This window comes from Lactuca serriola, chromosome 1, assembly GCF_051521515.1.
Source record: "Lactuca serriola cultivar US96UC23 chromosome 1, Lser_US96UC23_V15, whole genome shotgun sequence".
In the NCBI taxonomy this organism is placed as follows: Eukaryota; Viridiplantae; Streptophyta; class Magnoliopsida; order Asterales; family Asteraceae; genus Lactuca; species Lactuca serriola.
This window is the reverse complement of record NC_136408.1, coordinates 230,427,812-230,571,990: the sequence shown is the minus strand read 5'-3', so window position 1 is coordinate 230,571,990 and position 144,179 is coordinate 230,427,812. Positions and strand designations below refer to the sequence as shown.

General features: G+C 38.2%; 1 protein-coding gene across 1 annotated transcript in view; it reads right to left on the bottom strand.

The window, feature by feature from the left end:
• Positions 1-7,591, bottom strand: part of LOC145072730 (S-linalool synthase-like) — a 7,872-nt gene extending 281 nt beyond the window's left edge. Inside the window, exons 1-11 of the mRNA XM_079019197.1 lie at positions 7,221-7,591; positions 6,696-6,888; positions 6,398-6,621; positions 6,197-6,320; positions 5,986-6,101; positions 2,428-2,663; positions 1,588-1,802; positions 1,149-1,364; positions 899-1,028; positions 562-807; positions 1-456 (exon numbers count right to left, since the gene is read on the bottom strand). The exon at positions 1-456 is cut by the window's left edge and continues 281 nt beyond it. Of these exons, the coding sequence (XP_078875323.1) occupies positions 1-456; positions 562-807; positions 899-1,028; positions 1,149-1,364; positions 1,588-1,802; positions 2,428-2,663; positions 5,986-6,101; positions 6,197-6,320; positions 6,398-6,621; positions 6,696-6,888; positions 7,221-7,545 (2,481 nt within the window). The 5' untranslated portion in view covers positions 7,546-7,591. The remainder of the gene's footprint in view (positions 457-561; positions 808-898; positions 1,029-1,148; positions 1,365-1,587; positions 1,803-2,427; positions 2,664-5,985; positions 6,102-6,196; positions 6,321-6,397; positions 6,622-6,695; positions 6,889-7,220) is intronic.
• Positions 7,592-144,179: the final 136,588 nt, after the last annotated feature.

Here is a 144,179-nt window from a genome sequence, read left to right as displayed (position 1 = left end):
ATTTCTCATGGACTTCTTGGGAAGCTGATGACACTTAATGCCCACAAAACCATGAACAAAGCGTCGAGCTGGGGTTTGAAAATATTCACCAGTGATCATTAAGTTCCGTTTTTGTGGAAATGGATGCATGGTTGTTTGGGGCTTCAAATATTTGGGAAGTTCACGTTTTGGAGGAATGTAAATTGCTTTCTCTATGTCTAATTGTAGATCTGCATCTGAATCATATAGGTTGCTAGAATTAAATAACATTTGAAATGCCTTGAAGCATGATAAGTGAAGGGATTTCCATTGCTTTGGAAAATCACTGTCATCATCTGTAAAAACATGTTTAAGCAACTCTTTCCGCTTCCCCTCGAGAAACGTTTTCACAAAAGAAATTGAATCATCCATGCTTGCATCTGGGTTTTCTTTCAAATGAAGCAACACAAGGTTCATTTTTCCTTCTTCTTGTTCCTTCTGCTTCAAAATTTATGTCAATGAATATGTACTATGAAAGAAAGTAGTTAACTCGTTTCATTTATATCAAAATGAGTACTAAGGTAAGTGGTTTTAAGTGATGACCTTGTAGCTTTGAATGTCATTGAGCAACCGAGTAGTAGCCATAAGTGACCGTGTGATGTTTTCATACTTTTGAGGCTTGACTTTGAACTGTGGTAAGCTTGAATTTAAGAAACATGAAGAAGTTAGGACCAAGATATGTGTAGCAATGGAGATCATGCCGATTTCCAGGTATTCATTCACTGAAGGTATGTAACCGTTTTTTCCCCATGTAGTTTCAGTCAACCATGAATTGAATGTCTCCCGCCACTTCAAATAGATAAATGGAAAATTTACTAGAGTGTTTCTATAAGGATAATAATCCTTGGAAAATTATATTTTCAACTTTTAATACACTTACTAGGTCTCTAAAATCTTCAATTACATCAATGTTTCCTTGAAGGACCAAGGTTTCGGTAGTATCTCTCACAAGATCATCCAACACATCGAAAATAACCTTGCTTGGTCCACTTAAGCCTTTACCATCCCATCTATCATTTAAACATAAAAATATATAACTTTTACCAATGAAAAAGACAACAATAATCCTCAAGAAGACCTAGAATGGAAGCACAATGATCAAGAAATATGGAAGTAAGAGTATATGCTACCTACGAATCGCATCAATCAAGATGTGTAATTCTTCGAGATTGCCTATCATATCAAAAAAGTCATCTGCAACTGTAATCAATATGGCACTTTTCGCAACAAGCATCCGTATAATAGAATCATGAGGTAAACAAGTACTGGCTGCAACAGAAAAATAGCAATACACCGTTTTCTCCCGGCCAAATCCCATTTCAGTAAGCCCCCACTTCTTGGACCACCTACAAAAATAAATAAACTATGATAAAACAAAAATTATAGAAAATAGTGGGTGTCAAAGTTTGTACCATATTCACCATGAACGAAACGTATAGTGAAGTAAACTTGAATAAAAAATAAGTAACTAAATGAGGGGAACTATTCGTGTACAAATTATTGATGTTTATCCAATGTGCTATACTTTTGGAATTAATAAAACATACCGAAAGGAATTAATGGTTTTACCTTTTTAATTCGGCAAGTTCATTTTGGTAGATTAATTGTCGAAATGCGTAATTTTCGACAGCCAATTGCATAAGCTTGAAATTATGTATGCATGATAACCTATAAAAGGAGGCCTTTCCAACCCATAGAGGCCCTTCATTGTTTTGTTCAATCCACATCCTATGATCAAGATGATCAAGTCTTGCAATCCATGGTATACTTAGCTCTTCCTCAATCTACGAAAGTATGAAAACTTATAAAATTTACACAAACTACCATTCAAGTCATCCTGCACGTTGCGGCGGATAACTTGTTTTAAATTACTTAAAATGAAAACTATAAAAAGTTATTTGAGGGACCAAAAACATAACTTTAATACGCATGGTAACTTTTTTGCAATTCGTATATAGATTGTGATTTACAAATGTCAAGAGTTCATAGCACAATGACAATTATACCATATCAAGTGGACTACAAACATATCAAAATAAAGTTTCAATGCAAACAACGTAAAAATTTATAACGTTTAAATAAAAAATAAGATTAACAAAAACAAAAACTACAAAAAAAGTTATGTATGAGACTAAAAACCTAACTTTAAAATATAGTAAGGGATTGAAATGTAAACTTATAAAATACCAATAATTTAACTTTAAAATTGTAAATGTTAGAAAATTATTAGATTAAAAATTATGGAGAGGAATCGGCAATAACCAAAAACTAAATTGTTATTTTTAGAAAGACTTATTTTACATTTTGCTCTAAAATATGTAGCAACCCAAAATGAATAATAAAACTCTCACAAATTATTTATGCAAATTATCAATATATATAATATCGAGGGAGGGAGGGAGGGGTTACCATTTTGGATATATTGGGAAGCATGACAACTGTATCATTGATGACTATGTTTTTTGTGGCCGAGATTCTTTGAAGGACTTTTTTAGAAAATGACCTGGCCTCATCTACTTCACTTTCTTCAAAGAACATAAGATCCGTGGCCTTGTAAACATTATACAATAAGCTTGTGAACTGTATACTGTTGTTTTCCAAATGACCCAATATTTCATTATCATATAAGAACCAACAAAAAGTCCCTGAAATAAAGTTAAGGTACAAATCAAGTGAAACCCATGTATTAAATCAAAAGGAAATAATATTAGGGTTGTGCATCATTGTATTTGGGTCGTTTTTGACCTAAAACCGAACCCAAACCATAAAGATTGGTTTCTGAAAATTTAAACCCAAACCAATGGGTTTGGTTTTGGTATTATAGTTCAAACTAAATCTCAAACTTATTTCTTAGTCCACCTCAACTCATAAACTATATAATGGTTAACTTTCAGTAATGGCGCAATGTTGGATATATTTTACTCGCTGTCAAAGTAAATCTAGAAAAATGAGGTTAACAAGTTTGGAACTCGCACCATTTCCTACGATTGCCCAACGCGTTAACCACTAGACCATGCTTCAGATTTTGTTTATACCCCAAGGACAACGTATATATACATATATAACTCACAGAATACATATAATATATGAAATTCGGTTCGGTTCGGTTTCTTTTGGTTTTATCAAACCCAAAAACCGAATCCAAACTGAAAATTTTGGTTTTTGAAAATTCTAAACCCAAGCCATCGGTTTATGCTTCGATTTCGATTTTTCGATTTTGGTTTTGTCGGGTTTTATCTGTTTTTTAGTTTTTGGGTTCGATTTTGCTCACCCCTAAAAAAATATTACGGTATACAGACAGGCATGATTATATCCTTGTGTCGTATTACGTTATCGCACATGATTATATCCTCGTGTCATATTACGTCATACAGACAGACTTGTATAGCATGCAAACACATCACATCTAAATATTAGGTTTAACGTTTGTGTTCTTGACGAAGTGGGTTGTGGAGACTTGTCTTAAGAGTCTTCATTATTTTTTGATTCCTTTAAAGATCCAAACCATATATATATATATATATATATATATATATATATATATATATATATATATATATATATATATATATATATATATATATATATATATATTGCATTGTTTTTAAAAAAATGTTATTTTGTGTTTTAAAAAAACATTTTTAATATATTTATACCACTTAAAGAAAGGTTTTATTATATATATATATATATATATATATATATATATATATATATATATATATATATATATATATATATATATATTAAAGGAGAACATTTTTTTAGGAATAGTAAACTTATGTGACTTTTGGCAAGAATGGTCATTTGTTTATGTGTTTATGTTCAAATCCGTCTTTAAGTCATTTTATGTCACTACTCATATTTTATGCGGATACGTGTTGGGAATAGTTCCGGTTTCCCGGTCATTTTGTGTTCAAATCCGTCTTAAAGTGCAATTTTTGTTTTTTTAAAACAAATATATATAAACAAAACAAAACTTTTTATATCTTATAGTGAAAATGAATATGTAAAAAATTTGAATTTAATTTTTTTTAAAAGTTATTCTTAAAATGTAAAGTTATTTTGTTCATATTTCAATTTTACTAAAAGACTTGTCGCATCCGACCCCCACAACGCAGGGGTTCCCCACCTAGTTTGTATTGTTTTTCCCAAGTTAATCACACCGGGGTCCACTTGGGAGGTTAGTCTCGGATTATAGCGGGATTTTCTATGAGTCACACTTTGATCCATTGTCATCCGTTGTAGAATTTTACTCTTCAACCATTCGACTTTCATTTTGAGGCTACAAAAAATTATGTGTGTTTGTTTGTGATTTTGTTTCGCACGACTACATTCTATATATTGTAGAAATCAATGATTATAAATTATCGATACAATATGGATCATTTCAATTGTTGTTCTAAGAAAAAGGAAATCTGGTAATTTACTTTAAAATATATTTTTAATACTGTTATTTAATTTTATAATAAAACGACGACTAATAATAATAATAATAATAATAATAATAACAATAATAATAATTCAATAAAAATATCAAACATAACGAAGAAAAGTCGAAGCAACTAAAAAACTCAAATCCAGGTATACTAATAATTTGGATGCATAAATAATTTAAATTTCTATAGGATGCAGAGAGTTGATTGATATATGGAATCGTATTGTTATATGATGGGATGTTCAACCTCATCATTTCACCATTACTAATCTTTCTTCTTGGCATGGTTAATTCGGTCCTCTTTAGGGGTGGGTGGACAAAGAATGACTTTTGAAGCAGTTAGTTCGGTCCTCTTTAAGGGTGGGTGGACAGAGAAAAGCTTTTGAGGCAGTTAGTTTTTCTATTTTTTGGTGTTTATGGAATTTTAGAAACTCAAATGTTTGGTCACTCATAGGAAATCCATGATTTTTGATGAGGTTATTGAGATGACTTTTTTTTTTTAGATTTCCAACAGATATAAGAAAACTAAACTTAACTGGACTGATTGGCTCATAAACCTCCTTCTGCTACAATTCTATTGTAATGTGTTTTTTTCTAACTTTTTGCTATGTTTTTTTTATTTATAGAATTTTCTGCGGTTTAAAAAAAATAATTCACAATTTTCTTTTCAATTTTCAAAATTAGTAAATGTTGAACTTTATGTCAAATCAACATTGTACTGCTTTTTAAATTAAAAAAGATATGCACGACGAAATTATATGTTGTTTCTCCCATGTCATTCTCTTTAGATTTTTAAAACAAATGAGATAATGACATTGAATTAAATCAAACCCAACAATACTTTGTATTTTTTCTCTTGGTTATTTACTTTCAAAATTATTGTAGATCAGTTGGATTGGTGTGTGGTCTTAAAGTCCTAACGTAAGACATGAATAGGATCAGTCTCTCTCTTAATAATAGCCGACAACAATCTCACATCCGATATGACAAGCCCCTTATATTTACATTATTAAATACACATGCGGGCGCTCACATACATAGTCACATACACACACACACATATATATATATATATATATATATATATATATATATATATATATATATATATATATATATATATATATATATATATATATATATATATATATATATATATATTAGGGGCGGACGCAGGATTTCAAAGTAGGGGTTGCACGAGAAACTTAGGGGTTGCACGATAATTGAAAAAATAAAAATTTTAAAGATTTCGAAAAAATTTCCACTGCCGCCAGAAAAGTTAGGGGTTGCCGGTGCCACTAGTGACCCGGCCTAAATCCGCCCCTATATATATATATATATATATATATATATATATATATATATATATATATATATATATATATATATATATATATATATCCTACTCGACAGCATGCATAACAATTCTTTAATTAGCTTTGTTATGAGGGCAGATTTTAGCACAGTGAACGTGGTTTATGTTGAAAATGGTGGAAAGAAGGTATGGACCATAACCTAAAGATACTTACTTGGAGATATATTATACCCATGCATTCGAAAAAGTCGAAAAGCTAAGGAATCCTTATATAATTTTGTTGCTATAAATATCTTGTTATCTTGTGGTGATTCTTGATCCATGTAACTTCTGAACAACAAATTTTACATGAGGAAGTTAAGCAAATTAACATTAACGAAAACGTATCATGCATGTAACCCATGTAAAAGAGATATATCGATCACCTGTAAACTTTTCTAAGGATGTTGTCAATCTCCTCCGTAAAATACTCAGATAAGCCAAGCTTCTGCACTTGATCAACCATGCTGAGCTCAACTAGCTCTTCATCCATTGGATACTTTTCAGGAACTGCGTATACAATGAAAATGAACAAGTAAACCAACCAAAGTTTTTACTTAAACAAGTGAATCTGTAGTTATACGTACCTCCGTTGGGATACTTTTGAACAAGTGAAATCAGATAGTCAAGACACTTTTGGTTTCGGGTAGAAAGGTACGCCTGTGCAGTAGCCGAGGGTGATTGAAAAAGTGACCCATCTTCACTCAAATGTTTGATTATAGTTTCTTCATCAACATTACGTTCTGTCATTTGAAATGTCTCTAAGTATGCCATCAATGGAGGGTATTGCCATTTATCAACCATCTCTTCCCTAAAAATTCCATTCATCAGTATTTCACTTACACTTACAGTTAGCAAATTAAGGTGAATTGAACGTATGCTTACATGCCGAAAATTTGTTTCCTGACATGGTATATCTGAGAAATGATTGATTTTGCGTCATCAGAGAACATAAGGTCAAGACCAAATGATTCAGCAAGTTCTATGGTTGCGGGGAACACAATAAAGAACCATCTAGGAAGATCATGATGGTGATGAAGAAGCATATTCTCAGTGTCTGCATGTATAAATTTCAAACCTACAAATTAAATACCAGGTGGGAAACAATTTAGTTATGTAATAAAAAATTAATAATTTAATTACAAACCTTTTTGTACTACAAGACATATGAACAAGAAACGTAATGGGTCCAGAATCTATTGCATGTTTGATGAACTACATATTATAATAACTTAATAAGAAACAATGCATGGTGTTATAAAAATACGTAGACGAGGGGAGTAACTGAATTTTAAGTCATTGATCTCATATATCTACTTTTTTTGTTTATGTATATGCATGGATGCATGTTGAAACAAGTCGCAAATTTCAATGTTCTATCATTATGACATTATATAATTAGTCATGTACCGTTTTCTATGTTATGAATTCCCGTACCCCATTTTCGGAGCACAGCCATGGAAGTAAGAGTAGCAGGAAGAGTATCAATGGTGGGAAGACCATTAATGGATTCTCCCCAATATCCTTCTTTGTTTTGGTTCTCGAGTAACCATTCAAGGCAACCCTTAAACAGAGGGCTATTGTGTTCCAATGTGTGAGGAATCATAGCTAACCAAGCAGTGTCATATGCAGATGGTGAAACAAATGACTGAAGATGGTGATTTTTGGTGTTCGAAAATATCTCTTCCTTCAACTTTGTCACTAAAATGTTGATTGAGACCAAAGAAGACCCCATTGTAATTTTATGAGGAACAGAAAAGATATAAGTTTTTAAAAGTTGATTACGTTTTGGACCACTGAATATCTGGAATATGAATCATCAAACCTACTTATATAGCCAAGTTTCTTAAAATATTTTAGAGTAAAAGTGCAAAATTGGTACCTACGGTTTGCTAAAAACTGTACATATGGTCCAAAGCTTTCAAACTTGTATCAAATGTTATTTTTTTATTTTTTATTTAATTTTTTTTTTGTGGTTATGCAAAAAATATGAAAGGATTAATTTAAAGTATTAAAATAATTTTAAAAAGACATTAAACAAACAAAACTGATATTTCAAGTTTTTCCTGATCGAATCAAGCTTTTTAGGAATAAAACTATAAGACATTTTAGATTTTGGAATATAAATGCTTGAAAACTTTTTGAATTTCAGTGTCTACATTATTTATCAAACCATAGGGACCTAATTTGAAGTTTTACTAAATATCCTAAGATAATTCAAGATTGACTTTTGTTAGAGTACTACGTTCGCATGGTACAATGTTTCTCGTTTATGGGGTCCCACACATGAACGAATTTATTTCATTCACAACCAGAAAAGAAAAGAAAGAATTAATGTAGAAATTAATTTATTTCGTTCACAACCAGAAAAGAATATTCATATTGTTTGTTAGTTTCCCTTCTAGTCAATTTCTAATTGGGGCCTTAATAAAATTTGCCAATAAAAAAAAAGAAAAATTAATTTAGAATGGCCTACATTGCAAAAGTAACGTGGAATATGTAGCTTTGTTAATGTACGCAGTACGTCCACACACAGGTGAACAAATCCGATTAGATTTAGTATTCCAAGTACATCAAATCAACGTGGGTTTACTTGAATTATTCTTTTTTGTTTTTGTTTTTTTTTTTTCAAATTTTTTTATATTTAAAATGGGTTTACTCGAATAATTTTTTTGTTTCAATTTTTTATATTTAAATTTTTTTATATTTAAAATTTGAGAAAATGACAAAAATAGCCATTTACACTAATTGCATTACAAAAATAGCCAAAAAAAACCGAAATTACAAAAATGGCCTCCCATTTCGCAGATGAGAAGGTCCCATCTGCGAAATGGGCTTCTCATCTGCGAAAGTACAAGTACCTAAAGCACAGTTGTGCTTTAGGTACTTGTACTTTCGCAGATGAGAATTTTTTTTTTTTTTTAAAATTTTTTCTGTATAAATAGGGTTAATTTCGCAGATGGAGTAGGTCCATCTGCGAAATCCTCTGAGCCTATCTGCGAAATGGTGTAATTTTTTTTTTTTTTTTTTTTTTTTTTTTTTTTTTTTTTTTTTTTTTAAGTTTGACTATGAAATGAATTGGTTTGACTACGAAATGGGCTTTGCTATATAAAAACTTTTGTAGAAAAAATATCATTTTGGTTGTTATTTGTTTGTCTTGTAAAGAAATACTCTCTACAATTTGCTCAAAAAATGATTGAATATCTGGTTTGTCTTGTAACCGGTGGGAGATGGCAAGTTAATGGAACTAATCTGGAATACATACGTCCACAGGGAGGTATTTCTGAACTTGCTTTGATATTTTCTGAGTATATTAGTTATAGTGATTTTGTATCTTTGGTAAGAAGCAAAATTGGTTTGTTAGACAAATATAGAATTAGTCTTCGTTTCCACCATCCTGAATTAAATTATTATATAGCTATAGTTGAAGACGTGGATGTTAGAATGTTGATAAACGTAATCAAATGTAGTGGAGGAAGGGTTGTGAAAGTGTTTGTGGTGGTTGATTAAGTTGAGGAGGTTAATGGGGGCGGTGAAATTGGAAACCAAGTTGTTGGTAATTTATGCAGTTATAAAGGGAGCAACGATCCGATAGGTACTTTCAATACTCCTAGTGTACCTCAGTTTCACAGTGTTGCTGAAAATATTAATGTTAGTTATTCACTTATTCACTATGTGGATCCCGAGAATTACAAGTATCTTGGTGATGATGATGTTGGTACATATCTTAATCATGTGGGTGGTCGTTGTGATGATGTTGCCGAACAAGAAGTTAAACTTATGAATAGGCGTGTGGTAGATAAAACTAAAAAGAAAAAAAATTCAACTCAAAAAAATGAAAAAAATCATGTTTACGGGCATTATGTTGATGTTGGTGATGTATGTTTAGATATAACCGAGCTACAAAGTAATTCCGATAGAGATGAGTTGGGTGATGAAGTTAAAGCTAAGTATCCCGATAACCTTTTTCACGGTATACCCCCTGTACCAGCATGGCCAGTTGATATTAATGAAGATATCCCAACACAGATGGTAGACGTTAATCTTCAAAAGATTCAATGTGAGAGTATATTTAAAAACAAAGAACTTTTAAAGCGGTGTATTGGTAAAAAATGTCTTCGAGAAGGTTTCCAGACGAGGACAAGTAGATCCACCAAATCAAGGTATGAAGCTGTGTGTGTTTCGAAAAATTGTTCTTGGTTACTAAGAGCAAAAGCAATTAAAAATACTGATGGACTTTTCCAAGTGAATAAATTTGTTGATGTACACACATGTTCTTCAACATTGTTGCAACCTAATCATCGACAAGCAAACAAATATGTTTTGGGTGAATATGTTGCTGATGTTTTGGCTGAAGACTATAGTAGAGTTTATCTGGGAAAAGAAATTGTTAAGGATATGAATGCTCAATTGAATATCAATATCTCATACCATCAGGCATGGCGTGCGAAGCAATATGCATTGTTGTCGTTAAGGGGTACGAAAGAGGATTCTTTTACCAAACTTCCGGCGTATTGTCACAACTTGGCCAAACATAATCCGGGTACTGTCACACATATTAAAACAGATGCTGATGATCGGTTTGAGTTTTTGTACGTCGCACTCGGTTGCTCGGTTAGTATTATCATGTCCTAATTTTTTTTTAATATTTATTTTGGTGTATTTGAATAGATATACAATGTATTGTAGGTACGAGCTTTTGTCAATTTTTGTAAGCCGACCCTAGTAGTAGATGGAGCTCACCTAAAAGGCGAGTTCAAAGGTACCATGCTACTTGCAGTTACTAAGGACGGACAAAATCAAATATTACCGGTTGCATATGGTATATGCAAAAATGAGTGTACTGATTCTTGGACATGGTTTTTTCAAAAACTATGTGATTGCATAGGAAATATGCAGGAGCTTACAATTATATCTGATAGGTCTCCATCTATAGCAACATCCGTTGCCAACATTTTTCCTCACGCTCATCATGGAATATGTGGTGTCCGTTTGTATTACAACATAGTATCTAGATTCGGCAAGAGTAAGACGGTTAAAGGAATTTTTTGGGAGGCGTGTAGGGCGTACACAATTGATGCTTTTGATGCTGCCATGGATGTTATGAAAAAGACAAAAGAACCAGTATGGGAGTACTTAAAAAGTATAAATCCAGAAACCTGGTCAAGGGCACATTTTAAAGGGAACCGATACAATCTTATGTCGTCCAACAGTGCGGAGTCTATAAATGCATTATCTAGACACGCACGTAAGGTGCCAATACTTATGTTGATTGATTTTTTTTGTGCTACAATGCAACAATGGTGGTTTCAAAGACGTAACTTTGCAGGTATTACGTAAATTTGTAATATTAATGTTTTATTAGTTTCGATGTTATTGATTTTAACTTCTTCATTTTGGCTGTTTTTTTAGCGGAAGCAACAACAACACTTACCCCTTGGGCGGATGAAGTTGTAAAAGAAAACAAGAAAACTTTTACCAAATGGGATGTTCGCATGATCTCAAATACGAAATGCGAGGTCAAAAAGGGGGCACAAAATGTGATTGTTGATTTTCAACATATGACATGTACATGTAGGCATTGACAACTTGATGGGATACCTTGTGGTCATGTCATAAGATGTTTAACAGTGAACAATTACCAAGACTGCTCGAGGTTTGCATTAAATGCTTACCTTACCGAAACACTGAGGAAAACATATGAGGAATGAATAAACCCTCTGCCGAAGCCATCCGAATGGGAGATCCCCGATGATTTGATGATTATTAAGCCACCTATAATGGATAAACGTCAGCCAGGCAGGCCAAGAAACACAGACCGCATTCCATCCCAAGGCGAGGGTCCAATTATAAAAGAGTGTTCTACATGTGGTCAACTAGGACACACGAGAAATAATTGTACTGGAAGGGCGTCTGGTAGTAGAGCAGGTCACATAATTTCTATTGCAGAAATGACATATAATATTGGTGGTTCAGCGGGTTGCTCACAAACCCATAACGCTGATTTTGATATAAAACAACCTTGAAATTTAGAGTAATGACGAGTTGTTAGCTTATTATGTATTGTAATATTTTTATTAACTCTTACAAGACATTGCTATGCTTTCATATTTTAGTTAAGTTTGTTGATTATAACAATGAATGAAGCCTTTATATTATAAAATATAGTTTGCAGATTTATTTTAACAGTTACAACATGTTATTTAAAAAAAACAACAATCGATCATTTGGCAACCTAATCTGTTTCATGATAATATTACAACAACTTTATAACTAATTTTTAAATTCAGGGAACTGCAACGGGTACTTCTCTTTCTCCATTGTTATATAGTCATCCCTAATTCTCATTTTGTCTTCGAAACGATCCTTTTTTACCATAATGTGTATCAACTACTCATCCTTCTCAGCAAGCCGTTTTTCAGTCGTTTTGATTGCCTTCTTACTCTTTTTTATCCAATCTTTATGATCTTTGATTTTGTTTTTATTGAGGTCAATCCATTCTTCAGCTTGTTTGCATTCCGAACCTATATCATTAGCAAGTTGAGTGAGAAGTCGGGATGACTCTTTGTCCTCTTCTTGTTGTGCTTCAGCCTTCTTTAATTCTTCAAAATTTTCATGTGACATATATGACCCGGCTGAAGAGGGTGTAAAAAAAGGGTCTACCGAATCACAGTAGTAACAATCTACTTCGTTGCATGAGCAAATTTCGAATTTGTGTGAGGAACTCATAATAAAATCGATATTGTATTAAACTGGAGCAATAAGTGGTATTTATACATACTAGACAGTAATGAGAAGTCCAACTTTGAAATGACTAGACAGTAATGACAAGTCACTGTAGTAACCTGCACATCCCAGTGGGTCCCTTAAGTGACAAGAGATAAATGACAGTTTGACATGACAAAACACTGCATAAAGCTGAAATTCGTAGTCCAAATATAACCATTTTGTAGTCAAAGTATTATTTCATAGTCTATTTATTTATATAAATAGATGTTTAAGATCTATAAACCAAACACCCAAATCACCTAAACGAAACGAATTCCCATTATTAGAAATGTTGTCGAATGCAGCAAGTTCTTCGAATGAAGTACCTGGTTCCAATTCTGAAAGGCCATGGACGACAAGCGAGGTGTTAGTTCTAACACGGTGCTGGCTAAGTGTTAAGGATGGTGAACCGTTACTTGCTCCCCCGCATTGCCTAATTGGTGATGAATGGAGTCGCATCACATCTTTGTTTAACCATGAGATGGGAGAAGGGCAAAAAAGAGAAAATCAGATGTTGTTACTAAGTGGACGGATGTAAAGGAAGAAGTGACATGGTTCAATCGAGCATGTAGTTATGCGAAACGTAACAATGTTCGTTGTCGTGACGAAGAAGAGTTCTTGGAAGTTGTTACAGAGTTTTACATCTTTGAGCATGAGGGCAGAGACTTCGAATATGAGGAAATTTGGAAGGTTGTTAGAGATAAACAGTATTTCAAGTAGACCGCTCTAATTTGTGTGAAGAATAAGCCATGGACTTGTGTTTTACGTTAATGCTTTGTTCGTATTATGTCGTTGTTTTTCATGTAATTGTTGTGATGTTTTAATGGTTCATGGAATCTTGTTACTAATGTATTCTAATATATTTTGATAACTAATGCAATGGCCATTTATTAACTCAAGTTAATCATACGAGTTTCTCACATAATAAACTAAAATATATTAACTCAAGTTAATCATACGAGTTTCTCACATACTAAACTAAAATATATTTTAAACATATGAAATACATACGAATTACATACGAAATACATGAAAATAACCTAGTACTCACATAATAAACTAAAATAGATTTTAAACAAACGAAATACATACGAAATACATAAGAAATACATTAAAATAACCTAGTACATGAAAATAACCTAGTACTCAAATAATAAACTAAAATGGATTTTAAACAAACGGGATATATTTCAAAATATTCCAAGGGGCTTCAAACTGGAATTCCAACCCGTTACTTAATGACTTGTATTCCTCCTTAGCAGCTTCCAAGATGACATCCTCAGTAGCATTTAAACGGGTGTCGTCAATTTTGGTATAAAGATCGTTGAATAATAGAACTTCAGTTTTCATTTCATACCATCTTGCTAAGATGTCTAGTTCGTCACGATCGTTTCTTGTAGCTATTCGGTTTTCAGCATTGAAAATATTTGTTAAACGGCTCCAAAACATTGGATCGTTCAACTTGCTTGTCTCGTACACATGAATATAAGCATGTGTAAGAACCAAGAACTCTTCATTGCTCCATGATATAGAAGTCATTTGGATTGAAACAAAGAGAGTAGAATCTAAAAAACAATATTTGAACAACTATATTGGTTAATTTAATAAAGTATTGCATGTAACTTAGGGTCAATTTATAGTCAAAATTAACTGACGAATGCAGTGTACTATACTTATAACACAACAGATCACTGTTCGAGTTGACAATTCATCCCCGGTTGAATGACAACACAATACATTGCTGTTTGAGTTGACAAGTCATTGCACCAGGAAAGTAAGGAGTCGTTATAAATAGATTTCAATATCCGTTGTAATTGTATTCTATCACTTCCCTCCTTGCAATTATGGACTCACCACGTATATGGAGGAACGTAGAGAAGGTCGCTTTGGTTCAAGCTTGGATTACAACTGTAGAGGTGGATTTTCCACCGGGTCCCCCACAAGTTCGTGCTGGATCATTTTGGTCTCGTGTCTGTCATTTGTTTCACCATTTAATGAACCGCACTCAGTACGATGGTAGCGAGTTTACCCACTTAGATGCATGGAATGTTTTAAAGAATGTCCCTTATTTTTAATATGCATGTTGGTTAAGTTAATTGTTTTCGTTATTTAAGTTGCTTGTTGTTGTATGTGTCTAGTCGTTACTATTTAATAAACGTCCATTTCTTTTAATGTATGTTGTTTCCTCAATAGCAAATATTTAGAACGCAATAAAATATAAATGGGGTACATAAATAACTAACACATAATACGACATAAAAAATAAACTGGGTACATGGATAACTAATACGTAACACAACACTAAAATAAAAACGGGGTACATAAAAAACTAATACATAATACTACATAAAACATAAATGTGCTACATGAATAACTACTGCATTGAGGGAGGTAACAGGACCACCGTTTCATTTGGTATTTCCCAATGCTCATATGTTGGTATACCATTCACCAACTCAGATCCATATGCAACTCAATACACATAATTAGTGAACTTGTAATCAACCATTCTCTGAATGGACTCAGATGTACGGGTTCTTAGACATGCTATAGCGTGGCCACATGGTATACCGCTTTTTTGCCATTTACCACAACTACATACCCTTCATTCAAGTTGTACGTTGCTGGTGGCAAAAGTGTCATCGACTTCAAATGTATCCCCATACAAACGTCTTGCATTACAATTATAAGACTTGTTGAGACTTTTTTGAACCTTACTCTCAACGTTAGGGGTCAACCCACCAGACAACCTCCCTGTAAAATTTGATATTTTAATAAAAATAGCAGCACAATAAAAAAAACAAAATATAACAATCTCCCTTACCAGCCAGTTCGGCCCGTTCAGCATACTTTGATTTTATCGACGTGGTGGTTAACTCAATTATCGTTGTTATAGGAAACTCACGTGAGGATATAATTTGCAAAATTTCAGGGACGTCAATCGATTTAACATTGTAACGTATTTTTGGGAAAAATGCTCTTGTCCATTTTGAAATCGGTATATCGTCAAGCCAGTAAATTGGACTCATAAGCAAGGTGCAGAAAGGTGGTTGCCTACATGTACTTTGCAACCTTTCGAAACACAAGTAAAAATCATCAACGCTATATGCATTGCATGACTTCCAAAACAACAATTCGACTTCCGTATTGTTATGTCTGACAGACTCACGTATCTTTCGAGCTATATCTTTAGGACAATATCCATGATAGGAATCCGGGTAGGCACTCTCAACACCAAAGTCTATGTTACCACACAAGTTGCTTATGAAACCAACCTCTATGTCCTCACCTAAACAATCTCTTAACCTCATCATGAACCATCTCCATGATTCTTCACACTGTAAGGTTCCCAAACCAATTGCTAAGAGTAGTGGTTCATGATTTCCATCTAAAGCCACTGCGAAGTACATTGTTGTCAGAAAGCTCCCAAGAAGGGGTAAATAACCCACATATATGAGCGGTATCATGCACCTAAGGAAGGTACGAATCTACATAAAAACGAACACATATTAGTGATAAGTAACAACTAATCGAGATATATTACCATGAAATATTGTATAACTCAATATAAGAAGTATGTTATACCACGCAACCTAAAGCCACAAAACAGAATTGAAAGCGGTTGGTATCGGTTTTCTTAATGGCTGTGAAGGTATTAGGATTTGTTCTTTGAAGGTTATGCAAGAAAATTGGTAGTTGAGAAAAGGTTCTTTCGCTGTAACTACTCATTTTCAATACCGATGATTGTGCTCTACAATGATCACACAAATGCAATTATAAATAGAAAATATTGTATCTCTACTGATCAAAATTCATAGTTTAACCTTTTAAATTCTTAGTTGAACATTTTGAATTCATAGTCAAACCAGTTCATTTCATAGTCAAATTTCACTGACCGACATGACAATACTACAGAATGTACTTGTCTGCATTTCATAGTTGAACTTTTTGAATTCATAGTCAAACCAGTTCATTTCATAGTCAAATTTCACTGACCGACATGACAATACTACAGAATGTACTTGTCTGCATTTCATAGTTGAACATTTTGAATTCATAGTCAAACCAGTTCATTTCATAGTCAAAAAGAATTGTCGGTAATATGATTTATTCTATAAATGGGTGTCACTCATTATGAAAAAATTTAACTGAGAAAGTAACTCCGATTTAAAAGAATAAGAAGGCTAATGGCATACTGCAATTGCGGAGGAGAACGTATCGTTAGGATTTCTGGTACAGGTAAAAACCCAGGAAGATTGTTTTACGCTTGCCCGTATTTGGTATCATGTTCTTACCGTCATTCAAATTTAAACCCTCGTGTTTACATCACACAAATTTATTTTCTTACTGTGAATATTAAATTTAACAGGGACCAAAATGCGGGTTTATCAGTTGGGTTGATGAAGAGAAGGACCAATCTTCTATGGTAATAGCTAAAGTAGCTAACTCTAATAAGCTCTTTCAATCAGAAAATAAGAAGTTAAAGATAGCATTGGTTTGTAGTTGGGTGTTGTTCTTGGCAGTTCTTGTTTACAAGTTGTAAGGTTTTTAGTATTGTTTTTATGGTTTTGAAGTTGTTAGGTCAATAAATTGTTGTATTTGTAATGTTAAAACAAATGTTGTAGTCGTTCTTATGTTGTATGTATTGATAAGTAATTAGTAGGTCATTAAATTGTTGTAATTGTCGTAACGTTATATTTTTTGTCACCCGTTGAGTAAACTCTAAAAATAAACTAATAATGAAATCCAACATTAATTTGTATATACATTTATATAATCCAACTACATAGGAGCAAGACTAGACCCCCAAATAATTTTTGCCATCTGGAGACGGAACTCTAAAGCTGCATTCTTTGGGTCAATAAGAACACGTATTGGTTGACCTGAAACCAATTGCTCCATAAACATACAAAGAAAAACACCGCAATCTCCCAAATGACTACTTTGTTGGGGAACGTTTTCTTCATAAATGAATTGCATATTCAATGGAATTCTTGGGATGTTCCTCCGGGCCCAATACTTAATCTTGTCCAAATAATTTGCCACCCGACGTTCAAATTTGGAAAAGATTCCTTCGGATTGGAATTTTTCATAAGCACCTCTACCAAGACTGTCATAAATATGCACTTCCATTGACGCTAATCGTAGTTCCCCAAATAGCCAATGATTAGGGGATGAATGAATCGGCAATAAGACCTGTATAAGGATCAGAAAATAAAATTATGTTTATTTACATCACAATACAAAAACACAACAAAAACACGATATTATTTTCAATATAAACTATTAAGTTTACCGTATCAACATCCCACCAAGCAACCATGAAGTTGGGGTACGTAGCAATACCAGCCATAAACGCTCGCCAGTCCTGTCCTTCTTCCAAAGCATGAGAAAAAAAATTTGGAGGCATTATTGTATGTCGGTCGCTCTCTAACCGTCTCTCCATCAAAAGTCGGTACCAAATGGTTATATGCTGTGACAACCCAAGTTGTCCCGTTACAGTTCCCCGTTACTGTTAACGGAATATTCCACTGTATAAAAGTTCCGTTAATTAGAGGGCATCAATTTAATAAACCTTTCCATTGATTACCTTTAACATGCCGTTAAGTCGTGATAAAAGGGAATAAAAACACAGGGCACACATTTTCATTCATTAGAAAATGTCAAGTTTTATTATTACGACCACTAAATTGGGTGCGACCAAAAGCCCCGTTTAACGGCAGTATCGGGTAAAATTCCACTAAGCCCCGACTGTGAAAACCTATATATGGGTGAGTGGAGTCAAATGGGAGACTTTTTACACTCTCTCTCTATACTCTCTCTCTAGACCCGTTTTCGCCCCGAATTCGCAACCAAACGCTTCCATATTGTAAGTCCGCTTACCCTAGCGTATTCTAAACGTATTGATTTATGTTTTTAGCCCAAAAATCATCCAAGAAGGCATGGTATAAGGAGTTTACGGCCCAGGAACATTCTAGGGCCGTAAACCCCTAAAATGGTGCCAAACATGCCTCTAAACTTGTCCATAAGCCTGGAAATAATTAGGGGATATAGCCTAGGGGTGTTTAAACATTAAAATGCATGATTTTAGGACTCAAACAAGAGTTTACGGCCCAAGCACAAGCTTAGGCTGTAAACTCCTCAAAAATCATGTCAAAAGTGCCCCAAAACACTCCCAAACTCATCCTAGGGCTTATTACATAATTTAGGGACATAACCTCTTGAGTTTAGACCCTTGAAACACTCCAAAATGAATTAAAGAAAGGAGTTTACGGACCAGACTTGGTCAAGGCCGTAAACTCCCTAAATCATGCCCAAAAGTGTGATTTTTGCCCCCCTAATGGCCTTAGACAATTACCATAAAATGCTAGAAAGGAATTAAGGGCTTAAACACAAGAAAAATGAGGGATTTCTTGGAGTTTACGGCCCAAGCATTTTCTAGGCCGTAAACTCCCCAAAACCCCCTCAAATGTTGGTTTTAATCACCCATAATAGCATCAAACTTCATAGAGAAATCCTAGAAAGGCATTAGAGGCTTGAAACTTCACTAAACTCAAAGATTGAGAGTTTACGGCCGTAAACTCCCTTGGGAGAGTTCCTAGGCCGTAAACTCCTATAACATACCCTTAAAGGCCTCAATTCCACTCATGCCTTTTAGGAAAAGTGCTTAGAATAATTCTATGAACAAGCTAGAAGCATCAAACACCCAAGGATTATGACCTTGGGAGTTTACGGCCGTAAACTCCCTTAGGTTGGGCCGTAAACTCCTTGTTTGGTCCATATTGATGCTTTAAACCCCTTTACACTCTTGATATTTGAGTTTAGCAAAGTTCCACAATTGATAAGAGACCCTTAGCACCCTTAAACGCTACCCGGGACCCCAAACACTCAACCAAAAGTGTTTTCCACTCCTTTGAGTGTGTATAATTGTTTAATTAGTATATTATATGCTAATTTTATGTGAACATATGTTATCATATGTTAAAATAGGTCCTTGTGTGTGTTCAAGTCCTTGCGTGACCCCGAACGCCTAAACGACACCTTCGTCGGACCTACTTACACCAGGTGAGTTCATACCCCTGAATGAACCTTTTAAATGCTTTTAAATGTTTTATAGGGGGGATTACAAGTTAAACATGCCAGTTATCATATCAATCACAAGTGATTGATAACCCGCATGCACAAGATTTTACTACTGTACACTGCTTTACTGAGTAGGACACTGTAAATGGCTTTCAAAAAGGGTTTTTAAATTGTTCAAGTTCTTACTTTCATAGCTTATCAAAGATTCATTTTCAAACTGATTTATAAAGGATTCCCAAAGATTTCTAAAGATTTTCACACCCATTTTATCAAAGAATACAAATGCGATTTTCCTGAGTGATAAAGTCTTCAAAGGTTTTCATGAACACTTTTGATTGTTAGATACCGCTGCTTCGCTTATACTTATTTTATACTCCTACTCTGTAATGCTTTCGCTTATACCTGAAGTCACTTATACCTGATAACGCTTATACTTATTCACCCTCTTACTTAGTGATACGATTCTTCCTCGCTTATACTTGATATCAACTCTACTTCACTTATACTTGATACGCTTTCGCTTCACTCATTGTCGCCTCTACTTCATGATACGCTTATACTTGTGCGACACTTCTACTTCACTTGCGAACGCTTTTACTTCACTTATGAGGCGCTACTACTTCACAAGGATCACTTCTACTTAAAACGCAGTTAGTCATAGTTAGATGTATGTCCGTGCTTATATAGGTATATATAAGTAATGATTGAAAGACTTAGAAAGGCTCGTCGGCCCTATTTCCTTTTCTTCGTTGAGATGTGGTCTGGTGGGATCGGGTAGCCGTTCGAAGGTCGTTTGGCTCATTAGTTAAATACTATGTATATGAGTATGGACATACAGGAAATTCTCTAGTCAAGTCAGTTAAGAATCTCTACCTCTATTCTACACTTACTTTAGAAGCACACTACCCACTGTTCGAAAGTCTTTACCTCTAGTATATCACTTACATTAGAAACCCACTCCTCTCAAGAAACACACTACCCTCTATTTGGGATGCATCTTCGGGACGCGGCCTTCTCCGTCGTCTAGTTGGTAACCAGAGTCTCCTGTAGGGAGAGCGGACATTGTGTGTATAGGCCTATACAGGATTGACAACCCCGCACCCTGACTGCTAGCTACAGTCCACGGCCCACCAAGCCAATGGGTGACAAATGTCACATTATATAGATGCTTGTAGGGTGTATGGAACTCTAGTCAGTATGGTTACGAGTATCCTGGGTTGCCTTATAATTCATAGCTTTAAGGTAACGGTATTTCGTCAACAATTTGCACTGTATGCTGATGTCACTTTTCAGAGTCACACTGTTTCGACCTTGCTAGCTGTATCTTTCATTTGATACTGTCTGGGGTCTATAGTCTCTGTTTCGACCTTGCTAGCTGTGTCTTTCATTTGATACTGTCTGGGGTCTATAGTCTCTGTTTCGACCTTGCTAGCTGTATCTTTCATTTGATACTGTCTGGGGTCTATAGTCTCTGTTTCGACCTTGCTAGCTGTATCTTTCATTTGATACTGTCTGGGGTCTATAGTCTCTGTTTCGACCTTGCTAGCTGTATCTTTCATTTGATATTGTCTGGGGTCTATAGTCTCTGTTTCGACCTTGCTAGCTGTATCTTTCATTTGATACTGTCTGGGGTCTATAGTCTCTGTTTCGACCTTGCTAGCTGTATCTTTCATTTGATACTGTCTGGGGTCTATAGTCTCTGTTTCGACCTTGCTAGCTGTATCTTTCATTGGGTACTGTCTGGGTTCTGTAGTCTTTGTTTTGACCCTACAAGATGTACTTTTCATTTAGTATCGTCTTCGGTCTGTATTCACTGTTTTAGATCTTACCTGCTGTACCTTTCATTTGGTACCTTCTGGGGTCTGTGTCTTCCCTTTGTTAGACTGAACCAGGCGTGTCGTTAATTCGATACCCTCCTGGAGTCTATGATTCTTTGCCTTAGTCAGCAGTCCTCACTGCTGAGGCATATATTATTCCCTGATGTCTCTTGCTTTCTTAAATAATCCAATTCAATATTTTGATAAAAATAGCAACTAAGGGAAAACCACCTCTTACCACAATACACTGAAACAGTCTTGGTAGAAGGCTGCTTATTTAAGGAAAATATAGGATTTTCTGGAAAAGACTCTAATACACTGAAACCTCTTAAACTATTTCTTTAACAAGTTATCTGAATGAAATGACACTAAATACTTATGAACTCACCAGCATTTGTAAAAATGCTGATACTCGCTTTTCAAATAACTTGTAATCTCAGGTCAGCAATTAGACAGGTACATCCCCTGGAACTGCTGAAGAAGATAGCTTAAGTACCTTGCAGCACTTTATATATGTTGCTTGTATTACCTTGACACTATGTAATGTAACCATGTAAAAATTATACTATTAATGCAATGTTTTGTTGTACTTTGATTACTATATGCATGTGTTGTGATACTTGACATGACGTCATCCACCCCAGAACGTTTCCGCCGTTCCGGTTTTGGGGTGTGACAGATTGGTATCAGAGCATTGTTTATAGTGAGCTAAGTATATCAATTCATAAAAGATATACAGCCTATAAATACAATGGGATAAAACACTTTGACCAAGAATTATACTTTAAAATATAACCATATTTTACCAAAGTATAATAACGTCCAGAATCTAAACACTCGAACAAAAGTATCACAAGAAAAACAATAATAAAAGTCTTCGGATGTTGAGCACTACAGTCAAACCTGGGCAGTTATGTAATCGTTGATGGGTTTTGAGCATTCTAACACTTCCTAAGTGTACATGCAACCCTAATAACCTTGGATCTATGTTTGTCTAATTATCATGCAAAGTTGAATTCCAAGGTTATATTCCTATCTAGCATACATGGGGAACAATTTTAACTTGAATCATAGATAGAATAACTTACCTTGTTGTTGCTTGTGTTCCTTGAAACCTTGTGAGCCTAGCACCCCAAGTATGATGCCTCAAATGCTTCACACAACACCAAATGCTCTTGGAAAGACTCTTGAGATAACACACACTTCTCAAAAATCGGCCAAGCCCTCTTGTTTCCTTAGTAGTCCCAATTTTTGGTGGAGAATATGCTTCTTATATAGTGTTGAGACATCTAGGGTTACACCATGTAAACCCTAATGTGTCATGACTCTTCATTTCCATGACCCATGGGTTTGTAACTCCCATGGAGCATCCATGGAGCATCCTATGGGTAGAACCCAACTTGATAATCCATGGAGCCTCTTAGCCCACTATACAAGATATGGATGATTTACACAATCAACCCATATATTTAATTAGTTATCCTTTGATCACTTAATTAATTCCAAATTAATTCTTTGATCAACTAATCAAATAATATTATTAATATATTAGAACTTATAATATATTAATAATCTCCAAGTGTTATTTCTCTCATTTAGTCTATCCAATTGCATGGTGCCATGCAACCCAAATGGACCATGCCGGGTCGGGTCAAGTACAAGCCCGAAATAGTTATGGACTTAGACACCTTATCCAACAGTCTCCCACTTGGATAAGTCTAATAACTATATCTCTAGTACTTCAGGAACCGACCGGCAATCGTAGCTCTTTACAAGGTTTCTCGAAACTTGAGAAGATGATGGTACGCCATTTAAGATAAGTGATCATATAATCCTCCGTTCTAGATATCAGCCGGACAAATACATGGAACATTGTCTTACTTCTTGTCCAGCATTTGTTTCTCGATTTCCGATTTGTTTGACATAGAACTTAATTGAACACATCAACTTAGTTCTGACCGGGCCCGGTACATGGGTCAAAACAAAATCATCGAGGGGCCCAGATATCAGCTTCTAATCCAAGAAGGAACAGATAAACTTCGACTCATATGTTTGTTCTACCACTCATTGAATCACACACAAAAGTACGTTTTATAACATCGAGTTACCAATGCGGTTTCGTACAGTCAATGCATAACCAACTCGTAAGTAACAAATCATATCTCTAGGTTTGAAGACTTATATGATATTACCGTCTCACGATCACTCGAGATAGAATTCCATGAAGTGATTCCAGTGAGCGTGGGTTGAGTCCAATACTCAGAACTTATGAGCACTCATGATTGTTGTAGCCTTGTCCAACACCTTAGACCTCTACAACCCATCATGACAGTCTTGATTCATACCTACTTCCGACATATGACCGACTGTGGAGGTTTGAATAATATGTTATACCAAACAAAATTATTCTGGAAGTCAAAACATGCAAAAGAAATATAGTAAACGATCGACAAGAGATAGCAACACTTTACTCATAAATAAAATTCCTTTTATTCATCATCTAATGTCAATTACACTTTACAAATTTCTGGGTTATCTAACTACTAAAACTTATATCATCCTTCAGCCCTATGCTCCGAGCATGCTGGAGATGCTTAACCCTACTCAGTCCCTTCGTGAGGGGATCTGCTGGGTTCTCATCTGATGATACCCTCTTTGCCACGAGGAGTCCTTCTTCGATCCGATGTCTAATGAAATGGTATTTTCTGTCGATGTGTCTGGATCTCCCATGATCCCTTGGTTCCTTGGCTAAGGCAACAGCACTTTCACTATCACAGAAAATTTCCATTGGCTCTTTAATAGCTGGTACAACTCCAAGGTCTCCAATGAAGTTCTTCAGCCATATCGCTTCCTTTGCTGCTTCGCTAGCTGCAATATACTCTGATTCACAAGTAGAATCTGCCACTGTCTCTTGCTTGGAACTCTTCCAAGAAATTGCTCCTCCGTTTAGGGTAAAGACCCAGCCCGACTGAGAGCGGAAATTATCCCTATCAGTCTGGAAGCTAGCATCACTATACCCAACAACTCTCAAGTCATCACTCCCACCGAGGGTAAGGACCCAGTCCTTAGTCCTCCGTAGGTACTTGAGGATATTCTTTACCGCAGTCCAGTGTGCCTTGCCAGGGTTCGCCTGATACCTGCTAACCATGCTCAAGGCAAAAGCTACATCGGGTCGAGTACACGTCATAGCATACATGATCGATCCTACAGCCGAAGCATAAGGTGTTCGACTCATTTCTGCTATCTCAGCCTCAGTGCTAGGGCTTTGTGTCTTACTCAACCTGGTGTTACTCTGGATGGGTAACTCTCCTTTCTTGGAGTCCTGCATGCTGAATCTCTTCAGCACCTTATCCAAGTAGGTACTCTGACTAAGTCCAATTAGTCTTTTACTCCGATCTCTCAAGATTCTTATCCCTAGAATATAGGCAGCTTCACCAAGGTCCTTCATAGCGAAACACTTCCCAAGCCAGGACTTTACTTCCTGCAGGGTTGGAATGTCGTTTCCTATGAGTAGTATGTCATCCACATACAATACCAAAAAGCTAACTATACTCCCACTAGCCTTGACATACACACAAGATTCATCTTCACTCCTAGAAAAGCCAAATTCCTTGACCTTTTCATCAAAGCAAAGATTCCATCTGCGAGGTGCTTGCTTCAATCCATAAATGGATTTCTCAAGCTTACACACTCTATTAGGGTACTCGTTGCTGACAAAACCCTCTGGCTGACTCATGTAAACATCTTCAGCCAACTTCCCATTAAGGAAAGCGGTTTTGACATCCATCTGCCATATTTCATAATCATGAAATGCAGCTATGGCTAACAGAACCCGAATAGACTTAATCTTGGCTACCGGAGAAAAGGTCTCATCATAGTCCACTCCAGGAATTTGAGAGAAGCCCTTTGCAACCAGTCTAGCCTTATAAGTGTGTACTTTACCATCCATGTCGGTCTTCTTCTTGAAGACCCATTTGCACCCTACTGTCTTACGACCTGGTACATTTTCTACCAAGTTCCAAACTTGATTGTCATACATGGATTGTATCTCGCTATCCATAGCCTCTTTCCATTTAGCAGACTCGGGGCCTGCCATGGCTTCCTCGTAGCTGTTAGGGTCATCTTGACTTACTAGTGTTTCATCACTAATAAGTGTCTCACCTTCTGCAGTAATATGGAATCCATAGTAATGCTCAGGTGCACTCCTAACTCTCGTGGAACGTCTCAGAGGTACAGATTTGTCAATTGGCTCAACAGGAGTTTCCTCCTCAAGTTGAGGGCTAGAGTTTGAAGTTCCTTCACCGCTTGATTCTTGAATTTCTTCAAGATCAATTTGCCTCCCACTGTCTCCTTGGCTTATAAACTCTCTTTCTCGAAAGACTCCTCTTCTTGCTACAAAGACCACATTGTCACTAGGTCTGTAGAAGAGGTAACCAAAGGATCGCTGTGGGTAACCGATGAAAATACACCTCTCGCTTCGAGGTTCGAGCTTATCATGAGTCTCGCGTCTCACGAAAGCCTCGCAACCCCAAATCTTGATGTGGTCTAGTTTAGGTACTTTACCAGTCCACATCTCGTGAGGAGTTTTGGCAACTTTCTTTGTAGGGACTAGATTAAGAATATGGGCGGCAGTCTCTAAGGCATACCCCCAGAATGAGATTGGTAGCGTAGCTCGACTCATCATGGAACGAACCATATCTAACAAGGTTCGATTACGCCTCTCAGCCACACCATTCAACTGTGGTGTCCTGGGAGGTGTCAATTGTGAGACTATCCCACATTCCCTTAGATAGTCGAGGAACTCTGAACTAAGATACTCACCACCACGATCGGATCGAAGCATCTTAATGTTCCTGCCCAATTGATTCTCGACTTCCTGTTTGAATTCCTTAAACCTCTCGAAAGTCTCTGACTTATGCTTGATCAAGTAGACATATCCATATCTACTATAATCATCAGTAAAAGTCAAATAATAACGATTAGCATCCCTTGTGGCATGTTTGAATGGTCCACACACATCCGTGTGTATAAGGTCCAACAAACCTTCACCCCTCTCACATGAACCTGTGAAGGGTGACTTTGTCATTTTTCCAAGTAAGCATGATTCGCAACTATCATCTGACTTTAGGTCAAACGACTCCAAGACTCCATCCTTTTGGAGTTGGCCTATGCGTTTCTTGCTTATATGTCCAAGACGACAATGCCATAAAGATGCTTTATCCAAGTTATTATTAGTAGAATCAATACACAAAACATTATTTCCCAAGTTATCTACAACAGATACAGCTTCATACACACCATCACAAGGTAATGCTTTAAAATAAAAGACATTATTATAGAAAACATCTATAGAACCAACTTCATTATTAAATGAAAAGGTAAACCCTTGTTTGTACAAAGCATGAAAGGAAATAATATTTCTTGCCATTCCTGGCGAATAACAACACTTATTCAAATCTAAACTAAACCCACTACTTAGCGATAAAGTATAAACTCCAATCTTGGTAACAGGTATAGCTTTCCTATTCCCCATGATCAAGTTTATCCTTCCTTGCTCCACATCCTCACTTCTTCTTAGTCCCTGCAAGTCACAACAACTGTGAATACCACACCCGGTATCAAGGACCCAAGATTTAGAATGGGATGAGTTATTAGAAATGATAGTGTAAATACCTGCATGGTTGGGTTTAACTTTCCCATCCTTCACATCTTGCTGGTATTTTGGGCAGTTCCGCTTCCAATGAGCTTTTTCATGGCAATAGAAGCATTCAGCCTCTTTTGGGTCAGAAGAAGGAGTAACGAAACCTTTCTTGGTTCCACTTGAAGAAGAGCCATCAAGGGTCCGAGCCTTGGTACCCTTAGAAGAGCTCTTTCTCTTCCTCCCTCGATTCTTCCCGATTGCCAAAACCGGAGTAGAGTTTTGAGTAGGAGTGATAGCAACCGACTTCCCCTTAAGACCTGTTTCTGCGGTCTTGAGAAGTCCCTGAAGTTTGCTGAGGGTGACTTCTTCCTTGTTCATGTGATATGTCATGCGGAATTGATCATAGCACGATGGTAAGGAATGCAAAATAATATCTATTGCAAGATCCTCCGGGAAGTTCACATTAAGCTTCAGCAAACGATCCACATACCTTTGCATTTTCTGCATGTGGCTCGTGACGGATTCCCCGTCCTTCATCATGGTTGTTATCATGGAGCAGATGATTTCATACCTCTCTTGTCTTGCACTTTGATGGTATCTTTCCATCAAATCTTGGTGCATGTCATAAGGATAGAAATCTTCATAAGACTTTTGGAGTTCCGCTGTCATCGTGGCCGTCATGATGCAAGCCACTTTCGTAGCATCCCTTTCATGCGCCCGAAATTCAGCGATCTCCTGAGGAGTTGCAGTGGACTCATTAATCTCCTTAAGCTCCTTGTCAAGGACATATTCTTTGTCCTCGTAGCGGGTAATCATCCTGATGTTTCTGATCCACTCATTAAAGTTGGATCCATCAAAGGTGACTTTCCCACACAAGTTCATAAGGGAAAAGGAGCCATTAGGATTAGAGCCAGAAGCATTGTTGAAAGACATCTGAAGGAATTAGGACAAGATTAGTTTAGATATAAAAGAGTCCTTAATAAAACACCCAAATGTAATATTAAGGCTAGGATCCAATCACAATATAATATAACTTAGAAGAGGTATGCCGTAATCTAAGCTATATCATATTTGAAAGGTAGGTGAATGACGATTCACCAATTTCCACCACGAAAACCGCAATATTTTACTATTAGGTTTTTTGAATGGTTCTTAGAAATTCCTAGATTCTTTGAGATTCAATGAACTTTTCAAAGGCATGTTTCAATCTCGAGTGTGCCCTCCAAGTTTTGTGACTGGGATACCGAGGATCACAAAACGAGGTGTGAAGTAACCATGCAAATCACTTGGTACCCTTAAAGTTTATCACTCAATCGATGTGCCGGTTAACCACACACGCTCCATCGATACTATAATAAACCCTAAGTCACCCTTTACCTACCTTGTTAAGTCCAAGTTAGTGTGCCGGTTAACCACACACGCTCCACCAACGACTTAATCAAAGTGTAAAGTGTAATTTCATGGAATAGCACCTTATTCACATTTTTCCTAAAGTAACTAAGATTGGGAATTTAATAAAACATTTAGTTACTTTATAATATTCATCATACTTTGAATGAGAATTAATAAGTCCTTGTCTTACCCGTTCGGCTAACGACCCTCCACCGATCAAGCAAGCGGTCGGTGAGAGTGGACACCCATTAAGTCACCATTTTATAGGCAACAACCTTATACCCACCTTATAGACCGGCTTCGTGAATGAGGCGTACTAGCGGTAAGACGACTTTGTTCTTATACATATATATATATAATTATTAAATCATAATAATATAAGTATAAGGGTTGAATTTTAACTTTTAAAATTCTAGGGGTTGGAACTAAAGTTTTAACTTAACTTTACTTGTTCCAAAACTTGAGGGCAAGTTTTGTAAACTTTCAAAACTTTTCATTTCTTGTAACTTATGAGTTTAATAGAGTAATAAAATGAGAACTTTTCATTTTTCTAACTCTTGTGTTCTTTTAATGGTTTTTTAATCCAAGAGACTTTTGGTTTTCCATAACTTGAGGACAAGTTATGGACTCCATTAAAACACATTATGATCATGAATTAATCTACCACATAGGTTACAAATAATTCCTATGATCATCTAAACATCATAAGAACAAGAACATGAACATGAACACTTTCAAGAATCAAAATCACATTTAATCTTTGTAATTTTGATAACTAGTTGTTGTAAATGAGTTAGAAAAGACATTACACCTTCTAAAATAAGTTTTCAAGTACCAAAACATTTTAGGGTAATGATTCTAATCCATTTCCAGCAACACAAGTCGAAATTCTGCACTCTGTCGACCCTACTCGCCGAGTGCATAAACCTACTCGCCGAGTAGGTTGAAGATACACGTGAACTCGTCGAGTCCTCCCCATGGACTCGCCGAGTCCATCAGTCAGACAGCAAGATTTTCGACTTTCTTCAACTTTTAAGCACAAATAACAAACAAACAAGCCTAGGCTCTGATACCACTGATGGGTTTTGAGCATTCTAACACTTCCTAAGTGTACATGCAACCCTAATAACCTTGGATCTATGTTTGTCTAATTATCATGCAAAGTTGAATTCCAAGGTTATATTCCTATCTAGCATACATGGGGAACAATTTTAACTTGAATCATAGATAGAATAACTTACCTTGTTGTTGCTTGTGTTCCTTGAAACCTTGTGAGCCTAGCACCCCAAGTATGATGCCTCAAATGCTTCACACAACACCAAATGCTCTTGGAAAGACTCTTGAGATAACACACACTTCTCAAAAATCGGCCAAGCCCTCTTGTTTCCTTAGTAGTCCCAATTTTTGGTGGAGAATATGCTTCTTATATAGTGTTGACACATCTAGGGTTACACCATGTAAACCCTAATGTGTCATGACTCTTCATTTCCATGACCCATGGGTTTGTAACTCCCATGGAGCATCCATGGAGCATCCTATGGGTAGAACCCAACTTGATAATCCATGGAGCCTCTTAGCCCACTATACAAGATATGGATGATTTACACAATCAACCCATATATTTAATTAGTTATCCTTTGATCACTTAATTAATTCCAAATTAATTCTTTGATCAACTAATCAAATAATATTATTAATATATTAGAACTTATAATATATTAATAATCTCCAAGTGTTATTTCTCTCATTTAGTCTATCCAATTGCATGGTGCCATGCAACCCAAATGGACCATGCCGGGTCGGGTCAAGTACAAGCCCGAAATAGTTATGGACTTAGACACCTTATCCAACAATCGTGAGCTGGGATAAATGTATCCTGATCAACTACATTTATCCGAGATGCGATGAACGTGTGGTCGGGAGTGATAGTGGTGTGCAGCTGATCTGAAACTTACCAAATAGGAATTCTAGAGCCAAACATAAAGTTAAAATACTATAGGAGTATTTTGGAACGCTAAAAGATCCACACCAATCCCAGAATCATAATCAGAAGATAAGACTCAATCAAGAATTAAAATACCATGGGGGTATTTTAGAACCTATAAACAACCTTGCGTGAATAACTAAAAAGATCCTTGTTGATATACCTACAACTACAGAGGGTGTACTCCCAAGGTTATATATAATAAGGACCCCATAGGCTGAGAATGTGTGGTTTTGCTCTATTTCCTTTTCCTCGTTGGGATGTGGTTCTGGAGTAGTATCACATATTCGAAAGCATATCGGATCTAAGCTATATATGATTTGTATACCCTGTGTAATCGTAGCAGGACTCGATATGGATCATACAGAGGAATGTTAATAATCCCTTAGGGTTCTTTAGACATTTCCATTCTCGCGCGAACCCTATAGAAAAACCCTACCCACTTCAGTGCTTGACAGAAGAGTTGATTTCGACCCTGAGGAGATTCATTGAGAAAATTTCCTGTTCGGAAATAAATGAACTGGGTCGAGACTATTGAATGCACCAAGTGACCATATTCTCTTAGGGACAATGGTGAGAGATTCGCTTAAACTTCGGAGATTCCCAGTCATCCATCATGAAATGATGACACCCACAGTTGGAATCAGAAGGAAGGCGGAGTAGAAATTCAATAAGTCCATACGAGAAGAGAACCCTAGGAAACTACCCGGAGGAAACCAACGCCGATTCCAGTCAAAAACACAACACAGACCGAGGGAGCCAGTACATGGAACTCGGGAATTGTCTTTTCCTCGTATTCGTCACGATAATTCACCCTTAAAATGATGCAATTTAGTGAGTTAGTGGTTACACTACTCACGCTATGTGTTAGGTAAATCGTCGTTTCCGGTTGCCAGATACACGAATAGGGCAGATTCCCGCATCTCTAATGAGAGAATTTTAGCCATCTGCCCTTGAGGGTCTCTCTTTCCGCAAGTCTCGTTCCGAACCGTTCTCATATCTCTCCAGGCCGGAGAGTGAAACTTATCCCAGTATAAAGGTAACTTAGTAGGAACGACTCGCATCTTACGACCTTTTTCCGATACTCATATTCTTACCTTGATTACCGGGACTACATCATAGGGATGTAGGTCGACACTCAGACAGACAGTACCCGAGGCACGGGAAAAGTTTATGCCTAATACGTTCAGGACATAAATGTCCAGGGTTAACCATCGTCTCTCATTACCTTGTATTCCTCCCCGTGTAGGAAAAACCATGCCACCAAAGAAGCGTAACCAATCCGCAAGCAAGAAACCTGCCCTCTTATTCGATGAAGCTACGTTCCAAGCTGCAGTCTCAACAGCCGTAGTAGCTGTCATGGCTCACCTGAATGCTAACAACGCCAATGTTAGCAAGGGCCCTGTTGGGATTTCCAATCCTGGCAATGGACGACAGCAACCCACTCTTCCACACTCAGCCACCCAAGAACCTCCACTGAACCCACTAAAGAGAAAACTCAAGATAGAGGAGGGAAGTACCTCGGCTCCAGGACCTTCCGAAGGGCAACGAGCTGAGGCAGTCGATAACCTTGTAAATCCTTCCCTCCCGACCTCAAGAAGACCATACCTAGGAGACCTTCCCCACTGCAGCAAGTGCAGCTACCATCATCATGGTACCTGCCGGGAACTCTATTGTGCTAGGTGCCACATGCTGGGGCATACTGCTCTTGTCTGCAGAACCCCGGTTGAGTTCATTACACCAACCACCAATGTGGCGACCCGTATAGTTTGCCACCTATGTGGTAAAATGGGACACTTTAAGAGGGATTGCCCAACTGAAGAGGAAGACAAAGACACAAAAGGAGCCTGACACTACTGCTTAGGAAGAAGCAGCAAGGAAACTCGTTAGATTTTTGGTACGTCTCTCGATCCCGGATAACTAAGCTAAGAACAATAAAAGACTAATTCAAGTATAAATTCTTTCCAGTAAGGCGAAAGTCGCAACACTGTTATAAAATTTAAAATTCATTAAGTAAAACTATGATGGCTAAACATATACGTTACGACCATGTATATTTGAGATGGACAGACCTAGAGTGAGCGAATGCCGCCTCATTTCCTGTTCCTCGTTTGGTTGTGGATTTAGGGCGGGGTCGCTCAGTCAACAGTCCTCCCCACCTTAAATATACATGACTAGTATATGTGAGGCGATTATAGAAATGCCTTGTGAGAATTCGTTCATGAAAAGATACCCTATTCGGAAACACTTAGAACTCCCTATAGTTCCGCGTCGACTCTATCGGTCCAAGTATCCGCGGTAGCGATACATAGGACGGAACCCGAGACGCCTAGAACTTGTGTGCCTGTTCGGCACATGACTCTATCGATCTTCACTTTATATCATGTCGAAGTGTGCCAACTTCGACGACTCTATTGAGCATGGTTTAACTTCGTGCAACCATGTGTACATTCTTCGTGCTGTGAGCTTTCTCCATGGCCATGTCGGCAAATAAAGGTTCCTCCGAACCTGAACCTAACACAAATAATCACATCTAATGCAATTCGTCAATTGTTCCTCTTATCTCAAACCTTCCGAAGTACTCAAGTGAGGGTACCCCACGCCGTCGACCGACCCCTCGTAGTCAAATGAACACCGAAGTGAAAGGCATTGCAGATACCTCAGAAAACGGCAACCATCCGAGGCATACTCCGTTGAGTCCCCTGGGAGACCCTTCTCACCTCGCACATCAGGTTCGTGAACCCAGAGAATAGAACTCATGAGGCTGACCACTATAACCAGGTATACGGCTGGCATCCATCAAGTATTGGCGGTTAGGCTAAGCATGAGCTCTACCACAAACCTCTTCGCAAAACACTTTCACCCCATTCGATAACATAGGAGCAGAAATCAAGAGAACTACTGCGGAATGAACTAGTAAAGTTCCGAGTGAAGAGACCCTATACCCACTAGATTTGACTTAGACCGAGAAAACTTAGAACCTTCGGAAGAGTAGTTGCAATTTATGCTCTGATTACTCAGGCACCTTGCCTACCCAGTTTTAGGCAGGTAGTGCTTATCATCCTCCACCCTTTCGCAAGGAGGAAATCGCCGTCGCCTTGAAGACGATAGATTTCATTCTCCGAAGTAAACACTAGAATACCGAGAACCACAGGGTAACCTTCGCAGCCAAGAATACTTGATCAGGTGCGAAGGTAGTTGTGTTAAATCTCATGACCCGGAATCCCGAAAAGATTATAGACTCGACACCAACCTTGGTGTTAGTCGAGGGATTACGTCGGAGCACGCACTTTCCACACTAGAATAAACCCCAGTCTTAGAGATTCCTTGGACTAATAGGTGTTCCCCGAATCCTATCTCAAGCAGAGATAGTAGAACCACCTCCCGAGATAATCCAACACTCGTCTGGTGAAGCCCTGTCTCCCCGATTCTCAGGGTTTCCGTATCTCAAGCGTCGTTAGTGCAGGTCCATTTTGCAGAAGCTTGGGATAGACACTCTATAGCAAACTGATAACCATAATCGCTCAACCCACTTGACGATCTAGGAAGCCTCTATCATCCAGTGGAAAGAAAGCATGAAACTGGAGACCACTTGAGATTCCTAAGAACCAACCCGAAGGACTACACTACCAGTACAAGAGAGAACGTTAGGAACTTCGAAATGGCGATCACGCCAGTGATGATCTTGCCATAGAAGTACACTATGTTCTAAGTACTGAAAGGCTCTACCCTTCCGAGAGCGTAGGACCATCCGAGAATACTCATGGAGATTTGGTCTAATCCTTTTCAGACCACTACTACTTTCGGGTATACCACAAGATTTACATTCGACCGATCCACTTCTTAGACTTGAGATGCGATTATCCGACAACACTTTTCGTCCTCGCTCATCTTGATAGAATCCATCGAGAACCCTGACTTCATAGATACACCAGTCGAAACCCGCTGGCTACACTAGACGGAATCCACATCCCTTATGTGAAGGTCTGTGAGAAGGACAAACACAGACTAGAAATCACTTGGGAATGCGAGGGCAACCGTATAGGAAGTACTCCCTTCCCTCTACTTGGCCATTCATACCTACTTCCTTGCCTAGACCTAAATTTCGGGACGAAATTCCCTCTAACGGGGGGATGATGTGACAACCCAAGTTGTCCCGTTACAGTTCCCCGTTACCGTTAACGGAATATTCCACTGTATAAAAGTTCCGTTAATTAGAGGGCATCAATTTAATAAACCTTTCCAGTGATTACCTTTAACATGCCGTTAAGTCGTGATAAAAGGGAATAACAACACAGGGCACACATTTTCATTCATTAGAAAATGTCAAGTTTTATTATTACGACCACTAAATTGGGTGCGACCAAAAGCCCCGTTTAACGGCAGTATCGGGTAAAATTCCACTAAGCCCCGACTGTGAAACCTATATATGGGTGAGTGGAGTCAAATGGGAGACTTTTTACACTCTCTCTCTATACTCTCTCTCTAGACCCGTTTTCGCCCCGAATTCGCAACCAAACGCTTCCATATTGTAAGTCCGCTTACCCTAGCGTATTCTAAACGTATTGATTTATGTTTTTAGCCCAAAAATCATCCAAGAAGGCATGGTATAAGGAGTTTACGGCCCAGGAACATTCTAGGGCCGTAAACCCCTAAAATGGTGCCAAACATGCCTCTAAACTTGTCCATAAGCCTGGAAATAATTAGGGGATATAGCCTAGGGGTGTTTAAACATTAAAATGCATGATTTTAGGACTCAAACAAGAGTTTACGGCCCAAGCACAAGCTTAGGCCGTAAACTCCTCAAAAATCATGTCAAAAGTGCCCCAAAACACTCCCAAACTCATCCTAGGGCTTATTACATAATTTAGGGACATAACCTCTTGAGTTTAGACCCTTGAAACACTCCAAAATGAATTAAAGAAAGGAGTTTACGGACCAGACTTGGTCAAGGCCGTAAACTCCCTAAATCATGCCCAAAAGTGTGATTTTTGCCCCCCTAATGGCCTTAGACAATTACCATAAAATGCTAGAAAGGAATTAAGGGCTTAAACACAAGAAAAATGAGGGATTTCTTGGAGTTTACGGCCCAAGCATTTTCTAGGCCGTAAACTCCCCAAAACCCCCTCAAATGTTGGTTTTAATCACCCATAATAGCATCAAACTTCATAGAGAAATCCTAGAAAGGCATTAGAGGCTTGAAACTTCACTAAACTCAAAGATTGAGAGTTTACGGCCGTAAACTCCCTTGGGAGAGTTCCTAGGCCGTAAACTCCTATAGCATACCCTTAAAGGCCTCAATTCCACTCATGCCTTTTAGGAAAAGTGCTTAGAATAATTCTATGAACAAGCTAGAAGCATCAAACACCCAAGGATTATGACCTTGGGAGTTTACGGCCGTAAACTCCCTTAGGTTGGGCCGTAAACTCCTTGTTTGGTCCATATTGATGCTTTAAACCCCTTTACACTCTTGATATTTGAGTTTAGCAAAGTTCCACAATTGATAAGAGACCCTTAGCACCCTTAAACGCTACCCGGGACCCCAAACACTCAACCAAAAGTGTTTTCCACTCCTTTGAGTGTGTATAATTGTTTAATTAGTATATTATATGCTAATTTTATGTGAACATATGTTATCATATGTTAAAATAGGTCCTTGTGTGTGTTCAAGTCCTTGCGTGACCCCGAACGCCTAAACGACACCTTCGTCGGACCTACTTACACCAGGTGAGTTCATACCCCTGAATGAACCTTTTAAATGCTTTTAAATGTTTTATAGGGGGGATTACAAGTTAAACATGCCAGTTATCATATCAATCACATGTGATTGATAACCCGCATGCACAAGATTTTACTACTGTACACTGCTTTACTGAGTAGGACACTGTAAATGGCTTTCAAAAAGGGTTTTTAAATTGTTCAAGTTCTTACTTTCATAGCTTATCAAACATTCATTTTCAAACTGATTTATAAAGGATTCCCAAAGATTTCTAAAGATTTTCACACCCATTTTATCAAAAAATACAAATGCGATTTTCCTGAGTGATAAAGTCTTCAAAGGTTTTCATGAACACTTTTGATTGTTAGATACCGCTGCTTCGCTTATACTTATTTTATACTCCTACTCTGTAATGCTTTCGCTTATACCTGAAGTCACTTATACCTGATAACGCTTATACTTATTCACCCTCTTACTTAGTGATACGATTCTTCCTCGCTTATACTTGATATCAACTCTACTTCACTTATACTTGATACGCTTTCGCTTCACTCATTGCCGCCTCTACTTCATGATACGCTTATACTTGTGCGACACTTCTAATTCACTTGCGAACGCTTTTACTTCACTTATGAGGCGCTACTACTTCACAAGGATCACTTCTACTTAAAACGCACTTAGTCATAGTTAGATGTATGTCCGTGCTTATATAGGTATATATAAGTAATGATTGAAAGACTTAGAAAGGCTCGTCGGCCCTATTTCCTTTTCTTCGTTGAGATGTGGTCTGGTGGGATCGGGTAGCCGTTCGAAGGTCGTTTGGCTCATTAGTTAAATACTATGTATATGAGTATGGACATACAGGAAATTCTCTAGTCAAGTCAGTTAAGAATCTCTACCTCTATTCTACACTTACTTTAGAAGCACACTACCCACTGTTCGAAAGTCTTTACCTCTAGTATATCACTTACATTAGAAACCCACTCCTCTCAAGAAACACACTACCCTCTATTTGGGATGCATCTTCGGGACGCGGCCTTCTCCGTCGTCTAGTTGGTAACCAGAGTCTCCTGTAGGGAGAGCGGACATTGTGTGTATAGGCCTATACGGGATTGACAACCCCGCACCCTGACTGCTAGCTACAGTCCACGGCCCACCAAGCCAAGGGGTGACAAATGTCACATTATATAGATGCTTGTAGGGCGTCTGGAACTCTAGTCAGTATGGTTACGAGTATCCTGGGTTGCCTTATAATTCATGGCTTTAAGGTAACGGTATTTCGTCAACAATTTACACTGTATGCTGAGGTCACTTTTCAGAGTCACACTGTTTTGACCTTGCTAGCTGTATCTTTCATTTGATACTGTCTGGGGTCTATAGTCTCTGTTTCGACCTTGCTAGCTGTATCTTTCATTTGATACTGTCTGGGGTCTATAGTCTCTGTTTCGACCTTGCTAGCTGTATCTTTCATTTGATACTATCTGGGGTCTATAGTCTCTGTTTCGACCTTGCTAGCTGTATCTTTCATTTGATATTGTCTGGGGTCTATAGTCTCTGTTTCGACCTTGCTAGCTGTATCTTTCATTTGATACTGTCTGGGGTCTATAGTCTCTGTTTCGACCTTGCTAGCTGTATCTTTCATTTGATACTGTCTGGGGTCTATAGTCTCTGTTTCGACCTTGCTAGCTGTATCTTTCATTTGATACTGTCTGGGGTCTATAGTCTCTGTTTCGACCTTGCTAGCTGTATCTTTCATTGGGTACTGTCTGGGGTCTGTAGTCTTTGTTTTGACCCTGCAAGATGTACTTTTCATTTAGTATCGTCTTCGTTCTATATTCACTGTTTTAGATCTTACCAGCTGTACCTTTCATTTGGTACCTTCCGGGGTCTGTGTCTTCCCTTTGTTAGACTGAACCAGGCGTTTCGTTAATTCGATACCCTCCTGGAGTCTATGATTCTTTGCCTTAGTCAGCAGTCCTCACTGCTGAGGCATATATTATTCCCTGATGTCTCTTGCTTTCTTAAATAATCCAATTCAATATTTTGATAAAAATAGCAACTAAGGGAAAACCATCTCTTACCACAATACACTGAAACAGTCTTGGTAGAAGGCTGCTTATTTAAGGAAAATATAGGATTTTCTGGAAAAGACTCTAATACACTGAAACCTCTTAAACTATTTCTTTAACAAGTTATCTGAATGAAATGACATTAAATACTTATGAACTCACCAGCATTTGTAAAAATGCTGATACTCGCTTTTCAAATAACTTGTAATCTCAGGTCAGCAATTAGACAGGTACATCCCCTGGAACTGCTGAAGAAGATAGCTTAAGTACCTTGCAGCACTTTATATATGTTGCTTGTATTACCTTGATACTATGTAATGTAACCATGTAAAAATTATACTATTAATGCAATGTTTTGTTGTACTTTGATTACTATATGCATGTGTTGTGATACTTGACATAACGTCATCCACCCCAGAACGTTTCCGCCGTTCCGGTTTTGGGGTGTGACATATGCTGCACACATGATACTTTTGTTATTGACTAAAAAACAATTAACTTTTAAAAGAATTAATTAACAATTTATTTACCGCTGACTCCAACCATCCGTCGTGTGTATGCCCAAACAATGAGCTCCAAAAATCTCTATCTAACACGAAATTAAACAAACGATGCTGCACATCATATGAATGCAATACATAATTTTGGATGACATCCTCACCGCCTGCTACATAAGGTTGCAGGCGCAACATGGAGAAGTCATGAGCAACACCAAAAACTGGAGGAGGAACGGGGCTTGTTCATATCAACCTTCTTTTTTGTTCTTCTTTTTTGCTTCGGTGTTGTGTGCAACTAAAAACAATATTCAAATGTTTAAATCTATATCTTTCTAGATAATTCACATAAACATAAAATCATCAGTTTATAAATAAAACGAATACTTCGGTGTAAGGAGGGCACACATATTGTGATGGTTTTCGACTCCTCGGTTTATCGGATGTAACTTCTTTGTCATCATCATCATCATGAAAAAAATCTACATTTCCCGTTATTATTAGTTCGTCTTCGTCCGGCACATCATCATCAAATTTGTTCCCTGCATTGTCATTCCTCTCCTCCCACTCCTACATTAAAAATAACACTTTATACTTAATAACGAAATACACATAATTTAATAAGCAATAATATCTAAATAAACAAAATATTTATATTAATGTAACTATAATAACCTCTTTAACTTCACTATAATCGTTTACATCAAACACATCATCATCAAATTTGTTCCCCGCATACTGATTACTCTCCTCCAACACCTACATTAAAAATATAACTTTTTACTTAATAACGAAAGACACTTTATTAAAAAGTAATTATTAAAATCGTAAAGGTAACATCTATAACAACCTTGTCATCTTGAGTATCACCAAAAACATTTTGAGTTGTATTGTTTTTATTCATCACTTCATCTTGCACAACCTATATTTTCAAATATAAAATATGAACACAGGTATTCATATATGTTAATAAAATTTAATAAATAATGTAGCGTGTAACTAACCTGTCCATCATAATTTCTTTGTGACACTGTCGTATCATCAAAAAAAATGTCGTTCCAAAATTGGTCATTATTCACTTCTTCAACAAAAACCTCTTTAGGTTGTCGGTTCATAAACACATGCTGCTCCAGTACATGTAGCCGTTTCAATACCTCGTCTAGCTTGTGTTTCCCACTGCCCCGACCTCTACCATGAGAGCGACCACTGGACGACATACTAGACGAAGATTCGTCTTGTCTCCTAAAATGGTCCCGTACTGGGGATGGAACTGCTTTCCCTTCACCATATACATACTCTTGAAATGACATATAATAAAAAGATGTCATCTCACCATCACCCGGTAACATGTTTTGTCTTGGTGGTAGCCCCTCCTAAAAAAATAAACATATTAAAAATGCATATAAAAGTATAATAATCAACTTTATTAATAATAAACGAAATATTTTTAAACCTGCATCTTTGACCAAATCTTGTTCATGTCAACCCATTTCATTTTTTTTGTTCCACTCCATCTTTTCATCCGAGGCAATTCTTTATTTTTTCTCGATGCAAATCCACATGCACGAACAGCCGGAATCATTTCATATATCCATATCTACAATTTTTTACAATTACAATAATAAAAGTTAAAATTAAAATAAAAAACATAAAAATAAAACAATTTAAATATAAGAAAATTTTTATACCCTTATTGGAGCCGTAAATCCTGAGACGGAATACTTTAAAGTTTGACCACGCTCAGGAAGTGATAAATAATTATGTATCTTATTCCATGTATCCTCAAGGTCAACATAAGTAAAATCCCAGATATAGCTACCCCAAGCGAAGCAAACAAAACAAAAAAACAAAATAGATTATTATATAAATTATAACTTTAATAAAATAGAACTTTTAACGTAAAGAAAATATACCTATTCCAGAGATCCAAATTCTCAGCCAAATAAAACCAATCTTGTGGCACCCGATCGTTAACTTCTTTGCCCAAAAAACCTTCACACAAAATGTATATCAAACATACTCTAACTGCATCAAAGTCGTCAAGTGCTAGGAATGTTTGATTTAAAATTAAACTTTTCAGGTCGCCGATTTTCACCGAACTATTAGTATGGTCCGGAAATAGCCGTTCACGCAGTAAACATCTTTTTTTACTGCTTATTAATTTTTCCGACCCTTTTCTCCCAATGTTTTTTGGATACTCCCCAAAATTGAAGCCGGTAATCAAACAAAACTCTTCTGGCCCATAAACCATTTTGGTATTGCCTACTCGAAAATATAAACGTTTTATTCCATCTGGAGATAAAACAGGGTCCGGCCGGATCTGATGAAGGAATATTTTATGAAACAATAAAACGTCCCCTTGTAAACGAGGGACATCAATAAAATAGCCAAAGATGGTATCTCTGAAAATAGCACGTCGGACATCATCTAAAACTTCAAATACTTCCCATATGTTACCGCCATAGCCTTTTAGGTTCGCAAAGGCTTTCGTGTTCATTAAACTAAAATGATGCTGCAAAAAAAAACACAAAAACAAATTAGATAACTAAAAAATATATTTTTTTTTAAATATATGAATACGAACTGCAAATACAATTTCTTAATTACTAATATATATATTTCCGATAAAAAACAATAACATACACATATATAAACAATTTTCCAAGTTATACAACAAATATATTTACGATAGAAAAAAATATCATACATAATTATATAAATAATTTATTAAACATATTTTCAACTTAAACGACAAATATATAACCGACAAATTTTCAACTTAAACGACAAATATATAAACAATTTTCCAAGTTATACAACAAATATATTTACGATAGAAAATAATATCATACATAATTATATAAATATTTTATTAAACATATTTTCAACTTAAACAAATTTTCAACTTAAACGACAAATATATAAACAATTTTTATCTTTCTAATTAAAACTAACATTTTATAACCATATAAACAAAAAAATTTAAAAATAAAACGACAACCAAACTAACAATTTTGCAAGTTATACGACAATAGTACAACAAATTTTCAACTTACACGACAAATACAAACAATTTCTAACAATATATATACGACAAATTTTCAACTTATACGACAAACACAAACAATTTCTAACAATATATATACGACAAATTTTCAACTAATACAAATGTTATACTTATACGACAAATATATATACAAACGACTATTTTGCACTTTATATAAACAATTATACGATAAGAATATACAAGATTTCAGGTTATATAACAACTAAAAAAACAACAAAAATAACACAACAAATGATAAAATAAAGAGATTGTTGACATTAAAAGAGTTAAAATCTAACCATATTTGCGGGATTGTTGACATAATCCTCCATTTTCTTCAAAAACTAGCAAAAATTCCGAGAGAAGCCCAAAGTTAGAGAGAGTTTTTGTGTAGAGAAGGGTGAAAAATAAAGAAAAAAAAACGTTTTTATAGTCAAAATAGAGGGCATTTCGCAGATGAGAAGCCCATTTCGCAGATGGGGCTTCTCATCTGCGAAAGTACAAGTACCTAAAGCACAGTTGTGCTTTAGGTACTTGTACTTTCGCAGATGAGAAGCCCCATCTGCGAAATGGGCTTCTCATCTGCGAAAGTACAAGTACCTAAAGCACAACTGTGCTTTAGGTACTTGTACTTTCGCAGATGAGAAGCCCATTTCGCAGATGGGACCTTCTCATCTGCGAAATGGGTGGCCATTTTTGTAATTTCGGTTTTTTTTGGCTATTTTTGTAATGCAATTAGTGTAAATGACTATTTTTGTCATTTTCTCTTAAAATTTCTTAATAAGGATGAGCAAATCCAAAACCACAAGCTGAATATCCGACAAAAACCGATAAAATCGAAACAGAAAAAAAAAAATACTAAATAAACCAAAAAAGAATGAAGTTCAAAGCTTCAAATATCCATGTCTTGATAAAGATGAAGATTAAAGATGATGATTAATGTAGATTTATCCGTCAGGTATATTAACCCAAATAACTAATAAACGAACACATAAGTTTTAAACACAAATCAAAGTAATTGTAGAGACACTACAAGAAAGGGGGACTTATAGTGATGACATTTGTCGTCTCTATAGTCGTACCTATTGACGGCGGCAATGAAAATTCATCCATACAACGTTCGTCTTTATACCCTCGTCACAATAAATATTTTTTTGTCGTCGTATAAATATCGTCGCAATTGGTTACCTTTAGAGACTGAAATATCATTTCTATTTGTTCGTCGCTATATGTCCCGATTGAATAATAAAATCGAAGTATGAAGAGACGACATGTCTCTCCATAGATAAAATTTTAGAGACATGTCTCCATAGATATATCTATAGCCTCGACATGTCGTTAACATATTGCGGCCTGTTGCAACAACATATTGTTGTTGTAGATACACCTAAAGAGACGATATGTCGTTCCTATAGATGCACCTATAGAAATGACACATCGTCTCTATAGGTATGCCTACATTTATACAACTTACTCTTTTTTTTCTGTTTATTTTCATAGTTTTCTCAATCACAAAATAGTTAAAATTATAAATTTACAAAATATAAATAGTAAATTTAATCTCAAAACATTTAAAAAGTCTTATACAAGTTTACAGATCACCTAATTTGTAAATTTTCAAAAGTTTTGTACAGATTATACATACTACCTAATATAATCGGATTTACTAGAAGTTTGCCAATTATCACCGTAGAGTTCGAAAAGGTTGTGAGGTGTCGAAATGTGTCTTAATCAATTTTTGTGTCAAAGCGTGTTTGTAAAGTTGTTTATTATAAGGGCATTATGTTTTGAAACTTAAGTGTTTTTAGTCCTTTATATTTTTTGTATGCTTTCTTGATCCCTATATATATGGGATGAGTATTAGAGTTAGAGAGTAACTTCATAATTCACATTGTATTCTCTGGAACATTCTCTTTACTTCAGAAAGCTTAATCGAGCCAAACATACGTTATTTAGATCTTATGTTCATCTTACTTTCGTAACTCTGATATCGTAATTCTTACTTGAAAAAAATAACAACTACATTTGGTATCAGAACAGGAATCAAACAGTTTACGATCTAATTTTGTTTTGGTTTCAAATGTACTTTGAGTCTCATTCCAGATTCAAAATTTTCTGCTCTTTTGAACTTGAAAATCTTTGTAGATCTTCTGTTTTGATTCGATTCTGCATTTTGTTGTTTAATTCAAGTAATCGTCGTCACTTTCTGATAGTTTTCATTGTTAGATCTCGACTTTTAAAGCCTTCTTCAAAAACCGTCCGTACAACAATGGCGAACTTTAACCTGAACATTATGACGTCTTATTCACATCTTCTCGGTTCTTCAACTAAGATTCCAATGCTAATTCCTGAGTTCTACGATCAGTGGGCTGATTGTATGGAGGACTATCTGAATGGGATTGATGCGGAGCTTTGGAAATGCATAATCGGTGATGTTCATCACCTCCTTCTGTTCAAAATATTGGAACATCTTCTAATAATCAAAATGTCCAAGAACAGGTTGAGAGATTATTGAAAAATGAAAAGAAATGTATGCAAGAACTTCATGGTGCTTTTCCACCCATCATATACAATTATATGGGTAGCTGTAAAACTTAAAAGGACATTTGGGATACACTAAAGGAGAAATATCAAGGAAGCAAGAAAACTAAGATCGGTTTAGTCAAGTAATGTATGTTGGAGTTATGAGAGTTTAAGCCGAAGGAAAGTGAATCAATTGAGTCTTATTATGATCGTCTGAATGAGCTCATCTCCAAGTGTAACATATATGGTGTAATAAGGTCAACAATGGAGTTCAATCTCACTTTTATCATGGGTCTTCGAAAAGAATGGAGAAATGTCAGCCTTATGATAAAGACTCAAAAAAGTTTCGATTATTCCTCTTTGAATGATCTTTACAATGTGTTGAAAGCACAAGAATTTGAAGTGAACGAAATTGCTGAGGAATTGAAGATCAGTCTTGGTGGTCCACTTGCTTTGATTTCGAAAGTTGCTGGTGAAGGGTTTTGAGCACTATAACACTCCTATGGTGCACATGCAAGCCTAGATGCTTTGGATCTAATTTTTCTCTAGTTATACATGCAAACAATTTTTCCAAACCATGAAGCCTAATCTAGCATACAACATAACATATGAATCATAAAACTAGTTATAGAATTACCTCTTGTTGTAGCTTGATATGTTTGGCCTTTAAGACCTTAGCACCCTATGTGTGATGCCTAAAATGATTCACAAAACTCCACCAACAATTTGGAGAACTTGAGAGAGATTACTAGGCACTCAAAATCGGTTCTATGAAGTCTAAGCACACAAGGGTAACTGATTTTAGGCTATAAGGGGTCATATATATATATATATATATATATATATATATATATATATATATATATATATATATATATATATATATATATATATATATATGGTGTAGGAATCCAAGGGTCATGGGTAAACCTTAATCCATACACTTGGGCTTGTAATGGACTAACACATTATGGATTCTTACATAAGCTTAGCCAATAACTAATCCACCTTGGATTATTAGCCCAATATATATATATATATATATATATATATATATATATATATATATATATATAATATATATATATATATATATATATATATATATATATATATATATATATATCCTTGATTTACATAATCAGCCCCTGCATATTTAATTAGTTTCTTTTGATCATTAAATTAATTCCTAATTAATTCTTGACCGATACTAATTAAATAATATGATTCCTCTATTAATATATTATACTTATAATATATTAATGAATCATAGATAACCTCTATCTCAAAAGTTCATCCTATCAGATTGTTTTGGTGAATGCAAGCCAAAATGGACCATGTTACTCTCAGCTCAATTTCACGGCCAGAAAAGACCGATTTGTTTATGCTTTGTTTTAAAATCAGAGTAATCTTTTAAAGAAAACAGTTGCGGAATTTGTTCCCAAAACAAAATACGATAAGAATTTATCAAAACATTTCTTTAAAGAAATGTATTTTCATTCAATAACAAAATCTCGGGATGTCATGTTCCGATACAGACCAAAAGCATAAACAGTATAAAATAGACCTTACAACAGTTATTTATAACTACTGATCTATAATCCAAAATCTCTTGTCAAGTCCACCGATTTATACTCTTGTGCCATTACCTGTAATGCAAAGAAAACTGAGTCGGTCAGGCTTGGGAGCCTAGTTAGCATATAGGGTTTTCATCCCACAATGTTATATCATATATTTATGTATACAAAACATTCAAACTTGTACAATTTCACCATATAAAGGCAACTATTATCCCACCTCATCGCTCCTCACAACGACACGATCTAAACTCTCGTATCTAAAATTTTCCTCTTTACCTGATCCCTACTCACGGATTTAAAACTATCCTCTTCACCCAATCCATACTCACGGATCTAAAACTAGCCTTTTCACCTGATCAATACTCACGGATCTAAAACTACCTGATCCATACTCACAGATCTAAAACTAACCTCCTGATCTGATCCATACTCTCGGATCAATAATTGTAGCCAATCCATACTCCCGGAAAAGGGACAATTAACTATACCTTAATCCTGATCTGATCCATACTCCTAGATCAATAATTGTACCCAATCCATACTCCCGAAATAGGGACAATTAACTTAGTCTTAATCCATACTCCCGGACTAATAACAAGTTTTATCTCTTTACCTGATCCATACTCCCGGATCTAAAACTAACCTCTTGGTCTAATCCATACTCACGGATATAAAACTAGCCTTTTGATCTGATCCCTACTCAATGATTTAAAACTAACCTCTTGATCTCATTATCCAACTCATCCTTTTATCACACGCTAACTATCTCATCTACCCATGTTATACCCAATATATTTGTAGATATAAAATACATATACAGTTTAACTCATTTAAAAACTATATAAAACATCCATTCCACACTCATCTCAAATAAACAACAATATGTAAACACATAGCACATATTTTATAACAAATACTTCATATTTATGTGTTAGAAGAAAATAACCATACACTCACCCAAAACATATACTTAATACATTCAAACAATACTTGTATTAATATCGTGTTTATGAAAGGGACTATACACTCACTTGATCAGAAGATGATCGGACAGCACTACGGCTTGTAAAAGTAGTATTGTTCGGTAGAGCTGGAACATCTTCACTAAAACCGGCTTCTCGCAGGCAGAGCTTCGGCTCGGGAATTTCACTTCTCGGGATCTTCGGGCTTCGGGACTTGCTTTAGGTCTCGGGAATGATACCGGGGCTTCGGGGGGTTAAAATAGGGCTTAGAGAGAGTATTAGGAGTGGGAGAGTAAGAGATGAGCAACCAAAGTCAGCTGACCCTCGATTTCTATTTATAGGGAAAAAAAATGCTAAACTCACCTCGTGAGTTTTTAATTCTCACCTTGCAAGTTTCTAATATTCACCTCGTGAGATCGATACGTCATTGAGTTCATCATGGCCACTTGCCCTGGAAGACGTCCATCATCTGCTCACCTCGTGAGCCACTTAATGCTCACCTCGTGAGCTTCGACAGGGGTGGAAGTTCGTGCCCCGAACTTCAGAAATTCATATCTTTCACATACGTGCTCCGTTTTCGACGTTCTTTATATCCACACGTAGGTAAAAACTAGATTTACAACTTTCATTTAGACTTCGTTGGCTAATTTTGACTTTCATTTTAATATAGTATTAATATATTATTTTTAGTAGGTCGGGACAAGAAAACTACGTTCAAAATTCATAACTCCTTCACCTGAACTCCGTTTTCGTCTGTCTTTTTATCGTTGCACTACAATTGACAAGATCTTTGATTCTTGTTTAGATTGTTTCGGCTAAAAACCGCTCGATCTCAAATCGAGTATTCGGGCTGCATACCGCTAAGTCGAAACTTAGAAAAATCATAACTTCCTCATACGAAGTTAGATTTGGGCGTTCTTTTTATGCATGCTTTTGGTTTAACATATTCTAAGACTTTCATTTAGATCGTTAAGGCCAAATATCTCTCTAACGTAAATTCACTATTTACGTCGCGCTGTGTCGTGCCGGTTTTGTCGCGACAGGTCATAATTTCTTCGTTATAACTCGAATTTCGGTGTTCTTTATATGCACGGAAACCTTATGGCATATACTACAAATTAGTTAAGATTAATCCGTCTAAATAATCTTCCTTCAAAAAGTCATTTTTGATGTTTATCGTCTCTAATTGGCAAGCCCTGATCTACGGGCGTTACAATTATCTCCCCCTTAGGATGATTACGTCCCAGAATCATCATCGAAATAGGACTTGTATAATGATTCCATACGTTATCTCTTTTGGGTCAAAATATGGTTTATACTTTGCTTTTCTGGGAAATTATATTTTTCTGTAATATTTCTGGAGTTTACGGCCCATGTTTACGGTTGAGTTTACGGCCGTAAACACCTTACGGCCGTAAACCCATTTACGGCCCATGTTCTCCGGCCCATATCCAACATGTATATATATAGGTGTTAGGGTGAGGAGTAGACATTGATGAACACGAAGAAAGTTTACGGTCTAAAGAGAAAGGAGCGTTTGTGCGTGTGAATCTTGTGTAAGGAATTTAATTCATATTATCAATACATTCAAGATTCATATTCTTCTTCTTCTCCTTCTCTTCTATTTGATCTGACATCATCCGTTTGATTGGGATTCCGCACCATCAAACGGATCTGATTGATACACAGGCATAATTAGGGACTTGCAATTGGTATCAGAGCCAAGTTGTATCAGTCAATTTTGTCAGATTTGGGACATTATTTGATCTTATTTTCAAAATATTTTTGCGGTTTTGGATAGATCTCACAAAAAAGGAGGGTTTGTTCTTCGTGTTTTTCATAAACAAAGGTTTTTGATCAAGTTTTGGAGCTTCAAAGTCGAAAAATCGGTGTTTTTGATCGGAGTTTACGGCCGGCGGCTAGGGTTTCGGAGTTCACGGCCGAAGCTTAATGTCGGAAACAGTTCACGGTCGGAAACTGTTCACGGTCGCCGGAGGTTCACGACCGGAAACTATTCACGATCGCCGGAGGTTTGCGGCCTCGGCTCGACTCCGATCACGGCTCGGATCGCGGCTAAGGAAGCCGGCTAAGCAGCAGCAAGCAGCAGCAGCATCGCTTTAATAAAAAAAAGGGGCGCCATTTTGAGGGTGTTGGGTTTCGAACCCACTGCCTCAAAGTCTTCGAGCCTGCGCCTTAACCAACTCAACTAGACGATTGCTTGTTCCTTTCCTCCGAAGTTTAAAATATAAGCCGTCTTTTTCGCTTCGAGTTTCGTATTTTTTACACTTTCAGCCCAAAATTCAATTCCTTTTAATTTTAATTTTAAAAAAAAATTAAAATTAATAATAATAATAATAATAATAATAATAATAATAATAATAATAATAATAATAATAATAATATAATTTTTTTTTTATTTTTGACTTTTATTTTTGATTTTTTATTTTGACTTTGACTTCCAAATTTGACCTTTAACTTTAAATTTTGACTTTTTCGTTTGACTTTTAAATTTTCAAGTTTAGCTTTTCGGTTTGACTTTTTTAAGTTTGACTTTTTCAAATTTGACTTTTAAGGTTGACTTTTGAGGTTTATAATCAAAGGGTTTGACTTTTAAGTTTGATTTTGGTTTCTAGTTGTGCTTTTTAATTGATTTTAAGGTCTACGAGGGAGTTGAAACATGAAAGAGAGTCGTCAGGATATGTTAAGACAAAATTTCAACATTTTCGATTATATCCCTGGAGAAACCCTTGAAACTCAGTTGCAGCGATTTACTACACTCACTACTGAGATGAATATAGCCCGGATCTTCTTGACTAAGTTCGAGATAAACAAAAAGCTGCTAAATTCACTTCCGAAATCGTGGGATATGAACGTGGCTATCATCAAGAAGACAAAAGATCTCAATCATCTTAGTCTTGCTTATGTAATTCAAGAACTTGATGCTTTGAACTGTAGAGAAACAATGAGTTTTGAAAACATTCCGGTCACTGAAGTTACATGTACTCCAGCTTGTGAAGCTACGATTAAATTTCTTCGAGAACAAATTGATTTATTTAAAAGAGAAGTTGACGACCTGAGATATGAAGGATATCAACTCAGGAAACGAAAGAAACCCCTGAAGGCTGAGTTAGAAGCAAAAACCAAGGACTTTAGGAAACTTCAGGAAGCGTATAGCAACAAGTGTGAAAATTATGATTATGTTAAGAGACAACTTGCTGCTGTAACCGAAGAACTTGACGCTTTAAAAATTAAGTGTGGAAAAACTGATGTCAGTTTCAAAAATTATATTGCGTCAAGTCAGACAGTCGAGTCCTTATATGAAACCCAATTAAAATTCAAAGAAAATCAAAACAAGGGTCTAGGGTATGATAGTGTACCTCCTCCTTATAATCATAACTACACATCCATACCTATGACACAGGACGAAACTGACAGGGAGCCACATCTTCGATATGGCAAACGAGCTGGATTTGTGTCAGGAGGAGTTATTAATGTTGAAAATACTGATGCTTCTGTTACATGTGCATGTAAAGTAGCAGAGGATGAGAACAAGGAGAGTTCTTCTGAACAAACAAACGACCCCTTGAGCTCTAAATCTGTTGCTTCTAATCAACCTGCCGTTGGTAAATACAGACCACCATTTCAAGCTAAACAGAGTGCATGTTGCAACTGTGCGTGTGGGAAAAATAAGAGAAAAGGCAAGGATACGCCACCAGCGGCAGGAAGAAATAACTTCACGGTGAAGAAAAAGACTTGTTTTCACTGTGGAACACCTGGACACATTGCCAGAAATTGTCCTAATTGTGCATACGTTCCCTACTATGCACAAGGATGGCAAAACGCGCCAAGTGGGAGATACTTCAAAACTAACCCTTCAGGTCACGTTCAGACAATGGTGACTGGAACGCGCAGAAGGCCAAGAATCAAACCCACAAGGCCAAGAATCTGAATCCCAAGGGCAAGAAGGAAATGTCAGTCAACAAGCCCAATCCAAGAGATGATCCAGTAAAACAAAGACCGGTCATCAAAGTTATCTCAACGGCCAACATCAAGATCAAAAGCAAGCACTGAGCCACCCATCAGATCGAAAAAGAAATGGGTTAAACCCAGCTACAAATGGGTTCCGAAGGCTCAATCTCCCAAATCTTCTAAGGATTCTAACGTTTCTACATCTTCTGTTTCTGATAAGCAGGATATGTCATGGGAGAGAGTACCCTGCATTGATGACAAAGGTCAACCTAGTTTCAAAATGGACTGGGTTCCAAAGACCAACTGATCTCGCTCTGTGTCGGAGCAGCTATGGAGGCATATCATCAGACTTCGGTTTGTTGGTAGTAGTTGTTCCAGGCACATGATAGGAGGCATCTCTCAATTGTACAGCACTCAGAACATTGTTTGGGAGAATGTGTCCTTTTGTGGGAAAGGAAGAAAGGAAGAGATCACAAATGGGGTTAGTGCTTAATGATATGAAGAATTTTCATATTTGTTCTGAGATTATGCTTGCTGTACTCAGACCTTCAGAATGCAGATTCAACCGGTAAATTACGGTTTGCGTTTTCTTCTCTATACTCCTGAGTTTTTCTTAAGCTGATTCGCTTTGAAGACTAATTTTTGTTTTAGGATAGTTTAAATTTGCGCATTTATTTTCATTTCTCTCATATGCACAAATTTAGGGGGGAGAAATAAAAACAAAACAAAAAATTAGAAAATTAAAAAAAAAAATCAAAAACATTAGAAAATCAGAAAAAAAATATGTTGGTTATGAAAAGTGCTTGCAGGAGATGTTTTGGGAAATGCAATCAACAAGTGATAATGGGCAATCTGAATCGGCGTAACGTACCTAAGTGGAATTGTCTACGCTCTGTGTTCGATGCGCTGGTAGGCACGAAAGATTTTAAATGGACTTGACTAGGGAAAGTTGAACCTAATGAATTTAAGGACTTGACAAACTTTGACCTAGTTAGATCCGTTTAACCTGATGTCACGACGCTCGGATAGGTTGAGCAGGGAGATATACATGGGAATCTACCGATCACATTAAATAACCCGTATCTAGAACCGTGGTTTAGCTTTTCCTCGATGTGCGGATTCTGTCCTTAATTCCGGTTGGATGGGGCGACTAGTAAATTCCGATAAATTAGGTCTGTAGAATATCATTTTCTTTCTTTCCGTCTGTTAGTCATATGTTGTCTCCTTTGCTTGACTTCCAATCCAACCTGGTACACAACATATGCAACTCTATTTCTTTGCAGGCTATATATATGTGAAAAAGTTCTTATCTGTTAGCCATATGCTGTCTCCTTTGCGTGACTTCTAATCCGACCTGGTACACATCATATGCCACCTTCTTCTTCTCAATCCCTCTGAAATAATAAGTTATGGAATTCTGAATCTATCCTCTCTCTGAATGGTTGTCTGCTCACCCGGTGTAAGGAGTACTCTGGAAGTTCTTGATGGCTGGGGCATATCAGGAAGCGGGAAACACGTTCTAATACACTTAAAAATTAAACACATACAGATTGTCTGTAGATCTCATTGCTCGATTTAGGTGGACAACAATATCCCTGGTTGTAGTCAGTTAAATGGTCATAAGAAAAATTTATTTAAGAATTAGGGCCAATCATGATAATAAAGTTATAGTTAGATATATGCATGTATCATGTCATTGGTAAATTGTCCAAAATTGTCACAAATTTTCCGTGTTTAAGTGGACCACAATACTGGCGATCAATCAGACGAAGATGTGAAGATAAGGGTACCGACAAGTGGAATAAGATTGTCCAACAACTTTGATCCCAAATCACTCTTAAAGTTAGCTATTATTATTGTTTTTGTTAAGTTTATTCATAGTGTTCTTCTAATTTAAATATTAGGGGAGAATTAAAAAAATAGTGTTATTTATGTTTTATTTCTTTTTTAGAAAATATGAAAAATCCAAAAAATATTTTTGTTTTTGTTTTGTGTGCTAAGTTTTCTTTTAGTTTTGTTTTGTCTTGAAAAGTGATTTAAGGTATACATAAGACTCATGGAGTTTGTGTTGAAGATTTATGAGCCAAGGCTTCGTCCGTGAGCATCGAAGAATTCTCATTCGAAGGAGAAAGAAATGAAGATTGTTCTTTCGACATTCAATCCTTTAACCCCAGAAGCAAGGTGAAGCTGAAATTGAAGATTATGTGACAGATTGCATTGAAGCCTCCTCAATCAGTCTGCTGCTATTTTAAACCTGCTGAAGTGATCTAGAAGATTTGTTCTCTCTGATGTTCTCTCTGAATATTCTCAAGCTGAAAGCGCTATTTTTCAAGAATCAGTACGTCAAGCCTCCTCACCCAACGTGCGTTCAATGTCAAATTCTGAAGAAATTCCCAACTGCTCAAGATGAAGTCATTTATTGAAGATTCATCAAGTTCATCTTGAAGCTGTGAAGTCATCGAAGATTAAAGCTGAAGCCAAAGCTCCCATTGAAAATTAACAAGAAAAGCCAGCTACTTTTTAGGGGGAGCTTCTTGGGTCAATTAAGAAAAGAAAGCTATAAACCAAGGGGAGATTGTTTGCTCAAAATGTGGTTTATACTTTGCTTTTCTGGGAAATTATATTTTTCTGTAATATTTCTGGAGTTTACGGCCAATGTTTACGGCCCATGTTCTCCGGCCCATATCCAACATGTATATATATAGGTGTTAGGGTGAGGAGTAGAGATTGATGAACATGAAGAAAGTTTATGGTTTAGAGAGAAAGGAGCGTTTGTGCGTGTGAATCTTGTGTAAGGAATTTAATTCATATTATCAATACATTCAAGATTCATATTCTTCTTCTTCTCCTTCTCTTCTATTTGATCTGACATCATCCGTTTGATTGGGATTCCGCACCATCAAACGGATCTGATTGATACACAGGCATAATTAGGGACTTACAATCTCTTCATCCTAGGTAATAACTGTAAGTTCTATGTTTCCTCGAAAGAGTATCTAACTCTTGGACTTCTCGATAGCAGGTAGTGCTCAATCCTGAATCTACTCTTCGTACTATGTTGTACTTTCAATTGTAACCTTCGAGTTACAAAATAAATCATTATTGAGGACTTCTTCTTTTTCTTAGGATAAGTACTTTCCTTTATCTAATGTAATAAATCGATGGGTCATGTTCTAATGACCTCTCATCGTATGATGCAATGCTTAGACTCAAGTCTCTTAGAATCAAATTCCAGAATGGAATATACCTTCCTTCATATTCTAATATGATATAATCACATTTTACATGTAGCATTTCTAGCTACAAGCTTCCTTAACAACGAGCGCGATGCTATCGATCACATTGATTTCAATCTTCTGACTTGAGTCAGATGCTACCTCGAACTTGGTTCTATGAACCACGTAACAAAGTCATCGTAGTTGGACTCAATTTGTTATGACCACTAGGGTTGGAATAACAACCATCTTACTAGTCATTACTAAAACAATGGTAATGACATACTTGAGTAAAAATGAAATCAGTCACAAACTTCTTGGTAACCTTGTTACTTTCCATGATCCAAGCATGAGCCCTGTGGTTCCAGTAGTATAGATCTCTACTACTATTCACACCTACTCATACTCGTCCTGTAACGCCCGCAGATCCGAGCTAGTCAATTTAGAGGCAATAAGTGTCGAGAATGACTTTTTGGAAAAAGATTATTTATAATAAATAGTCTTAACCAAGTTTTAGAATATGTCTCAAGGTTTCCGTACATATAAAGAACACCAAAATCCGAGTTATAACGAAGAAGTTATGGCCCGTCGAAGTTTTACGGCAAAACCGCCACGACACCGGGAAGCGTAAATAGTAAATTTACGATGGGGCGATTTTTAGCCTTAGTGATCTAAACCAAAGTTGTAGTATACATTAAACTGAGAACATCCATAAAAAGAACGCCCAAATCTGACTTCGTATGAGAAAGTTATGATTTTTCTAAGATTTGGCTTAGCAGTGCACGACCCGAAACTCGAATTTTAGTTCGAGCAGTTTTTGGCTTACACGACCTAAATGAGAGTTGAAGATCTCATTAATAGGAACTCAACAGTAAAAAGATAGACGAAAACGGATTCCGTATGAAGAAGTTACAAATTCTTCGCGGTCATTTAACAGTCTAAACGGCTCCTACTGTTAAATTTGAGATCGGTCGAGAATTAGCCGACGGAGTCTAAATGAAAGTTGTAGATCTTGATTTTACCTACGCGTTGAAAAGAAGAACGTCGAAAACGAAGCTCGTATGCAAGAGTTATGATTTTTATAAGTTTGAAGGCTGATACGCGATAAGGGGTGGCGTGGCACCACCAGAATTGGACACGTGGCACCACCAAAAGACTGCCACATGCCCCAACTCGGCGAGTAGGTCCTCCTACTCGGTGAGTCCATCAGGAATTCAGCCTATAAATATAGGTGTCGGGTTCCTCCATTTCCCACACCTTTCCCCACTTCTTTCTCTCTCTAAACTCTCTCTCTAAGCCTCCCTAACCCCCCAAAGCCTAGGGTAACTCCGTAGCATGAGGCGGAAGCCCCGGAGCGCCCGACGGCTCCAAGAAAAGAGCCTTTCGGCTCAGGAACGCTGCTCCAGCGAAGCCTGGTTTTAAGAAAAACCCGCTGTAGGTGAGTTATACCTACGCTATTTTTAATATAGCTTCTAATTAACTATAGTAATGTTATTAGGACCTTATAATAAGCACTTGGGCTATTATTATGGGTTATATAAGTATCGTTTAACGCTTATATAATAGTAATAATAGCTAGACCATTAATTAGTGTCGGTGAATATTATACTAAAGTCTAGTGGTAATGATACTAGGTTTTATCCGAGGAAAATTGTTTTAAGAGTAACGAAGTTCTGTCCGAGTACTGAGTCACCACCTTACCAAGTGAGTGCATAGTTACTTTCATCTTACACATAGATATGAAGTATTTAATATAAATTATGTGCTATGTGTGCATATTGTCTGAATACTTGCTGTCTATGCTGGGTGAGAGATTTTTATACATGTTTAAAATGTTTTAAACCGTATATGTATTTTTATATCTACAAAATATGTTGGGTAAAACATGGGTAGATGAAGGACGAGGGGTGAAATATAAAATAGAGGAATATTAGTGGTATGGACCTAGTGCCCTATAGGTGAACATTGGCAGCAATGGACCTAGTACCCTATAGATGAGCACTGGCAGCTGCACCACAACCTGTAGATGTTGTTGATCTACGACAAACATCCTAGCACCTGCGCTCTAAGAATAATATCAGCAGCTGTGCCTAATAGAGAACATTATAACCTTGACATTAGCGTCTAAAGAACAATACCGGCAGAAGCGCCTCATATAGAATGTCACAACTATGGCAGGTGCACCTAAGTGATAGAACTAGCAGCTGTGCTTGACAGCTGTGTCATTGACAACGATGGACTTCGTACCTATTCCTTAGGAAAATCCTTAGGAATGAATGAGCGAGAAATAGCTGATTCTTAGGGTAGATCCTTAAGATTAAAGAAGATAACAGGGATGGGTAATTGGGTTAACTGTTTGATGATTAAACATAATAATTATATTATTGTGGGTTGAAAACCCTATGTACACACCATGTTTCCCAACCTGACCCACTCAGTTTATTTATATCACATGTGTTGATATGAAGTCACATTACACCGAGAGATTTAAAAGAGATGTAGATCACTAGTGTAAATGAATGTAAGTTTTGTTTATGCTTATGTTTCTGTATTGACGATGACATCCCAAATGTTTTAAAAGTGAATAAAAATATATTTCTTTAGAAATGCTTTGATAACGTGATTATCATGTTTTTCTGGGAACAAATTCCGCAACATTTTTATTAAAAGAGATACTCTGATTTTTGTAAATCATAAACAAAATCGGTCTTTTCTGGCCGTGAAATTGGGGATTTCACACGTCCCAAGTATTGTCTTGCAGTCCCCAAGTCCTAAAATCACAAAACAATTTAACACATATGAATGTGTCAAATTAATCATAAAAATTCTCCTAGACTCTACTAGGACTTCTTTCATGCGTATCTTCAATCATAAATTCTACTTCAATTCGGTTGGTGATGGAAATTCCTGACGATGGGACAACTTCAAGAATTACACCAATCGTTCCATCATCCTGCCAACCGAAGGTGTACTTCAGACGTACCGTACTCCTCTAAACGTTTCATTATTTTATCAGACATATTATAAAGGCAAGATACCACTCTTACGATATCTTCCGATAGGTTACATTCAATATCATAAGCCTTTCATTTCCTCCATTTACCCAATTCTCTACGAGTCTTCACCATAACGCTTGGTACATCCATGCAGACATTCGGTGTACCGGGCGAGAATTTAAGTTAAGAAAGCTTTACTTACGATAGACGTATAAATCTACATATCACTCCGAAACGTTTACATGCTAGTTCTAATACCGTAGTCGTACGCTTAGAATCCTAAACACATAAGGTTTACAGACCCGGTCGGCAACAGACCATAGATCCGAACATATAATATCATATATGGAAAACATATAACATTTAGCACATAAAAGCATTTTAGGCAACTTTCCTAAAATATACTAGTGCTCGTGTCTTAAAATATGGTAGACACTCATCTCACAATCATCACTTAGCATTGTAAGTTTAAGTCTAGAAATCCTACAAATTCCTAGTTCGCTTAAACTAATGCTCTGATACCAACTGTTACATCCCCAATTTCAAGGCCAGAAAATACCCATTTGTTTATGATTTGTTTTAAAATCAGAGTAATCTTTTAAAGAAAACAATTGCAGAATTTGTTCCCAAAACAAAATATGATAAGAATTTATCAAAGCATTTATTTAAAGAAATGTATTTTCATTAAATAACAAAATCTCGGGATGTCATGTTCCGATACAGACCAAAAGCATAAACAAAATACAATAGACCTTACAACAGTTATTTATAACTACTGATCTATAATCTAAAATCTCTCGTCAAGTCCACCAACTTATACTCTTGTGCCATTACCTGTAATGCAAAGAAAACTGAGTCGGTCAGGCATGGGAGCCTGGTGAGCATATAGGGTTTTCATCCCACAATGTTATATCATATATTTATATATGCAAAACATTCAAACTTGTATAATTTCACCATATAAAGGCAACTATTATCCCACCCCATCGATCCTCACAACGACACAATCTAAACTCTCGTATCTAAAATTTTCCTCTTTACCTGATCCCTACTCACGGATCTAAAACTATGCTCTTCACCTGATCCGTACTCACGGATCTAAAACTAGCCTTTTCACCTGATCAATACTCACGGATCTGAAACTACCTATTCCATACTAACGGATCTAAAACTAACCTCCTGATCTGATCCACACTCCCGGATCAATAATTGTACCCAATCCATACTCCCGGAAAAGGGACAATTAACTATACCTTAATCCTGATCTGATCCATATTCCCGGATCAATAATTGTACCCAATCCATACTCCCGGATTAAGGACAATTAACTTAGTCTTAATCCATACTCTCGGACTAATAATAAGTTTTATCTCTTTACCTGATCCATACTCCCGAATCTAAGACTAACCTCTTGGTCTAATCGATACTCGCGGATCTAAAACTAGCCTCTTGATCTGATCCCTACTCACGGATCTAAAACTAACCTCTTGATCTCATTATCCAATTCATCCTTTTATCACACGCCAACTATCTCATCTACCCATGTTCTACCCAACATATTTGTAGATATAAAATACATATACAGTTTAACTCATTTAAAAACTATATAAAACATCCATTCCACACTCATCTCAAATAAACAACAATATATAAACACATAGCACATATTTTATAACAAATACTTCATATTTATGTGTTAGAAGAAAGTAACCACACACTTACCCAAAACATATACTTAATACATTCAAACAATACTTGTATTAATATCGTGTTTATGAAAGGGACTATACCCTCACTTGATCAGAAGATGATCAGACAACACTACGACTTGTAAAAGTAGTATTCTTCGGTAGAGCTGGAAGATCTTCACTAAAACCGGCTTCTCGCAGGCAGAGCTTCGGCTCTGGAATTTCACTTCTCGGGATCTTCGGGCTTCGGGACTTGCTTTGGGTCTCGGGAATGATACCGGGGCTTCGGGGGGGTTAAAATCGTGCTTAGAGAGAGTATTAGGAGTGGGAGAGTAAGAGATGAGCAACCAAAGTCGGCTGACCCTCGATTTCTATTTATAGGGAAAAAAAATGCTAAACTCACCTCGTGAGTTTTTAATTCTCACCTCGTGAGTTTCTAATATTCACCTCATGAGCTCGATACGTCATTGCGTTCGTCATGTCCACTTTCCCTGGAAGACGTCCATCATCTGCTCACCTCATGAGCCACTTAATGCTCACCTCGTGAGCTCTGACAGCGGTGGAAGTTCGTGCCCTGAACTTCAGAAATTCATATCTTTCGCATACAAGCTCCGTTTTCGACGTTCTTTATATCCACGCGTAGGTAAAAACAATATCTAAAACTTTCATTTAGACTTAGTCGGCTAATTGTGACTTTCATTTTAATATATTATTAATATATTATTTTTAGTAGGCCGGGACAGGAAAACTCCGTTGAAAATTCATAACTCCTTCATCTGAACTCCGTTTTCGTCTGTCTTTTTATCGTTGAACTACCATTATCGATATCTTAAATTCTCGTTTAGATTGTTTCGGCTAAAAACCTCTAGATCTCAAATCGAGTATTCGGGCTGCATACCGCTAAGTCGAAACTTAGAAAAATCTTAACTTACTCATACGAAGTCAGATTTGGGCGTTCTTTTTATGCATGCTTTCGGTTTAACGTATTCTACGACTTTCATTTAGATCGCTAAGGCCAAATATTTCTCTAACATAAATTCACTATTTACGTCGCGCTATGTCGTGCTGGTTCTGTCGCGAAACTTCGACAGGTCATAACTTCTTCGTTATAACTCGAGTTTCGGCATTCTTTATATGCACGGAAACCTTGTGACATATACTACAACTTAGTTAATAATAATCCTTCTAAATAATCTTCCATCAAAAAGTCATTTTTGATGTTTATCGTCTCTAATTGGCTAGCCCTGATCTACGGGCATTACAATTTAGACATCTTATCCAATAGTCTCCCACTTGGATAAGTTTAATAACTATAGATGGAAGTGCGAATTTAGGAGCTGACTAGCAATCATAGCTCTTAAAAACCGTTGTCGAACTCTAACTCGCCATTTTAGATAAGGGATCATATAATCATCTGTTCTTCAAGATATCCGCCTGAATAATACATGGAACAATATCATACTTATTGTCCAACAAATTGTTTCCCAGTTTCTGATTTGTTTGACATAGAACTTAATTGAACACATCAATTCAGTACTGACCGAGCCCAACACATAAGTCAAAACAAAATTATCGAGGGGCCAAAGATATCGCTTTTAATCCTCCAAGGATAAAAGGAACAAATAAATTCCGGCTCATATGCTCGTACTAACTACTTGTTAAATCATACAACATAGCACGTTTTTTTAGCATCAAGTTACTGATGCAGTTTCGCACTATCAATGTATAACCAACTCATAGTCAACAACTCATATCTCTTGGTTTGATGACTATATGATAGTATCGTCTCACAATCACTCGTGATAAATTCCTTGAAGTGATTCAAGTGAGCGTGGGTTTAATCCAATACTCAGACCTTATGAGCACTCATGAATGTTGTAGTAATCTTTTGTTAGGCCTAAACACTTCAGACAATCCACAAACCAAATTCATGACAGTCTAGCCTCAATACCTACTTCCCAAGTACGATTGAATGTGTATGGTTTGAATAATTTAATTATTCTGGAAGTCACAACATGCAAAATGAAACAATAGTAAACAATTGACACAAGATAGTAGCTTTACTTATAAATAAAACACCTTTTATTTATCATCAAATGTCAATTATATTTTATCTATTACAAGCTTCTAACCAGCTATCTAATCACTAAAACTAATATCGTCCTTCAACCCAATGCTCCTTGCATGCTGCAAGTGCTTAACCCTACTCAATCCCTTCGTAAGGGGGTCAACTGGGTTCTTCTCTGACGATACTCTCTTTTCCACGAGGAGTCCTTCTTCTATCCAGTGTCTTATAAAGTGATATTTTCTGTCGATGTGCCTGGATCTGCCATGATCCGTTGGTTCCTTGGCTAAGGCAACCACACTCTCTCTATCACAGAAAATCTCCATAGGCTCTTTTATAGCTTGTACAACTCCAAGGTCTCCGATGAAGTTCTTCAGCCATATCGCCTCCTTCGCCCCTTCGCTTGCTACTATGTACTATGATTCACATGTTGAATCAGCTATCGTCTCATGTTGGGAACTTTTCCAAGTTATTGTTCCTCCATTCAGGGTAAATACCCAGCTCGAATGAGAGCGGAAATGATCTCTATCAGTCTGAAAGCTGGCGTCACTATACCCTGTCACTCTTAAGTCATCACTCCCACCGAGGCTAAGGACCCAGTCCTTAGTCCGCCAAAGGTACTTAAGAATGTTCTTTACCGCAATCTAGTGAGCCTTACCAGGATTCCCTTGATATCTGTTGACCATGCTCAAAGCAAGGCCACATCAGGGCGAGTACACGTCATATTATACATGATCGAGCAAACTGTAGAAGCATATGGTACTCGACTCATCTCTGCTATCTTAGCCTCTGTACTCGGACTTTGAGTCTTACTCAGTTTGGTATTGCTCAAGATAGGTAAGTCACTTTTCTTAGAATCCTGCATGTTGCACCGTTTCAACACCTTATCCAAGTAGGTACTTAGACTAAGTCCAATTAGTCTTTTACTGCTGTTTCTCAATATCCTTATCCCTAGGATGTAATCAGCTTCTCTACGGTCCTTCATAGCGAAACATTTCCCAAGCCAGGACTTAACCTCCTACAAGGTTGGGATGTCATTTCCTATAAGAAGTATGTCATCCACATACAACACCAGAAAGCTAACAATACTCCCACAAGCTTTGACATATACACAAGACTCATCCTCACTTCTCGAAAATCCAAACTCTTTGACTTTCTCATCGAAAAAAAGATTCCATCTGCGAGATTCTTGTTTCAATCCATAAATGGATTTCTCAAGCTTACACACTCTATTAGGCTACTTTGCATTGACAAAACCCTCTGGCTGACTCATGTAAACATCTTCAGCCAACATTCCATTAAGGAAAACGGTTTTGAGATCCATTTTCCATATTTCATACTCATGAAATGCAGCTATGGCTAGCATAACCCATATAGATTTAATCTTCGCTACTTGTAAGAAGGTCTCATCATAGTCAACTCCATGAGTTTGAGTAATGCCCTTCGCAACCAGTCGCGCCTTATATGTGTGTACTTTCCTATCCATGTGGGTCTTCTTCTTGAAGATTCATTTGCACTCGACTGTCTTACGACCCGAAAAACTCTTGAAGCTCTTCAGGTCAATTTGCCTCCCATTTTCCTCTTGGAATATGAGTTCTCTCTCTCGGAAAACCCCTGTCCTTGCAACGAAGACAACATTGCCACCCAGTCTGTAGAAGAGATATCCAATGGACTTCTACGGGTAGCCGATGAAAATACAACGCTCACTTCGAGGTTCGAGCTTGTCATTATTCTCATGTCTCACGAAAGTGTTGCAACCCCAAACCTTGATGTGTGCTAACGAGGGAACCTTCCCGGTGCACATCTCGTAAGGTGTTTTGACAACTTTCTTAGTTGGGACTAGATTAAGGACACGAGCAGCAGTCTCTAAGGTATACCCCCAGAATGAGATGCATAAAGAAGATCGACTCATCATGGAACGAACCATGTCCAACAAGGTTCGATTGTGACTCTCAGCCACACCATTAAGTTGTGGTGTCATAGGTGGCATCAATTGTGAATCATTTCAACATTCCTGAAGAGAGTCTAGGAACTCGGTACTAAGATACTCACCATCCCGATCGGATCGGAGCATCTTTATCTACCTGTCCAACTAATTCTCCACTTCTTGTTTGGGCTCTTTGAACTTTTCAAATTTTTCTAACTTATGCTTGATTAATTAGATATAGCCATATCTGCTGTAATCATCAGTAAAAGTCACATAGAAGCGGTTAGCATCCCTTGTGGATGTTTAGAAGGGTCCACACACATCGGTTTGTATGAGATCCAAAAAACCTTCATCCTTTCACAAGTACCAGTGAAGGATGACCTGGTCATCTTTCCAAGCAAACAAAATTCACAAGTGTCATCCGACTTCAAGTCGAATGACTCCTAGACTCCACCATTTTGGAGTTGGCCTTTGTGCTTCTTGTTGACATGTCCAAGATGACAATTCCATAAGCATGCCCTATCCAAACTATTGGAGGAATCAATGTGCCACACATTATTTCCTAAGTTGTCTACAACCATCATAGTTTCATATACACCATTACAAAGAAATGCTTTAAAATAAAAAACAATATTATAAAAAGAATTAATAGAACCAGTTTCATTATCAAATTAAAATCTAAAACCTTGTTTGTACAACCCTTGAAAGGAAATAATATTTCTCGCCAAATCGTACGAGTAGCAACGATTATTCAAATCTAATTCTAACCCACTACTAAGAAATAAAGAATAAACTCCAATCTTGGTGACATACAACATTTTCCTATTCCCCATGATCATGTTCATCTTCCCGTGCTCCACATCCTTACTTCTTGTTAGTCCCTGCAAATCAGAACAATGTGGAAACTACAACCTGTATCAAGGACCGAAGAACAAGAATGTGATGAGTTATTAGATAGAATAGTATAAATACCTGCATGGGTGGGCTAACCTTCCCATCCTTAACATCCTGCAAGTATTTGGGGCAGTTTCACTTCCAGTGCCCTTTATCATGACAATAGAAACACTCTGCTTCTGTGGATTGGTAGAGGGATTAGAAGAACCAGCTTTGGTCCCACTAGAAGACGATCCATCAAGAGACATTCCCTTGTGGCTTTTAGAGGGAGCCTTCCTCTTCTTCCCTTTCCTTTGTCCAATTGCCAACACAGGGGCAATATCAGTAGGAGTAGTAACAACAGATTTATCTTTAAGACTACTTTCAGCAGTCCTCAAAAGTCCTTGAAGCTTGCTAAGAGTGACCTCCTCCTTGTTCATATGATAGGGCATACGGAACTGATCACAACAGGGAGGTAAAGAGTGTAGAATGATATCTATGGTCAACTCTTCATCGAAATTGACATTCAACTTTAGCAAGCGGTCCACAAACCTTTGAATTTTCTACAAGTGGGCCGTGATAGACTCTCCATCCATTGTGTTTGCTGTTATCATAGAGTCAATAATTCCATACCTTTCTTGTCGAGCACTTTGATGGTATCTTTCCATCAAGTCTTGGTGCATCTCGAAAGGGTAGCAGTCCTCATATGACTTTTGGAGTTCTGCTGACACAGTAGCCAACATGATACAAGACACCTTCGTGGCGTCCTTCTCATGAGTCCTATATTAAGCGATCTCCTCAGGAGTAGCAGTGGACTCAACAATTTCCTTAAGGTCTTTTTCGAGGACATATGTCACAATCTGAAATTTCTGTCTTGTAATGTTAAACACAACAACCAATTGTAACGACCCAAATTTTCATTTTTAATTGATAAACACACTTTCATAAACCATGAAATTCCAACATATTTGTTTTCAAGTTCATATTCATTACAAGTTTGTTTAAATGACTTGAGTGTCCCAAAACATATTAGTGAAGAATAGAGATAGAGTGCACGCCGCGCCATCACGCCTTTCCCTTGCCCTTAGGCTCAGATGTACCTGAAACAAATACATAAACGGTAAGCTTGAAAGCTTAGTGAGTTCCACAGATCATACCCACACAAAAACACGTACACCATATCATACTAGCTATCAACTATACAAACACATAAGCCATGCAACCAACACATAAGGAAGCCCTGGAAACTCTCCAGGGTCTTACTCCGGGTGCTATGGGAACCACCACATGGTCTTAGCACAATGCCTCGAGAACCCCCGAGGTCTTTGACTTAGGATGCCCAGGAAACCCTCCAAGATCTTACACCTAAGTGCCTCGAGAACCCCCGAGGTCTTTGACCTAGGATGCCAAGGAAACCCTCCAATGTCTTACACCTAAGTACCTCGGAACCCCCCCCCCCCCCCCCGAGGTCTTCCATACATAATACACATATACAACTAGCACATTACATATCAAATAATCCAAGTAGCATATACGTAACAATTAATGGGCCGACCTTGGTGCCTTCGACCCATTGGTATGGTGAGGAGACTCACCTTTGTCTGCTAAATACCAAAGTGCTCTCCTAACAGTCCGAATCTCCCATGCTGAATAATAATATTAATCAATGATAGGAACTTATATTAGTCAAAGGAGAAACCCAAACTCCAAACCCATCCATGAGGCCCAATTATCCTTCCCTTGTTGATGGGCCCAAAATCCAAGTTTTAAGATTATTAATGGGTCTCTTGGCGCAATAAGGCCCAACCAAAGTACCCTTGGCTCATAACAGATGAAATAACTCATAATTCAAAAAATTCAATCAATCTAATAACCAAAATGAAGCCCAAAAGCTCAAAGGCCCAAAACAGTTCCAACCCAATCTGTAGCGTGTACGCTCGATGTACCATTCCAGATCAAGCATTATCTGCATTAAGTGCGTAACACCGGATTCCTTTATGTCCAATAGCCAGATCTGAGTTGTTTAATACGTCCTAAGGCATAAAGTTGCCAACTTTATGCCTTCGCATTCCTCACATACACCCAAAACCTTCATTAAGACCTTTCCAAGGTCTTTAACCCATGCATGAGAAAATACATTCACCAAGGCTCCATTTTTATGCATCTAAACGACCAAGGGACCTCAGATCTGCCATTCTCCTCTCATGGAGTTGCATAACTTGCCAAAAGAGGTCCAAAATCCAACAAAGGGACAAAACTAGAAAACCCTAGCTATGTCTAATGATTTAAATGGAAAGGTGCAAGCTTTTTACCTCCAGAAGCCTTGCCAGATGACGCCAATGTAGATTATTGAAGCACCAAAATGATCCAAGCTTGTTTAACAACTCTACTTCTTGAAAGAACTCCAAAACGGCCACCAAAACCTTCTTCTTAGGCTCTAACTCTCACTCTCACACTAACTCAGCTGTAGGAAGACGAAATTGGGCTAAAGAGACTGATAGGGTTTGGTCCAAGAGGCTAAGAAACGTTTAAATAGGGGACAAGTCTGAGATTTAGGGTTTTGACGCTCTGATGTGTACGCCCGACATACCCTCACGTACGCACATCATACGTGAGGCTCCTCTGCGATCATTCATGCAGAGTACGCTAGGCGTACTCATAGGTACGCCCAACGTACTCAAGGGACCAATTATGCTAAAACGTAAACTCTTTAGGGTTTCAAGATGTACCAGGTTTAGGGTGTTACAACTCTCTCCTAATTAAGCTAGACTTCGTCCTCGAAGTCCATAGCTATAAACATATCGGGATAATGCTCACTTATCTCCTCCTCTGGCTCCCAAGTCCATTCGGAGCCCGGTGCTGCCATTATACCTTTACCAACTTCACGTCTTTGGTGAGAAGACCCTTTGTCTTCCTATCTAATATGGCGACCTGCTTCTCGACATAATTCAGGCTCCCATCCACCTGAATGTCATCCAAGGAAACAACTGCGGACTCGTCAGCAACACACTTCCGAAGCCGAGACACATGGAAGGTGTTGTGAATCTGACTAAGCTCCTCTAGAAGCTCTAAACAATATGCCACTTTGCCCACTCGGGTCGTGATCCTAAACGGGCCTATGAAACAGGGCCCCAACTTACCCCTCTCCCGAAACCTAATAATCCCTTTCTAGGGCGACACCTTTAGCAGTATGAAATCCTCTACCTGAAACTCGAGATATGAACTCCGCCGGTTAGCATAACTTTTCTGATGGCTCTGCACGACTTGCAACCCGTCACACACCTGCTGAATCAATCTGGTGGTCTTGAGCACGACCTCAGTGCTTCCCGTGACCCGATGACCAACTTCGTCCCAACACATCGGGGTCCTGCACCTCCGTCCATATAACATCTCGAATGGAGCCCGGTCGATATTGGCATGCTAACTGTTATTGTACGAAAACTCTGCTAGTAGGAGGTACGTTTCCCCGCTCCCTCCAAAGTCCAACACCCATGCTCGAAGCATGTCCTCCAGCGTCTGGATCGTCCTCTCACTCTGACTGTCATCCTGAGGGTAGTACGCCGTACTGAAATGCAGCTGAGTGTTCATTTCCTAGTGAAACTTCTTCCAGAATCTGGAAGTGAACTGGACATCCCTGTCGGAGACTACAGACACGAGCACTCGGTGTCTAGCCACCACCTCACTCACATAAATGTCTGTCAACTTCTCTACATATATACTCTCAGAAATTGGAATAAAGTGGGCACTCTTCATCAGCCTGCCCACGATCACCCTTATAGCATCCACTCCACTCGTCGTCCTAGGAAACTTTGTGATGAAGATTCCTTCCTTCATGAAAATGACTGTGAGGAAATGCTTTCACTAAGAGAGATTTTAAGAAGATAGCAATTGTGAAAATTGTATTCTCAAATTCGATTATGGTTACGGCATCCCTTTCCATAGTTCGAATTGTGAGATTTGGCAATTAGTTTCAACATTTGGAACTTAGTAACATAAGTTATGAATTGTTTAAACACACATATGAGCTATCTAAAGCAAAGGTGTATAAGGTTAAGAAGCTTAGATAAAGGCTTATCGAAGCATCTGGTATTAGAAATATGAATTTCAGAGATTCAATAGGCATTGTTTTCTGAAAGTTCATTTGTTTTCTGAATACATGTCAAAGCTAGTGGGAGCATAAATGTTATGCTTATATGATAATCATCATGATAGTGGGAGCATAAGTGTTATGCTTGTATGATTGTTATGGCGAGTATTGCAAGATAGCAATATTAATTATAGAAAAACAAAGATTCCATTTGCAAAGTTGCATGGGTTGAAAAGTTGTTTTGTTATAATTAAGGGAGAGAATATTATACTTCGTTTCAAAATCTAAAGCTTAGATTAAGAAATTTTAATATTTTCAGTCCAAGGATACATTGTGTGTTCTTAAAATTCGATTATGATTACGGCATCCCTCTTCATAGTTCGAATTGTGAGAACATGACACATAAAATATTATGGCAAAAGATTGGTAAAGTATCATATCTTTATGTAAGACATTATGCATCGTGTCCCATACGCTTCGGGTATAGGATCGATTGTAAATGCTATAGTATTTTACCATTCTAAAATTTTCCAAATGTCTAGCGCATTAAGAGGAAAAAAGGAATAGAATTGGTTTTGACTGAAAGAATTTAACAACTATCAAAGGATGATCCAAAGTTCGCTGAGGATTGATCGTTTGTAAGTAGTTGAAAGTATGGTATTGGATGGACCATATCAACATTATTACGAATAGATAAGATTCTATTAAGAATGAGTTGTCATATAGCAAATGTGGAAAAGTTTCCATATTGGGAGTTGGATATTAAGAATCTATGTCTAGATTAGAAACTTTTATGCAAGAAGCATGTTCAAAGGAATGTACTTCGAATGTGAGACTTCGCGTCTATAGAATTGTCTTGTAACAATTTCTAAGTAAATACTTTGTAATTTCATTAGCCAAGTCTTGGTGACTTTTGTGCTATGACTTTACGAAAGGATCGTTGCGTAAAATGTTAGAATCTAGCATATTCTAGTAGTGGAAGAACCTTGTGTTCTTACACTAATAATAGGGATTGAGGAATTGTGAAATGAGAATCATTGGAAAAGTTTTCAATTGTTCTATTTCACAAAGCATGGACCATAGGAAACAAAGTGTACATGCTTAGAGCATGGGACAATTGTTGTTGTAATTCAAGTAATGAGTTGATTATTCGAAACATTAAATGATAAATAATGAGTGATCAATATGGTGGATAAATAGAAGTGTTTTATTTACTCTCACAAGTTTGGGGCCATATAGGATTAAGTATTATTGTCATGTTTCAGTTTGCATGTTTTGACTTCCAGAATAACTAGGTTATTCAAACATCCACAGTCGGTCATACGTTGGGAGTAGGTATGAATAAAGACTGTCATGAATCTGTCTGTAGATTGTCTGAAGCGTTGAGACATGGCACAAGTTTGCTGCAGAATTCATGAGTGCTTTTATAAGATTAGAGTATTGGATTAAACCCACGCTCACTTGGATCACTTCATGGATTTATCATGAGTGATTAGTGAGACGATAATATTGTATATTCTTGAAACCGAGACGTGTGAGTTGTTATTTGTTGGTCAGTTACACATTGATAATAAGTAAACGCACCAGTAACTTGGTGTTATAAAACTTATTGTTGTGTGTGATTCGATCAGTAAATGCAAGCGAGCATTTGAGTCGAAGTTTATCCATTCCTTTTACCCAAAGTGGGATAAAAGCGATATATGTGGGCCTCTCGATGATTTAGTGATGACACTTAAGCGCTTGGCCAAGCCGGGACTAAGTTGATGTGTTCAATTGTAGTCTGTTATCAGTCGTCATAAATCGGAAGTCGGGAAACAGTATAGAGAGAATGATTGAAATTCATGTCTTTTGTCTATACGATATCTTGAGAATGGAGGAATGTATAATCCCTTATCTAGAGGACACGCTATCTGATAAGATCAGAGTTGACAGCGACTTTTGAAAGCTACGATTGCTGATCAGGTTTTGAAGTCGTACGGAAAATAGTTATTAGACTTATCCAAGTGGGAGACTGTTGGATTAGTGTCTAAGTCCATAACTATTTTGGTATGTACTTGACCCGATTATGAGCATAGTCCTTTTGGGTTGCCTTCACCATAGCAATATGTAGGATGATTTAAGGAGAGAAAGGTTTAAATATGATTTATTAATATATTATAAGAATAATATATTAAAGGAGAAATCATATTGTTTAATTGATATTAGTCAAGAATTAATTGTTAATTAATTTTGTGGCTAAAAGAGATTAATTAAACTTAGGGGACTGAAGTTGTAATTATAAGATAATTACAATTGGGCTATGGATCACCAAATAATATATAGGTTGGACGAATTCTATGGGAAGCCCATTAGAAATCGTCCAAGGGATATGTTTAAGGAGTCCATGGGCTGCTTAGGGCCTAAGCAGTCATATTAGGGTTTCCTAGTTGTAAACCCTAATAGCCTACATGTATATAAAGGGCCCCTATGCCCCAAAAACGTAGACAACACTTCCATTAGGGTTTCCAGCCGTTTTTGGTGCCTCCCTTTCTTCTCCTCTTCATCCAAGTTGCATATGGTGTTTGTGACTCCATTAGAGGTACTACACTTGTGGTACTTGCTTTCAAGAGCTAAGGAAATTCAAGGAACTAGTTGTTATTGCTATACAACAACAAAAGGTATGTATTCTAGCTTTATATATGAATTTCGAAAATTATAGTAGCATGCCAGGTTTCTTTTTGTGTTCATAAAGCTGTATAACTAATAGTGAAAACATAGATCCAATACTAGGGTTGCATGCACACATAGGATTGTTTGTATTAAACCCATCAGAAGTGGTATCAGAGACATTGGTTTTTGTTTTCAATTAGCTTTTATTCAAATTTATGAACTTGACATATTAGGGTTTATGGCTAATGAACCCTAAAGGCTAGGTATTTTTCGCAATTAGGGTTGCTAAACCCTAGATGGCGATTTTTGCTAGGGTTTCCCAAATCCTTTCCTTAGCCTCCAAGATTTTGAAATCTAGGGTTTTCCAACCCTTGGATTTCGAAATTACCTCCTTCCCCAAGGTTAGATCCTAAATTTTAGGGATTTGGATAATCCCATATCTTGTAATTATCTTTTAATTGTTAAATATGGTAATTAAAGATCTTGAATTATCCCATCCCTTATTTTCGAGATTTAGAGAGGGATTCAAGGGATTTGGATATCTTAGATGTATAATTGGTAATTATCCTCATGATCTAGATAATCCCTTGTGATTTAATAATTTAAATTAATTGTTTAATTTATGGTAATTATTAAATCAACAGTTTTAATATTTAAAATTTTAATTTAAATGTCTCAAATTCAAAATTTTAAGTGAGATTAAAACCTAATTGTTTTGAAGAGTTTAAAAACTTGCCCTCAAGTTTTGGAATTTAAATTGTTGATTAAAAGTTAATTTTGAAAGTCTAAAATCCAAAACCCTGATTTTGAAAAGTTCAAATTAAACCCTTATGGTTTTATTAAATTAATTAAGTGTATAATTAAAAGAGATTTAATAAATCCATAATGATTTTGGTTAATTAAAAGTATAATTTAAACCACCTAGTATTTTAAAAGTGTAAAATACACCCTTATACTATATATAACATTAAAAGTTTAATATTATATATGTATAACTAAAAATTCAGTCTTACCGTTAGTAGGCCTCATTCACGAAGCTAGTCTATAAGGGGTGTTTAAGGAAATTGCCTATAAAATGGCGATTGAATGGGTATCCACTCTTACCCACCGCACTCTTGACTAGTGGAGGGTCGTTAGCCGAACGGGTAGGATAGGACAGAAACCTTCCATTATAAGTATAATGAAGTACAAAGTAACTAAATGTTTTTTTTTTCAAATTCCCAAATCATAGTTACTTTAGGAAAAATGTGAAATTGTATGCTAACCCATGGAATTACACTTCGTACCCTTGTCAAACGTTAGTGGAGCGTGTGTGGTTAACCGGCACACTAATTTGGGGATGACATTGGTAGCGAAGGGTGACTCGATGTTTGTCATAGATCAATGGAGCGTGTGTGGCTAACCGGCACATTGATTAGGTGATAGTAACATTGGGTGCACCACGTGATTCGCATGGTTATTCACACCTTGTTTGTGATCCTCGGCATCCCAGTCACGAATAGTAGGGCATAATCGAGATTAAACATGCCATTGAAGAGTTCAATGAGTCTCAAAAGATCTAGGAGTTTCAATTCATTTAAAACTTAAACTTCTTTTTCGTTTTTCATGGTGGAAATTGGTAAATCGTCATTTACCTACCTTCAAATATTCTGCAACTAGATTACGGCATCCCTCTTCTAGGTTGTAGAGTATTGTGTTGGATCCTAGCTTGATGTTTCATTTGGGTGTTGCATCAAGAATTCTAATCAACTTAACTTGAATTTTCTCCCGTTTTGTAGATGTCTGAATCTTACAATAGTCTTCCCAAATCCTTTGGAACAAGCTTTCCAAATGAAGATGACGTTCCGAGATACGATCAAGGAAATGAGAGTCATGCTTCACTTCCTCCACCTCCTCCAATTATTCTCCCTGACCCACAAGTTCAAAGGCTTGAAAAGTTCAAGCTCACTCAAGCCCTTTTGGCAAGTAAACACGAAGATGGGAAACCTGTGTGTGCGCACGTCTTAGAGATGAAGTCATACATTGATAGGTTAAACATGTTGGGTGTCAAGATTTCAAGTGGGTTGGATATTGACTGGGTTCTTCAGTCACTTCCTGAATCATATAGTGAGTTCGTTAGAAAGTACTATATGATGGACCACGACGTGACCCTAATTGATCTCACCTATTTGCTTATAGCTGCTGAATCAACAATGATTTGGCGTGCTGGTCAAGCAAATTTGTCTAGTGAATCAAACTCCCAAACTTCAATGGACACTGGCAACATTGGAAGTGCAGAAAGAACTAAGTCTGTGATTGTCCGATGTGCTGTGCCAAAGGAGTCCATTTGCTTTTATTGCCAAGAGAAGGGGCATTGGAGACGAAGCTGCCCAAATTACCTGAGAGATCTAAGAGATGGGAGAGTCAAGTCGTTTGGCTCCACTTCAGGTAAAATCCATTATCTAACTCTTTTAAGTTCCTATTCTAGATTCTTAATGCATGATGTGATAAGACTGCATTTTGATGTTTTGTAGGATCGAAGAAAAGAGAGGAAGCTTAAGGGAAGAAGTGAGCTGAATCTGATCGTGAAGAAATGGATTTCGATCGCATTACTTGAAGATTGGATTCTTGAGCTACTACTTGGAGTTAGAATAGATTGTTAAGAAATATGTAATAACATAGTTTTTCAATTGAGTTGAATTGTAAGGACAAAATTTTTTCCGCAATAAAATGAATTTTGACTTTATCTTATTTATTTATCCTTGCAATGGCATGTATGAAAGAATTGATGTTTGAATGTTTCTATTATTAGCAATAATGGATTTGATTCTTAATTGTGTTATTTGTGGAAATGTCAAAATTTTACCAAATAGGGAGAGTTTCTCATCACCCAAGTTTCAATTGGACAGAAACTTGGAATCATGCAATGTGCATTGTATGATGAATGAAAAACTTTCACATTTGGGAACCTTAGACTAATTCTTTGGCAAAGTGTCAATTGAAGGACTAGGAGATCGAGTACACTAGGTCGTACGTTGATCAAGTCTACCACAAGAGTGACAAAGATATTCGTCATGATTTACTAAAGTTTAGTAAATATGGTTATACTTATAAGATTAAGTATAATTCTAAGTTGATTGAAAGAGTTTCAATGAATAGTAGAACGAATAAAGAAGAATCAAGTAGGCAGAAAGATAAAAGTTTCTCTATTCTAAGAAGAAAGGAGAGTACCTTTTATTGTGTTTTATGATAAGTCTTTATGATTAAGAACCATGTCTCAATTGATCCTCTAAGTGAGTCTTAGTGCGATTGCATGTCTAAGAAGAGGAATCAAGTATTGTAGAAATGGTTAAATCAAGAAGTCAATCATACTTCGTTCCAATATCAAGTCTTAGAGTCAAGATTGTGACATTGAGTGAAAAGTCTTAAGTAGGTTTATAACACTCATCAAATGTGGAATTTGGAAAAGTTTTCTTATTCTTGCACATTTGAAATTGGTAAGTTGTGTTGTCTTGGATAAGACAAAGACCAACTAGGACCAATTGTGTGAAGTGTTTTGTCTTGATAAATGCTTCACTAACTCTTGAATATTTGTTTGTCAAGAAATGTTTCTTGACAAGAGAATCTTATATGTCAAGAAGTCAGTGGGAGTCTTAATGGTCTTGAAAAGTTTCAAGAACAAATCAAGAATAAACCTTATCGATCATCACTAGCACACGACTTGAGGTTTACAACCTATCGTGCTGACATTGTTTTGTTTCTGTGCCATTCCAATTGAGTTAATTGTGTATATGAGTTCTATGAGTTCTCATTTGAATATACACTAAAGCCTTAGTCGATGGAAAGTAAATTGATATGTAAGGACAAGTTACTAAACTACTTGGAAGGCATGGTGGGCACTCGTGTTACCATAGGGCAAGAAATCAAGATTAAGAAAGTTCAGTCCATATGAGTTTGGATTTGTCGCAAACCTTGTTTTTGGCAAATTCACATGGATAGGAACTCATACACCATAAAATCTAAGTGTCATAAGATTCCCTCCTTCATGAAAATGACTGTGAGGAAATGCTTTCACTAAGAGAGATTTTAAGAAGATAGCAATTGTGAAAATTGTATTCTCAAATTCGATTATGGTTACGGCATCCCTTTCCATAGTTCGAATTGTGAGATTTCGCAATTAGTTTCAACATTTGGAACTTAGTAACATAAGTTATGAATTGTTTAAACACACATATGAGCTATCTAAGGCAAAGGTGTATAAGGTTAAGAAGCTTAGATAAAGGCTTATCGAAGCATCTGGTATTAGAAATATGAATTTCAGAGATTCAATAGGCATTGTTTTCTGGAAGTTCATTTGTTTTTTGAATACATGTCAAAGCTAGTGGGAGCATAAATGTTATGCTTATATGATAATCATCATGATAGTGGGAGCATAAGTGTTATGCTTGTATGATTGTTATGGCGAGTATTGCAAGTTAGCAATATTAATTATAGAAAAACAAAGATTCCATTTGCAAAGTTGCATGGGTTGAAAAGTTGTTTTGCTATAATTAAGGGAGAGAATATTATACTCCATTTCAAAATCTAAAGCTTAGATTAAGAAATTTTAATATTTTCAGTCAAAGGATACATTGTGTGTTCTTAAAATTCGATTATGATTACGGCATCCCTCTTCATAGTTCGAATTGTAAGAACATGACACATAAAATATTATGGCAAAAGATTGGTAAAGTATCATATCTTTATGTAAGACATTATGCATCGTGTCCCATACGCTTCGGGTATAGGATCGATTGTAAATGCTATAGTATTTTACCATTCTAAAATTTTCCAAATGTCTAACGCATTAAGAGGGAAAAAGGAATAGAATTGGTTTTGACTGAAAGAATTTAACAACTATCAAAGGACGATCCAAAGTTCGCTGAGGATTGATCGCTTGTAAGTAGTTGGAAGTATGGTATTGGATGGACCATATCGACATTATTATGAATAGATAAGATTCTATTAAGAATGAGTTGTCATATGGCAAATGTGGAAATGTTTCCATATTGGGAGTTGGATATTGAGAGTCTATGCCTAGATTAGAAACTTTTATGCAAGAAGGATGTTCAAAGGAATGTACTTTGAATGTGAGACTTCACATCTATGGAATTGTCTTGTAACAATTTCTAAGAAAGTACTTTGTAATTTCATTAGCTACGTCTTGGTGACTTTTGTGCTATGATTTTGCAAAGGGATCGTTGCATAAAATGTTAGAATCTAGCATATTCTAGTAGTGGCAAGAACCTTGTGTTCTTACACTAATAATTAGGATTAAGGAATTGTGAAATGAGCATCATTGGAAAAGTTTTCAGGTGATCTATTTCGCAAAGCATGGACCATAGGAAACAAAGTGTGCATGTTTAGAGCATGGGACAATTGTTGGTATAATTCAAGTAATGAGTTGATTATCCGAAACATTAAATGATAAATAATGAGTAATCAATATGGTGGATAAATAGAAGGGTTTTATTTACTCTCACAAGTTTGAGGCCATATAGGATTAAGTATTGTTGTCATGTTTCAATTTGCATGTTTTGACTTCCAGAATAACTAGGTTATTCAAACATCCACAGTTGGTCATACGTTGGGAGTAGGTATGAATAAAGACTGTCATGAATCTGTCTGTAGATTGTCTGAAGTGTTTAGACATGGCACAAGTTTGCTGCAGAGTTCGTGAGTGCTTTGATAAGATTAAAGTATTGGATTAAACCCACGCTCACTTGGATCACTTCACGGTTTTATCATGAGTGATTAGTGAGACGATAATATTGTATATTCTTGAAACCGAGACGTGTGAGTTGTTATTTGTTGGTCAGTTACACATTGATAATAAGTAAACGCACCAGTAACTTGGTGTTATAAAACTTATTGTTGTGTGTGATTCGATCAGTAAATGCAAGCGAGCATTTGAGTCGAAGTTTATCCATTCCTTTTACCCAAAGTGGGATAAAAGCGATATATGTGGGCCTCTCGATGATTTAGTGATGACACCTAAGCGCTTGGCCAAGCCAAGACTAAGTTGATGTGTTCAATTGTAGTCTGTTATCAGTCGTCATGAATCGGAAGTCGGGAAATAGTATAGAGAGAATGATTGAAATTCATGTCTTTTGTCTATACGATATCTTGAGAATGGAGGAATATATAATCCCTTATCTAGAGGACACGCTATCTGATAAGATCAGAGTTGACAGCGGCTTTTGAAAGCTACGATTGCTGATCAGGTTCTGAAGTCATACGGAAAATAGTTATTAGACTTATCCAAGTGGGAGACTGTTGGATTAGTGTCTAAGTCCATAACTGTTTTGGTATGTACTTGACCCGATTATGAGCATGGTCCTTTTGGGTTGCCTTCACTATAGCAATATGTAGGATGATTTAAGAAGAGAAAGATTTAAATATGATTTATTAATATATTATGAGAATAATATATTAAAGGAGAAATCATATTGTTTAATTAATATTGGTCAAGAATTAATTAAGAATTAATTTTGTGGCTAAAAGAGATTAATTAAACTTAGGGGACTGAAGTTGCAATTATAAGATAATTATAATTGGGCTATGGATCACCTAATAATATATAGGTTGAACGAATTCTATGGGAAGCCCATTAGAAATCGTCCAAGGGATATGTTTAAGGAGTCCATGGGCTGCTTAGGGCCTAAGCAGTCAGATTAGGGTTTCCTAGTTGTAAACCCTAATAGCCTACATGTATAAAAGGGACCCTTAAGCCCCAAAAACGTGGACAACACTTCCATTAGGGTTTCCAGCCGTTTTTGGTGCCTCTTGTTCTTCTACTCTTCATCCAAGTTGCATATGGTGTTTGTGACTCCATTAGAGGTACTACACTTGTGGTACTTGCTTTCAAGAGCTAAGGAAATTCAAGAGTTTAATATCTTCAGTCAAAGGATAGAAGCATAAGGGGAAAACTGTTGGATTAGTGTCTAAGTCAGTAACCATATTTGGTATATACTTGACCCGAGTGTGCATGGTCCTTTTGGGTTGCCTTCACCAAAGCAACTTGACAAGGTAATTTGATATGAGAGAGGAGATATTATGATTTATTAATATATTATAAGAATAATATATTAAAGGAGAAATCATATTTATTTAATTAGTATTAGTCATAAATTAATTAGGAATTAATTTGGTGACTAAAAGAGATTAATTAAATAAAAGGGTATAAACTGTCAAATGTGTGATAGTTGAGTTTTGGGCTAGGAAACCTAATGGACTAAGGGGGAACGAAATTATGATGAAGGATCATCATATTTTCGTCCAAGGCCTCATTCCATAAGGCTCCTTGGGCTGCTTGGTGGCTAAGCTGTCCATTAGGGTTTTGACTGAAACCCTAGCACCCTATAGTATAAATACATGCCCTATGCTTCAATTTAAGGCCACTTGATTCCAAGGAAACCCTAGGGCCGAAATTAGCATCATTCCCTTCTCTCTCTTTGTTGCCTTCTTGCTTCAAGGTGTTTGTGAGCCATTAGAGGCACTACAATTGTGGTGCTTGCTTTCAAGAGTTCAAGAGAGTTCAAGAGATCAAGGAAACTAGTTGTTATTGCTATATAACAACAAAGGTATGTTTATTACACTTCTATGTAATTTTCGAAAATTATAGAAGCATGCCAGGGTTTTATTTTGTGTTCATAAAGTTGTATGTCTTATAGTGAAAACATAGATCCAACTAGGGTTGCATGCACACATAGGATTGTTTGTATAAAACCTAACAGTGGTATCAGAGCCATTGGTTTTTTGTTTTCAATTGGATTTGATGCATATTATGAATTTGACAAATTAGGGTTTATGGCAAGTAAACCCTAAGGCTTGGTGATTTTCGCAAATTAGGGTTGCAAAACCCTAGTTGGCGATTTTTTTTGATAGGGTTCTTAAACTCTTTTTGCCTAGCCTCCAAATTTCGAAATTAGGGTTAAGAAACCCTAGGGATTTCGAAATTCCCTTGCCCCCCATGATAAGATCCCAAGATTTTAGGGATTTGGATATTGCTATCTTTATGATTATCCATTTAATTGTTTAAACTAGATAATTGAAGATCTTGTATTATCCTTTCCATATATTTAAAAATCTAGGGGATAATAGGATTAATTAAATTAATAATTTAATTTTATGATAAACCTTAAAGATTTAATAGTTCAAATTAATTGTTTAATTTTGATAATTATTAAATCAAAGTTTTCTTGGTGTTTAAAATTTTTAAATTAAATAGCCTTAATATTCGAAAATTTTAAATACACATTAAGATACTAGTATTTTGAAATGCTTTAAAATACACCCTTATACAATTATGATATTATAAGATTAATTATTATATATGTATAAGAATAAGCTAGTCTTATCGCTAGTAGGCCTCATTCACGAAGCCGGTCTATAAGGTGGGTATAAGGTTGCTGCCTATAAAATGGCGCTTAATGGATGTACACTCACATCTACCGCTTGCTTGACTGGTGGAGGGTCGTTAGCCGAATGGATAGGATAGGGCACTTAATTCCTCATTAAAAGTATAATGGAAATATTAAAGTAACTACATAGTTTTACAAATTCCCACTCTTAGTTACTTTAGGGTAAAATGTGAAAATGATGCTAATCCATGGAATTACACTTCGTACCCTTGTCAAACGTTGATGGAGCGCGTGTGGTTAACCGGCACATCAATTTGGGGATGACATAGGTAGCGAAGGGTGACTCGATGTTTGTCATAGATCAATGGAGCGTGTGTGGTTTACCGGCACATTGATTAGGTGAAAGTGACGTTGAGTGCACCACGTTAATTCGCATGGTTATTCACAAATTTGTTTGCGATCCTCGGCATCCCAGTCGCAAATGTGAAATGCATATCGAGATTTAAACATGCCATTGAAAAGTTCAATGAATCTCAAAGATCTAGGAGTTTTCAATACATTTAAACCCTAAATTGCTTTTTCGTTTTTCATGGTGAGAATTAGTGAATCGTCATTCACTTACCTTCAAGTTATTTACTTTTAGAGTACGGCATCCCTTTCTAAGTTGTAAATAATGTTGTTGGATCCTAGGCCTAATTTCTCATTTGGGTGTTTAATTAGGGATTCATTTCTAATCAAGCTTTGTCCCTTTCTTTTTCAGATGTCTGCTAACAACAACAACAACAACGCTTCTGGGTCATTCTCGTTGATGAACTTGTGTCAGAAAGTGACATTTGATGGTTCAAACTTCAACGAGTGGATGAGATACATTCGCATGATCACACGCTACGAGGACAAAGAATATGTCCTCGATGAAAAGCTTGAGAAGATCATCCCAGATGTTGCTACTCCTGAGGAACTGGCCGCCTTTGAGGCCCACGAGCGTGATGCCACGAAAGTTCACTGCATCATGCTGGCAACCATGAACCTCGAACTCCAAAAGTCCTATGAGGACATGTATCCATATGAAATGCATCAGGATTTGCTGGACAGGTATCACCAGAGCGCGAGGCAAGAGCGCTATGAGATCATTACTAGCATGATCACCGCTAAGATGGGGAGTGGAGAATCCCTAACCTCTCATTTGCAGAAAATGCAGAGGTATGTTGATCGTCTTCTCAAACTTAATGTTAAGTTTGATGAGGATTTGGCTATTGACATAATCCTCCACTCCTTGCCCTCCTGCTACAATCAGTTTAGGATGACCTACCATATGAACAAAGAGGAGGTCTCCTTGAGCAAGCTCCAAGGACTCTTGAGGACTGCTGAGAGCAACCTCAAAGACAAATCCGTTGCACCGTCGCCTGCTGTGGCCGCTCCCGTGATGGCGATAGGTCAAGGAAAGGGTAAAAAGAGGAAGGCTCCATGTAAGAGCCACCATAAGGGGAAACCCCGTGATGGTTCGTCATCAAGTGGGACCAAAGCAGGCCCCATTAAACCCTCTTCCGATCCTAAAGAAGCAGAGTGCTTCTATTGCCACCAAAAGGGCCACTGGAAGCGAAGCTGCCCACAATATCTGCAGGACATAAGAGATGGGAAGATCAAGCCCACATTTGCAGGTATGTATTCTATTAAATCTAATAACTCATCATTTGCTACTTCATGGGTTCTTGATACAGGATGTGGTTACCACATTTGTTCTGATTTGCAGGGCCTAAAAAGAAGTAGGGAAATGGAGCATGGGAAGATGAACCTGATTATGGGAAACAGAAGATCGTCGCCTGTGACCAAAGTCGGTGTTTATTCTTTAGTGTTAAGTAATGGGTTAGGAATAGATTTAGAGAATTGCTGTTATTCGCCAGATATGGCAAGAAACATTATTTCTTTTCATGGGTTGTTTAGACAAGGTTTCAGATATTCTTTTGATAATAGTAATGGTTCTATTAATGTTTATTTGAATGGTGTCTTTTATTTCAATGCATTACCTTGTAATGGGATTTATGAATCAGTGATGATTGTTGATAATTTTGGAAATAATGTTTTGAATATTGATTCGTCTACTAGTCTAGACAAAGCATGCTTGTGGCATTGTCGTCTTGGCCATGTCAACAAGAAACGCATAGCCCAACTCCAAAAGGATGGAGTGTTGGAGTCATTCGACCTTAGGGACGATGACACGTGTGAGTCTTGTTTACTTGGGAAGATGACCAAGTCACCCTTTACTGGCACTTGTGAAAGGGGTGAGGGTTTATTGGATCTCATACACACCGATGTGTGTGGGCCCTTTAGATCCACCACAAGGGATGCTTGCCGCTTCTACGTGACTTTTACAGATGATTATAGCAGATATGGATATATCTACTTGATCAAGCAAAAGTCGGAAACCTTTGAAAAGTTCAAAGAGTTTAAGAATGAAGTGGAGAATCAGCTGGGCAGGAAAATCAAGATGCTTCGGTCAGACCGAGGAGGAGAGTACCTAAGTCTTGAGTTTCACGACTATCTAAAAGAATGTGGAATCGTTTCGCAATTGACGCCTCCGAGAACGCCACAATTGAATGGTGTGGCTGAGAGACGTAATCGGACCTTGTTGGACATGGTTCGTTCTATGATGAGTCGGACTTCGCTACCAATAGCTTTCTGGGGGTATGCCTTAGAGACTGCCGCCCATATACTTAACTTAGTTCCCACTAAGAAGGTTTCCAAGACTCCTCACGAGATGTGGACAGGGAAGGCTCCCTCGTTGGCACATATCAAGGTTTGGGGTTGTGAGGCTTTCGTAAGACGAGAGACTCACGACAAACTAGAACCTCGCAGTGAGAAGTGTTATTTCATCGGCTATCCGCAGAAGTCTTTTGGCTACCTTTTCTATAGACCGAGTGACAATGTTGTCTTCGTTGCTAGAAGAGGGGTTTTCCGAGAAAGGGAATTAATAAGCCAAGAAGACAGTGGGAGGCAAATTGAACTTGAAGAAATTCAAGATCAAAGCGATGAAGGAACCTCGGACACTGGCACTCAACTTGAGGAGGAAACTCCTGTTGAACCTATTGACGAGTCCCTACCTCTTCGACGTTCCACTAGGGCTAGCGTTCCACCCCAGTTTTATGGTTTTCATATTACTACTGAAGGGGATACATTTATTAGTGATAGTACACTAGTAAATTTGGATGAACCTAGCAGCTATAAGGAAGCCATGGCAGGCCCGGAGTCTGCAAAATGGAAAGAGGCTATGGACAGCGAGATTCAGACCATGTACGACAACCAAGTTTGGAATTTGGTTGATAATGTACCGGGTCGTAAGACAGTCGGGTGCAAGTGGATCTTCAAGAAGAAGACGGACATGGATGGGAAAGTGCATACTTATAAAGCGCGATTGGTTGCGAAGGGCTTTACTCAAACTCCCGGAGTTGACTATGATGAGACCTTCTCACCAGTTGCGAAGATAAAGTCTATTAGGGTGATGCTTGCCATAGCTGCGTTTCATGATTATGAAATATGGCAGATGGACGTGAAAACCGCTTTCCTTAATGGAAAGTTGGCTGAGGATGTCTATATGAATCAGCCAGAAGGTTTTGTCGATGTGAAGCATCCGAATAGAGTATGCAAGCTTGAGAAATCTATTTATGGATTGAAACAAGCATCTCGCAGATGGAATCTTTGTTTTGACGAGAAGGTTAAAGAGTTTGGCTTTCTGCGAAGCGAAGATGAATCTTGTGTGTATGTCAAAGCCAGTGGGAGTATAGTAAGCTTCCTCGTATTGTATGTCGACGACATACTACTCATAGGAAACGATGTCCCAACCTTGCAGGAAGTCAAGTCCTGGCTTGGGAAATGCTTCGCTATGAAGGACCTCGGAGAAGCCGCTTATATTCTGGGAATAAGAATAGTAAGAAACAGGGAAAAGAGACTGATAGGACTCAGTCAGGATACATACTTGGAAAAGGTACTAAAGCGTTTTAGTATGGAAAATTCCAAGAAAGGGGAGTTGCCAATCCAAAGCAATACCAAGCTGAGTAAGACTCAGAGCCCGAGTACAGAGACAGAGATAGCTGATATGAGCCGAGTACCTTACGCTTCCGCAGTAGGCTCTATCATGTACGCTATGACTTGTACTCGCCCTGATGTGGCCTTCGCTTTAAGCATGGTCAGCAGATATCAAGGGAATCCTGGTAGGGCACATTGGATTGCGGTTAAGAATATTCTTAAGTACCTTCGGAGGACCAAGGGATGGTTTCTAGTCCTCGGTGGGAGTGATGACTTAAGGGTACGAGGGTACAGTGATGCTAGTTTTCAGACGGATCGGGATAACTTCCGATCGCAGTCAGGCTGGGTCTTTACCCTAAATGGAGGAGCAGTGACTTGGAAAAGTTCCAAGCAAGAGACCGTAGCTGATTCAACGTGCGAATCAGAGTATATTGCGGCGAGCGAAGCGTCAAAGGAGGCTATATGGTTGAAGAACTTCATTGGAGACCTTGGAGTTGTGCCATCCATAAAAGAGCCCGTGGAAATTTTCTGTGATAATGAAGGAGCGGTTGCCTTAACCAAGGAACCAAGGGATCATGGCAGATCTCGACATATCGACAGGAAATACCACTTTATTAGACATCGGGTAGAAGAGGGACTCCTCGTTGTGAAGAGGGTATCGTCAGAAGATAACCCAGCAGATCCCCTTACAAAGGGACTGAGTAGGGTCAAGCATTTGCAGCACGCTAGGAGCGTAGGGCTGAAGGACGATATTAGTTTAGATTAGATAGGTAGAAAAACTTGTAATAGATAATGTCATATTCAACAAATGATGATTAAATAAAGGTGTGTTATTTATAAGAAAGTTTCTATCTTGTGTTGATTATTTATCTATTGTGTCGATTTTGCATGTTTTGACTTCCTGAATAATAAGATTATTCGAACAGTTCACAATCGCTCATATGTTGGAAGTAGATATGAAGGAAGATTGTCATAAATTTGTTTGTAGATTGTCTGAAAAGTTTTAGACATAGCAAAGGTTTGCTGCAAAGTTTATGAGTGCTTATGAAATTTGTATTGAGCATTGAAATAGACCCACACTTGCTGGTATTACTTCATGAATGTTATCACAAGTGATCGCAAGATGATAATATCATATAATCTTTAAACCTAGAGATATGGTTATTGTTTGCTAGTTGATTATACATTGATAATGCGAAAACGCATCAGTAACTTGATGTTATAAAACGTATTATTGTGTGTGGTTTAACTAGTAAATAATAAAGGCATATTAGTCAACGTTTTCTGTTCCTTTTATTCTATGAGGATAAAAGCGATATCTCGGCCACTTGATGATTTGGTTTGACTTATGTGCCGGGCCCGGTCAGGATAAAGTTGATGTGTTCAACTGAGTTCTATGTCGAACAAATCAGAAATCAAGAAATAGAATGCTAGACAATAAGTATTGTTAGCATGATATCTAGAACAGAGGATTATACGATCCCTTATCTAAAGGACAGATTATTGGTCAGAGTTGACAGCGGCTATTGAAAGCTACGATTGCTATCGGGTACGGAAGTTATACGTGAGATATAGTTACTAGACTTATCCAAGTGGGAGACTGTTGGATTAGTGTCTAAGTCAGTAACCATATTTGGTATATACTTGACCCGAGTGTGCATGGTCCTTTTGGGTTGCCTTCACCAAAGCAACTTGACAAGGTAATTTGATATGAGAGAGGAGATATTATGATTTATTAATATATTATAAGAATAATATATTAAAGGAGAAATCATATTTATTTAATTAGTATTAGTCATAAATTAATTAGGAATTAATTTGGTGACTAAAAGAGATTAATTAAATAAAAGGGTATAAACTGTCAAATGTGTGATAGTTGAGTTTTGGGCTAGGAAACCTAATGGACTAAGGGGGAACGAAATTATGATGAAGGATCATCATATTTTCGTCCAAGGCCTCATTCCATAAGGCTCCTTGGGCTGCTTGGTGGCTAAGCTGTCCATTAGGGTTTTGACTGAAACCCTAGCACCCTATAGTATAAATACATGCCCTATGCTTCAATTTAAGGCCACTTGATTCCAAGGAAACCCTAGGGCCGAAATTAGCATCATTCCCTTCTCTCTCTTTGTTGCCTTCTTGCTTCAAGGTGTTTGTGAGCCATTAGAGGCACTACAATTGTGGTGCTTGCTTTCAAGAGTTCAAGAGATCAAGGAAACTAGTTGTTATTGCTATATAACAACAAAGGTATGTTTATTACACTTCTATGTAATTTTCGAAAATTATAGAAGCATATTTGGTATATACTTGACCCGAGTGTGCATGGTCCTTTTGGGTTGCCTTCACCAAAGCAACTTGACAAGGTAATTTGATATGAGAGAGGAGATATTATGATTTATTAATATATTATAAGAATAATATATTAAAGGAGAAATCATATTTATTTAATTAGTATTAGTCATAAATTAATTAGGAATTAATTTGGTGACTAAAAGAGATTAATTAAATAAAAGGGTATAAACTGTCAAATGTGTGATAGTTGAGTTTTGGGCTAGGAAACCTAATGGACTAAGGGGGAACGAAATTATGATGAAGGATCATCATATTTTCGTCCAAGGCCTCATTCCATAAGGCTCCTTGGGCTGCTTGGTGGCTAAGCTGTCCATTAGGGTTTTGACTGAAACCCTAGCACCCTATAGTATAAATACATGCCCTATGCTTCAATTTAAGGCCACTTGATTCCAAGGAAACCCTAGGGCCGAAATTAGCATCATTCCCTTCTAATGAAAATGACTCATACACCATGGATAGGAACTCATACAGGTAGTGAAAATTAGCATCTTCCCACTTTCACATGGGAACAGGTAGTGGATGAACCTTGCCATGAGGCTGCTGATACTCAGCCTTGACCTTCCTGCAGATCAAGCACCACTCCACGAACCAAGCGATTTCTGACTTCATGCAGGGCCACCAAAAACTCAGCCTCAAGTCCCTATGAATTTTTGTAGCTCCTGGGTTTATAGAGAACTTGGACTTATTCGCTTCCTCTAATAGCCTCTGCCTTACTTCCCCTGTCACTTGTACCCATACTCGGACACACTGTGTCAAAAGGCTGTGACTATCTTTGACGAACAAAGGATACTGACCCCAAATTTTCTCTATCTTCCAGTTCTCCTTCATCGCCTCCTCGTCCTGGGCCTTGCTGATCATATCCAACAAAGGCGAAATCACTGTCATCCTCATACAAATGTCCCTAGTCGGGAACCCCACCGTCTTGCGGCTCAATGCATTGGCCACCACGTTGGCCTTCCCTGGGTGGTATAGAATCTTGCAATCATACTCCTTCAGCACATCCAACCACCATCTCTGTCGCATGTTGAGGTTCTGCTGATCCATCAGATACTTCAGACTCTTATGATCGGTATATACAGTGAACCAGACTCCATATAAATAGTGCCTCCAAATCTTGAGGGAAAACACCACTGCCCCTAGTTCCAAGTCATGAGTGGGGTAGTTTGCCTCATGGGGCTTTAACTGTCTCGAGACATAAGCTATCACATGCCCCCTCTGCATCACTATTGCACCTAACCCTGAGATCGACGTATCACGGTACACCACCAAATCATCCAACCCCTCAGGTAGCACTAGAATCGGAGCCTCACATAACCTCCTCCCCAGGGTCTTAAAAGCCATCTGTTGATCTGCACCCCACTGAAAAGTCACATTTTTCTTGGTCAAGTGGGTCAATGACATAGTAATCTTGGAGAAATGCTGAATAAATCTCTAATAGTAGCCCCCTAAGCCTAAGAAGCTACGAATCTCTAATGGATTCTTTGGTACTTCCCATCGTAATACAACCTCAACCTTCGCTGGGTCAACCGAAATACCCTCCTAATTGATGACATGCCCCAAAAACTGTACTTCCCGAAGCCAAAAATCACACTTGGAGAACTTCGCATAAAGTTTCTACACCTTGAGAGTCTCTAATACCTCCCTCAAATGCTGCTCATGCTGCTGCCTGGTTTTAGAGTAGACCAAGATATCATCGATAAAAACAATCACTGACCGATCCATCACCGGCCTACACACTCTGTTCATGAGGTCCATGAATGTTGCTGGGGCGTTGGTGAGCCTGGACGACATCACCACAAACTCATAGTGCCCATACCGATTTCTAAAAGCCGTCTTCGGTATATCCTCATCCCAAATCCTCATCTGATGATACCCAGACCAAAGATCAGTCTTGGAAAAACAAGATGCACCCTGAAGCTGATCGAACAAATCATCGATCCTCGACAGCGGATAATGGTTCTTCACCATTAACTTGTGTTAGCTCCCTATAATCGATGCACATTCTGTGCAATCCATCCTTCTTTTTCACAAAAATAATCGGTGCACCCCACAGGGAACTGCTCGGACGAATGAACCACTGATCCAGCTACTCCTGAAGCTGCGCAGATAACTCCTGCATCTTCGGTGGTGTCAACCGATATGGTGCCTTTGCTATCGGGGCGGCACCTGACACCAGGTGTGACAACCCGAAATTTCCATTCGGTCAAACCCTAAAAGCCAACCACTTCGTATCATAAGTCTGATGGGTTTTGGTCATAAGAACATCCTATGTGCTCATACAAACCCTAATGCTTGGATCTAGGTTTCTCTATTGTACATGCAAGTTATCCAAGACTATAAACCCTAGATCTAGAATATGATAATCAATATAACATATAATTAGGGTTTAGATCATACCTTGATTGTTATGTAGCAATAACAATCTCAAATCCTCCTTGTAATGACTTTAGAAAGCTTAGAGTCACAAATGTCACTCCTCTAATGGTTCACAAACACCAAGATCAAGAGGATGAAGAAGAGAAGAGAAGGAGGCTCTCAAAAACATGTGGAAACCCTAGAAGAAAGCTTGTCCATGTTTTGGGGCATAAGGGCTCTATATATAGTGAGGCTATTAGGTTTATCTAACAAGGAAACCCAAATTTGGATGCTTAAGCCCTAAACAACCTATGGACTCATTTCCTTAAAGGCCTTGGACGATTTCTAATGGGTTTTCCCATAAAATTCGTCCACTCCTTAATATAAGGCAATCCATAGCCCAAATTGCAATTATCTTATAATTACAATTCCAGTCCCTTAAGTTTAATTAATCTCTTTTAGTCACAAACTTAATTCTTATTAATTCTTGACTAATATTAATTAAACAATATGATTTCTCCTTTAATATATTATTCCCATAATATATTAATAAATCATATTTAATCCTTTCTCTCCATAATTCATCCTATCAAGTTGCTTTGGTGAAGGTAACCCAAAAGGACCATGCAGCATCGGGTCAAGTACATACCCAAATAGTTATGGACTTAGACACTAATCCAACAAAGTCAATGTCATTATTTCTTATTTTTAAGAAATATAATGTTTGTTTGATTATTTTTGTTGGGTTGAAGATTCGTCTAAGTGTTGCGTCATTGGGCTCGGCTGTTAGTCCATTTGTTTTGTGCTCCGGTTTTGGGCCTGTCCAACCGTGAGCTTATTAGGTTTACTATATAAGTATATGCTTGCATGCATATTAGGTTAAGGATAATAGAGAATACAACGATCATTACGATAGCTTTATAGATTTCTTTATCGTTCTTGTAAACCTCCAACCCTCTACAGTTGATGTTCTTGATCGAGCTCTTCTGAGGGTTATCTTATAATCATTCGACACGTTTGATTCATTCTTGACTTGTTTTTATTTTTGTGTTCTTGCTGTTTAATCATTATTTACCTGTTTAAGATCTAATCGATCTTCAAGATTAAATTTTTAATCTCATCAATTGGTATCAGAGCAGGAGGCTGTGTAATCGACACACTTCTTTTCTGTGAAAAAGGTCTCAATTAGGGTTTTTCTGCAATTACTGATATTTATTGAGCCGTCATCTCATTATTGACGTATCTTGATATTTATTGTTTTGCCCTAATCTGATTTATTACAAGTCTGATCTTTAAACAGGTTATTCAATCATTATGGACGAGTCGCAATCGAATCCCATCAATATTTCCAACAGCATTGGATCAACCACGAAGATTCCCATCCTATATACCCATGATTATGAAGTCTGGGCGCATCACTTCGAAGACTACGTTATAGGATCTGAGGATAATGGATACCTCATATGGGAAGCAATCATTAATGGACCTTTTTCTCACTCTGGAACGTCAACGATTATTAAAACTCAAAAGGAGTATAATGATCTGCTGAAGGATGTCAAAGATATTGCACAAGATGAAAAGGATAAATTCCAGTGCAATATCAAGGCGTTAAGATTGATCAGATTCGCCCTTCAGTCCGACACTTTCAGGTTGGTAAGCTCATGCACGACGGCAAAGGAAGTTTGGGATAGACTTCGTGAACTGTACTCTACAGATGAGGATCTTGAACATTCTATACAAACCTTGCTCTTATCTGAGTTTGGAGAATTCAGGCAAGGAGCCGAAGAAACTGTGACCCAAACGTTCAATCGCTTCAATCATCTTCTTAGCAAGATGATCAAACATGACATCGAAAGGAAGCTTATCGAGCAGAAGGTTACGTTTTTAAATGGTCTAAGGTCTGAGTGGAGAGCAGTGGTGTCAACAGTTAAAGCCCATGAACAGTTTAAATCATATTCTTTGGCGAAACTGGTGGGTATTCTTAAGTCTCAGGAGAAGATTGTGCTGCAGGAAAGGAATGTTGTCTCAAGCCTAGGTTCGCTGGCCCTCCTGTCAAAAAGTAAAGCTGTCATGGAGGATGAAGACCTCAACTTGGAGGAGTATGACCTCACGTCTGAGGATTATGCTATGATGGTGTCCAACCCTAAGAGGTTCATTAAGAAGAGATTCCCCACCAACAAAAACCGAAACTGGCAGGGGAGTTATAGTTCAGAAAAGGTTAACAATGAACCGAAGGTTGAAGAGTCCAAGAAGGAACCGAAGGTAGATGGTGATTCTGGAGTAAGCTGTTACTACTGTGGAGGGAAAAACCACTATGCTAAGGATTGCGTCCTCAAAAAGATGGCTGAAAAAGATGAGGAAGCTTTGCTGCAGAAAAAGCTTGATGAGATGAGGAAGAAGAAATCTACTGCTAACCCTTCCATGAATGCTCTAATTGTGCAGGGTTCGGTTGCTGATGACGAGTTCGGTGGCGTGGAAGTATGGTCAACCGACTCTGAAGATGATGAAGTGAGGAAGCCTTCTCATGGAAAGGCTTGTGTGGCAAAGGAGGAGAGCAGTGGAGGAAGGTGCTTTATGGTGTCCGAAGTATCTCAAATGAGGGGATACAACATTGATGGTGGAAGCAATGAACCAAAGGAGCAGCAGGATATGTGCTTTACGGCCAAACCGCTCAGCGTGCAGTTCAACGAACTCGATGAACTGATCAAGAAGGTACAATCGGTTTTTGTTTCATTTAAAGTACCACAAAGCTCATATGAAAAAGAACTAAAAAATGTTAATTCACGAATTTCTCATCTAGATAGTAGTTTAACTGAAACTCGAGTCACCAATTCTAACCTAACTGATCAATTAAGCAGGGTGTCTTCAAAGAGTGAGGAGCGGCGCATGTGGATCGAGTTGAAGGAGTCAGAATTAGTTAAAATAAAAGATGAAAACATTTATTTACAAAGAGACAATTTGAAGTTGTTAAAACAGCGAAATGTTTTTTGTTTAATTGCAAAACATCTTTACACTAATATTACTCAGCTTCACTTGGACTGTGAGATAGGAGAAAAGATTCCTCGCATGATTTTGCCCTTCCTTGAGTTTAAGGAGGATGAAATTGATGTTGAAGCTTATAATTGTGAGAGTGTGATATCATCTGATGACATCAATCCGACCTATATGTATGGACTGGACAAAATAGAATCTTTCATTAACTCCAAGGACCATAAGGACATGCTTAAAAACCTTTTGGATGAAAATGATAGACTTAAACTGAGAACCGAAACCATACAAAAATTTGACTCTTTAAACGCCAACTTGAGCTCAGAAAACAAAATTGATATTGAAAATGCATCTGAGCTTAATGAGGATGACAACATGAGTGAAATTTCAGTAGAGGACACGGTTGATTGCTCAGAATTTGTGAAAAGCGAACCTGAAAACCACAAGAATCTAATTTCAGAAAATTCAGTGGAGTTCGCTCGATTGTCCCAACAAAAGTCCCCGATCTTAGCAGAAAAAGCGGTTGTATATCAAAAGGTTAGGACCACTCCAAATCAAGTGTACAAGGTCACCAGAGTAACCGAACATCAGACCGCTGAACTTACAGCAATTGTAAACGAAGACAATGCTGATGGCTGTGATGAGTTCTTCTGGTCAGCTCCAATCGATAATGCAGATGAAACGGTAGGCTTATCAGAAAGGACCTCTTGGATAAGTAAAGGTAGATACATACCAGAACCCTTGAACAAGCCAGATAATTTCGATGTGCCAAGTACCAGTGGTACGAAAGACATTCCTCAAGAAAATGGAAGTTCGGCAAAAGAAGACGTTCCTTCTAGTTCCTCAGTTCAAAGTGAAACTCCCACAGTTCAAAGTGAACCAGCCAAAGAGAAATCGAAAATGAAAGCCAATATCCATCATCAACCGAAGCAGATGAGGAATCAAAAACGTCAAAGGAACCAGAGATACAGGAAGAATCTTTCTGAAAGGAAACAATTCTGGCAATCCCAGAATGCATATTTCTCACATCAAGACAAGAATCTGAAGTTTGAGAATAATCCTGTTATAAGGCACGAGAGCCATAACAACCGAAAGCCAAGGTTCGGTTCAGAAAAGAATACCAACCGAAAGCAAATGTTCGGTTCAGAGAACGATTCCAACCAAAAGCAAAGGTTCGGTTCTGAAATCAAAAGAGATCAAAACTCTAAGGTCAGTCCCACCAATGATCAAAAGCAAAAGGATCACCTAGAGTCTCCAGCCAAGAAGTCATCTCAATCTAATCCCACTCCTTCTCACTCATCTAATTCTTCTAATTCTTCCAATCCATCTCCATCTCACTAAAAAGTTCATTCTGTTCGTTCTCAAAAATCTCATTCGTCAACTGAACAAAAAGGCAAAAAGAAGGTTTCTGCATCCAAACCAGAGTCTAAACCGAACGCACCTAATCCTAATAAAATCAAAGTTTTTACCATCAAAAAGAACGATGAAGCAACACTAATAAAACGAACATATCTTGTTGACATCTCTCTTACTATTCCTGTTCCTATGAAAGGCTCACGTGGACCCAAGAAACTTTGGGTTCCTAAATCTGTTTGATTTTTGCAGGTTATAAGTGACGAGCAGTTTGACGAAAAATGGTACATCGATAGTGGCTGCTCGCGTCACATGACAGGGAGGAAAGAAGAACTCAGGGAATACAGGTCTCTTACAAATGGTGGCAACGTTAAGTTTGGAAATAACTCCTTCGGCATTATAAAGGGATACGGAATGATTACCAATGGTGATTTCACTATAAGGAAGGTGGCATACGTGGAAGGACTACAACACAACCTCATCAGTGTATCTCAGCTTGTTGGAGGTACAGGTCTCAAAGTCTCATTCGACGATGAAGGTTCTGAAATTATTGAGAAGAAGACGAAGAAAGTAATTCTAAAATCAGAGCGTAAGGGTGAAATGTTTCCTCTAAACCTCAAACCCATCAAAGGAAACCCAGCTATATGCCTGTTATCAAAAGTACAATCTGACGAAAGCTGGTTGTGGCACCGAAGACTCTCACATCTCAACTTTAAAGATATCAACAAACTTGTCACTGGAGGTCATGTACGAGCTCTTCCATTGCTCAATTTCGACAGAGATCATTTGTGTGCTGCATGTGAAATGGGGAAGCAGAGTCGTCAAAGTCATCCATCTATAATTAACACTAAAGTTGTTGAACCACTCGAATTACTTCATATTGATTTATGTGGTCCATCATCTATCGAAAGCATCGGTGGTAGCAAGTATATTCTTGTTATTGTTGATGAATTTTCGCGGTTTACATGGGTGTTCTTTCTAAAGCTCAAATCTGAAGCGACTCATAAGCTGAAAGTGTTCATCAAGCAGATTGAAGTTCAGCTCAAGAAAGTCGTTCGCAACATCAGGAGCGACAATGGTCTGGAATTCAAAAATAGAGAATTTGAAGAATTTCTGGCAGAAAAGGGAATAAGTCACAACTTCTCAGCTCCCTACACTCCTCAACAGAACGGAATTGTCGAAAGACGAAACCAATCTTTGTGTGAAGCTGCCCGAACAATGCTAAGTTTCGCTTCCTTACCTCTTTATTTTTGGGCTGATGCTATTTCTGCTGCTTGTTTTACACAGAACAGGTCATATCTCAACAAGCGATTCAAGCTCACACCTTATGAGATTCTCAACAACAGGAAACCCAATGTGAAATTTTTCCACGTGTTTGGCTCACAGTGTTTCATCTTTAACTCTAAAGAACACCGCAACAAGTTTGATGTCAAAGCCGACGAGGGAATCTTTCTGGGCTACTCTCTCACTTCCAAAGCATACAGAGTTCTAAACAAGCGTTCGAGAAAAATTAAAGAGACTTATTACGTGACTTTTGACGATAGCTATGTCAAACAGCTCCAGGCCAAAAAAGACACAGTTGGGGAAATCTTTCCTCAAACTGGCCAAGTCACAGTCTCGATCGCTAATCTATTCGAGAAATTCATGGAGCTATTTGACGAACCAGAGAAAGCTACTCTCTCAGAAGCAGGCGCAGTAGACAACAAGGTAGACCATATGAAGCAAATTGTCGAAGAAGCTGCCAGGAGAATGAACGAAAGAGGATCGAATTCTGACGAAACTCCATCAAACAATGCTTCAGTCGAGGGGGAGCCAAGTTCACATGTTGAGGGGGAGCCAAACTCTCCAACTGCAACCGAAAGTACTTCTCCAACCGAAAGTGCTTCACCAACCGAAGGTGCATCAATGCCTGAATACCAAGCACCACAAGAAACCTCTGAACCTCAAGTTTCTCAAAGCATTCCAGAAAGCTCATCTATCGAGGGGGAGCAAGCTGATATGTCACTCGACTACGAAAGCCAATCCGAGCCAGAAGAAATGATCAACGCTGAACTGGACCCAACCTTTGATCCAACTACCCTCCTCTTACCAAATGGACCAAAGATCATCCCATCTCTCAAGTTGTTGGTGATGTTTCTGAAAAGGTTCTAACCCGATCACAACTGAAGGCAAAACATACATACTTATTTTCCACAGTTGAGTTTTGTATGTTTAACTCATTCGTTTCAAAAGTTGAACCGAAGACAGTTAACACTGCCCTCGATCACTCCGATTGGGTTCAAGCGATGCAAGACGAACTGAACGAATTCGAAAGGAACAAAGTCTGGCGTCTCATTCCAACTCCTCCAGATGCCTCAGTTGTTGGTCTCAAATGGGTTTTTAGGAATAAAATGGACAAGGAAGGGAACGTTATTAGGAACAAAGCTCGTCTGGTCATAAAAGGATATTGCCAGGAGGAAGGGATTGATTATGAAGAGACTTTCGCTCCTGTAGCTAGGCTGGAATCTGTAAGAATATTTCTTGCTTATGCTGCCCACAAAAACTTTAAAGTTTTCCAAATGGACGTCAAGTGTGCATTTCTTAATGGAGAACTCGAAGAAACAGTGTATGAGGAGCAACCTCCTGGGTTCGTGAACGAAAATATCCAAATCATTGCTATATTCTGGATAAAGCTGTGTATGGACTCAAACAAGCTCCGAGAGCCTGGTATGAAACGCTAACCAAATTCTTAAAGATGTCCAAATTCAAACAAGGTTCGGTTGACCCAACCTTCTTTCGCAAAAAATAAGGTAACCGCCTTATGATCGTTCAAATTTATGTCGATGACATCATCTTTGGCTCAACGAATCCTAGCCTAATAGCTGAATTCAGAAAGCTGATGGAGACTAAATTTGAAATGAGCTCAATGGGTCCTATTAACTTTTTCCTTGGTTTAAATATTAGACAGGGACCCGAAGGCATCTTTATCAATCAGGAAGCTTACACGAAGACTCTCCTAGCAAAGTTTGGTATGATGGGAGATTCCAAAGTCAAAGTCCCAATGGCATTCGGCACCAAGCTAACTCCATCCCTAGACAAACCGGCTGTTGATATCACGCACTATCGTCAAATGATAGGCTCACTGATGTATCTTACTGCTAGCAGGCCTAACATCATGTTCTCTGTGTGTTACTGTGCTAGATTTCAGGCAAATCCACGCGAACCTCACATGCTTGCAGTGAAGAACATTCTACGCTATCTCAAGCGAACAACCTCTCTAGGTCTATGGTATCCTTCCAACTCTGGCTTCTTCGTTCAAGCCTACTCAGATGCAGACCTTGGAGGATGTGGACTCGACAGAAAAAGCACCACTGGTGGTTGTCAATTCCTTGACGGGAAGTTGGTAAGCTGGCAATCAAAGAAACAAATGTGCGTGTCGTTGTCTACTGCTGAAGCTGAATACATAGCCGCTGCATCCTGCACCTCTCAAGTGATTTGGATCCAGAGTCAACTTCGAGACTATGGACTCAATATGAAGAAGATCCCACTATATTGTGACTCCGAAAGTGCAATTAGGATCTGTCATAACCCAGTGCAACACTCTAAAACCAAACACATAGCACTGCGGTATCACTTCATCAAAGATCATGTGGAAGATGGAAACGTCGAAGTACACTTTGTTAGAACCACTGATCAACTGGCTGACGTCTTTACCAAAGCTCTTCCTGAAGCATCATTCAACAGCATTTTACAAGGGCTAGGTATGATGGAATCAGAGTCAGTACCTCAACCTACCTCTCAACCTCAAACGTAAGAAGCGAAATTGACCGAACGTTCAAGTTCGGTTAAATAATCTGACTCGCTCATCACCACAAAAGTAGTTTTCTTGGTTGTATATTTCTAGTACAAAGTTGTTTTTCTTATTGTCTAAACTATTTTCTTATTGCATGCCTCAATTCCTTGGTTTTCTAAAATTTTCCAAAACCGAAACCTTCCGACGGTTCGGGTTCGGTTTTTCAAAATTTTCTTAAACCGAAACCAACCGAACGCTCGGGTTCAGTTTTTCAAAATTTTCTTAAACCGAAACCAACCGAACGCTCGGGTTCGGTTTTCCAAAATTTTCTTAAACCGAAACCAACCAATTTTCTGAAACCGAAACCAACCGAACGCTCGGGTTCGGTTTTCCAAAATTTTCTTAAACCGAAACCAACCGAACGCTCGGGTTCGGTTTTTCAAAATTTTCTGAAACTGAAACCAACCGAACGCTCGGGTTCGGTTTTCCAAAATTTTCTCAAACCGAAACCAACCGAACGCTTGGGTTCGGTTACCAAATTTTCCAAAGTTTTTTTTTTCTTTCTAAGTCTTATTTCTTTTTCTTGCTTTATTTTCTTTTAATTTTTTTTATATATATCAACACCTCCAACACTATTTTCTTATTTTTTACGTGTTCGTTCGTTTATGGGGATTTAATTGTTGGATTACTTAAGTGTCCCTAGAAGCATGCTGATGTATGTGTCCCAAGCCTCATAAGATTCTGAATAATAGCCTTAATGACTTGGTATAAACAAACTTTGTCTTCCAATTAGGCTATCACATTTATTCTAATCGTGAGCTACCTCACTCTCTTCTCACATGAGATAAGAGTTTTCTGCTTGGTCCTTATTTTCATAGCAGAGGTACTTTAATTTCTTACACCATCCCTATTACATTTCTCCATTACATTCGTTTCATCAACGTAACCCTTGAGACTCTCAGAAATTACCACTGAGGTTTATGGTTACACAACAACTGTGTTTATGATCTCAGTTTCGTGCCACTACGAGCTGAGTGAAACCCAAAATTCAACACCAAATCTGAATTGATGGTGAACAATAAATTTGCTCAAGTTTTCACCAAAGAATTGACGGATGTATCTTGCTGAACTCTCATATTTTTATTTTTGTGTGATTCCTATGAAATTGTTAAACACCATAACATTTCTTCCCTTGGGATCCAGTTTTTATTTTTCTTGAGATTTTATATTTTCCAAGCTATTTCAAATTAATTCCTACCTACTTGTTCAACAGACTACATCAGTCTCACAAGTACTTTGTTCACTTTCTTTCTTATTTCAAGATTAGAATTGCTGAATCAAAGTGAAAGCCACCCTTACTTAGCCTAATTAAAAGAAGCCTTTCAACATTTATTAATAAGTGTTTGATCGTCATTTAACGGGAAACCACATTAACACTTTAAGGTCTCTCTTGATCTTGAAGGAAGAGATTCGTGCCCGGGATCATTTGTTTCGTGTCATTATTGACATCACATTTATTCCTAAACAGCGTTGCTTTATTTCTTTTCTTTCTTACACTCTTAGCACGAAAATCTTTGATTTTCCAAAATACCGGTACTAATAATTACAGGCTGTATCATTGCTTTGGTGGTTAATTATCAAGCTGTGGTCAAGAATCATCCACGTGGGCAATTAATTCAAAAGATGCTATTTCGAAGATAAGATAATGGGTTGCTGACTCAGGCGGGAGATCAAAGGATTAAATTTCAAACGACGGTTAAAACGGGAACGCGTGTGAATTTGAAACGCCCATTCTTTTACTGACATCATGGACGCGTGTGCGAATTTCAAGTGGCTTCTCTCTGGCACTTCAAGGCGCATGTGGATATGAAACGGTTTGTTCTGAAACGACGCTTGTTGGGCGGCGTGTTCCTAGGAATCTGACATTCTCTCTCCTACGTGATCATCGCATGCCTTAACTGTCACGCATCTGTCATTCCGGAAACCTTTTCGTATTTCCATAGAAGATTTGAAACGATTTTTCTCTCTCCTTTCACCCACTATAAAAGGCAGTCTCCACTCCCATTTACCTCTTTCCTGCATCTGAATTTTTAAGAGAGCAAAAACTCCCAAAAGCTTTACTGTTCATCTTCTTCTTTCTACCTTCAACAATGGCAGAATCATCCTCAGTCCATGCCACATCACACATCCTTCCCATTCGCCCTCAACAGTGCTTAGTGATTGACCTAAACCCTCTGGCGTATGATTCTTATATGTCGCCGATCATCGAGTGCCTGAAGTACTCACAAATCGCTCCAGCTCTTTCTAGGGTTGAGTCTGTGCCCATGGAGATTCTATCACAGGTGTATGCGACTGCACATTACGACAAAGCAGTCGAGAGGGTGCTCTTCGAGGTTGCTGATCACAAGACCTCCATTTCTAGACAACGATTTTGCACACTGCTTGGGTTGGCTGCTGATCCTACAAGAATCAATCCGGAGACGATTCCGATTGGGCATCTTTACAACATGTTTTAAAACATGGGGTACACGGAGGCGCTCACCTCCGTCGCGAAGTTTAAGAAATCCTGCTTGCCGCCACAGTGGAACGGCATGTTTACAGTCCTCTTCAAGGGCTTATCTGAACGGAGCTCAGGATCCGATGGTTCTAGTCGACTGTTCTTGTCGATCATGTATGGCATCTACAACGGAGTGAATCTTGACTATGGGTCTGTTCTCTGGCAACAACTCATTCAGAGCCTCTCTTCATCATCACGACATTCTGAGGTGTCGTATGCCCAGTTCTGGATTCTCATTACCAAATGGGCGATGGATAAATTTGATGTCCAAACTACTGCTGGTGCATCGATGTCTTCGATCGGTACTTTTCATACCACGAAGATCATCGTCTCTGATGCATCTAAGTTTTCTTTCATTGGCTCCATTCCGGAGACAATGTATGGCGATGTTCCCTCTGACAGCAGGCTCATCCGGACGATTAAGGAGTTCAAAGCGACTGGACCTAGGCAACTCACACCGGAAATGCTAAAGTCCATTCACGAAGCTGACAAACCGGTTAACAGGCGCAAAAAGGCGGATAAAGGGAAGCAAGTGACCAAAGCTGCTAAAGGTCCTTCTCCCAGGAACAGGAAACCAACCAAAACTGCACCATCCCCGCAGCCGAAGAGAAGGAAGACTCAACCGAAGCGAAAGCTTCTTATCGCTTCCTCTTCGAGTGACTCAGAAGGCGAGCGTTCGGGTTCGGACGGCTCTCAAAGAGGCGAAACCCCTCCCAGAGGCAACACGCCTCCCCGATCACCTACCCCAAACATGGAAATTCATGTCTCACCAATTCCCTCACCTACTCAAACCATCCCTACTTCCATTCCCACCATAACCCCCACTACCGTCATTCCTAAGACCTCTCTTCCTATACCGCCACCCATTTTCACAGATACCACTACAACAACTGCAAAGGTTACAACCAACGTATCTGATACGGGGGTTCATACCGATGCAACCGAAACACCACCTGTAACCGAACCACCTCAAACCGAAACCCAACATACAACCGAACCTACCCACACTCAACCACAACCCGAAACTACCCCAACCAACAATCAACCTGACCCCACACAAACCACCACACCCCCAGCTTCACTACCCCCAACATCTCCAGATCATGCCTCTGATGGAGATAACCCGTTCCTTGGCGGTGAAAACATGACCTTCGATTCGGTCTACTTTAGTCCGTTTCAGGTTCAAAGTGACGATGAGGACGATGCTCCAGTAACAAAGAAACATCTAAAGGAGCTAAACGAGAAGGTTGATTTGCTTCTTGTGTCATCCACCACCACTCAGTCCTCTATCTCTGAAGCCGCTCTTCAGAAGATTGTTGATGCCTTCTCCAGGGCTCAGCATGATTCTGTTGCTTCAGCCACTGCAGCAATTGACGCCTCCACAAAAGCATGTGAGGCTGCGACCGCAAAAGTCGATAAACTATTCTCGGAAGCCTCTTCCCTGTTGAAGTCCTTCCAGGAGAGCGCTGATTGTACAAAGACAACTTTGGAACCAATCGTTCAACAATTGGCCAAGTTCGTCTCAACGGAGTTACAGTCGTTCGCTTCCCTTCGCCAATCCATCAGCGAAGACAACTCGGCCCTTCGTGCCTCCATTGACGAGTGCCTCGCTAAACTGCAAGAGGATCTCGCTGCTGAAAACTCGTTAATGGACGTTCTGGCAAGCAAAACCACCGCCCTGAAGGTCAAGAGCACTCAGCTTCCAAACTCTCAGCAACAGATTGAGGCTCTTCGATCCGAACGGGAGGTTATAAAAACTTGTGTTTCGGATGTACACGCTGCCCTATCCAACATCCTGGAAGCACACGATCCGATTCTCAATCATTCGGTGAGGCGAACCCTTGTTGAAAAACTTGCTCCGGCCCTGGACCTTCTCAGCAAAATAGAAGGGCTACCTAGTTTCGTGTCCGATCCGAAACAAGGGGGAGAAGTGAAGTCCGGATCGAAACCACCTCCTTCCTCCAAAGCTACTCACACAACCGAACCACCTCCGACTGGTCACACTTCGGGTTCGGGTGTGAAGGATAAAGGAAAGAACATAGCTGAGGAAGAAGATGAAGATGATAAGGAAACCATTGCCGACTTGCTTAAACGCAAAAACAGTCGCAATGTGGAAAATGACAACATTCGTGTGGCGCGAGAGGCTGAAGAAGCCGAACGCAAGAAGAAAGAAGCCCACTATCTCCTTGAGAGCAGGAAGACTCTTTTCCCTACCTAGACTCGGGAGAGAATGATAAAGGAGGCTATAGATACTCCTAGCATCCTATGGCTCGAACCGGTGATCTCCTTCGACTGCAATAATTCTGTCGATTCGCAGTTCGATATGCCATTGACTCGAAAGGCGTTTATCTTCCACGCCTTCTCCAACATTTTTGAAGTCCCTCATCCAAATCCAGAGGTCGACAGGGAGCTTATCGAATTCTATCTGAAGGCCGCTCAACCACAGTATCAAACATGGAGCGCTCAGAAGATAGTGAATGTTCGGGTCTTGAAGCCTTATACCGAAGGGAGATTCATCAATGTTCGGTTCAGGGTGATTCGAGGGTCTGCTAGAACCGAACATCTTATATCCCTAGCAGATCTACCGAACCTAAACCCTCGTGATTGGATCGTTTTGCATAACATCCTTTTGACGAATGAAGCCGAATATGGTCCAATTATTGACCATCTCAAAAGGATGATTGTTTGTTACATCATGGAGGTCGCCTTAATGGATCAGGAGATAGCCACAGTCTTCAAGAAAAAACCGAAGATAGCTCCTGTGGGATCGGCCAGTGATCTCAATCAAATGAAGATGGGCAAGATCGACCCGAGACGTAATTCAGTCATGTTCACGAGAGAAGAAGGACATAAATGTCTCTTTGCTTTGGCGGATAAACATCTTTACACCAATGCTTGTCTTAAGCATGTTCTATCGATCATCCGTCGGTGTAAAGAGAATGTAGCAGACGATGTCAAATACTTCAACGACATGATCCAATGGTACATCAGATTTAGACAGACGATACTTGCTCTTATCTCTCGTCTATTTCAGACTGTGAAGAAGAAAGTACCTGCCGCTGCTGCTGGCCCAAGTAACAAGTGAAGATCTCGCTCAAAATTGACACAAAGGGGGAGATTTTTGGGTTGAAGATTCGTCTAAGTGTTGCGTCATTGGGCTCGGATGTTAGTCCATTTGTTTTGTGCTCCGGTTTTGGGCCTGTCCAACCGTGAGCTTATTAGGTTTACTATATAAGTATATGCTTGCATGCATATTAGGTGAAGGATAATAGAGAATACAACGATCATTACGATAGCTTTACAAATTTCTTTATCGTCCTTGTAAACCTCCAACCCTCTACAGTTGATGTTCTTGATCGAGCTCTTCTGAGGGTTATCTTATAATCATTCGACACGTTTGATTCATTCTTGACTTGTTTTTATTTTCGTGTTCTTGCTGTTTAATCATTATTTACCTGTTTAAGATCTAATCGATCTTCAAGATTAAATTTTTAATCTCATCAATTTTAATATTATTTTTAAATGAACGGGTGAAAGAAAGTGCCGTCACGGGTTTTGAATTTTAAAAACCGCAAACACCTCGCGTCTTAGAAATTCCCGACCATTTAGGTTTGGGTTGAAAAATCACCCAAAAACCGTGAAATCATACCTATGTATGAGTTTACTCCCCAAGACTAGTCATTATTGAGTTTACTCCCCAAACACCAAAAGAGTAAACTCCAAAATATCCTCTCAAGTATCATCCAAGTTTTTATTCAAAATCTTCAATCTAGTAAGTGTTTCTAGCCCTTTCAAGTTAGTATATCACTTAATATAGTGATTTTACATCCTTTAATCCTTCCATTTATGTGTTTTGACTAGTTTTTACAAAACACCAAGAACACCAAGAACACACATTAGTGTTCTTGGACTTAAAGTTCATTTCAAGCTTCCACAATGTAAGTACTTCTATCGTAGAGTCATTCAAAGCTAGCTATACATGTTTATACACAGGAAAAGTCCCAAGAACACCAAGAACAAGGTGTTCATGGTTTTGGGAGGCTCCCAAAACCGTAAACACCAAATATAGTGCCTTAGGGTGCTTTAGGGTGTCTAGATGCTTCACAATGCCTTAGGGACTTGTCTAGATCCATCCTTGATGAGTGTATCACACAAAAAGCACCAAAATCATATATTTTTATGTGTTTACGGTTTGGGGATCTCGCAAAACCGTAAACACCTCAAATGTTGTGTAAATGTCCCATAATTATGATCAAAGGTTTTACAAAATGTATTTTATGATTTTATGTTATAAATTGCATGCCTCTATATGTATAGTTATATAAGAAATGTTTAAAAGACTTAGGAAGGTTATCTACCCTATTTCCTTTTCGCGCTTGAGATGTGGTCTGATGGGACATCGGGTATCCGTCCGAAGGTTATTTAAATATTAGTTATATATATCATATGTACATATATAATCATAAAGGTCCTCCTAGTTCATCCAATGCCCTTGGGTAGCAAGGGTATTCATCCATGTTCGTATGTACCAGTTCTATTACTAGTAAGCTACCATATGGGTAGTTTAGGAAGATACTAGAACTATTACCGGAACACACTATCATACAATGAGTCAGTTAATTAATGAGTCAATACTTGCTAGATAGAGATAGAACACACATTACAGCTAGTACACACATTACATTACTATACATGCTAGATAGAGAGAGAACGCACATTACAACTAGTACACACATTACATTACTATACATGCTAGATAGAGAGAGAACACACATTACAGCTAGCACACGTAGAACATACAGTACATTACTATACTATTACATAGATATGTTTCCATGATTACACTTACATGAGTACAATTACATGATCACACTTAGATGAGTACGCTTACATATACATAGGACAGACGTCACTAGGTGCTATAGCATGGAACAAGTTCAGGATCTAACTATACCGATGAATCGCAACGCAATTGTGATAGTTATATCAGGTATACATGATCATAGTAATGTGGATGTGTCATGTAGTGCAGATATGCATGGGCGTGTAAAGGTCTCAAAATCCCTTTGACAGGGGAGCGTATAGCCTGGGATCTAGCCATCACATTATACCTTATCCCTCAAATAAGGCAGTTGAGTACAGAAGTAGTTATTTATTACAAATAGTACAGTACTTTGAATAATTACCCTAGACTTTAGGTAATTAGTACGGTTGTAGTTCGACACTACACCATAGTACTATTTCATTTTCCCATTACAATCACTTCGTGAATTTTCACACGATGCATGGTAATGTAGAAACTATATTTTTGGTTAATGATAGTCATATTTGGGAAAATACACTCTCTTACAAGAGCCATACACACAGACACTAGATGCCTTGGTAGAAGGATACGATTAGTAGGAAACATAGGGATTCCTAGGATCATACAAAACATTTTTATACTTATAATTCATATACATTTTTATACTTACAGTTCATATACATTTTTATACTTACAATTCATATACATTTTTATACTTACAGTTCATATACATTCTCAATACTTATAATTCATATACATACAAATTAAGACACTAAAATACTTATGATCTCACCAGCTTTAAAGCTAATACTCTCTTTCAAAATAACTTGTATCCTCAGGTCAACCATAGACAGGTACTGATGCCAGGTTCAGGGAAGATGGTGCTCGTTCAAGACGCGTCTTTCATTATTCTTTAGTGTCTATTATAATTTGACAGAACACTTGTATTAAAATTATATTATTAATGCAATGGATGATGTTGTTGCTTGTTTACTACTTTTCATTGTTGTGATACTGTACATGACGTCTTCCGCCCCAAAACGTTTCCGCCGTTCTTGGTTTTGGGGTGTGACAGATTGGTATTAGAGCATTGTTTATAGTGAATTAAGTATATCAACCCATAAAAGATATACTAACTATAAATATATAGGGATTAAAAATACTCTGACAAAGAGTTTATACTTTAAATAATAAAATATTTAATTAAGTATACGTGCTACATTCATACTAAAATCAGTGTCACTAGGACAGTACTAAAGAATTACGATTGTTGGGCAACACAGGTGGACTTAGAGACATATAGTCAAAACTAGGAAGATATAGCCTGATCAACTATATTATCCGAGGGTTGACTAGCATGCGCCTAAGTGTAGTTGTGTGGTTGCAACAAGTCTAAAATCTTACCAACCCTACCATAATGAGAACAGTAGAACATAACATTAATCTTAAAATACTATAGGAGTATTTGGTGTTACTATAAGTACTTTATACTTGAGAACTAAAACGGGATCTTCATAACTAAGTTGATAGTTGCTAAGTGGATACACTAAGGCTATATGTAATTAGGATGTTATAGACTTAGAATCTGTGAAAATTTTACTTTACCCCTATTCTGTGTGAATATGGAGTTAAGGTGACTTATTCTAAGGCCTATCCTATTTCGATTACATATAACTGGTATGCACTTCACAAATAGCGATGTAACTGATGAAGATTTTCTAAATAATTATCTAGATAGTTCGTCTAGTAATTATTTTCTTACCCCAATTCTCGCGTAGATAACATGGCTGGACTCCATCCCCACGACAACCAGCATCTTCCGAACGAAGTCATTGCTGGTTGGTTTGGAGAAGAACCAGAGAATGATCATCCTATCCCTTTGAATGATCACCATGATGAAGACGTTTCGGACGGTGCTAACTCCGAACCTAAGGTTGAGAACCTACCCCAGACAGCTCCCTTTCCAATTCCTAACCCTCGTCCGACTTTTCAGGGCCCGACGCCCAAATGGGTGGAATGCTTGGAAACATGGAGCCAAGGACAAGATCAGCCCATGCCATTTAATGGTGTGGTGATCGAAGCTTTTACAACTCGAGCAATGGGGGCTCAGCAGATAGAGTCTTGCCAATCTTGGTCCGCAGAGTGGCCCAAAATGAGATTCAAGGCATGACAACCCTACATCAGATCACCGAAGTTGTCGCCGATGCGAGAATGCATGCCCTCCGCACCATTCGTCTAGAAGATGCTCGTAAGAGATCTGAGAGAAACCATGAAACCCTGCTGCACGCACTGGCTGAATCAAGAGCCGAAGTCATAGAGCTCTGAGTACGCCAGAGGGTGTACGAAAGACACCCACTTGATGTGGAACGTCAACTGGCTGAACTGAGTGTTCACCAGAGGGATGACCGTCGCCAGTAGTAGATGCTTTACTTCATTTTCCTTGTTAGAAAGTAATCGTTTTTCTGTCTATACTCGAAGTGGCATTTTCTATGAAATTATCTTGTAACGTAAGTACTTTTGGTTCGATCTTTATGCTGTCAAGGACTATCTTCTCTGGTTATGATGTAAGACCTTTTACAAGTTCATTCTCCCGAACTTTTACGTCATGAATATCAAAGATATTGACAGTCGACTAACTTCTATGTCATTCTTTATTCAAGTACTCCTATCATACTTTCGTTCGAGTATACCTGAAACATGCTTTAGTCAAGTCATTGGGCTATAGCAATTTAACTCCGGAGACATTTCCAAGTCTCTTTTAATGGTTGGAACCTGTTATTCACCAACCAACGATACCTCGGCTTGAAAGACAAACGTCTTGAGACCATTCTACAAACTCACTTCCACTCAATACTAGGACTACATCATAGGGATGGAGGTCAACCTTTCGAGAACATAGTCTTACTCTTTACTTGAACAATCTAAGTACATCAAGGGTCAACCAGGATCGCTCACAAAATCCTTATCTTTCATGTTACAGAATCATGTCGTCATCCGGAAACAATCAGCCGAGCAACGAAACCTCTACTTTTCCTATGGACGCCGCTACTTTTCAAGTCGCCGTTACAACTGCCGTGATGGCTTCCGTGACAGCTGTCCTAGCAAATCGCAGCACTATCAATGCAACCAAGACTAAAAAAGGAGTTGACAATCCCAATCGTGATAACGATCCGAGAAATCAACAAATAGTAACAGTTGCCACCGCTCAAAACAACAACTCTGGGTTCAAGAAACGAAGACGTCAAGCCCAAGTAAAACGCAAGCGATTTCAGAGAATTGCCATGCAACAACCACAAGTGGAAACCTCTGCCATCCCAGTACCGAGCATACCATATTAAGGAACACTCCTGAAGTGCGACCGGTGCAACTACCACCACATGGGAATTTGCCGAGCCTGGCAATGCAATAATTGCAACAAGATGGGGCACATTGCTCGTTTCTGTAGAACTACCTCCACCACTGGAGCAAGCCTAGTTTGCTATAGTTGTGGTGAGGCAGGGCACAATTACAGAAATTGTCCAAAAGAGAATATCAACGAAAGCAACCGTGTCCCCATGACTCCTACTCGACACTTCACTTCCACCACCAATCTTGGTGCTGTCCAGATATGTCACCAATGCGGTGAAAGTGGACACCTCAAGAAGGATTGCCCGATAGCGAAGAACTCGGGTGCTGATGGGAAGATCCTCAGGATCACAGCTGCAGGAGAGCCTGCTCCGGAACCCTCATTAATGTAATTTAGGCGTTTTGTTGTAACAGACTTATAACCCATCCAAATCTAGTGCAACTAGAGTCTTACCTTTTGCGAGATCCTGTCTGTATAGGGATGCTCGTGTTGCGTATCCTTGTCTTTTGTAGTATACCTTATTCGCAGTAATAGTCTTGTAGAAAATCTAAAGTACTGTAACTCTGTTCATGGTTGCACGGTTGTGTTTTGTCTGTAAACGTCTTATGTTCAAATTCTAATGTCTTTAAATTTCCGTATGATTCCGACATTATCATACAACTAGATTCAATTTGATCCACACCATACTAGCTTCATACGTACCTCTCTTTCTTCGAAATCGCCCTTCCAGCAAAGCCGTCATTTCAGAACACCGAAGCACTCATGCGTGAAGTACCTCATAGTTCTTCTCTTTTCCGAAGAAATCCCCGGAGTACCACTTGTGCAGTATGTCAAGTTCAACCCAAGGATCCACACGTTTGATCTATCACCGAGGAATGTATACATAAGGGTAATATATAATCAAGGTTCACAGGTTTAGAATTGATGATTCCACTTTAACTTCTTTTCCTCGATGGGATGTGAGCTTAAAGAAGAATCAGTTATTCGACTACCTTTTCAATCTTAATTATATACGACTCGTATACACAAGATTGTGATTGTGAAACCCGGTATGAATTCTAAAATGAACTTCAGGACGGAGAATTGCCCAAGACTACGAGTAATCGCATCCTCATGTGAACAAACTTAGAACCCAGTAAGACTTCTGTAAACAGATTTCCCTTCAGTCTAAACACCTATGGAGATACAAGAACAACCTGAACAACTTAGCAAACTACACATAAATATAATTTTAAGACTAGGCTTCTCACCCTGAAGAGCCCCGGTCTTATTCTTCCAGAGGTCGACGGAGTACATCGTATGTACCTCGGCTATCGAGGACCCCGTCAAGATTTTCCATTAGAAATCGTTGTCTCTGCCTCGCTTAGATGAATTGGTTGAGCAAACGCAAGGAAAGAATTACATTCAAAAATAGATTTGAGATCCAAATATCACCAGTTCGAGTGTTAGAGAAGGATGTCCGGTAGACTACCTTCTAAACTCGATGCGGACACTTCGAGTCCGTAGTGATACCCTTCGGATAGGACCAATACACCCATAGTATTCGTGAGCTAAATGAGTAGGGTACGTCTTTCTTACTTGGATCAGTTCGTCATTTCTCCATGTAATGACATACTTATCTACCCTCGTGGTAAGAAGGAACCCATGGAAACATTACCTTCAGAGGAACTTCCGCGAAGTTCTCTAAGCACAAGTTTTGAAATTGAAGAGTCAGGTTCCTATGACCCACTGTTAGTGATGTGAGAATTTTTGAGTACTCTTTCAATTTGTCAAAACCGTTGAGAATTTGTCGACACTAGAGACGCCGACAGACATTCGCCAAATTCTAGGTCTTACAGACCTACTGTCATAGTTCATCCATAACTCCTCGCAAATCACAGAAACCTGTACGACGTTGACCCAGCAGGGGGTGGCCCTTGACTGGGAAGATAAATAAGAAAAAGAAACCTTGGAGAATCCAAGTAAGAGACCAAGTCCTTTAGGAAGTCTCACTCTGGGAATGACTTAATACGCTGCGCTTCGCGTGGAAAGGTAAATCCAAGTTAGTCAGGACCCCGAGATTCTTACCAGAATCGGTCCTGTATCTCACAGACTAAACCTACTCCGCGAACTCAGCAACATACATTTTACTCTTCGCGTCTCCACCTTGAAACCGTACCTTTTCGTTAGGACTCTTGTAAGTCCACTCGTCGAGATCCTCACCTTCGTATTAGAACCGTAGTGACCCTCGACCGAGAGGTCAAGCGGACAAAGCAACGCAGTCGACCGTTAGTGAAGGTTCGTTGGGATACCAACCGAGGACCCGTAATTAGAATTTAGATAAGGAAGTAGGTATTTTATGCTTTTATATTATAAATTGCATGCCTCTATATGTATAGTTATATAAGAAATGTTTAAAAGACTTAGGAAGGCTATCCCCCCTATTTCCTTTTCGCGCTTGAGATGTGGTCTGATGGGACATAGGGTATCCGTCCGAAGGTTGTTTAAATATTAGTTATATATCATATGTACATATATAATCATAAAGGTCCTCCTAGTTCATCCAATGCACTTGGGTAGCAAGGGTGTTCATCCATGATCATAAGTACCAGTTATATTACTAGTAAGCTACCATATGGGTAGTTTAGGAAGATACTAGAACTATTAATAGAACACAATATCATACAATGAGTCAGTTAATTAATGAGTCAACACTTGCTAGATAGAGAGAGAACACACATTACAGCTAGTACACACATTACATTACTATACATGCTAGATAGAGAGAGAACACACATTACAACTAGTACACACATTACATTACTATACATGCTAGATAGAGAGAGAACACACATTACAGCTAGCACATGTAGAACATACAGTACATTACTATACTATTACATAGATATGTTTACATTATTACACTTAGATGAGTACAATTACATGATCACACTTACATGAGTACAATTACATGATCACACTTACATGAGTACGCTTACATATACATAGGACAAACGTCACTAGGTGCTATAGCATGGAACAAGTTCAGGATCTAACTATACCGATGAATCGCAACGCAATTGTGATAGTTATATCGGGTATACATGATCATAGTAATGTGGATGTGTCACGTAGGGCAGATATGCATGGGCGTATAAAGGTCTCAAAATCCCTTTGACAGGGGAGCGTATAGCCTGGGATCTGGCCATCACATTATACCTTATCCCTCAAATAAAGCAGTTGAGTACAGAAGTAGTTATTTATTACAAATACAACAGTACTTAGAAGAATTACGCTAGACTTTAGGTAATTAGTACGGTTGTAGTTCGACACTACACCATAGTACTATTTCATTTTCCTATTACATTTACTTCGTGAATTTTCACACGACGCACGGTAATATAGAAACTATATTTTTGGTTAATGATAGTCATATTTGGGAAAATACACTCTCTTACAAGAGCCATACACACAGACACTAGATGCCTTGGTAGAAGGATACAATTAGTAGGAAACATAGGGCTTCCTAGGATCATATAAAACATTTTTATACTTACAATTCGTATACATTTTTATACTTACAATTCATATACATTTTTATACTTACAATTCATATACATCTATATACTTACAATTCATATACATTCTCAATACTTACAATTCATATACATACAAATACTTAGTTACAAATTAAGACACTAAAATACTTATGATCTCACCAGCTTTAAAGCTGATACTCTCTTTCAAAATAACTTGTATCCTCAGGTCAACCATAGACAGGTACCGATGCCAGGTTCAGGGAAGATGGTGCTCGTTCAAGACACATATTTCATTTTGATTTACATGTATTGAATACATCTAGAAACAACCATTGTTGCTCACGAGCTCGTTTTCTCTTCGTATAGCAGAATCATGCCTCCAAAGAAACGTAACTAACCCACCGACAAAAAACCAATCCTTCAGATAGATTCAGCTACATTTCAAGCTGCAGTCATAGTTGTCGTAACAGTTGTCATGGCACACCTTAATGCTAACAATGAAATTGTTAATGGGAATGTTATCGGCAATCCCTATCACGGTGACAAAAAGTACAACAATGAGTGCCTGTTTGTAAAGACACTCCAAACCTCAAACCTAATATCCTGAAACAAAAGTTCGAGAACAAGAAAGGGTGTACTTAAACTCAAGGACCTTTCGAAGGACAGGAAACTAGGGCAGCCAATACTCCTAATAGCCCTCGCGTCTCAACTCCGACGACATTGTACCTAGGAAACCTCCCACACTGCAACAAGTGTAAATATCATCATTATGAAGTATGTAGAGGTCTGTGCGGCAATAGATGCAACATGAAAGGGCACACCGTCCACATCTGTAGGAATCTGGTCGAGTTCCTCACTGCAACCACCAATGTTGGATTCAGTCCAATATGCCATCTTTGTGGTGAAATAGGTCATTTTAAGAGGGACTGTCCAATAGATAAGAATGACGGGGGAGCGGAAGGAGTTTGATCCCAAATCATGGGGATGCATCAAGGAACCCTGCTATAATTTTGGTATGCTTCTAGACCCTAATAATTAATTATAGTTACTCTCTCATTCGAACCAAATCAAAACACTCATATAAAACTAAAAACCCTAGCAGGTAACCTATGATGGATTAGAGTATACATTAGAGTAATTTATAATTAAGATTTGTAGACTTAGAGTGAGTGACCCCGCCTCATTTCCCTTTCCTTGTTTGGTTTTGGATTTAGGGTAGGGTCACTCAGTCAATTGTCTTTCAAATCTTAGTTATACATGACTTGTATACACCAAGCAGTTATAGAGAAACCTAGTAAGGATCATTTCATGAAAGTTAGTTACTTCAAATTATCAGAATCCTCGTATTGTTAGTGATCACTAATTTTGGATCAAAAAGAGGTTTCGCAGCAATAATAACAGGATAAAAACCGAAAGCGTTAAAAACATATGTACATAGGATAGTTCATCGTCCTAGTAATCGCTTCTTCCATACCAAATTCCTATATTGCGTAAAAGAACTTTTCCCTTAGTCAACCGTCAAATGGAATTCTTTCAATGTTTAACGGCAAACCTAACTTAAACCATATTATATCTTCTATTTTTTAAAACCTCAGAAGTAACCAGGAGAGGGGTACCACACCTTTCTTGCCTACTTAGTAGTCAATATCCTTGAAGCATAAAGCACCAAAGAAGTTTAACAAATCAGTAGCCACCCGGAGTATCTGTTGGAATAGTGTCTAAGGCAGCAACTATATTAGGCAAATATTTGACCTGATTGTGCATGGTCCTTTTGGGTTGCCTTCACCATAGCAACTTGACAGGATGATTTATAATGAGAGAAGAAATATTATTAATATATTATGGGAATAATATAAGGAATAATAATATTATTATTTGATTAATATAAGTCATAATTTAATTAGGAATTAAATTGGTGACTTAAAGAGATTAATTAAATAAAAAGGCATAAACTGTCAATTGTATGATAGTTGTACTTTGGGCTATAATCCCTTAAGGATAAGGGGTGGACGGTTTTAGGGCTTTGGATAGACCTAGAAATCGTCCAAGGCTTATCATAAGGGGGATTGGATTGCTTAGGGCCTAAGTTATCCAATTAGGGTTTAAGCGTGAAACCCTAGGAGCCTTACAAGTATAAATAGACCCAAAGGGTCAAGGAAATCGACACTCTTGCCTTTCGAAGAATCCTGGCCGACTTCTTTCCCTCTCCCCTCTCTCTCCAATCATTCTCTTGCTAAGTTGGTGTTTGTAAGCCATTAGAGGAGTGACAATTGTGACTCTAAGCTCCAAGGACAAGAAGATTCAAGCAAGCAACTTAAGGTATTCTTCTAGATATATTTTCTTATGTTATTACCTAGATCTATTGTTCAAAAGTCTTGGATACAATGCATGTTCAATTAGAGAAACCTAGATCCAAGCATTGGGGTTTGTATGTGCACATAGGAATGTTCATATGGCTAAAACCCATCAGTGGTGTCAGAGCCATGATTGGTTTCTATTGAGTTGATGCATTGGTTGCTTGATTGTTGCTTGCAAAATTTGAATTTTGTCATTCTGCTTGATGAACTCGGCGAGTTCCATAGTGGACTCGGCGAGTAGGCCTCAACTTGGCGAGTCCATTGTGGTACTCAGCGAGTTCGAGCGTCAGAAAGAGCTAATTTCGGGATTTCTTGCTATTTATCTTTTGGATACTTACCTTAATCTTAATGGGTCAATATAAATCCGATTTTAATATATATTTGAGTGTATTCTTGACCTAATTGAAGATATTTATCAATTAATTGAATAATAATTTCCTTATGTGATAATTGATTAATTATTTTAATTAAATTGGTAAATTGTTTTGCAAGAAATAATTAAATAAATCAAATATGGATAATTATGTGATTAAATGTTAATTTGAATTATTTGTTATTTGATCCCTTATGTTTTAAAAAGTTTAAAACTTGTCCTCAAGTTTTGAAATTTATGTTTTGTGATTAAAAGTTTAATTTAGACAATTTAAATTTCAAACCCTAGAATTTTACAAGTTTAAAATTCAACCCTATACTAATATAATATTACAAGATTAATATATATATATATATATATATATATATGTATGTATGTATAATTAAAATGCTAGTCTTACCGTTAGTAGACCTCATTAACGAAGCCGGTCTATAAGGTGGGTATAAGGTTGCGGCCTATAAAATGGCGCTTAATGGGTGTACACTCACACCCACCGCTTGCTTGATCGATGGAGGGTCGTTAGCCGAACGAGTAGGATAGGGCAACCTCATCTCTTCATTAAAAGTATAATATGAAATACAAAGTAACTACATGTTTTTCAAAATTCCCAATCCTAGTTACTTTAGGAAAAGTGAATTGATGCAATCCCATGAAATTACACTTTGCACCCTTGCTAAGAAGTTAGTGGAGCGTGTGTGGTTTACTGGCACACTAATTGGTTCTAAGCAAAGGTGGCAAAGGGTGATTCATTGTTTATCATAGTTCGATGGTGCGTGTGTGGTTTACCGACACATCGAATAGGTGATTGTTACAATGAAGGCACCGTGTAAGTTTGCATGGTAATTCACACCCACTTTGTGATCCTCGGTATCCCAGTCACAAATGAGAGGGGCATATCGAGATTTAAACATGCCATTGAAAGGTTCAATGAATCTCATCCAAACCTAGGAATTCTCAATACATTTAGAACATAAAGTTATGTTTTCATGGTGGTGAATTAGTGAATCGTCATTCACTTACCTTCAAATTGTTTTTATGTTAGATTACGACATCCCTTTTCTAATATGTAAATATTGTTGTTAGATCCTAGCGCTAATTTTTCTTATTGGGTGATAATTAGGGATTCAAATTCTAATCTATCTTTGTCCTTTCTATTTGTAGATGTCGAACACAAACAACGCTGCTGCTAGTTCATTCACATTGATGAGCCTTTGCCAAAACGTGACTTTCGATGGAACAAACTTTAGCGAATGGATAAGATACATTCGCACGATTGCTCGCTACGAGGACAAGGAGTATGTCCTCGATGAGAAGCTCGAGAAGATCAACCCAGAAATCGCTACTCTGGCTGAAATGACTGCTTTTGAGACTCATGAACGTGATGCGACGAAGGTTCATTGCATCATGATAGCCACAATGAATGCCGAATTCCAAAAGTCCTACGAGGACATGTATCCGTATGAAATGCACCAAGACTTATTGGAGAGATACCATCAAAATGCGATGCATGAACGTTACGAGATCTTCACTAACATGATCTCCGCTAAAATGGGTCATGGAGAATCTCTAATCGTGCACCTACAAAAGATGCAAAGGTATGTCGATCGTCTTCGCAAGTTAAATGTTGACTTTGGGGAAGACTTGGCTATCGACATGGTGCTTCACTCCTTTCCTCCGTGTTACAATCAATTTAGGATGACCTACCGCATGAACAAGGAGGAGGTCACCCTAAGTAAGCTCCAAGGTCTCCTTAGGGTTGCTGAGAGCAACCTCAAGGACAAGTCTGTTGCACCAACTCCCAATCCACCAGCTGCTCTTGTTTTGGCAATTGGCCAAGGTAGGGGTAAGAAGAGGAAGGCTCCGTCTAAGAGCTACCGCAAGGGAAAGTCCCGAGATGGTTCCTCTTCTAGTGGGACCAAAGTTGATCCTACTAAGCCCAACCCTAACCCAAAGGAGGCAGAGTGCCACCATTGCCACAAAATAGGGCATTGGAAGAGAAGCTGCCCAGAATACCTGCAAGCCATCAGGGAAGGAAAGATCAAGCCATATTTGGTAGGTATATACACACAATTAAATCTAATGATTCATCTCATGCTATTTCTTGGGTCCTAGATACCGTGTGTGGTTACCACATTTGTTCTGAATTGCATGGACTAAGAAGAAATAGGGATGTGGAGCATGGAAGAATAAATCTAATCATGGGGAACAGAAGATCGTCACTTGTGACCAAGATTGGAGTGTATTCTTTAGTGCTTAGTAATGGTTTATGTTTAGATTTGAATAATTGTTGCTACTCGCCAGAAATGGAAAGAAACATCATTTCGTTTCATGGTTTGTTTAGACAAGGATTTAGATTTTCTTTTAATAATGAGAATGGTTCAAGTTATGCTTATCTAAATGGTGTCTTATATTGTGAAGCAATGCCATGTAATGGAATTTATGAAACTTTTATGATAGTAGATAAACTAGGAAATGATGTTTTGTGCATGGATTCTTCCGATAATATGTATAAAGTATCCTTGTGGCATTGTCGTCTTGGACATGTCAACAAGAAGCGCATAGCCCAACTCCAAAAGGATGGAGTGTTGGAGTCATTCGACCTTAGTGAAGATGACACATGCAAGTCTTGTTGACTTGGAAAGATGACCAAGTCACCCTTCACTAGCACATGTGAAAGGGGTGAGGGTTTATTGGACCTCATACATAGCGATGTATGTGGACCCTTTAGATCAACCACGAAGGATGGAAATCGCTTCTATGTGAGTTTTACCGATGACTATAGTAGATATGGGTATATCTACTTAATCAAGCAAAAGTCAGAAACGTTTGAAAAGTTCAAAGAGTTCAAGAATGAAGTGGAGAATCAATTGGGCAGGAAAATCAAGATGCTTTGATCCGATCGAGGAGGAGAGTACCTAAGTCTTGAATTCCACAACTATCTTAAAGAGTGTGGAATAGTTTAACAATTGACGCCACCTAGGACACCACAGTTGAATGGTGTAGCAGAAAGGCGTAATCAAACCTTGTTAGACATGGTCCGCTCTATGATGAGTCGTGCTTCACTACCTATCTCATTCTGGGGGTATGCCTTAGAGACTGCCGCCCATATCCTTAACCGTGTCCCTACTAAGAAGGTTGCCAAAACACCTCACGAGATGTGGACAGGGAAAGCTCCCTCGTTAGCACATATCAAGGTTTGGGGTTTCGAGGCCTTCGTAAGACAAGATACTCATGATAAGCTCGAACCTCATAGTGAGCGATGTATTTTCATCGGCTACCCGCAGAAATCCATTGGATATCTCTTCTATAGACCGAAGGACAATGTTGTCTTCGTTGCGAGGAAAGGAGTTTTCCGAGAGCGAGAACTCATAAGCCAAGGAGACAGTGGGAGGCAAATCGAGCTTGAAGAGATTTAAGAGTCGATTGATGAAGGAACCTCTACCGCTGGCACTCAACCCGAGGAGGAAACTCCGGTTGAACCGATTGACGAGTCCTTACCTCTTAGACGTTCTGAAAGAGTTAGAGTTCAACCCCAGTTTTATGGTTTTCATATTACTACCGAAGGGGACACGTATATTAGTGATGGTACACTAATAAATCTAGATGAACCTAATAGTTATAAGGAAGCCATGGCAGGCCTAGAGTCTGCAAAATGGAAAGAGGCAATGGATAGCGATATCCAATCCATGTATGACAACCAAGTTTGGAATTTGGTTGATAATGTGCCCGGACGTAAGACCGTTGGGTGCAAATGGATTTTCAAGAAGAAGACCGACGTGGATGGAAACATACACACATATAAGGCGTGATTGGTTGCGAAGGGGTTTACTCAAACTCCCGGAGTTGACTATGATGAGACCTTCTCACCAGTTGCGAAGATAAAATCTATTAGAGTGATGCTAGAAATTGCCGCATTTCATGATTATGAGATTTGGCAAATGGATGTCAAGATCGCTTTCCTTAATGGGAAGTTGGCTGAGGATGTTTACATGGCTCAGCCAGAGGGTTTTGTTGATCCGAAGCATCTGAATAGAGTATGTAAGCTTGAGAAGTCCATTTATGGACTTAAGCAAGCATCTCACAGACGGAATCTTTGCTTCAATGAGAAAGTCAAAGAGTTTGGATTTGTACGAAGCGAAGATGAATCATGTGTATATGTCAAAGCCAGTGGGAGTATAGTAAGCTTCCTCGTTTTGTATGTCGATGACATACTACTCATAGGAAATGACGTCCTGACACTGCAGGAGGTCAAGTCCTGGCTCGGGAAGTGCTTCAATATGAAGGACCTCAGAGAGGCTTCCTATATTCAGGGAATAAGGATAGTGAGAGAATGAAGTAAGAGACTAATAGGACTTAGTGAGAACACTTACTTAGATAAAGTACTGAAACATTTTAGTATGGAAAACTCAAAGAAGGGAGAATTACCAATACAAAGTAATGCCAAGTTGAGTAAGACTCAAAGTCCGAGTACCGAAGCTGAAATAGCAGAAATGAGCCGAGTCCCATACGCTTCCGTAGTTGGCTCAATCATGTATGCTATGACTTGTACTCGCCCTGATGTAGCCTTTGCTTTGAGCATGGTTAGTAGATATCAAGGGAACCCAGGCAGAGCCCATTGGATTGCGGTCAAGAATATCCTTCAGTACCTTCGGAGGATGAAGGAATGGTTTTTAGTCCTCGGAGGGAGTGATGACTTGAAGGTGCGAGGGTATAGTGACGCCAGTTTTCAGACCGATAGGGACAACTACTGTTCGCAGTCGGGCTGGGTCTTCACCCTGAATGGAGGAGCAGTAACTTGGAAAAGTTCCAAGCAGGAAAACGTAGCTGATTCAACGTGCGAATTAGAGTACATTTCAGCGAGCGAAGCATCGAAGGAGGCAATATGGTTGAAGAACTTCATCGGTGATCTTGGAGTTGTACCTTCCGTAAAGGAGCCCATGGAAATTTTCTGTGACAATGAAGGAGCGGTTGCCTTGACCAAGGAACCAAGGGATCATGGTATATCTAGACATATCGACAAAAAATATCACTTGATTAGACATCGAGTAGAAGAAGGACAACTCATGGTTAAGAGGATATCATCAGAAGATAACCCAACAGATCCGCTTACGAAGGGACTTAGCAGGGTTAAGCACTTGCAGCATGCTTGGAGTATTGGGCTGAAGGATGATATTAGTATAGATTAGATAGTATTAGAAACGTGTAATTGATAAATGTAATTAACATTTGATGATTAAATAAAGGAGTATTATTTATGAGTAATGTTACTGTCTTATGTTAATTGTTTAACTATTGTTTCACTTTGCATGTTTTGACTTCCAGAATAATTGAGTTTATTAAGAATAATCGAATTATTCAAATTGTCCACAATCGTTCATGTGTTGGAAGTAGGTATGAATGAAGATTGTCATGAATTGGTGTGTAGATTTTCTAAATGGTATTAGACATAGCAAAAGTTTGCTGCAACATTCATGAGTGCTTAGGAACTAGTTTTGAGCATTGGAGCAAACCCGCGCTTTCTGGAATCACCTTATGGAATGTGATAAAAAGGGTGATCGCAAGACGATAATATCATATGGTCTTAAAACCTAGATATCTGGTTTGTTATTTGTTAATTGGTTGTACATTGATAATGCGAAACCGCATCAGTAACTTGATGTTATAAAACGCATTGTTGTGTATAGTTGTTTAATGAATAAGTAAATGCATATAAGTCGAAGTTTATCTGTTACTTTTATCGTAAGAGGGTAAAAGCGATATCTCGGCCGCTCGATGATTTGATTTGACTTATGTGTCGGGCCCGGTCAGAACTAAATTGATGTGTTCGATTAAGTTCTGTGTCGAATAAATCTGAGATCGAGAAACCAAATGCTGGACAAATTGGTTCCATAGAATTGTCAGCATGATATCTAAACAGAGGACCGTACGATCCCTTATCTAAATGACATGATTGAAAAGATCAGAGTTTGACAGCGTCTTTAAGAGCTACGATTGCTAATCGGATTAGACTTGTATATATAGTTACTAGACTTATCCAAGTGGGAGACTGTTGGAATAGTGTCTAAGGCAGCAACTATATTAGGCAAGTATTTGACCTGATTGTGCATGGTCCTTTTGGGTTGCCTTCACCATAGCAACTTGACAGGATGATTTATAATGAGAGAAGAAATATTATTAATATATTATGGGAATAATATAAGGAATAATAATATTGTTATTTGATTAATATAAGTCATAAATTAATTAGGAATTAATTTGGTGACATAAAGACATTAATTAAATAAAAGGGCATAAACTGTCAATTGTATGATAGTTGTACTTTGGGCTATAATCCCTTAAGGATAAGGGGTGGATGGTTTTAGGGCTTTGGATAGACCTAGAAATTGTCCAAGGCTTATCATAAGGGGGATTGGATTGCTTAGGGCCTAAGTTATCCAATTAGGGTTTAAGGGTGAAACCCTAGGAGCCCTACAAATATAAATAGACCCAAGGGGTCAAGGAAATCGACACTCTTGCCTTTGGAAGAACCTTGGCCGACTTCTTGCCCTCTCCCCTCTCTCTCTAATCATCCTCTTGCTAAGTTGGTGTTTGTAAGCCATTAGAGGAGTGACAATTGTGATTCTAAGCTCCAAGGACAAGAAGATTCAAGCAAGCAACTTAAGGTATTCTTCTAGATCTGTTTTCTTATGTTATTACTTAGATCTATTGTTCAAAAGTCTTGGATACAATGCATGTTCAATTAGAGAAACCTAGATCCAAGCATTAGGGTTTGTATGTGCACATAGGAATGTTCATATGGCTAAAACCCATCAGTATCCCCAATAGATCTCATAAGAAGACCACTTGTAGCGCAGGACCAGTTCGAGAATAGAGACTAAGAATTCATTAGGTTAACCTATCGCTGCTAAGTGTATACACGAGAGTGGTATGTAATTTAGATTTAACAAGATTTAGGATGTGTGATTCTGCCTTATATCCTGTTCCTTGTCTGGTTGTGGACTTGGGATAGAGCCACTTATCCGAATGCTTTGTCAATCTTGATTATATACAACTTGTATACACAAGTTTATAATGGATGAGCTAGGTGTGAGTCTTATCTTGAACTTTAGAGAAAAGGCCTTCATCATATATCCTACCAAATATTGCCACGTTCGTAGGCAAGTGTCTTATTTGCGCCAAGGTTATAATATAATATCAAAAGCCCACAGGCTTACTACGAACAACCGGAGATACCTGAGTGGAAGTGATAGCGGATTGCAATGGACTTCATAATCAAGTTACCCAAGACAACGGGTGGACTTGATACCATTTTGGGTGATCTTCGATAGATTAACCAAGTCTGCATACTTCCTGTAATTTTAAAGAAATAGTCAAAATAGAGAAGCTAACTAGAGCATGTATCCGAGAGATTAGTTAGACTGTACGGTGTTTCCAATACCTGTTATCTTCGTTCGAGATTGTAAAATCACCTCTCAGTTCAGTCAGTCACTTTAGAAACCTCTCGGAACTAGGCTAGTCATAAGCATCGCCTACCATCCTTAAACCGACAAACATAATAAGAGAACGATTCAAGCATTAGAAGTAATGCTGAGAGCATATGCGATCGACTTTGGTAAAGCATGAGATATCCATTTACCAACTAATCGAGTCCTTTACCATACTAGCATTTAAAGTTGCTCCATTTGAGGACTTTTATGGTCGCAAGTGTAGAACCTCTCTGCACTGGACTATAGTAGGTGACACGCAACTAGCTAGAGGCCCAGTTTATAGACATCACCTTCGCTAGCCCGAAAATCATCCGAGAAACTACCAAGAATAGAGTACGAATCTGGGAGCGAAGTAAAGATTTCAGAGTCAGACAGAAAAGTTACGACTTCAATAGGAGAAAACCCTTGGTATTCCAGGTTGGTGACCACGTCATTTGAAAGTCTCACCCTAGAAGGGCATGATATGCTTCAGAAAGCATGGAATACTTAATTCAAGGTACATAGGATCATTCAAGATTCTTACTAGATTTGATCCAGTAGCTTATCGACCCCGACTACCTCGAGTATTCAATAAAATACATCCTACCTTTCTCGTCTTTAACTTGAAAAGTGTTTGTTTCGATGGAATTTTTGTTATCCCACTCGATTATATCGAAGTAAACGTGAGCCTAAACATTGTGGAAGAATCTGAAGAAATCCTAGACAGTGAAGTCAATAGGACTAATCAAATCTGTATCCTGATAGTGAGGGTCCGCTTAAGTGCCTAGCAAGAATCCAAATTCACTCTAGAGCGTAAGGATCATTAGAAACATAAGTATCCACCTATTTTCCCTTCGTGCATGTGTATCTCTTAGGATTAATTTCGGGACGAAATTCCATCTAACAGGGGGATGGTGTCACAAACTGTCCTATAAAGCTAAACACATCAACCAAAGGTCAAATTTATAGGTTTCTAAGCCTAGTATAAGTCAGGGTTGTGTGTTAGGAATTGAAACACTAATGAAATGGGTTAGGAGTATTGCATTCGAGCCATAAACCTCATCAAGTGAGGTTCACGACCGCAAACCATGTTCATAGCCGTGAACCCTTGCTTGGTCGTGAACTAGACCCTATATATGAAATGGTTGATTTTTATGCTCATTTCTGCTTCTCTTGGCCACAAACATCCCTTTCACTCTCAACTATCATAAACCAAGAACACCATTTTCATATCTTTTCAACCCTTTTTCTATGTATCTCCTTAGAATACCACTTAGGATCTTCAAAAACTTTCCAAACAACCAGATCTTCAAGTGTGCTTCCCTGAGGTTGGGCCGTGAATCACTCATAAGGGTCGTGAACCCTTCATGAGGCCGTGAACCCTTCTAGCTTGAGCGTGAACTCCCTTTCAGCCTCATAACTTGCTTCTAACACTTCTTTGGTGAGTTATTCTTAATTCCTTGGTTGTTTCCTAGACAACTTTGTAGGTATATTCACCAAATTCATGCCTATATGTATCATAATATGATATTTAGGACTTGTTTGTGCCCCGAGACTTCATTCGTGAGTATAAAAATCCTTATTTTGGTCTTCAATAGAATCACTCACATAAGATGAGTTCATACCCTTATAATCTACCTTTTTAAATGGTTTTAAATGCTTTTTAGGGGGGAGGGGATACAACTTGAATACAATTAAAGTGTGTTAATAGTTACATATCATACCAAATCATAAGGTTTTCTTATGCTTTTAATTATTGTTTTTACAATAATAGGATTCCCAAATACTTCCCAAAATGATTTAAAGTCATGTAAACTCTTTTAGAATACTGTTAAACTCTTTTAAATGTTTTATAAACTCTTTAAACTTATATTTTGTCAAAAGCATATTTATATGTGTATATGTACATAAATAAGATTTAAAGGACTTAGGACTGATTATTTGCCTTATTTAGTTTTCCTTGTTTGGATGTAGACTTAAGGGGGATCATTTGTCCGAAGGTCGTTTACTTCTTAATTATGCATTGTATATATATATATATATATATATATATATATATATATATATATATATATATATATATAAGGTTACTTCAGTCGGCATACCTTTGTATCATGATGAGCAAAGGGGTACATTCATGAGAGATCATGCTAAATGGATAAACATATAAATTATAATAGGTATAATTTATGAAACAAACAAGGAATCTATTTTCTAGATAAGTATACGAGGTTTAAACTACTTAGTTAAGAAAAGGATAAAATTCAATCTTTACTTAAACTTGCTAAACCAAAATGTGAGACACTACTTCGCGGCATAGCAACATACTTGATATGTCAAATTTTGTAACGAGAGTCTCCTGGAGGGAGAACAAGCATTGTGTTTATAGATCTATACAGGATCCACTATCCCACATCCCCACTGTTAGCTACAGTTTGGCAGGCAGGCCAAGGGGTGACAAGTGTCACACTGTTCGACGCTAGAAGGTCATCGTGTTTATCCTAGTCAATTAGCATGGTTACAACCTTATTGCATTTAACTTTAATTAACCAGATTAATTATGGGGTACATCTACAAAGTACTAGGTTATATATGGGGTACATATACAAAGTACCGAGTTATATTTGGGGTACATCTACAAAGTACTGGGTTTTATTTAATAAAACATATCAATATATAAAACATTCTTCTTATAATTTTATGATGAGTTAAATTTATATCATACTAGGTTATAAGTACAATAATACTTAAATGAAACGGTTTTATGGGATTAAAACTACTTTTAAGTTGTAAAGCAGAAAATATAGGATTTTCTGGAACGAAATCAATCACTTTCTTAAAACTAAAGTAATCATAAAAGAATCTAATACTTATGAACTCACCAACTTAAATGCTGATCCTCTCTTTCAAAATAACTTGTATTCTCAGGGAATCCAGTGGACAGGTACACTCCTGGAGCTTTTGAGAAGACAACTTAGTACCGTGCTGCGTCTTTTGTCTTTTGCTACATCTACTTTTGATATTGAATATCTAATGTTTGGACACTTATGTAAAAACTTATACATTATTAATGCAATGCTATTTGTACTTTGATTACTATAATGCATGTGTTGTGATACTTGTCATGACCTCCTTCGCCCCCGAACGTCTCCACCGTTCTGGTTTGGGGGTGTGACAACATATTCCTTGTTCTCCTAGCGAGTGAGCATTCTGATGTTCAGAATCCAGTCATTGAAGTTCAAACATTCAAAGATGACTCTTCCACACAAGTTCATGAGAGAGAAAGAGCCAGAAGGGTTTGAGCTAGAAGCGGTGTTGGAAGACATCTAAAAAGAAAGAAAGACAAAGTTTAGATTAGAAAATAATCCATAATATAACACATAAATGAAATATTAAGGTAGGACCCAACACAATATTTTAGAATTCGGAAGAGGGATGCCGTAATCCAATTGACAATTATTTGAAGGTATGTAAATGACGATTTACCAATTTTTATCATGAAAAATGAAATTATTTATTAGGTTTTAAATGAATTGAAATTCCTAGATTACTATGACATTCATTGAACTTTTCAATGGCATCGTTAAATCTCAATTATACCCTTCAAGTTTGTGACTGGGATACCGAGGATCACAAACAAGGTGTGAATAACCATGAAAATGTGCTTGGTACGCTCGATGTCATTTATCACCTAATCAAAGTGACGGTTAACCACACATGATCCATTGATCTATGACAAACATCAAGCTACCCTGTGCCACGCTTACTACTCCAAGTTAATGTGCTGGTTAACCACACACGCTCCATTAACGACTTGGCAAGGTGCAAAGTGCAATTTCATGTGATAACATCATTTTCACATTTTTCCTAAAGTAACTAAGATTGGAATTTAATAAAACATTTAGTTACTTTATATCATCATTATACTTTAACGAGAATTAATGTCATATCGTACCCGTTCGGCTAACGATCCTCCACCAGTCAAGGAAGCGATGGGTGAGAGTGGACACCCATTAAGCAACCATTTTATACACAGTAACCTTAGACCAACTCGAACCATGAAACACTAAAACCACAAAAATAATGATTTTTTAACACTAAAATAGAATTTTCATTCCAACCACACACAATAAATTTACACCATAAATATATTTTATTATAAATTGTAATAGTTATAAAATACAAATATAATAAACTATAATATAATATTGATATAGTAACAAATGACAATTGAATTAAATGATATTTAAAGTATAAATGACAGTGTGATGCATAGTGCCCCGGTATATATGCCGACCAAAATTTCTTCACATAAAAATGCCGACCACTTTTCCGCTCCATTGGAGTAAAATTTTGTGTAAGAATAGAAAAATAGGGGTCCATTGGAGAAGCCCTTATACCCCCTTTATAGGCCGGCTTCGCGAATGAGGCCTACTAACGATAAGACTGACTTGTCTTATACATATATATAAATATTAAACTTTTAATATTATAAAAGTATAAGGGTTGAATTTTAACTTTTATAATTCTAGGTTTTGGAATTAAATGTTTCATTAGTGAGACTTTACAAATTCCAAAACTTGAGGACAAGTTTTGAAACTCTTTGAAAGTCTTCATTTCAAAAACTTATGAGTTTAATGTTATTTTAATGGATGAGACTTTTCATTTTCCATAACTTGAGGACAAGTTATGGAACTCATTAAAATCATTTAGATCAATTTTAACAAATACAATTATCATATAATTCATGATTGGTCTAACTGAACTCATAAGGCAAGATAATAGCAAATCAACAAATTTCAAGTAATTTTTTGTTTATGATATAAACGAACATTTATCTTAAAATTTTGACAATTATCCTTTTATTGGGTGAGTACAATCACTACCAAGTCAAAAACAAACATATTTTATGATACAAAACAGTTTCTAGTAGTGATCTCAACCCAATATAGGCCAAAATACCCAAAAATCTGCCATTTGCCAGTGCAACCCGTCGAGCCAGGCTTTGGACTTGTCGACTTCATCATGAACCCGTGGAGTTCATTAATGGACTCGGTGAGTTTAGCCTGGCAGAAGGCATTTTTCATTTTTCTTCAACTTTTAATAATCAAACAAGCAACAATATAATAGAAAACTACCCTAGGCTCTGATAGCACTGAAGGGTTTTGAGCACTATAACACTCCTATGGTGCACATGCAACCGTAGATGCTTTGGATCTAAGTTTTCTCTAGTTATAAATGATTTTTTTCGAAAGCATAAAGCCTAATCTAGCATACAACATAACATATGAATCATAAAACTAGTTATATGATTACCTCTTGTTGTAGCTTCATGTGTTTGGCATTTAAGAAATTAGCACCCCAAGTGTGATGCCTCAAATGATTCACAAAAGAACACCAACAATTTGGAGAACTCAAGAGAGATTACTAGGCACTCGAAATCGGCTCTATGAACTCTAAGCACACAAGGCTAACCGATTTTAGTCCATAGGGGTCATGTATATATGGTGTAGGAATCTAAGGGTCATGGGTAAACCCTTCAGTGATAAATTCCATGAAGTGATACAATGAGCATAGGTTTAATCCAATACTCAGACCTTATGAGCACTCATGAATGTTATAGCAATCTTTTGCTATGTCTAAACACTTCAGGACATCTACAAGCCAAATTCATGAAAGTCTTGCCTCTATACCTACTTATAAAGTACGATCGACTGTGGATAGTTTGAATAATTTAATTATTCTGGAAGTCAAAACATGCAAAATGAAACAATAGTAAACAATTGACACAAGATAGTAACTTTACTTATAAATAAAACACCCTTTATTTAATCATCAAATGTCAATTACATTTTATCTATTAAAAATTTCTAACCAGATATCTAATCACTGAAACTAATATCGTCCTTCAACCTAATGCTCCTTGGATGCTGCAAGTGCTTAACCCTACTCAGTACCTTCGTAATGGGATCTACTAGGTTCTCCTCTGACGATACCCTCTTTTCCATGAGGAGTCCTTCTTCTATCTGGTGTCTTATGAAGTGATATTTTCTGTCGATGTGCCTAGATATGCCATGATCCCTTGGTTCCTTGGCTAAGGCAACCACATTCTTGCTATCATAGAAAATCTCCATAGGCTTCTTTATAGATGGTACAACGCCAATGCTTTCGATGAAGTTCTTCAGCCATATCGCCACCTTCGCCGCTTCGCTTGCTGTTATGTACTATGATTCACACGTTGAATTAGCTACAGTTTCCTGTTTGGAACTTTTCCAAGTTATTACTCCTCCATTCAGGGTAAATATCCAGCCCGATTGAGAGCAGAAATTATCTACTTCGGTATGAAAGGTGGCGTCACAATACCCTGTCACTCTTAAGTCATCACTCCCACAGAGGGTAAGGACCCAATACGTAGTCCTCTAAAGGTACTGAAGAATGTTATTTACCGTAGTCCAGTGAGCCTTTCCAGGATTCCCTTGATATCTGTTGACCATGCTCAAAGCAAAGGACACATTAGGGTGAGTACAAGTCATAGCGTACATGATCGAGCCAACTACGGAAGTATATGGTACACAACTCATCTTTGCTATCTCAGCCTCTATACTCGTACTATGAGTCTTACTCAGTTTGGTATTGCTCAGGATAGGTAAGTCACCTTTCTTGGAATTCTACATGTTGAACCGTTTCAACACCTTATCCAAGTAGGTACTTAGACTAAGTCCAATTAGTGTTTTACTCCTGTTTCTCAATATCCTTATCCCTAGGATGTAAGCGGCTTCTCCAAGTTCCTTCATAGTGAAATATTTCCAGAGCCAGGACTTAACCTCCTGCAAGGTTGGGATGTCATTTCCTACGAGAAGTATGTCATCCACATAAAATATAATAAAGCTACCTATACTCCCACTAGCTTTGACATATACACAGGACTCATCCTCGCTTCTTGAAAATACAAACTCTTTGACTTTCTTGTCGAACAATGATTCCATCTACAAGATTCTTGTTTCAATCCATAAATGGATTTCTCAAACTTACACACTCTATTGGACTACTTTGCATTGACAAAACCCTCTAGCTGACTCATGTAAACATCTTCAACCAACTTTAAGGAAATCATTTTTAACATCCATTTTCCATATTTAATACTCATGAATGCAGCTATGGCTAGCATAACCCTTATAGATTTAATCTTCACTACTGGTGAGAAGGTCTCATGATAGTCAACTCCATGAGTTTGAGTACTGCCCTTCTCAACCAGTCGCGCTTTATATGTGTGTACTTTCCCATCCATGTGGATCTTCTTCTTGAAGATCCTTTTGCACCCGACTGTCTTACAACCATGTACATTGTCTATGAAGTTCCAAACTTGATTTTCATACATAGACTCAATCTCGCCGTCCATAGCATCTTTCCACTTTGTAGAATCGGGGCCTACCATGGCTTCCTTGTTGTTGTTAGGTTCATCGTAATTTACCAGTGTGCTATCACTGATAAATGTATCACCCTCAGATATTATACAGAAACCATATAACACAGGTGGAACACAAACTCTACTGGAACGCCTCAGAGGTATGAAATCGTCAATTGGTTCAACAGTGAGTTTCCTCCTCAGGTTGATCGCTAGTGTTTGAGGTTCATTCATCACTGAACTCTTGAAGGTGTTCAAGGTAAATTTTCCTCCCATTTTGCTCTTGGCATATGAGTTCTCTCTCTCAGAAAATCCCTCTCCTGGCAACGAAGACAACTTTGTCACCCGGTCTATAGAAGAGATATCCAATGGACTTCTGCGGGTAGCCGATGAAAATACAATGCACACTACGAGGTTCGAGCTTGTCGTGAGTCTCGCATCTCATGAAAGCCTCGCAACCCCAAACCTTGATGTGTGCTAATGAGGGAACCTTCCCTATCCACATACCGTAAGGTGTTTTGGTAACCTTCTTAGTTGGGACTATATTAAGGATATGGGCGGAAGTCTCTATGGCATACCCCTGGAATGAGATGCGTAACGAAGCTCGACTTATCATGGAACGAACCATGTCCAACAAGGTTCGATTGTGGCTCTCAACCACACCATTTAGCTGTGGTTTCCTAGGTGGCATCAATTGTGAACCATTTCCACATTCCTTAAGATAGTCTAGGAACTCGATACTAAGATACTCACCACCCCGATCGGATCGGAGCATCTTTATCTTCCTGCCGAACCAATTCTCCACTTCTGATTTGAACTCTTTGAACTTTTCAAAGGTTTCTAACTTGTGTTTGGTTAAGTAGATATACCCATATCTGCTGTAATCATCAGTAAAAGTCACATAGAAGCGGTTAGCATCTCTTGTGGTGGTTCATAAGGGTCCACACACATCGGTGTGTATGAAATCCAACAAAACTTCACCCTTTCATAAGTATCAGCGAACGGTGACGTGATCATATTTTCAAGCAAACAAGATTCGAAAGTTTCATCCGACTTCAAGTCGAATGACTCCTACACTCCATCCTTTTGGAGTTGGCCTATACTCTTCTTGTTGATGTGTCCAAGATGACATTGCCATATGCACGCCTTATCCAAACTATTGGAAGAATCAATGTGCAACACATTATTTCCTAAGTTGTCTACAACTAGCATAGTTTCATATACACCATTACAAGCCAACACTTTAAAATAAGATACACCATTATAAAAAGCAATAGTACCAGTTTCATTATCAAATGAAAATCTAAAACATTGTTTGTACAAACCATGAACGAAAATAATATTTCTCATCATATCGGACGAGTATCAACAATTATTAAAATATAATTCTAACCCACTACTAAGAAATAAAGAATAAACTCCAATCTTGGAGACATGCAACCTTTTCCTATTCCCCATGATCAAGTTCATCTTCCCATGCTCCATATCCTTACTTCTTTTTAGTCCCTACAAATCAGAACAAATGTGGAAACCACAACCTGTATCAAGGACCCAAGAACAAGAATTTGATGAGTTATTTGATAGAATAGTATAAATACTTATATGGGTGGGCTTAACCTTCGCATCCTTAACATCCTGCAAGTATTTCGGGCAGCTTCACTTCCAATGCCCATTATGATGACAATAGAAGCACTTTGCTTCCTTCGGATTAGTAGAGGGATTATAAGTACCAATATTGGTCCCACTAGAAGACGATTCATGAAGAGACTTTCCCTTGTAGCTCTTAGAGGGAGCCTTCCTCTTCTTCTCTTTCCCTTGTCTAATTACCAAGACAGGGGCGGTAGCAGTAGGAGTATTAACAATAGATTTACCTTTGAGACAACTTTCATCAGTCCTCAAAAGAACTTGAAGCTTGCTAAAAGTGACCTCCTCCTTGTTCATATGATAGGTCATACGGAACTGATCATAACAGGGAGGTAAAGAGTGTAGAATGATATCTATGGCCAACTCTTCATCGAAATTGACATTTAACTTCAGAAAGCGGTCCACAAACCTTTTCATTTTCTGCAAGTGGGCCGTGATAGACTCTCCATCCTTCATCTTTGTTGTTATCATAGAGGTAATAATTCCATACCCTTCTTGAAGAGCACCTTGATGGTATCTTTCCATCAAGTCTTGGTGCATCTCGAAAAGGGTAGTAGTCCTCATTGGACTTTTGGAGTTCATTAGACATAGTATCCAATATGATACAAGACACCTTCGTGGTGTCCTTGACATGACTCCTACATTTAACGCCCTTCCCTTGCCATGATTTATCGAAGTACTTGAAACAATAAACTGAAAACTATAAGCCAGAGATCATAGTAAGCTACCCCCAAAATACCAGTACCACGCTGATAATACTGTATAAGTAACAAACAATCAACAACATGCATACTGGGCCATCGATTTGACCGGACTGCCCTGCAGGGCCTTTAGTCTATCTGATCCTATCCCGAGCCTTCGGCATGACTGGAACGCCTCGTGGGCCTATAGTCTCCCCAGACCGCTCATAGGGTATGTTGGCCTTCAGCACAAAGCAGGACCGCCTCAACCCAACCAACAAGCAAATAACCATGTATGCATAACTATCATATACTGGCATATACAAACATCTATCATGTCTATCTCACTGATCATCAATCATAGAAATCTCTCGTAACTAGAGTACCAACCTAGCATGTCACTAACATACCAATCCCTATGGATCATAAGAGCATAATATACTGTCTATCCTGATTCCGATCTAACAGATCATAACCGCTTGTAGCACATTATAATAGTAACAACTTGAGGGACGACCTTGATGCCGTAGACCCTATTGATATAGTGAGGATAACTCACATTGCAGATGTCGACTCGGTAGATGAACTCCAACTCTCGGATCACTGTCAAAAACTCCACCACCTATTACCATAATATAATTATACCCTGGTCAAAATCAAATTCATCAGTCAAGGTCAACAGTCCATGTTGACCCTAACTCGCCGAGCTCCTTGAAGTACTTGCCCCCTCACCGAGTCATAGAGTGGCTCGTCGAGTTCCTTTGGTTTACGATTGAACTCTAAGGCTACTCATCGAGTTTCCTTCTTGCGACTCGACGGTTACACACACATACATAAATTTGGGGAAAACTTATCTAATTTGCTGAGTTGTTCATCCCACTCGTCGAGTCTACGACGATCTTCATCAGACTCGCCGAGTTGTTCATCCAACACATCGAGTTCAATGCTTATCTTCATCCAACTCGCCGAGTCGACCTTGCTACTCACCGAGTACCTTAAATCCTTCGTCCATACAGAAGCTTTTTAAGTCATGCAAAGGCTCCAAATTGCAGATCTAAGCTTCTAGGGCATGATTATCACGTAAAGTTGCAAACTTTGCGTGCATGCAAGATGATATGACCTAAAACAAGCTAACAGAGTGGCTTAAGGCAATGTGATAGATCATAGATTGACAAATACTGAACTTTATGATAAAGAGAGGCTGAAGGAGCCTAGATATGTGGTTGTAACCTTAGATCTTGACCCAACACGGAGAATCACCACCAAAACCCTATAAAGGGCTCTAAATCTAACCATGAGGGGTTCTAATCAAAGCAGAGTCAAGGTAATAACTTGTTACCTTCAAAATGATGCTAAACCAAAGAGGAATCTGGATCTACAATAGTCACTAGCTCCAACTTCTTGAACTCTAAGCTCTTAACTCCCAAAGGATCTTCTTCCAAGGTAGAAAGCACACACAAAAGAGGGTAAACACGAGTTCGGGTTTATGGATTCAAGAAAGGTAGTAATAGAGGCTATGGAGAATAAGTGATCTTTAAATAGGGTGGCAAAACCCTGAGATTTAGGGTTTCATCTGCCAGCTCCTACTCGTCGAGTCCCTCCTTGGACTCGGCGAGTAGGCCACTAAATTCGCGAACCAACCCGCCTCTACTCGACGAGTAGGGCAACCAACTCGTCGAGTAGACCTTGGAAACAAAATAATTCTTATTTAAATCAATACCTGATATTCGGGGTGTTACAACTCTCCCCCACTTGAATTAGACTTCGCCCTCGAAGTCCGGTGCGATGAATAATGTCGGGCCGGGTAATGCTATTACATTTCTGCTTCCAGCTCCCACGTCCACTCAGATCCCTTTCGATGCTCCCACTGTACCTTCACTAAAGGTATCTCCTTATTCCTCATAATTTTCGTCTTCCTCTCAAGTATGGCCACAGGCCTCTTCACGTAATTCAGGCGCTTATCTATCTGAATATCATCCAATGGCACTACTGCCTCCTGATCCACAATGCACTTACGCAGCTGTGAAACGTGGAAAGTGTTGTGGATCCGACTAAGCTCCTCCGGAAGCTCCAACCTGTATGCCACCTTGCCAACCCTGGTAATGATCCTAAATGGCCCAATGTATCGGGGACCCAATTTCCCCCGCTTCTTGAAGCGAATCACACCCTTCCAGGGCGAGACCGTCAGGAGTACCATATAATCCACCTGAAACTCTAACTCGGATATGCATCTATTGGCATAGCTCTTTTTCCGACTCTGAGCGGTCTGCAGTCACTGCCTAATCTGCTGGATCTTCTTGCTAGTCTATAGGACTAGCTCCGTCTTCCCCATCACTCGGTGTCCAACCTCACCCCAACAAATCGGGGTGCGACATATGTGCCCATACAGTAACTCAAACGGCGGGGCGCCAATACTGGAATGGTAACTGTTGTTGTAGGCAAACTCTACAAGCGGTATGTGGGAATCCCAACTCCCACTGAAGTCAATGACACACGCCCTCAACATATCTTCGAGGGTCTGAATGGTTCGCTCACTCTGTCCATCGGATGTATAGAAAAGTGAGACTTATGAGCCTCCTCCATCACTGTCTTCCGGACCCCTTTGTCCATCAGAATCCAAACCCGAATGTGTCGGGTAAATAATCTGTGGCTATCCTGAACAAACCAGGCGCTCTCGCCCTTAATCGTCTCTAACTTCCATCTCTCTGGTCTCATACCATCAACTTAAGCATCATTAATCAAGTTCATAAGCGGGGAATCGACCACTATCCTCATACACCTTGCCGGGGTAAAAGACCCAGCTGACTTGCGGCTCAAGGCGTCTGCAACCACATTCGCTTTACCAGGATTGTAAAGTATTTCACAATCATAGTCCTGACTACATCCAGCTACCTGCGCTGCCTCATGTTTAGGTTTTGCCTGATCCATGATGTGTCTCAAGCTCTTGTGATCCGTGTATATAGTGCGACGGACCCCGTACAGATAATGCCTCCAAATCTTCAGAGCGAAAACCACCGCTCCCAACTCAAGATCGTGAATAGGATATCTCGTCTCATGTGGCTTCAGTTACCGCGATGCATAGGCTATCACTCGTCCTCTATGCATGAGGACTGCCCCCAAGCCTATGATGGATGCATCACAAAATACCACAAAATCCTTAACTCCCTCGGGGAGCATCAACACTGGGGCCACGCATAAACACCGTCGGATTGTATCAAACGCCCTTTGTTACTCAGGGCCCCACCGAAAATCCACCCCTTTCCACATTAGATAAGTGAGGGGTAATGAAATCTTGGAGAAATCTCGAATGAATCTCCAGTAGTACCCTTTTAATCCCAAGAAACTCCTGATGTCTGATAGAGATTTCAGAATCTCCCATTGCATAACCACCTCAACTTTGGCCGGGTCAACCAAAATCCCCTCCTGGTTAACGAGATGTTCAAGGAACTGGAGCTCTCGTAATCAAAACTCACACTTTGAGAACTTGGCATACAGCCGTTCTCGCCGCAGAACCTCCAGCAGCTCCCTGAGGTGCTCCTCATGCTGCTCCTGGGTCTTGGAATACACCAAGATATCATCTATGAACACAATAACTGGGCGATCGAGCATCAGTCTGCAAACTCGGTTCATCAAATCCATGAACACTACCTGGGCGTTGGTGAGCCCAAACAGCATCACCACGAACTCATAAGGAGCATAACGAGTCCAAAACGCGGTCTTCTCCACGTGTTCCTCTCTTACTATGACCTGGTGATATCCGGATCTCAAATAAATCTTGTAAAACCAAGATGCACCCTGCAGCTGATCGAAAAGATCATCTATCCTCGGGAGTGGATAACGGTTCTTCACTATTAACTTTTTCAACTCCCTATAGTCAATGCACATCCTATGCGAACCGTCCTTCTTCCTGACGAAGAGGATCGGTGCTCCCCAAGGTGAACTACTCAGGCGAATAAACTGCTTACCCAGCAGCTCCTGCAACTGAGATGCCAACTCATGCATCTCTGGCGGTGCCAGACGGTATGATGCCTTAGCGATAGGGATCTCATATGACACTAGATCAATCCTAAACTCTACCTGCCTCTCTGGAGGAACTCTAGGTAGCTCCTCTGGAAACACATCAGCAAACTCTCTAACCACTGGAACCTCTTAAACTGAAGCATGATTTCCAATCCCTATATCCATCATATATGTTAGATAACCGAAACACCCGTGCTGAATGAACTGCTGAGTAGTGGCGGCTGAACAAAACCCTGCTCCCACTCTAGTGCCCTCACCATACACCACCAGTTCTCCCCCACTTGGGGTTCAAACTACCACTCGCTGCCCCTCACAGTCGATCATGGTGCCAAACCAACTAAGCCAATCCATTCCTACGATCACACATACTTCTCCCACAGGGATAGGAATCAAATCTACCGAGAAGGATACACTGAAAATCTCCAACTCGCATCCCCGGTAGACAGAAGAAGTAGAAACCTGATGCTCGTTGGCGACCGAAACTCGCAGTGGACACTCAAGCTCATCTACCAACACACTAAGTTCTCTACTTAAGGTCTGAGATACAAATGACCGGCTCGCCCCCGAGTCGAATAAAACCAAAGCAGGCAAAGAGTTTACTAAAAACGTACCTAATCATAGGTACAACTAATAAGCGTACCACAAATATAATAACTGAAACATAAAATAGAAACATACCAACAACCACATCTGGTGCTGCCTTGGCCTCCTCGACTGTGAGCTGGAACGTGCGCCCCTGAGCCTTCGGAGGCTCCACCTTGAATGGCCTCCCATCCCTAATCCTTAAAGTAGCTGATGTAGATCCCAACGCCGACTTAGCGACGAGCTGCGGATAGTTGGTCTTCACGTGACCAACCTGATGATAATGATAACAAATTCTCATATATGCTGGAGGGGCAGACCGGCGACAGTACCTGGCATAGTGCCCCTCCTTGCCACATTTCTAGCATCCACCTCCTGCTCGACAAACCCGAGAATGACCCCTGCCACACTTTCCACAAGTGTGGCTCTGCTGACCCCCGCTCCGAGTATCAGTGGTCTTGGACCGCTTAGGTGCCGACTGAGACTGTGCCGGAACCTGACGCTGCTCCTTCAACTGCAGCTCTATCTCTAACTCACGGTGCCTCGCGGCTTCCTGATGATCCAAAAGACTCTCACAACGTTATGTAGCAACAAACTGTCGAATATCCGTCTTGAGCATACTCAGATAACAAGTCATCTGAGACTGCTCTGAAGCAAACTCCGGGAAAAACATAGCCCTCTCCGTGAACATACGGGTGATCTCCATCACTGAATCCCCATCTTGACTTAATGTCAAAAACTCCTGAGCAAGCCGCTCCTGCTCAACGCATGGATGTAGCGGGTGCAGAACATGTCCCAAAATTGCTCCTAAGTAACAGCAACTTACTAATCATCAGTGTACAACCCTGTTGTCAATCTCCACCAGTCCTTTTCCCTAAGCCTCAACAGGTTTAGGGCACACTTGACCTTCTGGTCAGCAAGACATGAACACGTGAAGAAACAGCCCTCCAAGTCAGATAACCACCTCATATCCTTGATCGCATCCTGCGTACCATCAAACGTCGGGGGCTTCGTGTTATCAAAGTCCCAATACTGGAAAGCCTTGTCGGCTCCTCCTCCAACCCCTGTCGCGGTTACGGCCGATGTGGCTGTAGCGGCAGCTGTCTCTGCTAGAGCTGCATACCACTCATCAAAGTACTCAACCATCGCAGTCTTAATCGACCTAAACATCTTTGGCAGCTACGCTCGGAATGCCGCAACAATCTCGTCGTGCAGAATCTCACGGATCCTGACATCCAACTCCTTTGTCCCTATCTGTACCACGGGCTCAGGTGCTACCGACACTTCTGACCCTCCGTCCCCCGATCCTGATCCTGATCCTGATCCAGATCCAATAGTAAAACATCTCGTCACCACCATACTGAAAAAATATAACCAATATGTCAGATAAATGACATAATATTGGGAGACCAATTCCCACAACCCTTGGGGTTGTATGTTGATACATGAAGTGCCCTCTTAATTTTGCCTACCGCAGTCTACATGCAATCCGCAGTCAAGCTTCTTTAGTGATCACATCCGAAGTCATCTAAAGCTACCAAAGTCATTTTTCTGTACTTAGTCTACTTTTTATCTACTTTTATGTAATACTCTCTATTGTCCAGTATGCCTTGCATGGCTACTCTTAGAGAGTGAATCAGTTGTACTTCTTGAGTATTTTTAAATAGAGCTCACTTCTTATCAATCAAACAAATCTCTTTTTTTACTCATCTCTACATCTGAATTATCTTATTAATCTCATATCTTTCTTACTCTCTAAAAATCTTGTCGAACACAACTGAGTAATATTTCTCTTCGGAGCAAGTCATTTGTGACATTATCACTAGGATTGATCTCACTCACTAACTTGGTTTGAATGCATTCCATGTTATGAATCAACTTAAGTGTTTACTTGATATATCACCTGATGTCATTTTTGTTTCTTTACTTTTCCGCAGCTAACTATCTAATCATCTAACATATTTAACTTATTATTGTTGAGCTTTTAGATCCTTTGAGATTAACTAATTCTGCAACTATACTTGTTCTAACATTTTTTCAAGTGTGTCTCAGTTTTTTCTCTCAACAATTGGTATCAAAGTCATAGTGGTTGCTCTTTGAAAAACGGAACTCTGATTTTTCAAAAAGCCTTCTATACCACTAAAGCTCTATTTTCTTAAAAGAAAAACAAAAATGGCACAAACACTTTCTCCAAATGTTTCCAACAGTGTTGGTGGCTCAAACCGAGCTCCAATATTGGTTGCAAATGAAGATCATCACTAGTCCCAAAGAATTGAAAGATACTTAAGGAGACTTGGTAGAGATGTATGGGGATCTGTTGAAGAAGGACCACATGTCCCTATTCTTACACTTGTTCAAACTGAAGGAGCTACTACAATACTAGGAGGAGGACAACCAGTCCTGAACCGTCCCACCAAGGACGATCTCGATAAAATGGAAAATGATGCTATTGCTTTTTATGAAATCTCTTGTGGAGTTGCTCCAGACAACTTCAACATTATCATAAACTGTAAATCAGCAAAAGAGATCTGGGACGTTCTCAAGAACTTGTATGAAGGCTAAGAACAAGCTCAAGATAAGAAGCTCACAACAACACTCAATGAATTAAACAACTTCAAGGCTCATGCTGGTTAAAGTTTAGAGGACTCCTTCAAAAGGTTCAATCTGATAGTTACTAAGTTATCAAATGCTGGCACCATCTGCCGTAACCATGAAACAAACCTTCAATTTGTCAACGGGTTAGGAAGACATTGGACTACTGCCAAAATGATAGTTCAAGGAGACAGAAAGATACATTCTCTATCTCTGTCACAACTAGGAATTTTGGTGCCTTGTAACTACCACACTTAAAACAACTATGAATCAATAACATGAAAACATGCATGATGCTTATTCTATAACAACAAAACTTCATCAAATACTTCATTCTAGCCCTACAAATGCAACAAAGAATTCGAAACCTTTGAAATTCCAATTTGAGTTCACTTTGGACTAGGATTTCCTTATTGGGCCTAATGGACTAATAAGCTTCCAAATTATCTATCTTGAACCTAGAACTCTCAAATGGGACCTAATTAGACACATATACATGAAACTTAACATGTTTCGGCCTTATGAACCCAAAATAATTTAGATTAACTTTAATGGACCTTATTGGACCAAAACAAATTTATATTTTCCCTAATAGGTCATAAAATTCATTCCTTGATTTTTATTGGACCAAAAATCATCCAACATAACCAGAATATGGGCTAAACACTCAAAAGCCAAATTCTTTCCTTCTTTCTTCTCCTCTTCTCGGCCCAACTACACAAGGAAGGTGAAGTTGACTTTTGCTTGCCACCGCACCATTGTTTCTTTGTTCTCCATGCAATAAAATCACATATCCAAGCAACCATCCCTTCAATCATCTCTCTCCTCTCCTCTCCTTCTTCTTCTCGGCCGAACCCAAACACACACACACACACACATTTCACTCAAAATTCTCTCAAAGAAACTCTCTCCATTCCTCTCCAAATTTTCGAGATCTAAGAGGCTTTCAAAGAGATTCTTCCATAAAAATCATCATCCAAGGTAAGTTCATGCTTGGATCTATGACCTAGACTTTTTGTTTTATCAAAAACCTCTTCCTAATCCATACAAAACCATGATAACTCTCTTAGAAATCATCTAAGTTCGAGTTCTTCCAAGGAAGGTTGCTAAAGTCGAGACATAGCATCAAACTTCTAATAGTCTTCTTCAAAACCAAAAGTACAACTCAAGGTAAGCTTCATACCTCTCTATTTTCGGTTTTCATATGTTTTATGGGGGAGAATACAAGAAAATGTGTAGATCTATGTGTATGTGTATGCTATGTGTGATTTTATGCATGTATGTATGTGATGTTATGTGTTTTTGTGAGAAATATGTAACAAAAAGGGATGATATGAGAAAAGAAACAAACAAAAACTAAGTTCTTTTACACTAAGCTAGTTAAGAAAAATAGCTTATAAGGTTAAGAGGAACATACTTTAACATAAAACCCATTTTAGAACTTAAAATGTTAAAAATACAAAACTTGGGGTAAAAATTGCCAAGTCAAGGTTTTTTGAGGGTCAAAAGAGTCAAAACAGTTTTTATAATCATTTTTCTGAATATTAAAATTTTCAAAGGACTTAAAATGCAAATATATGAGTTATTGGGGTAAATATGGGCTTTTCGGCCCAACAAGCCCAAAATTGCGAAAATTGAAGGTTTTAAGGGGCTGAAATGTAATATTCTGTAAAACAGGGGACATAAAGTGAAATAAAACTATTTCTAAGGTCAAGAATGCTTTTAAACACCAAAAAGGATCAAAAATGTAAACTTTTTGTATTTTGGGCCAAAACTGTAAAAATTGCAAAATTTGGGGTTCTAACCGAGAAATACCATTCTGGAAGGGCTAAAACTGTTTACTAAATATAATTTGGGTTAAAAATGTCTTCTCAACAAGTTTATGATACAAAAGTGTCAAGAAAATGTTTTTAAGGACTAGAAATGAAATTCTTTTATATAAAGGGCTAAAAGTGTTATTTTTATAAAAGAAAGGTAGTGAAAAGGGTAAAAGTCATACTTCTAAACAAATTAAATCATTACGACAAAATACAAGATATCCGGCTAGCGACAAAACGAAAAACAAATACATCTTCAATACCAAATATCGTTATAAACGAATTGATTCAGTCTCGAATCAATACAAAACAACAAACGTTAAATCAAAACACTTCAATATATACGTGATGACTACAATGAGTAAATCTACAAACTTTGGGCTTATGAGTTTCAAATTATGCTTGTTGGGCCTTGCAAGCCCACCAACATGATCTTTGGTCCCAAAGGGATAACGTTTATATGTTATTGGGCCTTCAATGACCCAATATTTAACAAAAGGACTTTCAATAGCTTTATGTGCTAGTGGGCCAAAGTGTCCCATTAGAAAAGATAGTAAAGTCATAGTAATCAAGTGCGAGTTGGACCATCGTGTCTTTCGTATCCACGAAAGCCTAAGGTTCTTATGATAGTAGTGGGACATATTACTCCCATTCTCTTCATTTGTTAAGGCTTACGAGAAATTAAAGTAGACAATAATTAGGACGATATACAATATGGAATAATCAATACTCATTCGTTAAGACAATACAAAAATCAGTAATTACAAATACATTTTAACATCGGAACATCGGTTTTCCAGGGAATTCAATACTACTTGTTCGAAACTTTATAACTACATTACAAAATACCCTTCATATATATATATATATATATATATATATATATATATATATATATATATATATGTTTTTGAAATCATTCATGCATCAACTTATGGATCTCACGCTTTGATAAACAAAAGTCTTTTCAGAAAATATAGGATTTTCTAGCTTTTTACAAAACTGCACTAACCATTTTATCACAACATTTCTTATGAACTCGCCAACATTTCATATGTTGACGTTTTTCCAAAATAACTTGTATTCTCAGGTAACATGTAAGAGGAAGAGTATTATGAATTAATGTTAGATGTTATGTTCTTAAAAACAGTCAAACTATTTATGTTATGAATGTGTAATGTTAAAACAATGTACTTCATGTGAACAATTCTAGTCGTAATATATTGATGCATGGTGACGTTTATGTTTTGATTTATGTATATTCATTGTGATGGTATTCAATTAAAGTCACGCGAGCCCTCGGACGTTTCCTCCGTCTAGTTGGGGGGTGTGACAATCTCTCTATAACTTGTATGGAGAATTGCAAGCACAAGAATCCACCGTACTCAAAGATTTTGCTGACCTCGGAGGACCACTTGCTCTTGTAGAACAAGCTCCTCACAACCACTCTTAATCTCCCTTGTATGACACCACACCGCAGTCATATGAAGCTGACTCAGAGTATGATGATGAAGAAGAATTTCAGAAGGCTATTGTTCTAGTTAGTAAACAGTTCAACCGACTACTATGACCTCACTATTTTTGCAAAAATCAACAATTCAACAAAGCACCTTTCAATCGTAGCTTCAATCCACCAAACAACCACCCTCATTATCCTAAAAAGTTACACCCACAACCACAATCTCAAAACACTCAACCAAAGGAGGCACCGCAGTCTATTCAAACCCCTGACTCTGGTACCCCTTCAGAAGACAACAGTGATGTTATATGTCACAAGTGCAACAAAGAGAATCATTTTGCAAAGGATTGCAAAGCCAATGTAGTGAAAGATAGAGCATTCTACCTTAGAATGTCTCAAGAACTGGAGGAAAAGAAAAAGGCTAGGGCATATGTGGCTCATGTTAAAAGAGACCATCAACTTTGGTCATCCGGAGATGAAGAAGAAAACATCAACATCTAAGGCAAAGGCAAGATCTGCATGCTAGCAACTGTTGATGATGATGGCTCTACGAAGCTAGAAAGGAACTACTGCTGCATGGCAAAAGATGGAACTCTAAGCATCGTTGATCAGGTAAAACTCATGATCCGAACTCGAAATTATAACATGCATGACTGTCAACCATTCATAGACAATCTTAATGACACATGTGTTGCCTTCCTTTCAGACTACAACAAAGCCTTAGATTAGAAGAACATAGCGTGCCAAGAGATGTTTCATGTGAGAGGACGACTGGACAACAAAAGACTCAAAATGGCAATGTTAGAAAGAGATTTAGAGTTAAAAAAAGATGCAAGAATGGTGAGTGAAACCCAACTAGAAATAGCTTTAAACCAAAGAGATTTAGCTCAGATTGAGATTGTACGCTTAAATCTTTTAATAGAAAATTTGTTCAATGGAACTATCGTCAATACATACAATTGAGGTTGGTCCAATGGATATCCTACCGCAGAGGATTCCTCACCCCGATTTAAAAAAGATCGACCTTATGTCCCTCCGGACCGAGAATTTCATTTTCCAGTCAATGACAAGACTTTTCCTGAAGATATCAGAACACACTTTGGTAGACTTCATAATCTAAATAATAATTGTATCATTGAGGAAGTTGTGCCTGAGGCTTCGGATCACACATGTGATCAACCTCTTATCTGTGGCACAATCAGTCCAAATTCTCAGACCTCATTTGTTGTTTATGTAGAAATTGTCATAGAAAGTCCTGAAGTCTCACAGGACTTTCCACCGTTGTCCTCAGACCGCAGAGCTTTTCACCTTTGTCATGACTCTCTAGAAAATCCCCATTCCAGTCATGACACAGACTTACGCTACGGTAGCTAAGTCTTCCTTACTAGAATCCAAAATCGAAGGTTCTGCGAATCTTCAACCAATTCACCATGAACTACCCATAGAAAATTTTGAAGTAGGTCAATGTTCACAAAATCCTGAATTTTCTAGTTCTGATGAGTCAAGCCCTCAGTGTCAAAAATTTTCAAAGGCCTCTAGAAAACCGTAGTTAAACACTAATGACTGTGGACTCCAAAAACTTTAGCAAAAAAGGATTTCAAAGAAGATATTTGTTCTCGAGGCACAAATAGACAATTTTTTTCTAAAAACAAAATACATACCAGATTTCCAAAATCTAAGAGTCCAGAAAAATTTGTTTGTGCTCACTATTTTTCAAAAAACTCTTCCGTCAAGAAACCACGCAAAAAGGAATGTGCAGTTTCAACATCCATTCCTAACTCATCTAAAAAAACCCAAAAGAAAGAAAGGTCTTTTCAAAACAATGGTTTTCAAATCTATTCCTCAGATGATCCAAAAGGGAAGGGTATCTTACCCACTACAACATGTTTAAACTTACATCAAAGTTTCAACAAATGGAAATGAATTTTACCAAATCCAAAGAAAAGGTCAAAGGTATCTACACGTACAACATCTTCTTCGAGACAAACTTTTCCTAAACCCACCAGTTCACGTGTCAGATCTTACCAACCTCGGACCAGTCACAAATCAACCACACCCTTCCGACCGTTGACCAAACAAAGTGCCAAAGCAAAAGACAAAATTTTAGCATGTCAATGTCAATGTAATTGTCAGAAAAAGTTTTCTAGTGTCAAAACTGATACTTTTCATAAACCTCGTAACTTTTCAAAAAATCACTACACACCAAAACCTTGTAACATTTCAAAAAGGCACTACACTCCAAAAACTCACAAACACCCAAGACTAGGATTAAAAGTTGACATGAAATCAGTCCCTGCAACCTCTTTTCATGCATCAATTAGAAGCTTACCTGTTGTCCCTGGCTCCAAACTAGTTTGGATGCCTAAACTAACTATGTAATTTTCAGGCCTTGTGCAAGGAGGAACAAGGAGAAGAATGGTTAATTGATAGTGCCTGCTCCTTGCACATGACAGGAAGGTTAGAATACCTTCGAGATTTCAGGCCAATTTGCAACGGTGGAAATGTCACTTTTAGGAACAATGCTTATGGAATAATCCGAGGTTACGGTGTTCTCACTATGGGAAACTTCTATATTTAAAAGGTTGCTTGCGTAGAAGGCCTTAAACACAATCTCATAACTATTGGTCAACTATGTAAAGCAGGTCATCATGTTGAATTTGATGACCAATTTTGCTATGTAATGACAAGCAATAGAAGCACTTGTCTGGTCAAGTCCAGATCTGAAGGTACTATGTACCCTCTTGATGTGTCTCTGATCATAGACAAACAACAGTTATGCTTTCTAACCAAAGCCGTATCCGAAGTCAGTTGGCTATGGCACCGTAAGCTAGGACATCTTAACTTCAGGTACATCAACAACTTGGTCACCAGAGAACTAGTCAGAGGTCTTCCAATCCTCAAGTTCAGCAATGATACTCTCTGTCCTACATGTGAATGTGGAAAGCAGTTCAAGGCAAATTCATCCCATGATGATTGATTCCTCAATCTCCGAACCATTGGAACTTTTACATATTGATCTCTGCAGTCCATCTACCTTAGCCAGTCTTCATCACAAAAAATATATACTGGTTTGTGGATGACTTCACACGTTTAACATGGGTCTTTTTCTTCTACTCAAGTCCAAAACACCGCATGTGTTAATCAACTTCATCAAGGAAATCGAACTTCAGATGAAATTACCTGTCAGACATATCCGAAGTGACAATAGAACCGAGTTTACTAATCATCTTCTAAATAGTTTCTTGGTTTCCAAAGGGATTACACACAACTTCTTAGCTCTTTACCCACCACAACAAAATGGCGTAGTAGATCGAAGGAACCGCACTCTAGTAGAAGCTGCCAGATCCATGCTAAATTTTGCAAATCTTCCTCTCTACTTCTGTGCCAAAGCGGTGGCCACAACCTGTTTTGTTCAAAATCGAAGCATTGTGTGCAAATGTCTCAACAAAACACCCTATGAAGGTCTTAACAACCGCAAGCCAAATTTTTGATTCTTTCATATTTTTGGGTATAGATGCTTCGTAATCAACAACAAAGATCATCTTAATAAATTTGCACCAAAGTCTGATGAAGGCATCTTCCTTGGCTACTCCACTAACAAGGTTGCTTATCGGGTCCATTAAATCTAGTTGATACATGAAGTGACCCTCTTAATTTTGCCTAACGCAGTCTACATGCAATCCGCAGTCAAGCTTCTTCAATGATCACATCCGAAGTCATCTAAAGCTACCGCAATCATTTTTCTGTACTTAGTCTACTTTGTATCTACTTTTGTGTAATACTCTCTATTGTCAAGTATGCCTTGTATGGCTACTCTTAGAGAGTGAATCACTTGTACTTCTCGAGTCTCTATAAATATAGCTCACTTCTTATCAATCAAATAGATCTCTTTTGTTTTACTCATCTCTAAATCTGAGTTATCTTACGCATCTCATATCTTTCTTACTCTCTAAAAATCCTCTCGAACACAACTGAGTAATATTT